This window comes from Caretta caretta, chromosome 19 (genome assembly GCF_965140235.1).
Source record: "Caretta caretta isolate rCarCar2 chromosome 19, rCarCar1.hap1, whole genome shotgun sequence".
NCBI lineage: Eukaryota > Metazoa > Chordata > Testudines > Cheloniidae > Caretta > Caretta caretta.
Genome location: NC_134224.1, coordinates 5900323 through 6038304, shown reverse-complemented (window position 1 = coordinate 6038304; position 137982 = coordinate 5900323). Strand labels below are relative to the sequence as shown.

At 57.7% G+C, this 137982-nt stretch overlaps 2 protein-coding genes across 8 annotated transcripts; both read left to right on the top strand.

Annotated features, from left to right (window-relative positions):
* Nucleotides 1-24294: 24294 nt before the first annotated feature.
* COL16A1 (collagen type XVI alpha 1 chain) lies at nt 24295-117140 on the top strand. 7 transcript variants are annotated; one of them, XM_075121380.1, is made up of 72 exons: nt 24296-24579; nt 30244-30366; nt 40806-40880; nt 41029-41146; nt 50091-50214; nt 50949-51224; nt 52063-52143; nt 52855-52980; nt 59997-60047; nt 61144-61188; nt 63168-63203; nt 65127-65153; nt 65400-65462; nt 66091-66132; nt 66282-66326; nt 67234-67269; nt 67676-67738; nt 68654-68698; nt 68797-68892; nt 69216-69254; nt 71719-71763; nt 72843-72878; nt 73501-73617; nt 74534-74569; nt 75747-75782; nt 75982-76110; nt 77149-77193; nt 77673-77708; nt 78472-78525; nt 79552-79683; nt 80181-80216; nt 80622-80729; nt 81423-81545; nt 81656-81709; nt 81797-81838; nt 82700-82735; nt 85228-85281; nt 86654-86722; nt 87550-87603; nt 89835-89861; nt 90349-90414; nt 90624-90677; nt 90794-90847; nt 92318-92371; nt 92616-92660; nt 93126-93242; nt 94018-94053; nt 94475-94561; nt 95159-95203; nt 95860-95904; nt 98300-98353; nt 98826-98879; nt 100676-100729; nt 101423-101467; nt 101724-101777; nt 102456-102491; nt 103333-103395; nt 104898-104969; nt 106352-106405; nt 106730-106774; nt 107406-107450; nt 108571-108624; nt 109168-109221; nt 111253-111303; nt 111899-111988; nt 112521-112556; nt 113357-113401; nt 113685-113873; nt 114103-114169; nt 114622-114798; nt 115146-115223; nt 115901-117140. In XM_075121380.1, the coding sequence occupies exons 1-72, from the start codon at nt 24567-24569 to the stop codon at nt 116101-116103; spliced, it is 5016 nt and encodes a 1671-aa protein (XP_074977481.1). In that variant the 5' UTR covers nt 24296-24566; the 3' UTR covers nt 116104-117140. The 7 variants fall into 7 exon arrangements, with proteins under 7 accessions (XP_074977483.1, XP_074977481.1, XP_074977482.1 ...); XM_075121383.1 differs by lacking the exon at nt 24296-24579 and adding an exon at nt 26946-27541; XM_075121382.1 differs by lacking the exon at nt 95860-95904 and having other exon boundaries at nt 24295-24579.
* Nucleotides 117141-120159: 3019 nt separating this feature from the next.
* Nucleotides 120160-130168, top strand: PEF1 (penta-EF-hand domain containing 1). The gene is made up of 5 exons (XM_048825705.2): nt 120160-120404; nt 124772-125072; nt 126309-126464; nt 127714-127857; nt 128768-130168. The coding sequence occupies exons 1-5, from the start codon at nt 120381-120383 to the stop codon at nt 128995-128997; spliced, it is 855 nt and encodes a 284-aa protein (XP_048681662.1). The 5' UTR covers nt 120160-120380; the 3' UTR covers nt 128998-130168.
* Nucleotides 130169-137982: the final 7814 nt, after the last annotated feature.

Below are 137982 nucleotides of genomic sequence, written 5' to 3'. Positions count from 1 at the left end.
ACCCTCACAGAGCATTATCCATGCGCCCCACAGGGCCTGTTTTAGCTCATGAGCTTGACGTCACCCCTGCAGTGGCGAAGATTGCAACCCCGTTCCCGGGGCTCGCTCTGCAGCGTGTCCACAGCACAGCCTGCTCCTGCCCAGACAAAAGCCTGACACTGAACAAGTGCTTCCTGCTCTTTCAAATTTCCCTCCCTGCTTTGCTGTGCTCCCTGGCTGCGCAGTGCTGATGGGGTTTGGAGCGAATTTGCAGTTCGGTCCCTCTGGGTCACACCCAGCAGCCCAGAAACAGCATCTTCGGGATTCGAGGTGGTGGGTGGACCGGGGCCTCTCCAGGATGCGGAAACCCTAGGTGACTGCAGCTTGGAATGAGGAGGACGCCTTCGTGTAACCCACGGCTCTGCGCTCCGCAGGGGGCGGGAGTCCGTGAGAGCCCCCGCTGCAGCATCTCCCGCTCGACCTGCCGCCCCAGTTCAGTCCCGGGGGCTGGGGAAGAGGCAGGATGAGGTACAGTCGGGGAGATCTGGTGATGCGTCCTTCATGTGAGTTTCGCTCCTTGCTCAGGTAAGAACCTTCTCATGAGGGGTCCCAGGGCGGCCCCCACCATCTAAATCTAGCTAGCTGGCTTGCCCTACCCGCCCTGTTCGCTCAGCGAGCATTGCTCAGAGCTCGCCTTTAAAGCCTGCCCATCCAGTCTGGTGGGGTTAGTAGCACCCCACTGTGCCGGGTGCTGTGAGACGGGCCCTGCGCTGAGGGGCTTACACTGGAAACGGGTGGGGCAGACGCAGGAAGTGGGGTCACTACGCTCCCCATTGCGCACTTGGGAACTGAGGCACAAAGTGACGTGACCAGGGCCGCACAGAGCGTCTGTGGCAGAACTGGGACACGAGTCTGCCGAGGCCCGGCCCAGGCCTGTAATTGCTGGGCCACCCTTCCTCTCTGGCCAGAGGGGGCGGGGGCAGGGTCTCGGGTGCCTCCTCCCCATAACGAGAGCAGCCTTGCTGTCTCCATCCCTCAGCCCGGTGTGCTGCTCCTGCGAAGGGGTGGGGGGGAGCTTGCTGGTGCCCTGAGGCCAGTTCTCTCCCCCACCCCTGCATGTGCCATCCTGCCGCTCCTCCTCAAAGCTGGTGCTCCTGAGAACGGGTCACCGGGCGGGGGGGGGCGGTGGTTTGGGCACATCTCTTACTCAACTCCCCTGCCGGCTTCCTCTTGGCCTCTATCCCCCGCAGCCGCTCTCCAGCAGTGGGTCCTGGCTTGTCAGTGTCGTCCCCCCCCCCCCCATCCCATCTCTTCTCCCCTCCCCAGGAGAGCAACAGCAAGCAGCTAGAGCCCCCTAGTGGCACTGCGTGGGACGAGTCAGAACAGCACACTTCCCCCCCCCGCCCCCACAACCATGTTTCCAAGGGAGGGTGATTTGTTTTCTTTCACGGGCGCGGGCGGCTGCCCAGTGGGGTTCACGCGAACGGGGGCAAGGAGCGACGGGCAGGCTCGGAGCTGGCATCAGGGTGTTCGCTGCGTGGCCAGATGAGGCAGAGGCCCATCGTCAAGGCCATCGGTCATCCAAGCAGGGATGACGCAGCCCCAGGAGATGTGGCCTGGCTGTGATGAACGTACAGGGGGTTCTCTGGGGAGGCTGCTGGACCTCCCCCCACCCCGTAGTTCTCCTTGGGTTCTAGGCCCCAGATTGGCTCAGTCTGGGCTGCCTTGTGCATCCTCTTGGATTACATCCTGATGGGTGGGCTTGGTGACTGCACTGCCCTCGCTCGGCCGCCCTGGCGCCGACTCAGGGATACTCGTGCAATGGCTCAGTGCAGATCCTCGCTCAGATTTGGGGTGAACGTGCAGTGATGGGCGTGTGTCCAGCTCACGGCAGGGGGCACGGGCTCCATCCAACCCCGCCTGACAGCAGATGCAGCCTGCAGAGCGACAGTCTCCACATGGGGCATCCCTGCATCCTGGACCAGGCCTGTGTTAGACGTGAGATCAGACAGGATCCCCGGGAATGGCAAGGAGGAGCGGGAGGCTGACTGGCCGGAGCAGTGGGGGCAGGTATGGGTGCATCGGTCTCTGTCCCACTGGCTGGCAGGGGCTGTAGGGGTCCCAGCCTGGTCCTGCCTTTACCCTTCAGCGCTTCCCCTTCTGGTGCAGCGACCGTCAATCCGAAGGCGAGAGCCGAGGCTGGGGTGCCGAGTGGTGTAAACGAGCATCGCTCCATTGAGCTGACACTGCAGCAAATGGAGCTGCCCCCATGTGCACCCGGAGGGGAGCTGCCCCTTTGGGCCATGGTGCCCCCCGCCCCGGAAGATGAGAAGGGACAGCTGGGCCTTTCCTCTGATCCCCAGGTCACTGCTCTGTCGGCTCCGAGGAGGCAGGGTCTCCGCAGCCTGTGCCCACGTGGCTTGGGGAGATGCACCCCCCCCCTTTGCATCTGATTAGTGGCTTGGAAGCAGGTTTGCACAGCCTGGCTTTGCTTCGTCCTTCTGCGTGTGGGTTTTTTCCTGCAGCTTCCCCACCCTGCAAGCAAAGAGGGGAGCGAAAGGGGCTGGATTTTGGGGGCAGCTCCCAGGATGTTCCCCATCGTCCAGGCCCCAGCTTCGATGGGGTGCGTGCAGCTTATGCAATGGAGGATTGGGGGGGAACAGAAAGCTGCACATTCCCCCTGGAACCCAGGCAGCTACGTGGTCCCTTCTTGATGCACAGCAGACCCCTGCAGTTGCCCTCTGACCTGGGGCCAGCTGGCAGTGCAGACTCTGCTGAGCCACTCGCTGTGCTGTAAGCCAGGCGGGCACAGCCTGTCCTCTGGCTAAACCCTCTGGGGTTACTGGGTAGGGAGGCACAGGCCAAACTCAGCCCTGGGGCAAGCAGCTGTCACCCCCCTGACATCAATGGAGCGGCACCCGCAGGCAGCCAAGGCTGGGCTTGGACCCCGCGCTGTCCTGCCTTCCTGCAATGTGGGTTACAGATCTCCACTAGATGGTGCCACAAGAACTGGCTGTATCGCTGGCAGGTCTGTCTCGTGCCTTCTGGATGGCAGGGCGGGCGGCTCAGGCTAAGGGCCCAGGCAGGCTGATGCGAGGACTGGAGGAGGACGTCTTAGTGTAACCCACTGCTCTGCGCTCCGCTGGGGGTCAGCCCCCTCGGGGAGGTTGAATTTACTCCCCCTTTGCCGGGGGTTGCAGCTTCCTGTCTTTGTTAGCAGCCCTGTAACGTGTAACAGCACACGCACGCGGGTGCAAACACGCCGGCCAGCCTCTGGCTTGTGCGCTGTCTTGCTGGGGAAGGGACCTGGCTTCCTGGCTGCCTCCTGTTCTCACTTCCGCCATGAGGTTTGCAAGATGCATCCTCCGAATGGCTGTTTCGTGAGACCTTCCTCTCTCTGGAACACACACTGTCCTGGAGCAGCAGCGGAGTCACCCTTGCTGGAGCTCTGCTTGCATCCGCCCTCCATGGGAGAGAACAGGGAGCAAAGGATCTCAGGAGTTCAGACCCTAATGAATTAAGTGCCCTCCTGCCTGTGGGCAGCAAGGATTTACCATCTCTGCCATACAGCTGGGGAAACCGAGGCACATGGCAGTTGCCCAGTGAGCCAGTGGCAGAGCCAGGAATGGAACCCAGGAGTCCTGTCTCTGTTGTTTCCAGCTACTCTTCCGGCAGGCAGATCTTGTGTGCGCAAGGCAGGCTATTTTGGTTGATATGGGAGGACGCACTCATGGTGTGACGGGCCTTGGATCGGGGTGGGCCTGGGCTGCCTCCGGGTCTTCATGTTCTATGTTGTCACTCACTTCACTTGTCTGCAGCTCATTACATGGGGCTGTCGCCTTGTTCTCTCCTCTTGGAAGGCCCCGCTGTTGTCCCCCGTGCGGGGTTTCCCTCGGCAATCCTGGGGCTGGCAGGAGATTGCTGCATGCTGGAGTCTGCCTGCAGGGGGAGCTCTGGGGCGGGGGCAGCCCCACCCGCCAGCCAGGTGCGAATCGTTGGTTTCGTGGATGAGATTTTTGTCTCCCTCTACTGGCCAGTCCTGGTGACGATAACAACCTGCTACTCCGTCAAAGGGAGACGCTCCCCCAGCTAGAGACCGTGATGTCTGTGAGTGTATGAGCTGCTGTGGTGTCCCTGGGTGTACGGGATGCCGCGGTCTGCTATGTGGGCAGGACACAGTGCGCGACAGTTACCAGAGCGACTGGAAACTGCTCTCTTCCCGCCTCCCAGCCCCCAGGGGCGCTCGGTTGAGAACATGTCCCCGTCACAACAGACAATCCCAGCCGGTGTCCCAGAGCCCGGCGGTGACGAGCAGAGAATCCAGTTTTGCTGCTGTAGCACCCAAGGCCCGTCGCGCTGAGGAGGAGGTGGGGCGCTACCCCTAGGTGCCGGGTGGCTCGGTGAAGCCAGGATGTCCGGCTAGCGAGTCCCCCTCCTTCCTGCCCCATGGCAGCTGTCTTCCCCTCCTCCACCACCATAGGGCTAGCAGCAATGGGCAGTCTCCATTTCCTTTCTCCTGGGCAGGGTCCCCCATTGTACCCAGTAGCTGCGAATGGAGACTGCTGGGGTCAGCAGGTCTGTAAATAAGTTCTGGGGCGTGCTGCTTTTCTGGCCCCATTTGGTGGGAGACTCGGCCCTGCCAGTAAAGCTCTGGGGAAGGAAAGGGGGTGTCCCCTCCGGGGACGAGCTGGGGCAGCGCTGCCGACTGGGGCATCAGAAAGCGGGAGAAGGGGAGTTTGCTTTAGCAGCCCGTGATTCGCCTTCTGGTCCAGGCATGGGGCTGGGATGCAGGAGGCCAGGGTTCAAACCCCTGCTCTGCCTAACCCTAACCCTGGGCGAATCACATGCTCTCTCTGAGCCTCCATTCTCCGTTGGCTAAATGGCCATTGAAAGCCCTTGTTCTCGCCCCCTCAACACCCCACCCCACCCCTTGAACAGGGAGCAGCATTAATGTGATGAGCTGCCCAGGGGCTGATAAGCTGGGTGCTAATTTCTGCGGTGGGTCCTTGTTATTTTCTGCCCCTCTTGGGCTAGGCTGGTTTTGTTCCCAGAAAGACGCTGCCATGGGGAGTGGAACGGGGTGTTTTGTGCATGAGAAGGAAGGAGCCGCGCGGTGTGGAGGCACTGGGGGGGCTCAGCACTCAGCTAGGGCCGAGTTCCAGCCTTGGAGGGCCGGGGGGATCTCAGCAGGGTGACAGGGAGCCGGGAACAAGGTGAGCTGCACCTGGTGCTGATGTGAGCCGTCTTGTTGGGAGACTGGCTGGGTTTGGCTTTGTTTCTAGAAGTTCCCCCCATCCTCCTTGCCCGGTTGGGTTCATGGCTGGCTGGCCCCCTCCTGAAGCCCCCAAGGGCTGGAGCGTGGCATGGCTGAGGCTGGCCGGGAGGGTGCTGCAGCTCCCAGGGAAGGACTAGTTCTGCTTCAGCCCCAGCCCCTGCAGCTCGCCGGGAGGTCTGAGGTGCCCCTCAGGTGGGGAGATGAAATGGGTCTCTGGTTCAGTCCGTCCTCTCCCTAGATCACTGGGGAGACGGGACGCAGCCAGAGGCCTGGCTGTCCCATCTCCCTCTGACGTGCATCTCTCTCGTGCGCCCCTAGCTGACATTGCCTCCTCTGTGACACACACCCCCCCCCCAGCAACTGGGGTTTGAGCACCCACCCTCGGCTCAGCCCCCGGCCCTTCTTGCTGCTTGGCGGCATGGTGAATTCAATTGTGCTGTCCAGAGCCATTCCCAGAGCCAGGGCTTCGGGTGCCTTGCACCCCTTCCTCGGCGTCGAGTTCCCTGGCTCCCCAGATCTGCTGCTGGTGGCTGAGTCCCTGCACCCGCGTTGCATCGTGGCATAGCCGTGGGGAGAGCCGGAGAGGGGGCTGATGCTGGGGATTCTCCCCTCTGCTCCCACAGGCTCAAGCCTGTCCAGGCAAAGCGAGCAGAGTGGTTTTCTCCTATTCCTTCCTGCTCATTTGTCTCTAGCCCCAAACCACCCGGCCGCCGCTGGCACCGACCGAGGAGCTGAATGATTCCTGGATGATTCAGCTCCCCCATCTCCTGATGGGAAGGAGGCCAGGCTGAGTGACTAGCTTGACCTGTCTATGCAGCACCGGTCTCGTGGGACTGAGCATATCTGAGCCGGGGGGCTGGCAGGATCAGCAGATGTGCTCGCCGTGCAGTGAGGACAGGGGCAGGATTAAAGGGGCCTGACCTTGCAGTCCAGCTGATCATCACCCATGGAGGTGGGCAGAGTCAGCACAGAGGAGGATGGGGCCTCGCGGCTGGCAATGCATCCAGGCTGACGTCCTCCTGCGTCGTCTCTTGCCCCTCTACGCCGCCCCTTTAAAACACAAGTGCTAATTACACAACCCAGCCATTCCCAGCATCATCTGGTTTGGGTTTAGAGTGACTCATGCAGCCATTTGGCAAAGATAAATAGCTGGAACGGAGGTTTCAGTCCTTGTAATGGGACCATCCTGTGAGGAGGGTGACCGTGTTGGACAAGGCCCTACGGAGCTGGTGGTGGGGAGGGACATTTACTCCTCTTCCCTGGCCAAAAGGAGGTTGGCATTAGGTCCCTCCACACTCGACCCCAGCTCCAAGTGAAACCTGCTCGCCCGCGTGGGCTCCCCTGGACAAGGAGGGGAAAGGGGGAAGCCCCTGCCAGGAGGAGAACCCCCGCTGCATCCATCCACGGAGGGGCATAACGGCTCCTCAGAAAGCGCGGCTCTGGGGCCTTCCAGGCTGGGCCAGGCCGTGTCTCCAGCCCGGCCACCACGCAGGCAGCTGGACTCGATTGCTGGCCTCTTCCTCCCAGTCCCTGCCCCAGGATGGACCAGCATCTCACTGCCCCTTTTCCTGCGCTCCCCTGAATGGCCTCAAGGGCATGTCACCTGCACCCATCCCCGGTGCCCCTGTTCCACCAGCTTCAGGCACGTGCTCTGCCTGGCGCAGTCCCGTCCTCTGCTACTGGCCTGGGGCCCTCCAGCGCCGGCTCGGTTTGCATGACGAGGAATCCCGCCAGCCCAGCAGGAAAGGAAAAGACATGGGGAGAGAGGAAGAAAGGAACCAGGGGGTGTGTGGGGGTCCTGGGAGCAGCCATGCGCCAGTTCTCCTCTCCGCTGCTCGGTGGGGCTGGATGGGTTTTGCCGACCGGCCCCGGGAGCATGTGTCACGTCCGCCCCCGTCCCTGCCCATGCGGAGGCTTTGGGGCGCTGGGAGCAGGGAGGGGATTTCATCTGTCGCTTTTCTGACAAACCCCCCCGAACGGCTCCTGAGCGAAGATTCCTAACCCTATAACTTCACACGGGGAGAGCGCCCCCTGCTGGTGTGTGCCGCTTGCTGCGCTTGCACTGTTAACAGGGATGCAGGGAGCGGGGTGGTGAGAGAAGACCTTGCAGAGGGTCCTGCGTCTCTTCCACATTCTCCCCTCCTTCCCCCTGGCTTGGGGCTGTGGCTGCCCCGTTGACCTGCTTGCTGGGCAGGACAGAAGTGTCAGGGCCCCAGGGCAGCGAGGGGAGCGACAATAGCTGGAAGGGGCAGGGGCGCGAGGTGGAGCCCGTCCCTTCGGCTCAGCACCGGGCCCAGACTGCAGGACACGGGCAGAGACACCGCAGGGGGGAAAGGATGGCTCTCACAGTTGCGGGAGAGCTGCTCGACAGCCGTGGGGACCAGCTGGGTGCCAGCGGCTGAGTTAGGGCCCGCCACAAATCAAGGCGAGTGTAAATAACCGGCTTGTTAAACGTCAAGCCTCAGAGTGGAGAGAGAATCGACTCATTCCTGACGCAAGGCTCCGGGGGCCTGCAGGGAGCCAAGACCCCCTCTGGGTTGGGATCGCGGCGATGCCGGGGGCTGTAGCCAGAGCCACTGGAGCAGTGCTGGTTTGGACCAGCGGAGAGTCCGGTGCTGGCTCGGCTGTGGATAACTGCCAGCACGGGGCCCTGGGTCTTGCTCACATGCTTAGGGTCAAAGTGATGGCCAGATTTGGGGCTGGGAAGGACTGGCCCCCAGCAGGGATTGGCAGGGACTCCCTTCCTCTGCAGCATGGGGCAGGGATTGCCGGCTGGGACCCCCTGGGCGTGTTGCCCCCCAAAAAGTTCCCTGCCATTGCAGGGAGCTCGGGCACTGGGGGCACCTCGGTCAGCCCTGGGGCCCACAACGGGTTAGGCTCCTGAGGGCTGAAACGTGCTGGTCTAACCCCACTCTTTGGGCTCAGTAGAGGGGTAACTGGGTGACCCTGTGACATGAACTCTGTGGGGAGCAGCACGCTGGGGATGCAAACGCTGGGGCCCGAGCTCCATCCCTAAGGCACCGAATCCGCTGGCATACGTGGCACGGGCAGAGGAAAAACCAGGCAGTAGCCATTAAAAGAATCTCTCCCCTCCTTCCCCCCCACAAAGGGACATCAAAGGGGGGGGGCACTAAGCAGCGTTCCCCTTGAGTGCCGCCTTCTGGGGCTGGGCTGGGGGTGTGGAGAGCCCAGCTGGGGATCCCACATTCTGACAGAAGTAGGCACAGAGGGGACTTTGGGGGATGGGGGAAGGTGTCTGAGATGGGGGAGGGAGGCGGCTGAGAGGGGTCAGTGCAGGCGGGTGGGTGGCAGGGATGATGGTATATATTCAGGGGGGTCTGGCAGGAGGCTCAGCAGGGACCGTGAGCATGGGGGTCCAGAGGGAGGCAGTGTGCTGGGGGTGAGGAAGCACTGTGGGGGCCAGAGGGAGGTGTGGGGCTTGCCGGGGGTGTGGGTGGCAGTGTGGTGCATGCTGGTTTGTGTATGTAACGAGGCTGGTTTTGGCGGGACCCAACGGAGAGTGCCAATTCAGGACAAATTGCTTCAAGCAGGGCAGTCACAGCGCAAGGCTGGGGTTTTTCCACCTCCAAGGCAAACCAAACCAGCCAGACAGAGAGGACTTTGGTTTTACCCCACTGGCTAACCACAAGTCACACAAGCAATTCCCTTAGGCACTCCAGTTTCCCAGTATCACCGCCAGTGCCATTCGTTATGGGGACAGATGGTTATGAAAACCAACACCCCAGTAAAAGAAAAAGGGTTCTCTCGATCCCAAAGGACCAAGCCCCAGACCCAGGTCAATATACAAATCAGATCTTACCCACAAATCACGCTGTTGCCAATCCTTTAGAATCTAAAATCTAAAGGTTCATTCATAAAAAGGAAAAGATACAGATGAGAGCTAGAATTGGTTAAGTGGAATCAATGACATACAGTCATGGCAAAGTTCTTGGTTCAGGCTTGTAGCAGTGATGGAATAAACGGCAGGTTCAAATCCAGTCTCTGGAGAACACCCACAGCTGGGATTGGTAATCAGTCCTTTGTTCAGAGCTTCCGTTTGTAGCAAAGTCCCTCCAGAGGTAGGAAGCAGGCCAGAAGACCAGATGGAGATGAGGCATCAGCCTTTTATCATCTTTTCCAGGTGCAAGAACCCCTCTTTGTTCTTACTGTGGAAAATTACAGCAAAACGGAGTTTGGAGTCACATGGGCAAGTCCCGGCATACTTTGCTGAGTCACAAGGCCTATCTGTCTTCTCTCAATGGGTCAATTGTATCACTGATGGTCCTTAATGGGCCATCAAGCAGGCTGGGCAGAGCTGACACCAACTTGTCTGGGGTGTCGCCCAGAAGCACAGCACAAGTTTGAAATAGACAGTATAGAGCCGATATTCGTAACTTCAACTACAAAAATGATACACACATATAGACAGCATAATCATAACCAGCAAACCATAACCTCTCCGTAGACCCCTTACACAACAGCCTTTATACAATATTTGCTGCAAATATATAACAGTGGTCGCAACAATGATCTATACAGTTACAGATTATGTCAATAACGTCACAGTGTATTGCAAAGTGGGGTGTGTGCAATGCTTAATTTGAGCCCCAGCGTCTCTGGACCTGGCAGTTCAGGGCCCCGGCACACCTGGGCCTGCCATGTCAGTTATGAAAGTAAAAAACATGCTTGAGCCCAGCACCTCTTTCATTAAAGCTTAAACCCTGGGTGCGTGGGGCTGTCGCAGCAGCTCCCCAGCCCGGTGTCGCGGCAAGCGGAGGCCGCCCGTGTCCATGGCCACGTGCTGCCCATCTCGGGGAACCCGGCTGCCGATGAGAGCAGTGCTTGTCTGACAGGTCAGGCCCCGGCCCAGGGTGCAGCCGGTCTCTCTCCAGCCCAGAAAGAAGCAGCCTTGGGCTCTTCTGGGCCTGTTGCTGATTTTTCGAAGAACAATCCCTGCGCTGTCTCGCTCCAGTTCGCGTCTCCTCTCTTTGATGCGCTGCGCGGGGGGCCGTGGCTTTGCCTGTCTGGCTGGCCTCTATCCCCCCAGCCCCCCCGCCAGTCCTGCCGCCCCATGAGGGCGGCCAAGTTTGGTTGGACACATTCCTGGAGGTTTCACTGCATGACGTCATCTGTAACTGAAGGTGAATATTTAATTCCTGGAGACTCCAGGACGATGCTGGGGAGCTGGCCACCCTCGCCCAGTACTGCCGGTAGCACAGGGTGCTGGGTGGGGGGTGTTCCCCGTCGTCTGCCCAATGCCCCTCCCCGGCTCTCACAGGCAGGTGGATTCCGCCGAGGTTAGCAGGGAGCAATGGGGTCGCTAGCCACTTACACCTCCTGAGACCTGCATTTGGGGCTGGGGGCTCCCAGCTGTAGCTGAGAACAGGGAAGCCCCCCTTGCCGCCCTTCCGTGCCAGGTGCTCCTGGGCCATCGCTTCCCCCACCTAGTCCCCATCCCCACGGCAGTGCCCCTAAACCCCTGAACCTCCCCCTGCTTCCGGCCATTGAGCGCTGGGGGTCGCCTGGGACTCTGCGCCCTGGGGTGGCCGTCGTCGGGCCGGGGTTCGCTGTCCCTGGGCCTCCACGCACACCCGGTCCCCTCGCTGCAGGCTCAATGGAAAAGGAATCCGTGGCTCGGAGAATTCCCAGGGCATCTGTTGGTAATTAACAGCCTTTATTCCCTCCCAGAGACTGCATATGCGGCGAGGCGATGGCGCCCGTGGGGAGGAGGGATCCGGGGATTTATAGCGATTTCCCCAGTGCCGGGGAGGGGATGGAAACGAGGCGGGCGGTTCGGTGAGCCGCAGCGGGCAGGCGCCTGGCTGGGGGCAGCCAAGGAGGGCTTGGGCTCAGCGGCTCCAAGCCTGGTTAGGGAAGAAGGATTGAGGCTGTTCTTGGACAGGGTGATAGGAGCGTGTGTGGACAATAACAGTGCCCCCGGGGGGTGAGTGGGAGAGCTTTGTTCATCTACACAGGTTCTTCTACAAGCTCCTCCAGGCCCCAGCTACGCTGTGTTGCTCGGGACACCTTGGCCCATACAGCGCCCCGTGTCCGTACCCCGCAGTCAGGCCAGGCGTCTGACCAGCCCTGGGTCTGGTGCTTGGTTGCGAAGCCTAGGACAGGGCCTTTAGATCAGGCCCAGCTGAAATGGGGTAACCCAGGAGAGTTCTCCCCAGCAGGGATGTGAAGCAACCAGCTCCGCTGAGCTCTTCCAGTGGGGCAAGTATCCCAAATCCCGCACTGCTGCCAGGAGGGCCCGGCGTCCCAGCTGCACCGGTGCTGGGGAGGTGCGAGCCGTGTGCCTGGCACAAAGCGTCGTCATGCGGGCCCAGGGGGTTCTCCAGGACAGCCAGGCACCTGCCCATGTCCTGCTGCTCCAGAGTCCTGTAGTGCTCCTCCCCAGCGCTGTAGCAATGGTTGACGCAACCCGCCCGTCGGATGGGACCCTGGCGGCTGGCCAGTCAGCGCAAGTTGCCCCTGCTCTGACAGAAAGAAAAGCGGCTTTGCCAGGAGCTCCACAGGCATCTGGCAGAGCGAGCCTGGGCATGAGCGGGTCTCTGGCACTGTAGTGGCACCTTGTCCTGGAGGATACCGAAGAGCTTCGCGTGGGAGGGCGAATTCGTGTGCATGGGACGGGCTGGGACTTCCTACACGGAGGGTATCAGTGAGCTGCGTGTGGCTGGGGCTGTTTGCTGATGAGAAAGGGAATTGTGATGTGTTAGCACACGCGTGTGTCGGCGTTTCTGTGTGAGGGGCATGGGGGTGTGCGGGATCGTGGAGCGTGTGTGCAGGGTGGCTGCTGACTGAGCGCCCCGTGATGCCCGGAGGTCACTCTGGTGCCCCGCTACCAAGTTCTCACTTCCTCAGGGCCCTTTGTATCTCACACTCACAGGTCATTAAAACGTTCCCCTGCTGGGGTCCCACTTATTGAGGCCTCCCCTGCTGGCCCTCCACGCCCCAAACCCGTTCACTCGCTGTCTTTAGGGAGGGAGCCCACAGCTAGGTCCCCATTCAAAGTCTCTGAGGGCTTGTCTACACTTAAAACGACAACTCGTGCGGGTCAGTGTGGACACTACGTACGCCAGCAGGGGGGATTCGCCCCCGCAGCGTAGGTAAGCTAGCTCCCGGAGAGGGGGTTGCTAGGTCAATGGAAGAATTCTGCCGCTGACCTCACGCTGTCTACACGGGAATTTAGGTTGGCTTCACTGTGCCACTTGGGAGTGGATGTTCCCCCCTGTGAGTGATGCTTCAGCCTGGTCCTGGCTGGAGCTCAGCCCTCTGGCTTCCAGGCCCTTCTCCCAGTCAGGGTCTCTAGCAGGAGACTCCTGCTCACTGCAGCTCCTCTCTGTCACGCCTCCCTTGGGCTCGGGGAGGGGTAGGGGGTCCCTGCAGCTTGTCACACCCTCTGCAGTCTCTCCACCCTTCCCTGAGTGTCCCCCCTTCATTGCAGCCTCCTGCTACTCTTTCTGGGGCAGTCACCCTGATCTCGGCCAGGTGTGGCTCCTCCTGTCGCCCCAGCCCTCCGGCCCCTAAGGGACAAGCAGCCGCTGGGTTAGAGTGTGTCAGGAAAACTCTGATGGGCCTGTTTTCCATGGGAAAATGCAAGTCTGTCAAAGCCTAAATGCTTCAGGAAACCACATCGATTTTGCTGAAATTTGGTTTTGGAGAAGAAACGGGAAGGGGGGGGGGGGCCGGGGGAGGATGGGTTCTGGCAACGTTGAACTGTCAACGTTTCGGTTTTGAAACCACTTTTCATTTTGAAATTTGCGAGTGTGTCGTATCCTCCTAGATTTCTGAAAGGTGAAACGGACAGTTCAGTTTTGTCAAAAACCACACATTGTGATGGGCCCGAAACGAATGTCTTTTTCTGGAATTGTCTTATGCAGAGAACTTTGAAAAGCTCCGGTCTTGTTCCAAATTGGAGCGAAGACCAACATAAAAATCTCAAAATCCTTCAGGAGATGGAATTTCTGTCCTCTCCACAGCTACAGTGTGAGAGCCTCAATTCATTTGAGGTTGTGTGTCAGTGGGGAGGGGTGTGTGTGTGTAGGTGTGTGCATGCAGGGGACAGTGATCATAGCATGTGTGTGTATGCATGAGTGTTTGTGTGCTTGTGTATGTGAGGGATCCAAGAGTGTGTGTGTGTGTGTGTGTGTAGGCAAGGGACTGTGTGTGTGGGGAGGGTAAGGGTGTGCGTGTGTGTAGGCAAGTGTGTGGAGGAAGGGAGGAAGGGTGTGTGTGTGGGTAAGGATGTGTGTGTGTATAGACAAGGGGCTCTGTGTGGTGGGATAAGGGTGTGGGGGGGTACAGTGTGTGTGGATAGGCAAGGGGCTCAGTGTGTGTGTGTGTAGGCAAGGGGCTGTGTGTGTGGGTAAGGGGGTCTGTATATGAGTGTTGGGGGGTAAGGGTGTGGGGGAGGCAAGGGTCTGTGTGTGTATAGACAAGGGGCTGTGTGTGGGGGGGTAAGGGTGTGTGGGGTAAGAGTGGGTGTGTGTGGGCAAGGTGCTGTGTATGTGTGGGGGGGTGTAAGGGGGCGGTGTGTGGGGGGTGTAAGGGTGTGTGTCGGGTAAGGGTTCTGTGTGTGTGTGCGTTTGTGTGTGTGTATAGGCAAGGGGTTGTGTGTGTGGGGGGGGTGTAAAAGCAGCTGGACAGCAGCACCAGGGCGCGCTCAGCCTCTACCCTGGATTGTGCCCGTCTTTCTGTGCCTTGCTTTCGCTGCTCTCCAAGACACCCGAGTTCTGTAGCTCTCCTTGTGTCTTCTCTCCATCAGCATCTAATTATGTGTAAGCAAACGCAGTCTATTGGGAGCCCTTCCAGCAGGCACCAGATGGAACATTAACCCCCAAACCAGGCCTCTGCCTTGTTCCAGTGAAATGAATCCAATTCTCTGCACAGAGCTTTTTGCGGGGGAAGCAGGGAGATAAATATCCCACCGCAAACTGCCTTTCAACGACATTTTGTCTCAGAACCTGAATGTCACAAGCCCAGCAAGTGAAAGGCTCAGCTTTGATTTGTGTTTCTTGGCTGCCGGAGCTTCGGTTTCTTGGAAGAGGAGCTTGCCTCTTAAATGCCATGTTAAATTGTTAGGTGCAGGGCAGGAGGGGTAATTTTCTTGTCCTTTTTATGTTCTGTTCTTTATTATTTGTATCACAGCAGTGCCTAGGCTTTTGTGAGGCGCTGTACAGCACAAAATTGAAAACAGTTCCTCCCCCAGAGAGCTTACACTCTCAGTAAGACAGGCAATGAGTGGGAGAAATCACCTAGAATTCCCATTTTACAGCTGCGGGGACTGAGGCCCAAAGAGATGAAGTAATTTGCCCAAGGTCACACATGAAATCTGTGCCAGACCTGGGAATACAACTCAAGTCACATGAGTCCCAATCCAGCTCCCCAGTGGGATTAGGGGCTATCTCTGGCTCTCTGAGCCCAAGGGTTCCTGCTCCACAGTGTGTTTTGAGGGACCTGCGCCTCTTACCCCCCCCCCGCTCCCATCCCCACTCCACTCCCTCTCTTGCCAATGTTCATTCACACCCACTAATCCTGTGCATTTGAGCAGCACCTTCCACTGAGCATCTCCCAGAGACTCCCCGCCCCTCACTTGCCAGGTAATCTGCTGCTGTTGTGGTCAGGCACAGAGGAAGGATGTGACTGCCCCGAGGGGGTCCAAGCCACCCAGGTCTCCTGGCTGCTCGTATTGTGCTTTAACCACAAGGCTGGTCTTGCCCATAGAACCCAACAGCCCCAAAGATGGGGGGGCTCCTCAGTGGTGTGGACGTGGGCTACCTTGTTTGGGTCGCAACCTCCACGTTTCCATGAGTCTGGGAAAGCCCCAAAGGTCAGCAGAAGTGCCTTATAAAATCTTAGCTTCACACGGCTTGATGTCAGGGAAAACCAGCCGCCACCACAACCAGCCCAAACATACCTATGAGGAGCCGTCACTTTTGTGTGGGTCAGGGACGGTCTCTTTGTTCTGGACAGCACCTGGCAAAATGGGGCCTGGTCCATGACTGGGGGGCTCCTAGGTACTAGCACAGTACAAATGATAGTAAATAAGACCCCATGTTCACCTGAAACGAACCAGGCCCAAACCAGAACAGCCCAGCTCCCCGCTGATATTCGGACAACATGAATCCTGCATCTAACCGATCCCTGGTCTGGGGTTTGCACAACCAGTAGCTCTGCAATGGTCCAAGCCACTTCCGTTTGAATCTGTCTTTACCCCCAATGGGGTCCTCCCCGAAGTCCCCAAGCCCCTTAAGGAATCTGCTTCATTCGGAGTTTGTGGTGGTCCCCCATTGTGTTAATGGGAGAAACTTCATGCTACTCTGCCTGCGTGCCACTTCCCTGGCACCGAGAGGGGAGCACGCTGGAGCTTTCTGAACGCTTACCAATAACGATCCGCCCTCTCCCCAGTTTCGCTGCTCTAGCCCCGTGTTCAGTGGGTCCTGCCGTAATTAGCGTGTGTAGGACACCGCGGGTGAGATCCTGGCCCCACTGGAAGAGTAAAATTTCCGCAGGGCCAGGATTTTTACCCCTGTGAGATGACAAGTTCTGTAAGTAGCAGGCACCATTCAAATCTCGACATTAACCATCTCCTGCTATTGAAGTGACTCCGATCTGGCCTTTGCGCTCTAGATGTCGATGCAGCCCCCAGGATAAAAGGAAATACCACAGGACAGCGAGAGTTTTACTGGCACCCATTGTCCTTGCACATTATTAGCGTGTATCACGTGTATATGCTTTGCTTCTGCGCCTGGTGGTATTTGCCCACTAGGATGTTGCCGTTCACCAGGCAGCTGGAGACCCTCCAAAGCCACTGCACTGGAGCGTGTCACATCCGCAGTGAGATGTGTGTCGTCTGTCCCAGATGGATCCCCCCGGGGGTGCTTTCTTCCCCTTCTGTGGGCTTTGAACTAACCCGGCTCCAACGCTGGGTTCGAAACTTGTCTCTTACTGTGCGTGGAGCAGAACCAGTGCTGCTGGCTCCGAGATTTGGCTGGGCTTCGTCACTCCTCTCAAAGGAATAAAGGCTCTGGGGTTGTTGGAGTGAGGACTCGCTCGCCAGACTGTGGTTTGTTTCGTTCAGAGCCTTTTGGGGAGGGTTACAGAGGTACCCAAGGAGCAACTTGGTCCAGCGAAGGGCTGTGACCAACCTGCCTCCATGTTCAGGAAAGCCAGAGGGTTTTTCTGTCTGTGATAATATAGGATTCTTTCCAGGGCTGCCAGCTGGGCTGTACTGCGTTTCCTCCTGAGAAATGTGAAGCTGATTATGGGCCTGCCCCAAAGGGAGATTTATAATGGAAACGATTGCCAACCCGGACCCAGCGTGCTCTGAAGGTGCCCCTGGCAGGGAAGATAGAAGGGTTCTGTGCCCAGAGCTGACAGTGCCTGAATGTGTATGCGAGAGAGCGCAGGGGGGCTCTGGGGGTGTTTTTGCGCAGGGCTCTATAGTGAGCAGTGTGGCCTAGCGGAGAGAGCACTAGACTGGGACTCTGGAGGCCTGGGTTCTGTTTCTGCTACTGGGTTACCCTGGGCAAGTTACTGGCTCTCTGTGCCTCTGTTTCCCCATCTGTGAAAGGGGGAGAATGCTGTTGACCCTCCTTTGTAAAGCGCTTGGAGCTCTATGGATGAAAAGCGCTCGATACGAGCGAGGTAGTATGGTATAGTGAGTTTGTGCTGCAGTGGTGTGCAGATGCTTCCGGCTGGGGGTCATGAGCCCTGGCTTCTAGTCCTAGCTCTGCCTCTGCCCCGCTGTGTGCCCTTGGTCATGTCCCTGCCCCGCTCTGGGCCTGATTCCCCGACCAACATTGGTCTACATAGATTGCAAGCCGGGGGGGGTGGGCGGGGCCGGGCGGACTGTCTCTCACTCTCTGTGCCCAGTGCAATGGAGCGCCGATCTCAGCTGGGCACCACTGTAGGACAGATAACAGTGCACTTGCGTGCGGCTGTCTGTGCCTGCTGGTGGCTGAGCGTGTTGGTACACGTGACAGTGAGCCAGCGTGGGGGTGTAAAAATTAGAAAGGGTGCGAAGCATCTCCCGCCCTGTCTCCTGGTGTTCGGTGAAGATCACCCTCTACTAGCCTTGCACGAGGAAAAGCTCCAGGACTCTTCACTAGCAGCCCCGTGCACTGCGCTGCCCGTGCTGTAGAATCCTGCCCTTCTATTTGCATTTTAACCAAGTCTCATTAACTCCTCCCCCTGCTGTGCCACTCTACGTAACCACATCCTGCTTTGCCCAGCCGAGCGCAAGCGATGGGTGTCTGGGGCCTGATCTCCCTGCACTTAGGCAGTGGGTGTCGAACCAGGATTCTCCATTGCCCTGGCAATAGCATTTTCGCCCACTTTGTGCAAGACCTTTGCACTGGTGCATGTGACAGCCCAAGGAGCGAGGCAGGAGCGAATCAATGTCTCCGAGTGACGGGTTTCCAGGGACCGGTTTTATCAGCACTGGGGATTTGTGCTGATTTCATCCATTGGTGGCCAGGCCCTTGGGTAACTGCATGTGCGTAAAGGTCCTAGGAAAGGTGTCCTAGTGGGTAGGGCGCTAGCCTGGCCCTGGGCTTGCTCTGCCACTGACTTCCTGTGTGACCTTGAGGAAGGTACTCTCTTTGCCTCAGTTCCCCACCTGCAAAATGAGGCTAACGCCTCACAGGGATGTGTCAAGGTTCCTTCCGCACGCTGAACTCTCGGGTACAGATGTGGGGACCTGCATGAAAGACCCCCTAAACTTATTCTTACCAGCCTTTTAACTTCCCCAAGGTACAAACTTTGCCTTGTCCTTGAACTGTATGCTGCCACCACCAAGCGTGTTAAACAAAGAACAGGGAAAGAGCCCACTTGGAGATGTCTTCCCCCAAAATATCCTCCCAAGCCTACACCCCCTTTCCTGGGGAGGGCTTGATAAGAATCCTCACCAAATTGTACAGGTGAACACAGACCCAAACCCTGGGATCTTAAGAACAATGAAAAATCAATCAGGTTCTTAAAAGAAGAATTTTAATTGAAGAAAAGGTAAAAGAATCACCTCTGTAAAATCAGGATGGTAGATACCTTACAGGGTAATCCTATTCAAAACATAGAGAATCCCTCTAGGCAAAGCCTTAAGTTACAAAAAGACACAAAAACAGGAATATACATTCCATCCAGCACAGTTTATTTTACCAGCCATTAAACAAAAGGAAATCTAACGCATTTCTAGCTAGATTACTTACTAACTTAACAGGAGTTGTGAGGCTGCATTCCTGATCTGTTCCTGGCAAAAGCATCATACAGAGAGACAAACCCTTTGTTCCCCCGCCCTCCAGATTTGAAAGAATCTTGTCCCCTCACTGGCCATTTTGGGTCGGGTGCTAGCGGGGTTACCTTAGCTTCTTAACCCTTTACAGGTGAAAGGATTTTGCCTCTGGCCAGGAGGGATTTTACAGCACTGTATACAGAAAGGTGGTTACCCTTCCCTTTATATTTATGACAGGGTGTTACGAGGCTGAATTTACAGATGGTGAGTGCTCAGATTGATACAGAACGTGCCTCAGTCTAGAGGATCGACAGGCAGAGCTGCGATAGGTCACAGTTTGTACTGGGGATATCCACCCTGTTTCAGGGAGGAGGGGAAGCTCTCTCAGGGCCCATGCACAGCAGGGGTGACATCGGTGCAGCCCTGCTGATGGCCGAGCCGGGGGCAAGTCCTCAGCACCGACAAGGCCTGAATTTCCAAGTGTAGAAGCTGATCTTGCGGTTCTCTTAAACGCCAAGAGCTGCACCTGGACAGACCATGTATTATTAGTTGCCCTCGGAGAAATGGCGCGTTACTGCCTTGTCCATTTGCTTTTCCCGAGGACAAGCCTTGAGCGAGCTCTCCCGGAAGTCATGTTAAATGGCTGATCAGTCATCTTTCAGGCCCGGAGCGGCGATTGACGATGCTGCTCACGTGTGCCGGGGCCTTGTAACGTGTGCCGGGGGCTTTCTGTTTAATAATCTTGTGCAGGCGCAGACCAGCGGCTTCTGGGAACTGCAAAGAGCTCCACGGACTCTGGGGTTTTATATATCTAGTATTTGTGTGTGGGCAAGACAAGCAAGAGTTCAGATGGCAAACACAAACTCAGCTAAACGAGCCTGAGCCAGCCAATGGCCTTGGAGCCAGCAGGATTCAGATCTCTGGGGAACCCAATACTTCAGCAGCAGCCATCCAGCATGTGTGCAGCTGTGTTGTGGGCAGTCCTGGATACCCCAGGCCTGGTGGAGCAGGGGGCAGCAAACCACACCACACCTGACCCAGTCCAGTTGGTGCCAAAGGCGGCGTGTGAGCCCACAGCCCGGCAGGCACGCATCAGGGAGCGTGATGGGAGGGGAGCTCCTGGTTGTGGCATAATCTCTCTCCCATTCCGGCTGCCCCAGAGGGTGATCTTATCAGCCGGATGGAGAGCGTGTGGCGCTGTTCAGACAGGATTTCTGCTCTGCAGTCAGTGGCAGGGTGTATCCCCAAATCCAGGGGCACGTGTGGCATTTGCTGTGCCTTGTTGATCCGTTTGTTGGCTGCTTGCTGACTCTGGCTGCTAGGTGAAGGAGTATCGGCTACAACTAGTAACCATACACGTTTTGCTGGCTTTAATGTGCCTATGATAATTCCCCTGGTAGGATTAAGCTATGTGGTTACTAGTCTAGTGTGGACAGAGTTTAACCAAACTGGGGCACCGTATTCGCAAAGTGAGTAGCAGCGAGAGAGCCCTGAACAACGCAGTATTTGTACATTGGCTCTCCACGTGGATCCTACCCAGTTTGTTCACGAGACAGTTTCTGCTCTTGATTTTTTGAGCTGCTTTATTGAGGTGGTATTTCTGCCTGACTGTGACCGTAGATACACTAGCTTTGGGTCACATGCCAGCTGCTGACCATTCAAAGCGATGTGACGCTCAGGTTGGGGAGCTGAGAGTGGTGTAAGAGGAAGCACGTTGGCTCGGTTTCTGACGCACTCGGTTTCAGGCTCCATTTCTTGCAGTAGTCACTTGTGGTAGCTGTATGTGCAGGTTCTTTTCTGTCTTTCGGAAGTCCCAGTCCCTTTAGGCCAAGCAGACCGTCGATGGTGTACGTGAGCCGCCTGGCGATGGTGTTTGGCAGGTCATTGGTGAATACATTAAATAAAGTGGGTGCCAGGCTAATTAATTAGGTTTGGCAAACCCAGTGATGGAAATACGTGGTGTTCCTGTTTTCTTGGTGGGGAAGCCAAGGCAGCCAGAGACACAAGTGATCTGCCTCCTCCCGCACAGCAAGTAGTGCCAGAACTGGGTGATAAAAATGTTGAATTAATTTAGATGCAATATATGGACCCAAAGAGTTAAAGATGTTTACATCACTCCATCGCCGTCCAACATTAAACAGCATTAAACCAGGCTCGGGGGTTGGTATACAGACCTCTGCCTGCTTAGTGCCATGGGAAACACACCATACAGTTCATGCCAAAGGTTAGAAACTTATTGAGTGAAACACACAAAAGGAGAAGAATCCAAATGATAGCAGCAGCACGGAAATGGAAATTGACGGGTTGTGCAAAACCAACTTAATCAAAATCTATCAAAGTCCCTTTTTTGGAGACAGTGAATATTGTTAGAAGTCTCTTATTCAGTCAAACAGTCCTCCTGGTCGGGGCCCGGGGGGCAGGGTAGGGACTAGTTTCGCTGCAGATGTTTTCCTTTTTTCTCTCTCTCCTAAAATCTATTTTAAGAGCCCCAGAACGGAGCATCCGTCCGCATAGTTCTGTTCACCAATTAGGCCTAATTTCTGACACACCAATTTTCGTTCATTGATTTCCAATCCTCTGCTCCTCTTGTTCACCAGTCAGAATCTTAACTCAGCCTTTGAGTGGTCCCAGTGGGCCCTGTCTGTCTAAATTACTTCAGCCTTTGTCTCCTTCTCTCATCTGTCCTTAAACAGTTTTATATAACAGATCACTGTAACAATTCATGAACTTTACCTGCTCTTCACCAGTGAGGCTCACCAAGCCTGCCAGGACTCAGTTGTCACCACAGAACCCAGGAGTCCTGGCTCCCAGTTCCCACCTATGCCCTGTGTTAACCATCAGATCCCAGTACAAGACAGCAAAATATACCTAAGTGGTTGGTGCAATGGTGTTCTAGTTCCCTGGGTGTTTGTTACCTCTGTAACAAAACAGCCCAGCTGAGGTCAGAACACTAGCTGGGACCATCTTCCTCCTGTGCCTTTTTTACGTGGTAGACGTTTGTTACATAAGTCCTAGGCCAGAACAGGTCAGCTGGGTGCGGAGGCTGCATCCTGCCAGTTCAGCCCATCTCCACTGGGACGTGGACAGGGATACTGCACGTCTCCCCTGTGAGAAGGATGTTTGTATGGTTCACACCGGGGTCTTTGCTGATGGTTGTTAGAGCAGGGAACTGGGAATCAGGACTCCTGGGTTTTGTTCCTGATGGTAACACAGCCTTCCTCTGGGACCATGAGCAAGTGACTTGACCTGTCTGTGCTTCGGTTCCCGCATCTGTCAAATGGATATACCAGCCTCGCCCCTTGGGCGCATGGTGGCAGGTGTCTGGGCCTTGCAGCTCTGCTTGGAGGGGAAATCAGTGAGATCTGGGTACTTTCTCAGCGTAGCTTGTTTATTTGTCCCTCAGTGTGCCAGCCCAGGGACAGAGGTGGTCACAAACAGCACACAAGCAAACTCCTCTTTCAGGAATCTCAGCCCAACGCCGAGCCCTAGTTTTCAAGGAGCAACTCTGCTCCGCCCCAAGAATTGACCCCACTTAGCCAGATGGGTGCAGAGTCTAGGGTGACCAGATGTCCCGATTTTATAGCGATAGTCCCGATATTTGGGGCTTTTTCTTATATAGGCACCGATTACGCCGCATCCCCTGTCCCGATTTTTCACATTTGCCATCTGGTCACGCTAGCAGTCTTGCTGTTTGCAACAGCTCCCCAAGCAAGACGCGGGACGCGTTGAATGGACAACAATATGTCAAGGCTTCAAAGACCAGACAGCGCTCGCCCGCTCAGACAAAGAACTTGTAAAATGAAGTGTAACAGCGCCACCTGTCTGCACCTGCCATAACTGCACTTCCCACTGCATACAGGTGCCGTGGGGCTCAATTAATGAAAGTCAGAGTGAGGAATGGGGCGAGCTAATAAGCACAGTTTATTATATAATCTGTTCGTGCCTTAGCTCTCACCTTGGCACGATACCAGATCAGTCTCTGTTGCTGTTATTTCCCCACTGCTGCGATAGAAGCCATTTTGCTAGCTGCACAAATCACCGTCATTTTTACACGTTTATTCCTAAACTCAGTTATTTAATAGCCTTTGGTTGGTTTAAACAAAGAGCAGCTTTGGGAAAATAATTGTCCAATAAAAAAGAATGATAGAAGTTTGGTTATGTTTCATACCCAGTTGCTTTAATTACCCCTTAATTATCACTGTGTGTAACTAGCTAAGGAATAAATACCCTGTCTTGGGGACTGTCACCAGAATAAATGAGGAGGATTTGAACTGAGCGCTGGTTGCACCATTTGGCTCACTCAGGACGGCTTATTTACTGTGGGCTGAATAAATACCAGTTGTTAACGAGGAGCATGTTTATTGAGATTCATGCATCTCTGATGCTCATTTGTAAAGCCTTGGTGTAAATAGATTTGTCATCGTTAGGGAGGAAACCAGTTGAATGTAGTCAGTCCTCACCATGTTCTCCTAGGGGAGGGGAGAGCCAGAGGGGGGAAAGGATGGAAAAGCGAGGGATGGGCTCATTTAGGAGCTGAATTTCTCAGCCCGCAAAGTTTGTGGGCATCGGAGTCCGGCAGATCTGTACTTATTGGGTAGAACAAATACAAGGAAATTATTATTTGTATTTTGGTCATGCTTGGAGACTCCAACTGAGAGCTGGGCCCCACTGTGCCAAGTGCTGTGCGGACACAATGAGAGAAAACCCCCGCCCCAAAAGCCTGTGATCTAATAGATGAGAGGTGGGAGAAAAGGAAGAATTATTACCCCCATTTTACTGATTGGGAAACCGAGGCACTCATTTTTTTTTTATTGTAATAAACCAAAGGTTACACAGGGAATCGAATACAGATCTCCAGAATCCCACGTCAGTTCCCTGGTCGCAAGACTATCCTTCCTTGTAGACCCAGCTTTTCCTGGTGGAACTCCTTGCCACAGGAGATCAAAGTGTTAAGTACCATAGTGGGATATTAAGAGGTTTGAACAAGTGTAGGACTGCTTATCGTTGCAGAGGTCGTGAAATGTCATGCTTCAGGGCTGATCACTGCAGGGGTCAGGCAGGGTTATTCCCACCTCCCAACCCCCATGCAGCACTGCACAGTTGGCAATGATAGGGTTTTCTGTCACCTTCTGAAGGTTCAGCTGTAGCTGGAGGCAGGATGCAGGACTGGCTTGTGACGAAGTGGGACTGTTCTTAATGTTTCCTCTGAATAGTGTGGGGGTGCCTCAGTTTCCCCTAGGCAGTTCTTAAGTATCTAGGGGGTGGGGTAAGGGTGTATGATCATTGCAGAGCCCTAGAGGGCAGGTGTGTGCAGGAGTCTGGACACAGAGAATGGCCAACTCCCTGTTTCCTGGCAACTGATGGCCTGGGCCCTTCCCCCCTGCAAGGTGAGAGCTAAAGGGTTGGAGAACAAAGGAATCAGGTGACCACCTGGCCCGGGAAAGGAACAAAGCCCAGAGGAGGAGGGGCTGGAGGGGGTTTTCAGTTTGGGGCTGGCTGGGACATGGAGTGAAGTGCAGACGTGGTTGTCTGGCTCACTGCCCCCCAAAATGGACCCAGCTGAGGGGTCCCGTTCTCTGCACCTGCAAGCTCTGTTTTAGACCATGTTCCTGTCGTCTAATAAACCTTCTGTTTTACTGGCTGGCTGAGAGTCACGTCTGACTGCGAAGTTGGGGTGCAGGACCCTCTGGCTTCCCCAGGAGCCCCACCTGAGCGGACTCGCTGGGGGAAAGCGCACAGAGAGGCAGAGGATGCTGAATGCTCTGAGGTCAGACCCAGGAAGGTGGAAGCTGAGTGAGCTGTGTGTCCTGAAGACAGGCTGCTCACAGAAAGGCGACTACCCCAGAGTCCTGACTGACTTCATGGGGAGCAGTTCCAGAGCATCGCCCAGGGACTCCGTGACATGGCTCGTCAATGGTCTGATCTGATATGGCACCTGTGGGCTGGATTCCCAGTGGCGCGAAGCCAGTTGACACTGGCTGAGCATCGGGAGGTTGAAAAGTGCTGCAGGTGAACAGACGCAGGTGATGCGAGCCGCTTAGTGGATTCCCCAGCCCCGCGTTTCAAAGGAGCAGCCTGATGTATCCGTCAGGTCAGTGTCCCATCTTCCAGCCTTGGGAAATTCCCTTTGAAGTTTTAATCCCCAATCCGGTATTTCTTTCAACCGTTTTCTGCTGCCCAGGTGCGACGGCTCGGTACCCGCCTGCGGACGCGTTGTCCTCTGCGGAGCAGCTGCGAGCACCAGCGGGGCGGCCTGGGAGCGGAATCCTGCCGTCGCTGGTTTGGCGCGTGGAAGCGGTATCGTGTGTGAACACACTCCTGTGCGACGGCGGCGTCAGTGACAGGGCCGCTGACACAGCTTCTTCTATCACGCTGACGGCTCCCTTCCCTGTCTTGGCTAAGAGATTTCCCACTCAGCCCCGCCAGGGATAAAAGCTGCTGCTGGTGGTGGAAAATCAATTCCTGCAAGTTCTAAGTGGCGGCCTTGGTTTCAACTGGGAATCCTTGTGATTGGAACGAGGCTGCGATTTTTGCCTGACTCAGCGGGCCTTGCAGAACGTGGCGGGGGCTTGCTACGCGCTTGCTGTCTGTGGTTTTGTCATTAATGTGGGGCTGGAGGCCTCTCGCTGCACCTCGCACTTCTTTTCCATCCTCGACGGGAAGCCGGGGAGGGGGCGCGTGGCGGAGAGAGCTAGCTCCGTCAGTGATGGGTGCTCAGCAGGGGAGGCAGCCCTTGGCAATGGGCAGCGAGAGGCGATCCAGAGGAGGATCTGGTGCCCGGGTCAGTGGTTGGGGAAGGACAGATGGAGGCTGAGCTCTGCTGACCTTGGTGCCAGCTCCCTGCAGCTGTTTGCATTTCGCCATATTTACCCCCATACCCCCACAACCGCTTTCTGCTTGTTGGCAGCTTCTTGTGTCCTTCCGGGGCCCGACGCTGCCCCGGATCCTGCAGGGGAAAGGCTGGCTCATTCCGTGTGTGTATTGTAGAGCTTTGCAGGGGCCTGCTTGGAACCTGGTGTCAGGTAGAGCAACCACAAGGCTGTTCTAACTCACACGCTAACCTCCATGGACCCGTCTGGGTCATGGGGGGCAGAGAATAGCTGTCATCCAGGGTGCTCCAGCCAAGCCCCGAATCTGCCCCCTGCACCAGGGACTGGGTGCAGGGCAGGTGTAGATCCTGCACCAGCATCTACCTGAGCTGGGGTGATGCTCAAGGGTCTGTTTCCTACAGGGGACTTAGTGTAACTGAGAATCAGGCCCCGTGGATGCAGCTGTCCTGATTATAACTGCATTGCCAAGCGTTGTTTTACTCTGGCAATTGGAGTGTGAGGTTCTGTGTTTGTTCCCTTCCCAGTGCAGATGTTGGAGCTGCGAGATCCTGTTGGTGCCAGCACCGCAAACCCCACCTAGGCACTGGGAACCGAGCCCCGATCTTCCTGGCTCATGTCTCCCGCCCCCTAGGAGTGGAGGCTGCATCTGGAAGCCATGCTGCTGATGTGTGAGCCAGAATCAAACCAAGCTCCCACTCCGGAGCCCTGTTGGCTTGGTGGGGCTGGCCGCACCAAGGAGTTTTAGAAAAGCTATTTTAGTCCAGAAAGCCGGCAGCTCGGCCTCGCAGCACATGGAGAAACGAACGCCAGGTTTGGACACGATCGCTCTCCAGCCCCATCAGTGAGGCTGAGCCCCATACAGAGCGGAGGAAATGCAGCATTATGGTGCTGAAAGGAAGGCAGCCATGTTCTAAATGTCAGACCCCGCACTGCAGCCGTTCTGGCAGGGTGGTCTTGGGGCCGGGGGGAAAAGCCCAAGGAAACGGCCCCTCTGGCGTTGTAGAAGAGGCAGCGTGCTTCTGTGGCTAAGGTCTAGGTGGCTAGTACTTATCTGCCCCCCTATTAGTGTAATATCTGAGAGGACCTCCCAGTTTGTAATGTATCTGTTCTCACCACACCCCTGGGAGGCAGGGCAGAGCCCTTATCACCATTGTACAGATGGGAAAGTGAGGCACAGGGGGTAAGTGACTTGCCCAAGTCACAGCGAGTTTGCGGCAGAGCAGGGACTTCACTAGCCTTGGATTCAGACTTGAATTCCCTGCCCATTGGGCCATCCTTCCTCTGAGCTGTGGCCCTCACTCTGCCTCAGTTTCCCTCTCTGTAAAATGGGGATTCACATGTGCAAAGCACTGTGAGATGTGCCAGGTATTATTACAGTGCCCAGCATTTCAGATGCCCTGGGCTGACTCCTGTGTCCAAGGGGGTGGGGGGGGGGGGACAGGGTGGAGCAAGGGGGCTAGGTGAGGAGAAGGCTAGAGCATAACTGTCCCACCCAAGATTCTTAAAAGGGCCAGCAAGGAGCCTCCAGGTGTCCCATTAAACACCCCAAGGCAGGGTTGTTCTTATCCTCAGTGGCCGGGAGGTGTGGGGGGGGGGGGCGGGGGGGGAATAGCTGTTCTAGGGGATAATGGACCCAAGTAGTGTGTTCGAATTCCGCCAGCCGCGAGATGGGCCCAGCGAGCCTCGGGGCCATGTGTCAAACGGCGCGTCCGCGGAGCTGGAAGAGGCTTTCCCTGCCTCGCGGCACTGTGCTTGTCCCAGCTGGGCTTGATTAAGCTGCTCTGGCATTCCAACACGTTGAAGGGCTCGTCGTTTCCAGCTCGGGGGCCTGGCGAAGCAGCAAGTTCTCTGCTCACAGTCAGTGCTCGCTCTCGGGAGGGAAAGGCAGAGCAGGAGAGAGGGCTGAGAGGAGGCCAGGGCGCAGCCAGCAGGGCCAGAAGATGTCAGTGGCGCTCTGAGGAGATCTGCTTCGCTCCCTCCGCCGCAAGGATTCGAAATCCTCCCCCTGCTCCGGAATAAATCTTCCCCGACGATCGAGAAGTTGGAGCGAACGCCAGCCAGGAACAGCTCCGTGGGACTGCTGGCGTGTCCTGCTGACGCGTGCGTCCTCTCGCGGCATCCCCCACCCGGGGCCTCCCGCTCCCCAACTTGCAGACATGGTCCCGAAGCCGGTGCCCCGTCTGAACTGCAACTAACCCCACGAGCACCTCAGTTCTTTGGCAGGTAAGCTGGCAACTAGCCCCTCGCTCGGGCCGGGGCCTGACTTAGCTGCTTGGAACCCCCAGGACTTTTCGTCCCGCGTGAGTCCTTCTCCGGCAGGGAGGTTTGCTTGCGGGGGGGCAGGTACGGGAACGTATCTCCGTTCCCGACAGGCAGGGGCAGCGAGCCACCACGGCCAGAGGGCAGTGTGTAGCTGGGGTACGCTCTAAAGCTCCGGACGGGTTGCGTTTCCCCTTTGTGGAGGCTTCTGTTTTCTTGATTACCTACTCCAGCATCCAGCAATGCCTGTGATTTCCAGCCTGCACAAGGGGGCCTGGAAGCTGATCAGTCCAAGCCCTTGGACTGCATCGACCCAGCGTGCCACAGTGGAAACTATCCGGAGATGGGAAACATTCAAGGGAACAAAGATCTCACTGTGCAGCGAGCCGCGCTGTGTGCGTGTCTGGCCTTGCGTGCCTCTTTACTCTCAATTCCCAACCTGCACCTACATGTTTTATAGACAGTGAAACCTGGCTGAGGGGCTACCGAAGGGACCATGGAGAATCAGCTGCTTAGTAGATGTTAGTTTTTAACCTAAGGATCAAACAAAATTGCTCGGGAAACAGGGAGATCTTTCAAAGTTCGTTGCGGGTGCTGGGTGGGGGTTGGTGGCTGTGTTACACAGGAGTTCAGTTTGGTGATCTGGTGCTTCCCCCACCCCACCCCTGCATGGAGTGAATAAAGGATGTTATGACATGTGGTTTATGGGGCAAGCTCTGATTTATTCTGGGTTCGCAGGCTGGAGAAGACTTCTTTACCTGCCCCTTTACCTTCCGCGTCAACCACGGTTTAATGCCACGATGTTAACACATCACCCGGCTTAGGGTTAATGGCTGGTTTTCTTTTTATCTGTGCTCTGCCCCCTGGTGGAACCCTCTCGAAGTGCGTGGGGTTCAAAGCCGGCCTTGTGGCGATAAGACAGGCGGTTTTCACACCACGAAGGTCAAGGTAGGGGGGTGGGGGAGGGAAATTCCACCTGGGATGAAGTTTAAAGCGTGGGCTGCCAGATTTTCATCTTTGAAGTGCGGCAGCAACAGGGGCTCTTGCCTGACTTCAGAGGCAAGAATCAGGCATGAGGTGCCGGGGAGAAAGCTAGGAGGTTAACCCCAAACTTGGCAGTAACGTTTCTCTCCCCTCCTTTTTTTATTTTGCAAATTGTTGGTAAGTTTCCACCGCGCTCTTTTACAGCATTCGCTGCAGGAAAATTGTCATCAAAATAGCATTTCCCTTTCTTCTTGGAGAGGTTGAGCAACAAAAAAATCCTTTCCCACACATCGGTTTCTTATTAGGGGCAAGATTTTCGCCTTGCTAGGGCCTTGTGGCCAAAGCAAGCAATAGAATAAGTTCAGTGCAACTGTCTGAGGAGTTAAAAACAGCCCCAGAAAACCCCAGCAAAAAGCCACCCAGATGGTCGGTCTTTTCAGAGGGCGGTTTTAGTGCCATTGTTGCTCGGTTTCACTGGGGGAATGTAAAGAATCTAGATGGGGGTTATTTAGTGCATGTTAAAAAAATTAACCTAAACCATGTCTTGCTGGGATCAGCTGGTCAAATCCTGGTGGATTTAGCGAAGTCTGAGGAGGCTTCCGGATAAAGGGGCTCCGATGAACGTCTCCTCTCTGAAGGTTTCTCCAAGCTCGGGACCTTTGAGTTTTCTCCACCCCGTATCTTGTTCCTGGAGTGGTTTCGTGGGTGTGGGGGCAGCGGCGGTGTTTGTGAAGGGATTTGCTTTAACCCCCTGTGTTCAGAGCACACGTGGACTAGTCTAGTCAGGCTGCGTCAGGGTTGCTTTGGGGCAGTAGCTGCAGCAGAAGGGGACTGAATTCTCCTTTCCTGTGCACTGGCTTTGCTTGCGGTACGGCCACAAGACAGAGTCATCCGTGCCACCCTCATCGTCCCTTTTCACCTTCCCTTCTCCCCGCCCTGTCCCTGTCAGCCCTGCTGCCCTTTCCAGTTAGCTGATCTTCCCCCCACCCCAACTAAATTAACCCCCTCAAAATTGTGGAATCAATGTGATATTTGCTGCCTTCACACTGATCGCTCTGCTGATGTGTTCTACCCTTTGCCCCACCTGGTGTCTGTCTTGTCTCGGTGTTTCCTCGAAGCCCCTGCTGACTCCCCCGTCTCTCTCTAGCCAGCGCTTGTCTCTTGGGCTGCTCTTTGGGGCAGCCATTCGTAGACCCATGTGCAAACGGCGACAGGCACGCTTGATACCCTGGATATGATACACACCCGGGTGTTTACAGCTGGGGTGGGTGAAAGAGCAGGTTCTGATGCTGAGCTTGGGCACAGACATCTCTGCCATTCCCCCCTTGACTACGGGGCTGGCTGGGTCAGAGCAGCAAATCCTGCATCTGGATATCCCAGAGATCTGGGGTTTTGGTTTGGGCCCATCCTTACTGAGCCGGGGTCTTCATGAATAGCCCTGTTAGCAAGGGATCATTCCCGTGCGTTATGCCTTGGGCCTGAACGTACCCATAGCACCCGCTCTGCAAACCATGCGTGGGCCGCCTACTGTGCCCGTTAAGTCCCCTGACACCCCTGCCCACTGCTCTGGACCTGAATGGATCCTTGCTGGGACAGTAAGGCCAGGCTCACGGGCGCTAAGGAGAGGATTGTACCCATCTTCATTGAGCATATTACTTATGACTGGTTTCTTCCACTTCCAGAGGCAGCAGCGTTGGACCCTGACCCGCCTGGGGGCACCATGTTGGGAGCCTGGGTCTCTGCTCTCTGCCTAGCTGGCCTCCTTGGCACCTGCACAGGAGGGAAGCTCCTTGCATCCAAAGCAGGTAAGAGAGTGGCACTCAGAACGGACTGGCTGGGGGCTGGGTCTGCAGGGCACTGGCTGAGCTGTGTCTGGGGGACTCACCCCTGGGATGGGGAGGGGAGATTGGCAGGGAGTCCAGGGCGGGACTAGCAATGGGGGCTAGGATTGAGGGGCGCTGGCAGAGCTGTGTTTGGGGAGCCCAGGGCTGGGATAACAGGGGGGGCTGCAGGGCAAGAATGAGATGCACAGGCAGAGCCATGTGTAGGAAGGGAGGGGTCAGGTCTCTCTGTGCCTGTGCCAGGGGGTGATGGGTTCAAATCCCAGTGCCAGCGTGTTGCAGTGGGGCAGCACTGCGTGCGGGTGTGGGGAGGGGGCTGCTTTTCCCAGGCAGCTGCTCAGGTGGCTGTCAGAGACTTGGGGTGTTTCGTACTCGGAGCTGGCACCCCACCCTGCAGAGCGCGGGAGCCGAGCACAGCCCGACGGCTCCTTCCTGCAGGGGGTGCTGCCCTTGGCACATCAGCGCTGTCCTGGGTATCACGCAGCATCTCTCAGATGGGGCCACGTGCAGCCACCGGTGGATTTTTTTGTGGCCACGACAGCCTCCGAAGCATGGGCGAGGACTGGGACGGGGCAAAGCAGCGGCCCCTCCCTGCAGTGCCCAGCTGTTGTTCCTGACTACCTGTTACCAAGGGCAGTGAGATGCGCCACTTTGGGGTTTGCACTGGCAGGGCTAGCAGGGATCGGGGCCCTGCACCGCGCAGCCTCCTCGGGGGCTCCGGGCAGCGCCTCTGGACGCACGGGGGCCGGTGTGCCTGGCGCTGGTCAGTGGAGGTGGCTGCCGTGTTTGGTCAGCAGGGCATTCCCCTGGGCAGCTCCTGCCCGGCTGGGGTACGGGCAGGCTGGTGAGCTCCCGCCCCACCTTCCCCGGGGCGGGCTCTCGCTGGAGGGCCGCGGGAAGCAGGGACGGATACGGCTGTGTCAGAGTGGCCATTTGTTGCGAGAACCCCTGGAAGGCACATGCGCTGCACCTCCCAGCTCTCCCGCCGGCAGAGTATCCGAGCTCCTCCCAGTCCTGCCCACGTTTACCCTCGCAGTGCCCCGAGAGCCAGGGCAGGGCTATATCCCCATTGCACAGATGGGGAACTGGGGCCCAGAGAGACTCAAACTGATCTCAGTGGGTGCTCGGTGCCCAAATAGCCCCGAGGATCTGGGCCTAAGTGAGATAACAAGACCATCGCTCTAACCCCTGGGCAACCCTGCCCCCTGGGGGGAATTCCCTGAGACGTGTAGGGCTCCAGTGATGGGGACAGTCTGTATGTACACCTAGGGAGAGTGCTCCCGGGGGCTGCTGGTTAAGGTAGGACAGCGCTTTCCGCGTTGGCTCGGGAATAAAGCCGGGTCTGGCCGGCTCAGCCTGGTGCAACATGCCGAGTAAAGCGCAAAGCTGTTTATCGATTGTTTCTGCCTCTGACCCAAGTCTGTCTAACCCGCCGGAGAGCAGAAGGCTCCTTCCGAGCCCCACATGGCCTGTGAAGCAGTAACAAAATGCCACTCACCCGTGAAACCCGTCTGTGCTGGTGTCACAGAGTCCCCGGGCGATGCTCTGGAACTGCTCCCTACGAAGCCAGGCAGGACCCTGGTGAGGTCTCCTCTCTGGGAGCAGCCTGTCTGCAGAGCACACAGCTCACCCAGCTTCCACCTTCCTGGGTCTGACCTCGGAGCATTCAGCATCCTCTGCCCCTCCGTGCGCTTCCCATAGCGAGTCCACCCAGGCGGGGTCCTGGGGAAGCCAGAGGGTCCTGCCCCCCAACTCCGCAGTCAGACGTGACTCTCAGCCAGCCAGTAAAACAGAGGTTTATTAGACGACAGGAACATGGTCTAAAACAGCTTGTAGGTGCAGAGAACAGGACCCCTCAGCCGGGTCCATTTTGGGGGGGCAGTGAGCCAGACAACCACGTCTGCCCTTCACTCCATATCCCCAGCCAGCCCCAAACTGAAACTCTCTCCAGCCCCTCCTCCTCTGGGCTTTGTCCCTTTCCCGGGCCAGGAGGTCACCAGATTCCTTTGTTCTCCAACCCTTTAGCTTTCACCTTGCAGGGGGAAAGGCCCAGGCCATCAGTTGCCAGGAGACAGAGTGTCGGCCATTTATGTATACTGGCCCTTTGCTCTGCAACAATTACACCCCCTTATCCCACCACCTAGAGACTTAAGAACTGCATAGGGGAAACTGAGGTGCCCCCACACTATTCAGAGGAAACATTAAGAACAATCCCACTTCGTCACAGCTGGGATTTGCCGTTGGTGCTTCGCTGCCCACGCCGGCAACCCCTTCTCCTTCCCCACACACAGGCAATCTCTGTGCAGAGCTGGGATGCTTTCCTGCTCCGGGAGCGGGCCAGCACTGAGGGCTGGCTGGGCCATCCCATGGGGCTTAAGCCTGTGTGCCAGGCCCTGGCAAGTTCACAAAGGGTCGGTGGGTCCCCGTGTCTCGCAAGTGCTCCTGAGGGGGGATGGAGGCAGGCTGTCGCAGGATACCAAGGAAGGGTTGCTGGGGGTCACGTGTGCTGCTATTCAGTGGTGGAGCTTGCCTTTAAGGTCTGGCTCCCGGGCTGGCTGTCCAGCCCAAGCCTTGGCCATATGATCCCGGTGGGCCTGGTTTCCTCCTCCGTAGATGGTCAAAGGCTCATCGGGGCCTGGGCAGTTGGAAAATTCTTCTCCCTGCCTGGAGCCATCGCTGAGTGCCAGTCTGGCACTTCCCTTTCCTGCCTCTCCGTCCACGAGGAGAGGGGGCTGGGGCTGATGGATAATACAACCCATGAGCAATACTGTGCACACTTTGGCAACAACACAGTTTGACCCTCCATGGGCTCTAATGCACTTTGCCAGTGTTAATTAATATAGCCTCCCGGCTGAGCGGCATCATCCCTGAGTTGTGGACGGGGAAACTGAGGCACAGAGGAGGGGAAGCAGTTTGATCAGGTTCACACTGACAGCCAGCGTCTGAACTGCAAATGGCACCCAGGAGTCCTGCCTCCGAGTTTCCTCGCTTCCCCACAACCTTCATGCCCTTCCGAGGCCTGACTCTCCATGGCCTGCCCCAGCGCCGCTGCTTGCCCACGTGCAGAGTGAGTGCGGAGCACTGCCCGTCAGAAGGGTGGCGGAGAGAGGCCGGGCGATGGAGATTCAAGCCCTTGGTCTCCACAGGGCAGATGCCAGGCAGGAGTAGTGGCAAGGTTCCTGCCTGCGAATCAGCAGAGCCAGGAGATTCGCATTCAGGATACAGGGGAGGGTGGGGAGGGGGCCAAGCCAGGCTATGTGCGAACCTTGGAATCAGCCATTTGGAGAGAGACTTGGGGGTTCTGGAGACTGGGATCAGCCGTGGAGGTGGGTTGCTAGCCAAGGAGGCCTGCAGGTTAAAGTGCTGTAGCCCCTCTGCGTGGATTCCCTTCTCCTCCGGCCCTTGGGGGTCAGGGCGGCTCAGTCGAGCATCCCATAAACTGCTGACCTGGCCCCAAGTCCTTGCTAGCATGGACAGGCCGAGGATGCAGCCCCCCACCCCAGCAGGGCTCCCACCACTGTCCTCCCTGCTCCTTCTCCTTTCCCAGCCCGGACCCCGGCTTGCTTCGGAGCTGGCTCTGCTGACGGATGCCAGGAGAAGTCGGAGCCCAGCAGGCCTGCCGAGCCGAGTGAGGCTCAGGAGCCTGGCTCTGCAGCCGGGGCCCTGCTTTCCCAAAGCCCCCTTGGGGTGGGGACTCCTTGAATCGTCACAGGCAGCGAGGGCCGGGGAGTTTGCTGCCCTGCTGGGCGGGGCCGCAGCCTGCACTGAGGTCACTAATGGGGCCTCCTGCTTGGCACAGATCCCTCTTGCTATTAGCAGGGCTCTTGCTGCCAGCTGGACACCAGCAGCCTCCTTCGCCCATGAGCACGTGCCAGAGCTCGGATCTTAGGCTCATTAGATCATCGCGCGCCTGCCCCGGGCCAAGTCAGGCTGCTCCCCATGGGTGTGTGTGAGGACTTGGCACCAGCTGCTTTCAGTTGTGTTCTCTGTTACTACAGGTCTCGGGCCTGGGATCAAAGGGAGACACGGGGAAATACAGTGGGGAGACCCCAGGGAATAGCCCAGCATTTATCACCTATTAAGCACTCGGCAGATATCAACTGATTTAGCCTTGCATGCACCTGAGGCCGGAGAAATCGTTGCCTTCACCTTGCAGATGGGGAGGCTAATGTGGAGAGGTGACTCGGCCCAGGCCACAGAGAGAGCTGCTGTCCCAGTGGGGATCTGACCCCTGGACTTGCTGGGCTCCTTCGGCCGGGTCACACCTCTCCGTCAGCCCGCGGCTTGCAGCATGCATGTGCCAAGCTCGGCACGTGGACAAGCACGCAACCCCATGCACGCAAAAGCAATTGAAACGCTTGCAGCAGTGGTGGGCTCTGCGCCTGGCCAGCCGAACGGGGCTTGCAGGAGTAAACTCGGTAGCTAGCTGGGAAGGCCAAGTGGCGTCACTTGGTCGTCCAGCTGGGATCTGGGAGCTGCTCAGGGAGCTGGGATCTGAATACAGGAGCCCTGGTGCTCTGACCAGGCAGACTCGCATGCTATTAAACTGGCCGCTTTGTAGACGAGCTGGCTCAGCCAGAGGCAGCCAGCTGGGAGGAGGCGCGTGCAGTGGCAAGTCACTTCGAATAAAGCCACCCAGGAATAATAATACACCTGCAACCCCAGAGCAAACAGCTCTCGCTCTGAAATAGAAGGAACTGGGAAAGCATTCCCCATGGGGCCCGCTGCTCACTGTCACACACAATGATCACGAGACTCCTTTCCGTTTACAGCCCGTCTTGCATGCCCCTTTTCCCGCCCCGGGTTCTCCCCTTTTCTCCTCCCGTCGGTACCAGCACCCCAGGGGAATGTGGAAACACGAGAAGCTGTTTCAGGTCGTCCCATTCGAAGCTTTTGTTCTCTCCGTTGTTAGTCAGCAATCCGCACCGTACCTGGGAGGGGAACGGCATTTAGCAGATCAAAGGGTTTTGCCCATGAACTTTCCCTTCCTCTCTTTGCCAACTGCCTGGGAGCTGGTGTGATCGTTGCCAGTTCGTTTGTAGAACAGCTTTTCTCCTGCTGGTGAGAATTCATTCCCTGAAATCTGAGCTGCGTTGATTGGACCCATGCAGCCAGGTTTGCAGAACCGCTCAGAGGCATCGAAGGGGCCCAGATTGGTACGGAGGCGCTTCTTAAAATCCAGCCCAAGGGCCATGTGCTACTGTTTGTTCCCTGGTTGGATAATTATTTGACCTATGGTAGCACCTTGAGGTCCCCCGCCAACAAGCCCCCATCACACCACATGGTGAGAGACAGGCCCTGCCTCAAAGAGCTCACACTCTTAACAGGGCGGGTGAGGAAACAGAGGCATGGAGAAAGGCCACCCAGCTGCTTACCGTCTGAGCTGGAATAGAACCCAGGTGTCCTGGCACAAGGTAAGTGGCCTAGGCCCTGGGGCATCCTGCCTCAAGTGCGCCTGTGGCTACTAATTCCCAATCAGCCTCTGGGGGACAGTCTCACTTAACACTCCCTGTTACCACAAACAATCCTGCCAAGTCAACTTGCTGGAGCTCCGAAGAGAGACAGACGTGGGCAAAGCGGACTGAACTTTGCCAGACTGCTTTCCATGGCTCTGCCTGTTCGTATAAAGGAGGATTCTTCTTTGGACAGACTCTCCATTCTGGACTAAGACAGGCCTGGCATATCCTCTCCCCCCACGCATGCTTTCTCCTGGCTTCGGCTGGAAGGATGTTTTGAGAGTCAACTCTGCTCTTGCGTCTGAGAGCAGGCGGAGGAAAGCGGCCAGGAAGATGGCACCATTGCAGAAACTTCTCCCTCAACTCACACAAGCAATTTCTCTGCAGCCTTCGCTCATGTGCAGCTACCCCTGGAAATCCCGGAAACAGACCCTGACCATGCCTGCCTCAGTGCCCTGCCCAAATCTGTTTTTTGTGATACCATCCCCCACACAGCAGATTCAGCTGGATGCGGTATTCTCCTCTTCCTCTCCTCAGCGGATGGGTGGTATTGCTGTGAGCTGTTAAACAGCTGCCACCCCAGAAGAAGCTGCATATCTAATGATCCCCTGTTTGCATGGCTGGTAAAGGGTCAGAGCAGTGTTCACGCTGGCCCAGTGCAGCTTTGCCTCCCTCTGTAGCTGCCTGCTACTGATCCTAGCTGAGGAGCTTAGTCCTTTAGCTCAAGGGGGAGAGGGCTGTGCTTTGCAGCAGGAGGCAAAGGGCCTGGTTTTTAGAGACGCCGGGTGCTCCCTGCGTCCAGGGACTTTGGCTGGAATTGTGAGCGCTCCACACTTCTGAAACGCGGGCCCTGGAGTCCTGACCCAAAGGCCGCTGAAGTCAGTCAGACTCTTTCCTTTGGCCTCAATGGACTCTGGATCAGAACGGCCACGTCTGACTCTTCTTCACACTGTGGCCGCTCCGCCCCACTCTGGCATGGGGCCTTACAGGGACTGCAAACGGCCCATGTGCCCGGAGCAGCATGAGATGAGAATCAGGCTCCCAGCACACCTTGCCCAAGGCTGCCCGGGAGTCAGTGGCAGAACCCAGGAGCCCTGTGCTGTCACGCGCCCCTCACGGGGGAGTCTGGAGCTACCCGTTACCCCTCTGTCCTGGCCGGGGGCGCCGTGCTAACCCAGCCTTGGGGACAGATCCGTTTGCTCCCAGCCAGCGCTCCTGTTACTTCTGCTTTTTGCCCTGGGGTTTGTGTGAATTTCTTCCCGCAGCGCTGGGGGATCTGCAGGAGGCAGCGGAGAAGCCGATGTTCTAGGTTATGGCTTCGGGCAAAGTGCCGTTTGGCTCCAGCTAGCGCAGAGTCTTTCCTCCCGGCCAGCAGGTTCCCCCTTTTCTTCTTCTGCTCAGCTCCCCGGCTGCCTTCTCCGCGCAGCCCTGCCCCGGGGGCCCCGGCAGCGAGCTCTGTGCAGGGACGTTCAGATGCGGGCTGCGGCCTGGTATCCCTGGGGCTGGTCAGCTCAACGCATCGGGGTGCCGCCGGAGCTTCGGGAAACGCTTCCAGCAGAACCGGGCATTGGAAAGCAACGAACCTCACAGAGTCTGGGATGGCTAGGGAGGGGAGCGGAGATGCTTGTCCCATCCCTCTTCGGGGACCTGGAGCTCTGGGTCCTCCCAGGCCTGTCTGAGGACTCCCTGCTGCAGGTGTCTCTTCCCCTCAGTCTCCTCTTCCGCAGAATCATAGAACCTTAGGGTTAGAAGGGACAATAAGGGTCGGGTCATCTAGCCTAACCCCTGCCAAGATGCAGGATGTGTTGTGTCTAAACCCGCCAAGACAGATGGCTCCAGCCTCCTTTTGAAAATCTCCAGCGAAGGAGTTTCCACCACCTCCCCAGGTGTCTGTTCCACTGTCCTACTGTTCTTACCATGAGGAAGTTTTCCTGAGATTTAATCTAAATCTGCTCTGCTGTAGTTTGAACCCACTGCCTCTTGTCCTGCCCTCTGTGGCAAGAAAGGACAACTTTCCTCCATCTTTCTTACAGCAGCCTTTCAAGTATTTGAAGCCCGCTATCAAGTCCCCCTTAATCTCCTCTTTTCCCAACTAAACATACCCAGTTCCTTCCACCTTTGCTCTTACGGCTTGTATTCCGTCCCTCTGATCATCTTTGTCACTCGCCTCTGGATCCTTTCCAGTTTCTCTGCGTCCTTACTATACATCGGTGACCAAAACTGGACACGGTCCTCCAGCTGAGGCTGAACCAGCACCGAGCAGAGCCTGTGACTTGCATGCCATGGCTTTGTTAATGCAACCTAAAATTGCATCTGCCTTTTTTGCAACAGCAGACTCATGTCGAGGTTGTGATCCACCACAATGCCCAGCTCCTTCTTAGCAGTGCTGCTGCCAAGCCACTTCCCCCCCCCACCCTGTATTTGTGCATTTGGTTTTTCTTCCCTAAGTGAAGCACCTCACATTTGTTGTCGTTGAATTTCATTTGGTCCCATCCTCTCCAATTCCCTTTCTCTGTCTCTCTCTGGCCCCGTTTGGCAGTTATTCTGTCCCTGCACTTGACTCTGGAACGGAGCAGGGCAGAAAGGTGCCTCTGAGCTTCCTGGTACTCCCTGGGTCTGCCTGGCCCCAGTGAGCATTAGAGCAGCCCCTGAGTGGCTCTGATGTACACACTGCTTCCCCCAGGTCCCCTGTGGGCCCTGAGAAGCCAAGAATCCTGATGCACGGCTGGTACCACATGCATCCAACTGCTAACACTGACTGCAGGGGTAGATCCCCGATGCCAGCTCTGCCCGTCCAAGGAGGCCCCTTGCCCAGTGGGTTTCCAGGGGGCTGTTTCCCGCCCATTAAGGTCAGAGCAGCACCAAGGGACTAGTTTGTAGCACTGTGGCTCTGCCCACCTCTCATGGTCCCTGCAATGCTCCCCACTTTGTGCCCTGGGCAGTAGGCTGGTACCTCCCCCTTTTGCTGGGAGAGTTCCTGGGACGCCCGCCCCGCCTCGGTTGGTCGGTCACCGCGAGACACCCCCCCTGCCCTGCTCTGCCCCCGCAACTCTCTCTTTGGTTACGGTGCCGGTGCAGCCACTGGGATGGGAGCAGTTCCGAATCCACGAAGGAAGACGGTCAACTCCCCACCAGAGCGGATCCCCCAGAGCCTCAGGCACCGGCTCAGGGGCTGAGGGACCGGAGCCCCTCAACAACCCCTGGGGAACGGCAGAAAGACCCCCCCCCCGCCATGCAGCGTGTGCTGCCCTGTCTCTGGCTAGCTGCGATCCTGCCTGCCACCAAGCAGGGATCATATTCCAGCGCCTTGACTTGGAGATGGTTTGTTTTTCCCAGGAGTTGGCCCAGGATGCCGTAAACAGCAGGCGACTCGCATTTCCCAGCTGACTTAATCCCCATCCTCCCACTTGTCTCTCAGCTTCCTGGCAGCAGCCATGGCCAGGTCGCAGAAAGGGGGGCGTTTGGGGGTAGACGCATGCTAGGAAGTGACATCAGGCAACAGGGGAAGGTGGGTTGGGGGTAAGGAATGTAATTAACCCATGAGCCCTAAAGGAATCTGACTTTTTGGGGGTGTTCGAAATTCAGAATCGCAGCTCAGATCCATCTCTGGGTTCCTGACATCAAGAGGCTTAAAGGGGCAGAAAGGGGGTGGTGTGGGAGAGAGTTAGCCCCCAGGAGCAGGGAAAACCTCTTTGCAAAGGCTTGCGACTTCGGCTGCCCTTAGCCAGCAGCTCTGTGGTTCTCCAGGCTGGGGACACCACAAGCCCTGCTGGTTAGCAGAGGTCCCCACATGAGTGACCAGTGGCATCAGAAGTGTGCGTTCTGCCCCTTGCAGCCCCACAGCTCGTGGCTTTCTTCAGCCACTCGAGTACGCACGGTGCATGCGCGGTGGGGCGAGATAGAACATCGACTCCGAGAGCAGGAACAGGGCCTGGGGGACCCTGGGACAAAGGGATTTCTAGGGGAGCTGGGATCTGCCCTTTGCTGGATGTTTTTTTTTTTTTTTTTTGCGTTAAATCCGCTCTGGCCTGGCAGGCTGAGAATGTGAAACCGAACAAGACCCTTTGGCGTGGGTTCATTCCAATAGTTTGAGGGGGGAAATGATCTCAGACCTGCCAGCCACCAGCGTGATTGATGAGGGGGAATATGATCAGTCCCCAGACCCCAGTGGCCCTGCTGGATCCGAAGCGGAGAGGCTGAGGGAAGATGCGATGGGGGCCTGCAACGCTGTTGCATAATTCGGTGGAGGGGGGAGAATCTCCCCCTACTCTGCTGAGGCTGGAGCAAATTAATCACCTTCCCAGCATGGCAGAGCAGGGGGAAAATATGAGTCAATAAACTGGTGCAAAGAGCCTGTTCAAAACACGCCAGCAAAAAGTGCCAGTGGAGGAACCCTGGAGATTTGAGGTTCCTGGTTATCACCAGAACAGAGACAGCACATTCCCCCCACTGCCCTGCCAATGCACCTCCACCCTAAGCAGAAGGGGCCCCTCTAGGACAGGGGCTGCATTCGTGGCCCGTGGGTTGCTCGATCCTTAATGTCTGTGCTGCAGGCCCTCTCCGCTCTGAGCTGCGTGTGGACCCTCCAGACTGGTTTTACTGCTGCCAGGTGGGGACAATATCGGGCCCCTTGGTACAAATCTGATCTAACAACCTAGCAGCGGATGGGGCTTCATAACCTGTCACCCCGACGCCCAGACCAAGCCACCTTCACGCGGCTCAGTGAGAAGCTGGGGGCTTGTTTTTATTAGTCAGTCCTGGCAGCCACACCTTGGGGACACTCGCATTCAGGGGCCTGCTGACTGGGGTCCGCGTGCGAGCATGGCGCCAGGGTGGGGGAAGCCCTGTGGCCACGCCCGACCCCTGGGTTCCCATTCCGCCTCTTACGGCTCGCTGGCAGTCTGGGCGCTGCGGGCCTGTTGTCGCTGACAGCGGTCTCTCTTCCAGGCGAGCGATGTCCACGTCTGCAGCAGGAGGGGCTGAAGCTAGACCAGGCCAGTGACAAGCATGTCAATATAACCGGTGAGTGTGCGGGCCAAAAGGCCTGGCCGGGCTGGCCGCTCTCCTGGCTCGGCAGGACCATCCATCCTGCGGCAGGCCGGGAGCTTTGCGACCTGAGTCTCACCTGTGTTCCTCTCCCCCCCCCCTCGCCCCCGCCCCTCTCCTGCAGGTTTTAATCTTATTAAGCGGTTTGCTCTTCTGAAGACCTCATCTGTAAAGAAAATCCGTAATCCCAAAGGGCCCCTGATCCTCCGGCTGGGCAGCACGCCCCTGGTCCAACCCACGCAGTAAGTACCCAGCTGGTCCGCCTGTTACCGTTGGGTGGTGAAGGGTTAACTGAGAAAGGCACAGGGGGGAGTTCCTTTCCAACAGGGGGCTGCCAGACCCCCAGACTTGAAGCCACTGATTGCAGGAAGTGGCTGGACGTCCCAATTGAGAATGTGGCCTTTAAGTGCTAGGGGCTGTACAGACACACAGTGCAAAACAGCCCTGCCCTGAAGAGACCAGGCAGAAGCTCCCACCCTGTGCGTCTGAGCCTGCTCCCGGGCTGCGCAGTGCAGACTAAAGGAGGGCTCCTGTGGGCCGGGGATGCTTCTGTGGGCCATGTGCTGTCACCGGGGCCCAGGTGAGCCAGGGCTGCACTGCGGATTCCACTTGTTTGGTTAGCAGAACGCTCCGGCCCGGTGCCCTGCTCTTCCTGCTGCATGCTGATGTGTTGTTGTCACGGAGTCCCTGGGCGATGCTCTGGAACTGCTCCCCATGAAGCCAGTCAGGACTCTGGGGCAGTCGCCTTTCTGTGAGCAGCCTGTCTTCAGGACACACAGCTCACTCAGCTTCCACCTTCCTGGGTCTGACCTCGGAGCATTCAGCATCCTCTGCCCCTCCGTGCGCTTCCCACCGCGAGTCCGCTCAGGCGGGGCTCCTGGGGAAGCCAGAGGGTCCTGCACCCCAACTTCGCAGTCAGATGTGACTCTCAGCCAGCCAGTAAAACAGAAGGTTTATTAGACGACAGGAACATGGTCTAAAACAGAGCTTGCAGGTGCAGAGAACGGGACCCCTCAGCTGGGTCCATTTTGGGGGGCAGTGAGCCAGACAACCACGTCTGCACTTCACTCCATGTCCCAGCCAGCCCCAAACTGAACCTCCCTCCAGCCCCTCCTCCTCTGGGCTTTGTTCCTTTCCCGGGCCAGGTAGTCACCTGATTCCTTTGTTCTCCAACCCTTCAGCTCTCACCTTGCAGGGGGGGGAAGGGCCCAGGCCATCAGTGGCCAGGAAACAGGGTGTCGGCCATTCTCTGTGTCCAGACTCCTGCACACACCTGCCCTCTAGGGCTCTGCAATGATCATACACCCTTATCCCACCTCCTAGATACTTAAGAACTGCCTAGGGGAAACTGAGGCACCCCCACACTATTCAGAGGAAACATTAAGAACAGTCCCACTTCGTCACAGTTGTGACTTGCCTCCTCTCACAACCAAGCTCTTGGAAATCCCAGGGCGGCAGCTGCTGACTGTCCCTCTCAGGAGCTGAAAGGCTCTCTGCGCCTCTCCGGGATAGCCGGGCCACTACCTCGTGTGCAGGGAGAGAAGCAGTGATTCAGTGGGGCGTGATGCTGCGGGATGGATTGGGGGTAGGGGCAGAGCCTGGGGAAGTCACCTGACTTCACTCCTCTCTCCCCAGTTGCTGAGGTGGGTGGCTTTCCCTGGAGGTGGATTTGGCTTGCCTCTGCCATCCGCCTGTGTTTCTGGTCTCCTTTGTCCCAGCCCTGCTGGGAAAACAGCTCTGGCAGGCCAACACCCTAGCCCCTGCTACAGCCCTCTCCTGCAGTCGTGGTCCAAACCACGGCAGCCACCCGGCTGCTGCCGTGGTATTTTAGTGAATGACTATACAGTGCTGTGTATTCGTAAGAGATGTCTTCCTCTGCTGTCTTGAACCCTTACTCTGGAATGCTGCTGTGTGTGTTTTGGGGTTACCAGGTGTCACTCCAGTGTATCTGAACCATTAATGCAGAGCACCGCAGTCTTATTACGGGCGCAGAGTGCTGTCCAGTGGGAGGGCTCCATTCCTGGAGAATACTGTACCATTCGTGAGAACTCTGCACCAGCCTTAGCTATGGACTGACGACCCACTCCACTGTCATTGATCCTTGGGCAGGGTGTTGCTCCGATGTGTCTGAGGGTGTGTGGCTCTGGAATACGGCTGTAGTATTTTAGCCAGGGTTTCCCAGCTCACTGCCCCCCTTGCTCTAAGCCCCAAGCGTTAGGGAGGAGAAAGCAATGTCTGGGTCTCCGAGGCTGGCAAGACACAGCAGTCGGAATTTCTTCCCCACTCGCTTTGTTTAAAGGGGCAAGGTCAGACTCATTAGACCCCACAAATCACTTCTCTCAGCAGCAGCTCCTCCGTACAGGTACGAAGGGTCAGGCTCTTCGCTGCGCTCTGCTTTCAGCAACTGCTTGGCAAATGATGCTGGGCTGGGAGCTTTGCTTCCCCCCCCCACCGGTGTTGAGCAGTGAGCTGCTTATTCAGGAATAATAACACCACCCATGTCTGGAGCATGCATCTTCTGCCCAGAGCATTGCCTGGCACCTTGCAGATTACAGCTGTCGCAGCTGCCTCTGGGGTGGAGGGTAGCAGCTGGCGGGTTCATAGCGCAGGTGGCGAGGGGACATTCTCACCAACAGCACCCGGGCAAACCCCTGCTCTTATGAAAAGCGTCCTGGGGTCTTTTAGGTCACACAAGGCAGGGAAGGGACCCTGCCCGGCATTGAGCCTTTGCGTCTATGGTGATTTCAGACCTGAATTATGTTGCTGCTGCAGAGCCTGGGGGAGCCTGGAAGGGCCTGTTTGTGAGGGGAGGGGAAATCTCGTCCTTGGGGCCTCCAGCTGCTGCATGGGGAGCCCTGTGCAGCCAGTGAGGAGAAGACTCTGGGAGGACCCCTCGGACCTCAGCACCTTGGGAGGCTGCTGCTCAGTCTGGAACCCAAATCGACTCCCCTCTTTCCTTCCCGACTAATGGGCTTGTCACCATCTCCGGCTGCCCTGCCCAATGGTCAGACATAGAGCCCACCCTGCACCATGGCTCCCATAGCTCCTTCTCCTGCCTGCCGCCCAGCGCAGGAGCCCTGATCCGAATCCAGAGAGGCTGGCTCTGTGCTATGGAAAGCAGAGTTGGCAGAGAGCCGGGGCAAGGTTATGGTCACAGGGCCAAGCCCAGCACCCTCCTGGGGCTGGGTGGGATGTTGAGGATCGCGCTGTGGAGGGCCCCCTCCCCAGTGTGGGAGCTGGCAGCTGGGTCAGTTGTACGCACCATGCTGGGGTGGCAGAGCAGGTCTGGGTTGGAGGCTCCCAGGGCAGGGGGTGCGCGGGTGTCCCAGCTGCAGGCTGTGTGCAGCGAGGACCGTCTTAATCCTCGAAAGTAAATCATGTAGTGAAGCAATTCAGCCGGGACGCTGGCCAGGGCCTTATGCAATAGCCACTCTGTGTGTGTGTTTTCTATCCCCGTCTTGGCAAGCAGCGGGATGGGTCTAGACTGGCGGGTTGAAATGCTTAGCAGTGACTAGCCAGGCTGTTCCTTTCAGCAGGGGCTGGCCGCTTGGAGACTGCCCCGCTGGGCCCTCTCCCATCATCCTGTGCAACCCGGGCTTCTTTCCCACGCACGCTCCTTTGCACAGTGGCTCCCCCACGGCCCGTGTAAACGTGCATGGCGCTGGGGAAGGACTGAGTGTGAGGATCAGGGCTGCAGCATCAGTTGCCCAGTGGGTAGCTGTGGATGGGACGGGCATAGCTCTTTTCTCAGTGACTGGAAGCTCCCACCGGCTTGGCTAGTCCAGGTGCAGGTGTGAGTGGGGGGAGCCAGGAGCAAGTCCGTCTCCTTCCAGCTACCTGTCGCCTTGGGAAGCCGGTTGCTAGGCCCCGCGCCCCAAAGGGCATGTGGTATAAACAGCTCCCACATCCAGCTGGCTCACCCTGTCCCTGACCCAGCTCTAGCAAGCTCCAGCTCACAATGCAGGTTAGAGGGTACCCGGCCCTGAGGAAAGATGGCCTGGTCGTTAGGACCCCTGCTGGGAACTCAGGAGACCTGGGCTGAATTCCTGGCTTTGCCACTGACTCCCTGTGTGACCTTGGATTAGTTACTTAATCACTTCAAGCCTTTCCTGCTGATTTCTCTCGCACCCCTCTATAAAGAACCCCACATGAAAAAACAGTGGGGAATAGAGGAGAGTCCTGGACAGCCACCAGTAATCACCTGCTCCTGCCCGGGGGAGAGCTTTGGGGTCCTGTCCGCACTCAGCAGGGCTTCCTCACAGCCTCAGCCCTGGCAGAGACTCTGCCCGTCCAAACCGTTAATCCCACTCTCAAGCAGAAGCTGGGTAAAGAGTTGGCACAGCGGAGAGGAAGCCAAGAGCTGCCTAGATCCTGTTGGCAAGGTCGGCATCCAAAACAAATATTTCAGACTGTTTAATGAAGCCCTGCTCGCTTGCTCGCTCGCTCTCAAGTGCACTGGAGCTCAGCATTCGGGAGGGGACTTTCTGCTGGGGATGAGCAAACTGGGTCAGGTGAAATAGGAGTTTCCTGCCCTTGAATTTTCCACCCTCCGCCCCATTCAGCTGCTGGAACATCAGGACTGTGGTGTTGTCCATGGCTTGTGTTTGCCTGGTTTTCAGCTAGAAGTGGAGGTGCTGGAATGAGAGACAGAGAGAGAGGCTAGCTTGTGGAAATGTCTCAGAGTGGAAACCTCTGCTCCCAGGCGATCCCAGCCTGGACCCAGGGGGTTCAGAGAGCAGCAGGAGACTTGTGGCTGCTTCTCCAAGCTGAGCCTGGAGCTGCTTGGCTTGTCCCTCATCGCCTTGCTTGGTTAAGGCACTGGACTGGGGCTCAGGAGACCAGGATTCAGTTCCCAGCTGTGCCACACCCTGCCTGTGTGACCGTGGGCCAGTCAGTTAACCTCTCTGTGCCTCCATTCTGTAAAGTGAGGTCACACTTCGGCCTTGTCTGTCTTGTGAGCTCTTCAGAGCTGGGGCCGTCTCTTACCATGTGTATGAGCAGCGCCTAGCACTGCTACTGTCATACAAACAATACGGATCCCTGTCCCCCTCAATCCCAAATGGTCACAAGACATGGAATGGCTCCCTCGAAATCCTGGGCTCCCCAGGCCACAGCCAAGCGGAGAGGCAATGCTCTGTCATGCAAGGAGGAATTGGATTCTGCCAGGCTGTGGTGGGTCAGTCGAGTTGTAATTGCTTTTAACTGGCCCTCGCTCAGGTCTCCTGCTGCAGCTGAGTTCCCTCATGCCTTTGAAAAAGTGCCTTCCCCAGGGCTGTGGAATGGGCCCCAGCAAGGGCCAGCAGCTGCGTACAATGGGATCCACATGGTGATGAGCAAAACCTGCCTTCTAGGGATAGACTCAGGGAGCTCTCAGTTTATTTAGCTTCACAAAGGGGAGGTTCAGGGGTGACCCGGTTACAGACTGTAAGTACTGACATGGGGCACAAATATTTGATGATACGCTCTAGCTAATAATCTAACATGATCTAGTGGCCGGAAGCTGAAGCTGGACAAATTCAGAGTGGCAATAAGGTGTACATGTTAACAGCGAGAGTACCGAACAATTGGAGCAGCTGACAAGGGTCATGGTGGATTCTCTGTCACTGGCGATGTTTGTCTCAGGATTGGGTGTTCTGAAAGCTCTGCTCTAGGGATTCTGGGGGGGATGTTCTCTGACCTGGGCTGTACAGGAGGTTTGACTGGAGGATCACAATGGTCCCTTGGAATTGTTCTGAAATTGTCAAAACATCCTAGCTGCCTGGTCTCTCTCCAGAGCCATTTGGGGCTGGATGGGACCTTGACTAAGCCACTCATTAGGCTGGTGGGGTTTGCCTGGAACTCCCCAGCCTGTTAGTAGGTGTCAGTCCTGCTGCAAAAGGGTTAAGTAGGTTGTTACTTTGCTTGGATGTAATGGACGTGGGAGAGGTGTTCTGGAGAGAAAGGACCTAGGGGGTGGGCTGAGCTGTTCCAAGGGAGGAGCTGTAGGGGCAGCCCAGCCTGGGGAGAAGGGTAGAGTGGATGTTTCTTTCTGTTAATGAAGCTGAGCCCTGGGAAAGGGGGTAGGTGACTTTCCTGGTTTGGCTGTGGGTTTCGTATCAGTGGTGCTACACACGAGCAGCCATGGCCTGGCGGTCGGTGCTGTGTGGAAGGCAGAGGTGTTGAGCCCACGGCCTCTGGCTGAGCTGCTGGAGGGTGATTGGCTCACAAAGCACTCCCGCCATCTCCTCTTTGAGTCTCTGCTTTCAGTCCCCTTGGTTTCCCCTCCTCTCTCTTTTTCCAGTTACGCCTTGAGCTGGCTGCTAAAGTGATCGCAGCTGGGGGGGTGGGTCCGGGCCTGCAGTGGCTGTTTGGGGTGGGGAGCGTTGAGTTCATCTGTATCTCAGGGTGCACCGTTGCCAGCCCCTCCTCTTGGTGCTCGCTTGCTGGGCTGGGTCATGCACCAGACATGCAGTGGGAAAGCAAATGAGGAGCCAGGATAGGCAGGCAACCTGGAGCTTGTCTCTGTGGCGAGGACAGGAGCAGGCCAGATAGTTGATGCCTAAGAAGCAATTGCACCATGCCGGAAATGTTCGTGTCTCTCACTCCTTGGGCAGGAAGTATCTCCCTTCGCCTCCGGCTTTTGTACCCAGCCACACAGGGATTGGCAAGGGAACCATCTGAACAGGGTTAGCACCTGCCCGGGCTCCTCCCCACAACCCCTTGCGTATCCGCTGCTCCCTCTGTCGTGTGCAGATAGGAATCATGTCACCCACTGTCAAAAGGCAGCCCCCTCTAGGGTGGAACGTGGCAGCAGCTAAGGACAGCCAGTGAAGAATTCTGTGACCTAATGTGAAACTGCAGGGGAACTTCAGAAGGCAGAAGGCCATCCCTCCCCACACCAGCCCCCCAATGCTGGGATGGCTTGGAGGCGTCCTGATGGTTATAAATGAACACTAGAGTCTGCCAGGACATGTACGCTGAGGGTCATCTCTCTGCCTCCCGTGACTGGGTTCAGTGCATGCCGCCGTGCCAGGGCTGTAAGTGGTGACATGCCCTCTGTTCTCAGCAGGCTGGTTTCACTCCCCGGCCCCATTAACAGCAGCCAGCGCCCGCTGCTCTCACCCCTCCCACGGGGGCGGGGCAGGGATCAGTGGCTCGTCCTGCTGCCCTTCACCCAGCTTCTGCAGCGCACTGGATGGTGGAAGGGGGTTATTCTCACCAGGCAGCATTTGAGGCAGGCAGCTCAGCCTTGTACCTTTCAATAACGTGTCCCCCTAAGTGAGCTGAATGGGGCTGGCTCCTCCCCAGCATGAGCCGACTTTGGTCTTTCCAGTGCCCACTCCAAACTGGCACCCCTGGGGAGTGCTTTCTGGGCTCTGGGGGGCTTGCTCTGCTCTGGATGTTGTTCTCCTGATTGAAGTGACACAAAGAGAGACCAGAGGCAATGGTGATGGGCGCTTTTATAAACGTGGGTGACGACCATCTGCCTTTCCCAGCTGCCCAGCAGAGGTGGCTGCATCTTTGTGGTTGGTAACTGGGAGGGGAAAATGCTGGGCTGAGGTCAGACACCAGTTGCCGAAAAGAGGGGTCGTAGGGAGAACTGAGAGAGGACACTGTGGTGAAGGTGCTGGACTGGGATTCTGGAGATCTGGTGCCGAGCCTCAGCACGGCCACTGACTCCCTCTGTGACCCTGGGCAAGTCCACCTTTCTGTGGCTCAGCTCCCGATCTGTCAAGTGGGGTTGAGAATCCTTCCTTTGTCAGCCTTGCCTGTTTAGGCAGGGACGGTATGTGCGGCGCCCAGCGCGATGGGACCTTATCCCCAGGCCTTCCCCCATGGATAGATAACAGGGACCGTCCCATCCACACCTCTGAGAGAGCTACTGGCAGGATCCGGACAGCATGAAAACCAAGAATAACCTGGGCGATATCCTTTGTAAAGACGTGACTCACTGCTGGGCAATGTTCTTGCGACAGTGGGAACAATTCGGCAGCTGGAAATGACCAGCGCTCGAGTTAGTCCGTCCGGTGGAACCTCCACACAGACGTGCACTGTCTGCTCTGACTCTGACAGATGTTGGCAGCTGCTGCAGTGAAAGAGGAAGAGGTTTCGGATTTGGGGCCTCTGCACTCTTCGCTTTCATTTTTCTTTGCTTAGGAAAAAGAGGGAACTTCTGGGCCATTTTTCTGTTGTTTTGGTTGGAGCTGGGTCAAGGGGAGCAGAAAATGGCAAGGGCCTGGCCTTTTGGCCAGGGAAGGAATCCATGGGAAGGAGTGGGAATTCATTTATCATCCACCCTGGGTCAGGGCTGGCCTGGGTACAAAGAGCTTCCTCAGCTTTGGGCATTGCTTTAGAATTTGGCTTGAGGCCCGTGGGGGGGGGCGGCGGGAGGGGTTGTGCTATTGGGTTGGGGGGTTCATGGTGGTGTGGGTGTTTCGGTGTCTAGGAGTGTGTGTGTTGGGAGATGTTTGGGGGGGGTGGATGCATCTGTTTGGGAGTGTGTGTGTGTGAGGGGGGGTGTTGGGGTGTCTAGGGGGTGTCAGGGTATTTGGCTGCCTGTCTGGGAGGAGTGTATGTGTGTTGGGGGATGTTTGGGGGTGAGTGTGGGATGCACGTGCTGGGGGTGTTTGTGCATCTGTTTGGTGGGGTCTGGGGGGGGGTGTCGGGATGTCTGGGGGGCACGTGTTGGGTGTCTGTTCTCCTGTGTGTTTTGGCGCACTGGGAATCGTTGTGTGGTTTTGGCATGCATTAGCCAACGCTGGCCCAGGCTTTGAGAACAGACAGACCCTCCAGTGAGCCTGGCTGCCCCTCACTGAGCTCCTGTTTCATAAGTGCTGGCACCTCCAGAGCAGCCCAGAGCCCTGACGCTTCCCTGCTGGAGACACAAACAGCTCCCGCTCCCCCAGCACGCGGGCACTTCCTGTTTTGCTCTGAACTCTTCTGTTTGCGCTTCGTCCGGCTCTGCGGCCCCCGACGCCCCGGACTGAAGAAGGCGTCTGCACAGATGTAAACAGCAGCCGCCAGGCTGCCTTCTCGGGGAGAGCTGAGCTTCCCCCTCGTCTTCACCCTCTCGTAAGGGTCCGGGCTGGGCTGCAGTGACCCTTTCAATGCTAAAGGAGCAGCCAGCTCCCCGGCCATTCCCTGGGGCCCCCAGCGCTGCCTCTCTACCTCCTCTTAGGTCTCTTTCCCTCCTCTCCACCCCCCCAGACAGGTGTTCCCCCACGGCTTGCCTGATGAGTTCACCCTGGTGATCACTTTGCTCCTGAAGAAACAGAGCAGCAAGGAGAACTGGTACCTTTTCCAGGTCACCGACCGGCAGGGCTACCCCCAGGTACCTCTGCTTCCCTTCTCTCCTTCTTTCTCTCTCCTGCTGCCGTGTTTTCCCCAGCACGGTTGCTACGCCCCAGGAACAAGAGCTCCCTGGAGCAGCCGGACACACAGGGAAGTAAAGCGCCATGTGGTACAGGAGATACCCCGGCCAGGGTGTCCCCTAGGCGGTGTTAACGCGTGTGGCTGCAAGTCTTTGCACTGCTGGCTCATAGAGGCGCCGGGGTCCCACCAGGCCACTTCAGTCCTGGAGGCTACAGATCAAAGAGGCTCGGGTCGCCCCGTCCACCCTGCTGCCTCTGGTGCTTCGCCGCTGGCGGATGAAGCCAATTGCGCCCATGCTCTGGCATTGTCGGGGGTGGGACGCACGCCCCCTCTGCCACCCGCATCGGCCTCCAGTGCATCCTGGGAGGCTTCCGACACCCTGCTGGTGCCAGAAGACGTGGGCGGGCCTGGGCCCCCAAGGAGGAGGGATGGCTCTACCCGCATTGCCCCAGGCAGGGGTGGGGTTAGCCGAGCTGATAGCAGTGGGTGTGAGGGCAGCCCTGTACCCTTATTGCCAGGATGGGTCTCTCCAAACCCAACGGGCAAGGAGCCCCTGGGATCCAGCTCTGCTTGGAGGCCACAGCGGCTGGCATTAGCTCGGCCCAGTCCCTGCGCCCGCCTGTACGTCTGTCTGTCTCCTCCCTCGCTCTCCGCTGAAAGCGTCCTAAGCCAGAGCATCTCCTTTGTGCCTAGCTCTCCCTGGGGATCAACGGCCAAGAGAGGAGCCTGGAGTTCCAGGCCCGGGCCCAGGAGAAGGAGTTTGTGAGCAACGTCTTCACCGGGAAGGGGGTTTCCTCCCTCTTTGACCAGAAGTGGCACAAGATGGCCCTGAGCGTGCAGAGCCGGCTGGTCTCCGTCCACGTGGACTGCAGCTACATCTCCTCCAAGCCCCTGGAGCCCCGGCGGGGCGTGGCGAGCGAGGGCAATACCTTCATCGGTCTGGACGCCGTGCGTGGCACGCCTGTCCCGGTGAGCCGCCCCGGGCCTCTCCGCGCACGCACCGGCAATGTGGAGCGCGCGGGCCCGGGCCCGTTTGCAGCGGGGGGGGGGAGGCGCGCAGCTTGCTTCCTTCAGCACGGGGAGGGAGGGAGGTGCTGAGAGCTGAGCCCGCAGCTGAAGGGCCCTGCCCTGCCTGGCCCGGGGAGGAATTCTGGGTCCCGGGCGCCAGGCAGGTGGGTGCAGCTGCCACCTGGCATTGCTGAGCAGCGACCTCTCCTGGCCAGCTGAGTAGCATCGAGCACTGAATGGGACAGGAGGCCCAGGTGTGGAGTGTCATAAATGCTCCCGCCTTGAGGAGCCGGTGGGAGGAGTGAGGCTCGAGGAGGGTCTGGATGAGGAGAGGGCAGGTGGATCGCTGAGAACTGGCTTGGGGAGGACAGTATTAAGGGTGGGTCAGCATGGCAAGGGAAGGGTGGAGTGGCAGAGGGAGAGGGATCGCCTGGGTGCGCGGGTGTGGGTGTAGGCGGGCGAGGCCACCCCTGCCCCTTCCTTGCTCCTTCCTGAGCCAGCACTCAGGGAAAACTCAGACTCCTCCCTCGCTGATGACAGGAGCCCCTGCCTGGGCTGGGGGCTGTGCTGTCCTGGCCTAGAAAAGGGACTCCAGAGCCTGTCCTACCCCCACTGCCCCTCTGATTTCTGTACAGGCCCGGGGGCTAGGTTCACTGCACCTGCAAGGTGATTCTTTCCCAAGCCCCCTGGGGGTCCTGGTGCCGTGCTAACTGGCTGCCCCCCTGACCCCAGGAGGCCCAGGGTGACCCTTTGTGATCTGATTGTGTCTGCCTGTCTGCCTCCCCCCCACCCCCTGCAGTTTGACATCCAGCAGGCCCACATCTACTGTGACCCGGAGATGGTGATGCAGGAAGGCTGCTGTGAGATCTCGGCTGGCGGGGTGAGTTAGGCATGTGCTCTCCATAGTGCGGCGGGGAGCACCTGCCCCAGGAGGCATACACAGGATCTTGGGGATTTGCTCTGCTCCTCTGCAACCTGACCCTGTCCACACACAGCGGGGCAGGCCCCTGGCTAATATCCCTCTTGCCCCAGCAACCAGGCCGTGTTCTCCAGAGCTGCCTTCCTGGGGCTGTGCAGGGTGGGGAAAGCAGATTGAGGAGCTCTGCTGGCCACAGTGCCAGTGACATTCACAAACGCAGCAAACAGCCTTCTTAATGTCGGGATCAGACGTCGCCTCCTCAGTGACCCAGGAAGGGTGAAACCCAGCAGGGCTGCAAACCCCTCTGCGGTGGGGAAAGGGCCACAGCTGGCTGGGTCAGGGAAACCCCGCAGTGCCTAGGGGGCAAATTGCCACAAAAGCTGCAGCAGAGGAGGGGGGTTACTCTCTCCTTTGAAGCATCCATTGGCCGGACATCGGCTGTCACACTAGGTGGCCCATGGGTTTGATCGGCCGCTGGCACCAAGATCTGGAGGGGGGCAGAGCCAGCAGGTGCCCTGAATCGGCCGCGCTGCCGGAAATGCCCTGAGCACTTTGTCTGGCGCTAGCCGGGAGCTGGGGCTGTGCCTGTGACTGTCTTCAGCTCCCCGCCTCGGAGGGATGGTGTCTGCCCAGGCCCCGGGGTGAAACCAGCCCCCGCTTTCCTTTGAGCAGTGCCTTTCCGAAGCCTCCAAAACCCGGCGGCAGGCAGAGGGCATGCAGAGCAACAACCTGATTGAGATCAACCCGCGGACGGAGGGCAAGGTCTACACCCGTTGCTTCTGCCTGGAGGAGACTCAGGTGAGACCGGGGCATCGCCCAGGGGGGCACATCCTGGACAGGGCTGCTCAGTGCCCCAGAATGCCTGATCCTCTCTGCAGAGGGGGAGCTAGGAATCAGAGGCGCTGACAGCCAGCTAGACAAGAGTGTGCTGTGCCCCATGGCAGCAGGGAAAGCCAGTGCCGCTTGGGGCAGCTGGCGCAGAGCAGGAAGGTAGCTGGGAGGTGATGGTCCTTCTCTTTGGGGTGCCCCTACCTGGAATATTGCATTAATTTCTGGGCACCATAGGGTGACCATATTTCCCAAAGGGAAAATGGGACACCACGTGGGGCTAGCCTGAGCCCCCCTCCCTGCATGTGGCTGGCCCAAGCTGCTCGCCTGAGCCCTACCCCCCCCCCCCCCCCGCCCCGCATAGGGCTGGTGTTGCACTTGCTGCTTGCTCAAGACCTGCCTGCCCCACACCTGAGCCCTGCCTTCCCCTCTGCAGGAGGCTGGTATCGCCGCTCCCCCCGCCCCGCACATTCCTCTGCACTGCACTTTCTTTTGACACAAATGGGCATTTGTTCCCTTTGCTTTTGCCAACTCAAGTTGCAAGAACAAACAGGACAAACGCCCACTTTTGCCAAAAAAAAGTCGGGACGGCCGGGACAGGGCTTAAAAAGGGGACTGCCCCTGCCAAAACAGGATGTATGGTCACCGGCTCCAGGCCAACTGGACGGAGTCTGGAGAAGAGCCGGGAAAAGGATCAGAGTGCAGGAGGGGATGATGGGGGTGGGTTGAAATAGCTGTAAGAAGAGTGTGAAGCCAGGCGAAGCAGTGACAACAGATGGTGTGTGTGTAGATGAGATTAGGGAACCGGAACGGGTGTCTTTGGCTTCTCTTACTGGGGAACACGAGCAGGTCAAACCTGCTTCTGCCTGCAGGAGACACGGGGACGTGAGCTGAGCATCCCAAGTAGGGATGTGCTGGGGTGGGGGGGCAGATACAGACGTTTTAGGGGAGCAAGCAGGGTTGGCTGATTGGGGGTGCACTGGGTACGGAGGGGCATGGTCAGTTACCCCCTGCAATGGAGCCTAGATGTCTTTCTTTCTTTCTGTGAATCTCTTTGATTTTCTCTCCTTCCTTTCTTCACCCCCCTCCCTCCGCCAAGTGCAATAATGCTCTTACCAGCTTGATTCTGGCACATAACGCTGTCTGATCCATTATCCCACCATTGTCCATTCCCCCTCTAATCCCCCGGAGCGGAGCAGAGCAGCCAGCGCACTCTGATGGCTAACACAGCAGGTGCAGCCGGAGAGACCCAGCAGGGTGTGAGTTAAAAGGCTCAGTGAAACAATGCAGCTCTGCTGGTTGCTTTCACTAATGTTGCCCTGATAGACAGTGCGGTGTGCGGGGGCACATGCTCACCGGCCCTGCTACATCCCCGGCAGAGCGCGAGGGCTGCGCTCCAAACATCTCAATGGCAACTGGACAGGATCCAAGAAAGGGCCAGTTTCCTTTTACCTTTGTCACTTTTTTGCCCCATCTCTTTCCTGGTCTCCCTTCTGTCTCACCCTCTCGCCTCTTCGACCCTGAAAACCACCGCCCCCTACGCCCGGCTGTGTGTATCTCTCCACTCTGCTGCTGGAAAGCTCTGCACTCTGGATCCTCAGAGGTTGTGGCCAACCATTTATTTTTCATCTTCCCTAGGCCAGCTGAGGCCTGTGTGGGGCTGTGAGACCAGGGAGCCCGTGCCTCCCACCCTCCTTTGTGGGGCTCTGTGCCTTTAACCATGACCAGCTGGGACCGGGCGTGTGGCAAAGCAGCTCTGCCTCCCCACGCCAGAGGGGCCTCCCCTGACGTGCAGGGTGGACGCCGTCCCTCCTGCCCTGTAGCGTTCACTGTGTCATTAGGTGGCATGAGTCTGCCCAGCCCCAGCTGGCCCCGAGTCTCTCTGCACTTGTAGAGGTGGAGACGGAAGCGGTGTTAAGAAGTGGGCCCATTTGGGGGCCAGTGCAGCCCCCTCCGTGTCAATTAGAGCCACCCTAGGGCTGCTGTGACTTGTTCTCTGGGCCTGGGAAGTGGAAACTAGTTGTAAAGCAGTCTGCTGCAGATGCTGGCACTCCCGAGCCCCACCCCACCTGCTCCTTCCATCCACACCCCCCAGCACACTCCCTCTGCCAGCCAGCTCTAGACAGGCTCGAGGGACCCTCCCGTGCTGCAGGGAGTGTTTTCATAGATTCATAGAAGGTCAGGGTTGGAAGGGACCTCAGGAGGTCATCTAGTCCAACCCCCTGCTTGGAGCAGGACCAATCCCCAGTTTTTGCCCCAGATCCCTAAATGGCCCCCTCAAGGATTGAACTCACAACCCTGGGTTTAGCAGGCCAATGCTCAAACCACTGAGGGTCTCGCTCAGGGCTACATCCCAGAGCAGCACAAAACTGAAGAATCAGGTCCAGGATTTTGGGTTGCCAAGAGCTCCCAAGCTCCTGCTGCTCCGAGCCTTGCCAGCAGCGTGGCAGACAGAAATGAGGGACGGTTTTGGTGTTGAAATCAAGGGGCGCGTCACCAGATTGGGGCTGACGTAAACCACATTACGGGATAATGTTTCTCCTATCCCAGCAGTGGAAGGGGGGAGATGGGACAGGCCCAGCAGCGCGTGCAGGATGGGCTCCTCCAGTGTGCTCGCGTTTACGAAAGGGGTCTGGCTCGGATGAGGGGCCTTGTGGTGTACGTCCTGTCTCAGGAAGAGCTGTTGGTGGAAACAATCCCTAAATTGGTAGCAAATGTGTTGGGAACATTGGCAGGCAGGGGAAATGCCCTTGGCGCTCACCGTGCTGGCCTCCTGACCCACTTACGGAGCTGCAGCTCTGACGCCAATAGAAAACCTGACCTTGTCAGTGCAGCTGTAATCATCTCAGCCTCTCCCAGCAGGGGGCGCTGTAGGGAGCAGGGCAGGAGTCCTGGCTGTGGGGTAGCTCACACCTATTCCAGTGAGGGGGTGCTGCAGGGAGCGGGGCAGGAGCGCTGGCTGTGTGAGGAGCTCAGAGCTACTCCATTCCCAGTGCCTCCCAGTGGGGGTCAGTGGAGGAAACAGGGTAAGAGTACTGGGGTGGGGAGGGGGGCATCCTTAGCTTGCTCCAGTCACTTCTTATTTCTTTGTATTGCCGTAGCACTAGGAGCCCTCCCCACGGCCCAGGCCCCCACGGCGCCAGGAGCTGTGCAAAGAGAACAAAGAGACAGTTCCTGCCCCAAACAGCTGCCAAGGGCAATAGGAAACTGCACTGCAGCCACCATGTAAAATGGGCGCTCACGCAGCCGGGAGCATGAGCTGCGGGGTTCGTATCCTTCCCTGGCTCCAGCGCTGTATGGCATGGGCTGCGGGAGCAGGTGCTCGCAGAAACCCCGCAGGAGCCTTTTGTGTAGGTCACCGTGTAACGCCGACAGATTCCCCCCCAGTCGTCGGCGACTGGGATCGAACCGGGGACTTCAGGAGCTTAGTGCATGAGCTTCTACCGCATGAGCTTCTACCGCATGAGCTAAAAGCCAACTGGCTGATTGCTAAGGCTGTAGAGCAGACTCACTGAACTCTCTTGAAGTGGTGGGACAGAACACAACACCCAGAAGGTGTGTGGGTTACAACCGCTCGCTGGGTGGACAGCTGTGCTGGAGTGGGTGGGACGGCTGGAGTTCGCTCTGGTCGCCTGGTCTCTAACGAGGTGCATTTTTCCAGCATTTGGCTTTTCCGGTCAAGTCTTGCCAAGCTGCTTTCCAGCCCAGCTCTGCTGCTGGTTTGCCTGGATCTGAGTGCAACACACCTGCCCTGCCCCCCGTCTTGCCTTGGCAAGGGAGAAGCAGGCCTGGTTCCTCCTTGTTCCATCCAGAATCCGGATTGGCACCCGTGCAAAGCAGTGTTGGAGGGAGTTAGGACCGGGTGCTGCTTGGAGTCGGGATGGCTCGGGGAGCCAGGGGCTAGCGTTGCGGAGACTGAAAATAAAAAGAAATGAGAGTCTCAGTCCCCGGGTCCCGGCCTCGCCCCCCACCATCACCCCATCGCACTGGTGTGGGCTGGGAGGCAGAGGGCTGAATGGGCCACAGCTGACGTGCTTTGTGGAAGGGTGTGTGCGCGTTGCAGGGGAAATTGCCCCTGTTCGAACCTGAGACCCCAGCCAGGCTGGAGGCAGGACATCGGCCTGGGTGGACCAATAGCCTGATCCAGAACCGTGACTCCTGCGAGTCTAACTGGCCAAATCCCCAGCTGGTGCAAATCGGCGTAGCTTCCTTGCAGTCTCTGGAGCTGGGCTGATTTACACCATCTGAGGGGCCGGCCCGTGCCGCCAGTATGTGTCAAGAACAAACCTGTCCCTGACCCAGAGCCTTCCCCAGCCCCTTGAATCGCCTCCGAGTGCCCAGTCTGTCCACAGCTGGGCTGCCGTCACAGGCCATGGCTCCCAACCGCCTCCACTGCTCCCTGCGGTCTGGGAAGGCGCCCTGCCCCACCTGTTAGGCGGAGAAAGGACAGAGGCGTCTGACTTGGTGCTTTTTGTAACGCTGGCTTCAAGGCCTGACTTACTGAGACAGCCGAAAAATGGTATTCTGCCCCGCCCCAGCTCAGGGAAGCAATTATGGAATTAGCGCCAGGAGGCTGAGCAGCAGGGAGGATATGCAAATGGACACGTCTGGGCCTGGGGACACTCCCAGACAGGGCACCTCCGTCCCACGGCGGAGCGGCACGCAGGGCACGGAGCGCCAGGCCCTGGCTGGGTCGCTGCCAACGAGGGTTGAACCTGAGAACTCTAGGCCTTAAAGCACGAGCCCCTGTTGCGTGAGCTTAAAGGGCGCCATGTTGCTAGCCACGGCTGGAGCAGGCTTATGGGAACGTAGGGCTGGACGGGGTCTCGAAAAGTCCCCCTGAGGGAGGACCAACTTCCATATGTGGCCCTGCCTCCACTGGGGGGCTCCAGAGTGTCACATACACCTGCTCTGGGTGGGAGCAGGGGAGTTGGCCAGGGGTTCTGGCATGTCGCTCGTGGGGCAGAGATTTGGCTATAGGGCATGAATCTCTGAGCCTGGGGTATTTGGGTGTGAAGCAGGAATGGGCAGAGAGTGGGGAAAAGGGCTGGCAGAGTGACTGGCCTGTTCAGGTATGGGGCATATTGCACCCTTCAGCCATTAATACCCTGACAAATGTCCCCTGACACGGACCCAAATGCCCCCCCACCCATTGTGGCCTGCCGTGGGCTCCGAAATACAAACGGCCCGAGCAGTAAATTCCAGCCCCGCCGTCCCTATCGCTTCAGACACGCCTCTCCCCGCACCAGGGCCTCCCTGGCTTTCCACAGACGGCGCCCACGCTCCCCTTGAGCAAAACACAGCCGCATTGATTCGCCCCCTGAAAATCCCACATCGCATTTTCCACCGTCCAGAAGACTTAGCAGCAAGGGGGCCACCAGGTTCGGGGAGGGTGACTCGGACAGAGGGAAGAGGAGGGGGCTGGTGCAGGCGGAGCAGCGTAACTGCTGGCAGGGTGAGCGGTGGCCAAAGCCAGGGAGGGAGCGATGGAAAGGCAGAAAGGGGAAAACATCCTTCTGCAGACAAGTGGAGAGTCTGTTCCTGCCGAGGAGCATGTTCTGGGCCTTGGCCGTTTCCTGCGGAGCCGGTGGAGACAGACGGACTGGCCGGGGAACAAAGGGGATGTCTGCCCACGCGAGGGTCTGTCCAAGCATCTGGCCCTGCTTTCTCCAGCCGGACATGGGGATGGCTGAATTCTGGTGGCAAAGCCCAACGTGAGGGGAGGAGTGGCTGGGGTAGGGCCCTGGATGGAGCTGACCGTAACCTGCGCTCAGTACAAAGGTGCAAATGAAATAATGCCCAGGTCCATCTGGCACTGCCCCTGCGTGGCCCCGGTGCCATGTTGCCTGGCATCCATTTCCAGGAGTACCATTGCCTGGACAGGACCCCTGCTGCGGGGATGGGGTTACAGTCCAGAGGCTGGAGGGCAGGGCATGGGGTGCCGGTATTTTCCTCTACCCCCTGCTGTCTGCCCAGGTAAACACTAGGGCATGGTGTGCAAGTGAGCAATTCCCTGTCAGTGCCTCGTCTGGGGGTAGGTGTCAGCTGGAGCTGGGGAGGCGGGGGGCAGCCAGAGCCGGGGATGCAGGGTCAGAGAATCTGCATTGCCGAGACATGGCTTTGGACTGCAAAAGCGAACAGACGTTGCCGGAGCTTCTCTCTTGCTGTGTCTCTTGAGCCTCCATCCCCTCCTGGATGGAAGCAGGGCTCAGGGCCTGTCCCCAGACCAGCAGCCTGGGGCCAGATTTTGTTAGCATCCTCCAAGATGTGAGCAAGGAGCCCCCCTGCCCCCACCCCATTCTCCTTCCATGTTTGCAGGACCAGCAGGAGGTTGAGTTACCTGGCAAGAATAACAGGAGTACTTGTGGAACCTTAGAGACGAACAAATTTATTTGAGCATAAGCTTTCGTGGGCTACAGCCCACTTCATCGGATGCATAGAATGGAACATATAGTAAGAAGATATTTATATATACATACAGAGAACATGAAAAGGTGGAAGTAGCCATACCAACTGTAAGAGGCTAATTAATTAAGATGGGCTATTATCAGCAGGAAAAAAAAACTTTTGTAGTGCTAATCAAGATGGCCCATTTAGACAGTTGACAAGAAGGTGCGAGGATGCTTAACATGGGGAAATAGATTCAATACGGGTAATGACCCAGCCACTCCCAGTCTCTATTCAAACCCAAGTTAATGGGATCTAGTTTGCATATTAATTCAAGCTCAGTCGTTTCTCATTGGAGTCTGTTTTTGAAGTTTTTCTGATGCAAAATTGCCACCTTGAAGTCTGTTAGGTGGCCGACCTCAGGCTGTGGCCAAAGCTGGCCATTTCCTCTGTGCCAGACAGGGCCTCGCTCTTGTGTCAGGAATCCCAGCAGCTGCCCTTAAGTGCGGGGCTTGATCCTGGATCCCCACCAGCAGGAGGCAGGGAGCGTGGGAGGAAGGAGGCTCTATAATGTGCCCATTGCTTTGCTCTCTCCCCAGGAAGCGAAGGCATCTGGGCAGGTCGGCGTGGAGGGCCAGCCAGGAGGAAAGGTGAGGTGCTGGGGGCACTCAGGGCTGGGCGGGTCCTGCTGCCTGGCTGGGCGGGCTGAGGTGAAACCCTGCTGGGATCCATCCAGTTCTGCAGCTCTCTGGCAGCTGCTCCCAGACTGACCCCCCACCAGCTCCCTAATAGTCACCCTCCCAGACGGTCTCCTGCACACCGAACACCTTGATCTCCAAGGCTAGCCAGGTGGTTGCCAGCCCCACAGTGGGGCTCTGCATCACTGCCAAGCAGGGCTCCTCCTAGCCACGAGGCCTGGACCACCGCCTGGCATCAGGGGCTGCCTCACCTCCCTGCCTTTTCTTGGCACCCAAGGGCTCGTTTCCTCGTGCAGGATTCCTCGGCCAGGCCTGGATGGAGGGAAGCCCTGAGTGCTCTGGACGGGGTGGGGTGGAGGCGTCTTGCTCCATTGCCCTCCCGCTGCCCTCTGGCCTCATCTCTCGCTGCCAAGGCTACAGGCTGAATCAACCCCCAGTTTGTCTGGATTCAGCGCGCTTGGTCTAAGCTCCTCTTGGAGGGAGCCCAGCAGCATCTCAGCGCCTCCTTGTTCCAGCATTCCCTGGGCATTGGCTGGAACGAGCAAGCGCATCCAAAACGGCAGGCAAGAGGGGATGCTGGCCCCTCCGGTGTCCGACGCGCCCAGCCCCAGTGTGCCAGCCCAACTCCCTGTCTCGCCGTTCCTGCTGCTGGGGCCAATGGCTGGGAGCCCCAGGCAGGTGGTCCCAGGGGTCCCCCTCGCTGGGCGTTCCCAGCTGAGCTTTAGTAACGGGGAGAGCGTGACCTGGTCTCCTTGCGGCCGATTCTGCTCTCGCTTAGGGCCGGAGTAACTGCCCTGGGGCCACGCCGAGGTGAGCGGGAGGAGCGTGGGGGACCAGGAGTGGGCCCCAGGCCGTGTTACTCCAGCCCCTCAGGCCTTGGACACACTGGTGGAGAAGCAGCTTAAATACACCTGTGATAGAGACACGGCTGCAGCCGCCAGAACGGGTGCATCTTCCCCCCCCCCCGCCCGGCATTAGTCCCCCCCACCCCCAGCGGGAGAGAAGGGGAACAGGCAGCCTCTTTCCTCTCTGGGTTGCTCCCCTGCAGGGCTACCGAGACCCACGGGGCCAGCCACACAAGCCAGCCAATGAGGTAGGTTGAGGCTTTTCAGGGCTGGGCAATGCTCCAGCTGGGTGCAGGACGCGGGGGACGTCTGTGGTGAGCTCTGGCCCGTTCTCCTCTCTGCCTGCCCACTGGAGCCTGGCCGAGTGAGAACTGGGAAGGAGACTCCGGCTGGGCCCAGCAAGGGATGGGGCTCTGAGCGGGCTGGGCCCAGGGACCTCTGTGGCCGGTGTCTGCCTGGCTCAGAACCAGCTGCATCCCGGCAGGAGCTGGCCAGCCCAGAGGGAGTATTTTGCAGCCACTGGTTTGGCTGAAGGAACATGTGGGGAGCCACAAACCCACACGTACAATCCCCCCGTGAGGCCTGGGCTGGCAGCTCCCAGAACCTCGCCAGCCGGGAGAGGAGATAGGAGGTGGAAGCCGTGGCTGTCGAAACGTCCGAATTCTCCGTCCTCTTGCTGCTCCACGGTGCTGGTTTTCCTGAGCCCCCCTGGCGGGCAGCCATGGCAGGATCCCAGCACCGCGCTCGGGGAGTGGGAGTGTTCATGCTTTCATGGAAAAGCAGGGGAAGTGGGGGGAAGAACTGCAAACTGTGCTTTTACCAGGGAAGCAGAGAGCGTGTTTCTGCCAACCCCAGCCCTTCGTTTTAACTCACCCCCTTAAAAAATTAACCAGCAGCAGGGCTGGGGGCAAAGGCTCAGGAAATGAGATGTTTGTACATCTCTGCCATGTGGGGGGCGTGTGCCTGGGGAGGCGTGTTGACATACATGGTGCTGTCACACCAGCACCAGCCGGCAGGTGGACATACCTGATCCTGCCCAACTGGCAGGGGCAGGAACATGGGCATCTGTGGCACAGTCACACAGGCAGGTGTGGACACACAGGGCATCCGTGGGGGTGGGTGCGTTCACACTGAGTTGCTCGGGTTAGCGCAGGGCAGAATTCAGGCTCCAGAATCTTTCCCAGTGGGTCCTGTGTCGGAGGCAGGAATAACCCAGCTTGACTCTCAGATCCCTGGCTGGGTGTGGGGCCTTTCATTTGCAAGCTGCTCACATCTGACACCACGGCTGCAGAGACACAGGACCTGCGCAGCCTGGCTCCGAGTCCCTTCTCAGAGCAGCCCTGCACATGGAGGATAAAATCCTGCCCCATAATGCTTGGTGCGAGCAGTTACCATGGTGCCCCAGGTTTCCTCCTGCCCTGCTGGCTTGGCGCACCCTGCTACATGCTGAGTGTCGACTCCTTGGGCGGTCCCCAATTCGCTGATTGCTATGGTAACGCCTCACGCGCCGGGCCACAGCTAACCTGCCTGTCCTCTACCTGTGGGAGCCACTGACTGGTTAATTCCACCATCCTGAGCATGGAGCAGGCAGCGGGCACTTCCCGGATAAGTGCCAGGCAGCAGCCGGGAGGTGGCTGTGGGGGGAGGGGGGTGGTGGGCCATGCAGCACCCACCTGGAGATTTGCAGGGTTGGCGCCATGCCATTCAAAAGCAAATTCCTGCCAATTTCTGCCTTCTAGGCCACACGGCAGATCACCTGGGACTTACTTTTGGGGGTCCAGTTTCCAACGGAGCCCGTGGGATTTGCAGGGCCTCAGTTTTGCACATGCACCAGCTTGTCTTACTGGCGTGGGGTCAGCCATGCAAAGGGTTCAATCCTGGAGGCTCGAAGCCCCACTGATGGCACTTGCTCAGCCTCGCGTGGGATCATGGCCAGGGGCCGGGGGCCTGTTTGGCCCGGTCACCCACAACAGCCCTGTGGGGAGCGGTCTGGATGCCGGTCTCCAAACAGATCCAGGGCGGGAAGGTTTTAGACCCACTGATGCCACGGAGAGTGCAGCTAAGTGCGGCAAGGGGGCAGGACGTGAGCCCTTGGTGAGAGGCGGTTTTGCAGGATGCCCTTCCAGGGCGGCCAACCTCAACCCCCCTCCGGTAAAAATCCCCGTCGCGGTTCAGAACGGTTTCTCCTGCTTCCTGACTGCCGGTGTCCTCTCCTCTTCTCTTGCAGTGCCCACCCTGTCCCCAGAAAGCCCCGCACGCCAACGTAAGTCAAGGGGCTGCTGCTTCTTGGAGCTTCCGGTGGGCTTTGGGTGGGGGCGTTTCAGTGGCAGCTGTCTCATGACAGTGTCTAGTGGCAAGAGAAGTGCGCGCTCTCCCTCTCTCTCTCTCGTGCTGTCACCCACACAATAGTTTTGGAGACGGGAAGCATGTCCCAGGGAGTAGGGCACTAGCCTAGGACTTAAGAGACCCCGGTTCAGTTCCCTGTTCTGCCACAGACTCCCTGTATGACCTTGGGCAAGTCACGTAGCCTCTCCATGCCTCAGGTGCCCATCTGCATATTGCAGCTCTCCTGCCCTGTGGAAGCCACAAGAGCTATCCCAAGCAGAGTCTGCCTTGAGGGCTGAGTCTGTCCCGGTGCCAGGTGCTCCTTGCAGTGGAAATCACAGAGCTGCGACTCTGGTGGCGTTTTGTCGCTCTGGGGACTGGTGAGACGGCAGCGCACCGGCCACTGGATTCGGTATATCTCCAAGTAACACAGAAAATCTGCCCCAGCCAAGGCAGAGCTGCCCTGAATGCTGAGAGCCGACGGGACGGATACCCCCCACCAGCACTGCTCTGGGCTGCGTTACAGCTCTGCTCCTCAGTGTGAGAGCCCTGGTGCCGCACGCCCAGCACCCAGCAGGATTAGTGTGTGCGCAAAGCTCCTTCCACGGGACATCCCAGCCTGCCGGGCCTCCACAGCAGAGAAAAACAGTCCACGCATTATAGCCGATCCACTCCCACCTGGACCCCCTCAGGGTGGGGTGGGAGTTCCATGGAAGGGAACGCCCAGCCCCAGTTGCTCATCCCCAGGCTGGTAGCCGCAGGACTGGCGTTGCTTCCGAGGGGTTTATGTCTCTAGGACAGCTGCCGGAGAACAGGGCCCTGGAAGGACCCTCCGAGGAGTGACCAGAGGTTTGCACGGAGGCAGGGCTTGGAGCAGGCCCGTCTCGTTCATCGTGCTCAGGCCGGCCTGCCAAAGGAGTGAGGGTGGGGATGGAGGCCCCAGGCTAGGAGGGTTACTGATCCTGGCTCTGGCCTGTCTCCCACCAGTGGGGCTGTGGCAAGGCAGGGCTAGCTCCTCAGATCCCTCGCTCCCCGTTGGCTCCCAGCCCCTTCGGAGTCACAGCTTCGCTTTGGGAGATGCAGCCCCGAAACTGGACTGAATTTCAGTCTTCCCGGCAGCATCTGGCTCCATTGGGACCCAGCCTTCCAGAGCTCCCCCAGGACCTGACCTTACCTTCCTCAGGTGGCTGGAGCTTCACCTTGCTCTGGCCCCTTTGCCTTTTCCAAAGAACCCACCCACCTCTCTCTGGCCGATATCCCCTGGAACAGCTGGATGGCCGGGGGAGAGCGCTGATGGCTTCAAGATGTCTGCAAGGTTCCTGTAGCAGCTGCGTGGGCACAAGGAGCTCTGATGGAGGGAAAGAAGGGATCAGAGCTCACAGCTGTTTGATATTCACCCTCCATGCCTGTATGACAGGCCAGTGTGGGCGCTGTCAGCCAGCTGGAGGAATTTATGGAGGACACTTGGATGATAAAACCCAGAGCAGTTTTGTGTCTTTCCTTAGTCCCCTTTATTTGCTGCACCCAGCTCCCCCCAGCATGGCAGCCGGAGTCCAGTGGAGTGGGGATTTGAACTGGGGCTGAAGGGGGCATGTGACAGATACCACAAGCCTTTCCGTGGGCAGGCAGGGTGGCGTGGGACACCTTGGGGTCACCTGTGCTTCCGGGACAGGAGGTTGGAGCCAGAGATCCATCTGAACTGTCGCCCTGAATGATTTTAAAAGGACACGGGACTTGTCCCTCTCCTTCCACCCATCCCTTGCTCCCACCCCGCTTCCTCTCCCCCTCCTCCTCCTCACTGGGGTGGCTCAGCTGAGAGACAACTAGGTTGCACTGATGAGTTTCATTTTGGTTTGTGCAGGTCACACTTGGTCTCCCCGGCCCCAAGGTAAGTTTGTCCTCGCCCTGACTGACAGGCAGAGCCCAGCTCCGTCCCGCTTGTGCATGACCCACTTGCAGTTGGTAGTGAGTGCACGAGCGTGCAGAGGTATTCACGTGTGTTTGTCCGTGTGTGTCCATACATGCTGCATCCGTGTTCGTCCGTGTGCGTCTGGGGCTGTGTGCACTTGCAGGGGGCATGTATTCCCCTGTGCAACACAGATGCCTCTCATGGGACTGCCCCTCTCTCCTGCAGGGGGGCAAAGGAGAACGCGGACTCCCTGGGACATCCGGCTCAAAGGGGGAGAGAGGCGAGCGCGTGAGTGGTGTCGATGCGCCCGGCGTGAGGAGACATAGCCGCCCAGCTTGGGGGGCGACGGGCCCATCTGGGGAGACGGCCGCCATGTGCACACTGGGAATCCCCTCTAGCAGCTGCTGTGTCACGGCCGCCGGGAGCTTCCCCAGGCGCCTCATGTGCCGGCTGGCTGAGCCCCGTGCCGTGTGACGCTCTCCTGTGAAGGACGGCCGGGTGGGATGGCTCTGGGTCCCCACCCTGTGCCCCACCCGGCCCTTACTCCCATGGCCCCCGGTTCCCATCTCTCTACCCACTAATCCCCCTGGGTGGCCCAGGGGGATGGTGACATGAGCAGCCTGAGGCCGGTCTGTATCGGACTCCTCCACGGGGCCTGGGCCTGCTCCAGAGATTGGGGGTCTCTCCCAGTGCAGGGGAGGGAAAGCCCAGCCTCCAGCCATGACCAGCCAAGAGGGGCTGCAGCCAGGGGTGGGCCTAGGCCGCAAAGCCTGGGAGCTTGGCCCGTTATCATGCCGATGGCGAAGGAACTTCCTGGCCGTGCAGGGCCCATTTCTGCCTTCCGCACCCCTCCTGAGCCCGGCCCCAGGCAGCCCCGTCTCCTTCCTCCCTCTGAGCATCTCCCTTCCTCCCGCAGGGCTTGGACTGCATCCAGAGCTCCCCCGACGGCCCCTTGCAGGTGAGGCACCTCTCTCCTTTCCGGGCAGTCCCCTGGGGGAGGCATCCCCTGGGGGAGGCATCCCCCGGGGGGCTTGGCCACCCTTGGCACCGCACGCTGCCTTGCACTACCCTCTTCTAAGCCGCCCCTTGTTCCTTTTCTCTCCAAAGTGCATGGAGGGGCCGAAGGGAGAGAAGGGGGAGCAAGGAGACCTGGTGAGTAAAGCTTATCTGCATGGTTGGCCCCTTAAACTGCCCCCCCCCCGTCTCCTCCCAGTGCCATCTCTCCTCCCTCTTGGCGACAGAGGGTCAGCGTTGTCCCCGTCGGCCTCTCTCTGCCGTGCTGCCCAGGGGCTCCCTGCAGCAGTACCCACCGCTCAGCCCTACCGGGGGTGCAGCGCCTCCGGCTTGGCCACCGTTTCGGGGAGCCTGTTTCCACTAGGGGCTTGACTGGGGCCACCTAGGCCTAGATGAGGTCTTGAAAGCCAGTGGTAGACCCAGCGGGTGTAAATGGGCAAAATGTCAAAGGAGTGACACCAATTTACGCCAGCTGAGGATCTGGTCCTGCTCCCAGAAACGGCTCTGGAATATACTGGGCCAAATGCTGCTTGCAACTTCATCGGAGTCAATAAGCCAACTCCAGCCAGGGAGTTACAGCCAGCGCCACTCCCACTGACTTGAGCAGAGCTGTGCCATTACCCCAGCTCAGGATCTGGCCCTGAACGTCACAACTAGCGGTGTCTGGCACCCTCTTTACCTTCTCCAAGGGCTCAGCTCTGACCTCCAGTTCCTTGTGACTCCCGCTCTTTGCAGCAGGAGAGATCTGCCTCCCCTCTCCCCCCTGTCTCTCAGCCCTGCCAAGGCTTAATATCCTCCCGTATCCTAATAAATGCCGCTCAGATGTTGTGCTCTGTGGTGGCCAAATTTATCTTGTGGGAGATAAATATTTATTAGCCAGATCCTTGGGGGGGGGGGGGGGGGGCGGGCATAGTGACACTCTCTGTGCATCCAGGGGGCGCATCACTGAGTGCTCTGCTGCAAAGTGAATCCTGAATGGGGCTGGGCATTAATGGCCAAGCGGAGGCAGAGGCCCGGTTAACCACCTTGTTTCTATTGCAAACAGGGCCTAGCAGGAGCGACCGGAGCTGATGGGCAGAAGGTAACTCGCTCTCCCAGTCGGCAGGGCAAGGGCCCAGGAAGGGAAGGTCCCGGTGGAGGCTTCTCCCCGCTTTGCAGTGGGTGGCTCTTCTGCAGGAAGGCATCTCCTCCTGCTTGGGAGAGGAGCCCAGGAGGCGAAAAGGGGTTGGGAAAAGCAAGGTCTGGAACTGGGGGAAAGGGGCAGGGAGGGCGCCAGCGGCTGGCGTGCGAGAGGGAACAGGGATGCTCGATGTGCTAACGGTGCTTGCTGTGAGCTGGGGGGCATGGAGGCTGCCGTCTCCCAGTGCGGGTGAGAAGAGGCAATGCAGAAGGTTGTGGGGCAGAGGCAGCTCCGGGGTCTGAGGAGTGGGGACAGCCAGGACACTGGATTCTCCTCTGATGGGCAGTTTTCTGGATTGCTTCTCAAGGGGCAGAAAGGCGAGAAGGGAGATGGAGGTGTCCAAGGGAATCCCGGGATGCCGGGGCGCGACGTAAGTTGTTCATTGCACCGTGTGCCCCCTCTCCCCTTTTATTCAATCTGCCCTGGGGCTGCGGGATCCAGCACATGCTGGCGCTTTCCCAGGAGTTTCCTTGTGGTTTCCCAGTTCCTTGCTAGCCTTGGAGAGACGTTCAGATTCCTACCGTCTCTGCTGCATCCACTCCCTGTTCTAGCTGGTGACGATGTCCCAACCCAGCGATGCTGCAGGGCTCTGAGAGCACCCAGCGGCTCTAATGGGTCGCTGAGTCATGACTGAGCTCAGGCACAAGAGGGCTTTCCCTGGAGAGGAGACGTAAATCTGCAGCCCTGAGGGCCTGTGTTCAATCAAGATCCCACAAATTCCCAGCTGCCTAGTCATATTCCACCTCCCTAAATTCCCTGTTGTCTCAGCTGGGGGAGGGATTCTTCACATCCCGTGCCACACTGCTGAATGGTGTTGCTGGGTGCTGCAAAACAGCTCCCACAGTCCACCCCAGAGGTGGCCGCATTCCACGAGTGGCCGAGTGATCCTTACGAAATATGGCAAAGAGGTTTGAGATCCCTCAGGATAGAGGGTGCTGTGTATATGTGAGAGGATACAATGGCTCCTTCTTCCTTTTAGGATCAGTTTGATGCATTTCTCTGGGAGCCCCAGAAGCCTTAGAAAACAGATCAACCCGTATTTTTTAATGACAAAGGACAAAGACAGTTTCATGCTGTGATCTGTGCCAGGGGCCGTGCACTGCTCGGTGCCTGTGGGACACCTTCTGGGAGCTCGTTGTTGTGATTATTGATGAGGTGTATTATGGTAGCACCTAGGAGTCCCAGTCACAGCCCCACTGTGCAAGGTGCTGTACAAACACAGCAGAGAAAGATGGTGCCCAAAGCGCTTACAATGTTCTAACCCCTGCTTTCCTTCTCCTGCTAGGGCCGGCCTGGAGAGATCTGTGTGGTGGGGCCGAAGGGACAGAAGGTACCATGCTGCGGGCTCGGGGTGGGGGGAATTGTGACTGGGGATTTGAAGGCTGTGCCGATGGAGAGGCCAGGCTCACAGCTATGTTTGTGTTTTAGGGCGATCCGGGGTTCGTTGGACCCGAGGGGTTAGCCGGTGAGCCAGGCCCCCCGGGGTTACCAGGTCCTCCAGGGAGAGGACTTCCAGGGAAAACAGTAAGGATTTGGTTCCATTGCTTCTCCTCACTTCCCTGAACTCCACATTGTCCGGTCTGCAGAAGCTTCCCTCCTGGGGCGTCTGCTGTTCACGGCTGCTGGCCTCTGCAAGAGTGAGCTGGGCCTCAACAATCCTGTCGGTCAACGGGCCGCATGGAATTTCAGGCCGTTCTGTCGCCGTATGGGCGAGCTGAGGGCATATCACCGCCTTGCTGACGTACTGCTCAGCAGGTTGCGGGGAGGCCTGGCTGCTCCTTTGGGGTGTGCAGCTCCATCTAGAAGGGAACTCGCTGACCTCTCTCTCTCTCTCTTGTTAATTTCAGGGTGACCCCGGTGGCCCCCCAGGTCCTAAAGGAGAAAAAGTAAGTGCAGCCGCATCTAGTGACCCAGCGTGCCCATGGGGTCAGGTCTGACCTGGACATGAGCTTGAACTTCAGACAGCCACAGCTGCTAAGTCTGGAGCCGACTCTGATCTTCTCCCGAGCTCAGGGGAGGTGTCCTGAACGGGGCCCATCTCTGGTTTAAACCCTTGACCTTGCTGCCTGTTTCCCCCCCGGTCTCGTGTCCCTGCGGAGGCCAGTCGGACTTTTCTTCCCTCACCACTCGGTGGCCAGACTCGTACCGGCCCAGATTCGACCCCTCCCTTGTCAGGGCGGCAGTGAGCACAAGGGACCCGTGAGGATGCCCCCGTGTTCGCTGCTAGAGCAGGGACCCACTTACTACTGGGACGCAGCAAGGTGCTGTGTGGCCCCCCCCCCTTGGATGCTTTGCTTCCCTTGCTCTCCGGCCCAGCCTGTGCCCCAAGCGTCTCCTCTACTGCACGCTGCCCCCTCGCACCCCGGAGGGAAATAAGGAATAATCCAGGAGGCGTTACTGGGACTCGGGTGCGTCGGCAGAGCAGGGGAAGGAGCCTAGGGTTGGAATGGCAGGGGCAGGGGGGCTACAGGCCAGGGTTAAGGTGCATTGGCAGAGCGGGGGGTGGAGCCCAGGGTTGGAGCCCAGGAGCAGGGGGGCTGCAGGCCAGGGTTAAGATGTGCTGGCATCAGTCTCTCAGATAATTCTAGGCGCATCTCACCGTAGTGCACATGGGTTACACTGGCCCCTTCTGTCCAGTCCGTGGGCTGTCTGTCATGTGCCTGGGCCCAGGACCTGGGAAGAGCTTGCCCAGCTCTGGGCCTGACTCTCTCCCCTGACTTCCATGGGCTCTAAGCTCCCTCCCCTGCTCCTGCCCCATGGGCTGGGAACTCACAGAGGGTAGACACCTAGCAGCCCCCGCCTGGTAGGAGCAGCATCCCGCGCTCCAGGCTGGAGAGAGCCTCGTACGTGCTGATGTGGCACCATGCCCCTCCCTTCCCTGGCGTGCGGGGCAGCGAGCTGGAGCAGGGCCCCAGGCTCCAATTGCTCCAGCTGGTGGAGTGTCACCGCGACTCCGGGACCCTCCCTGTGGGGCGGTGCAGCAAGCACCACTGGGCATTCGTGCCCTTGGCCAGGCGGCACAGCAGAGGGCCGAGCGCTGCCCCGTGCCGCTCCTCCAGGGCACCGTGAGCCTGAGCCGTGGCGGAAGGGGGCTGGGTACTTGCACTGGCGGTTGCTTCCCCTGCTTGTGCGATGAAAAGGTTCCCAGCTGCCGTGCGATGTTTGGGCGAAAGGTGCGGGAGGCTGGAGCAGGGAGCCCAGAGGGGCAATGGGGGGATGGCGGGCTGCTGTTTCTTACAGGGATTTTTGTCTGTCTGAGAGGCCCAGCAGAGGCAGGTTTATCGCTCAAGCCGCGCCTCTTCTCGCTGTCCCAGTGCACGGGCCTGGCTGGGCAGAACGTTCCCCGCGGGCCGGAGGCTCAGACCTTTGCCTGCATTCAGAGGAGCGGGAGTCTCCTGGCAGTGCGTGTGATGCTGCCCATTGCATCCATCCCCATCCTGCCACGGGGGAAAGGGCCATTGCCAGAGTAACTGGGCGGCTGGTCTGGCCGATGCTCTAGGATTCCCCCCTGGGGGTTAGGCAGGGCTTCTGGGGTCCTGGGGGATTCCTGATGGGGTGGAAATTGGATTCTGACTCCTCTCCAGGGAACCTTGCTGCCCACTGCTGTTCCCTGTCCCCAAATGAGCCTGAGGCCCCTGCTCCATTGCCAGGCTGTGATTGGCACGTCTCCATGGTGACGCCAGAAGGCGTGCGGGGGGCTTGGTGATTTATGTAGTGTAATGAGCTCGTTCTTCACTTTGATCAACACCAGGGCTTTCTAGTGTGCACAGGGCAGGGCTGTGGGCAGGGGGCCCGGGGCATCGGCAGGGCTGTGGGTAGGGGGCCCGGGGCATTGGCAGGGCAGTGGGTAGGGGGCCTGGGGCATCGGCAGGGCAGTGGGCTGGGGGCCCAGGGCAGGGCTGAGGGGCATCGGCAAGGCTGTGGGCAGGGGGCCCGGGGCAGGACTGAGGGGCATCGCAGGGCGGTGGGCAGGTGGCCCGGGGCAGGACTGAGGGGCATCGCAGGGCGGTGGGCAGGGGGCCTGCGGCAGGACTGAGGGACATCGGCAGGGCTGTGGGCAGGGGGCCCGCGGCAGGGCTGAGGGGCATCGGCAGGGTGGTGGGCAGGGGGCCCAGGGCAGGGCTGAGGGGCATTGGCAGGGCTGTGGTTAGGGGGCCCAGGGCATCGGCAGGGCTGTGGGAGGGGGCCCGGGGCAGGACTGAGGGGCATCGGCAGGGCGGTGGGCAGGGGCCCGGGGCAGGACGAGCAGGGGACAGGGTAGGATCCAGGGGTATCGACACTGCTGTTGGGCAGAGCCCAGGCCCCTGGCCCCGCTCAGTTTGTTTGTGTTTCTCTGGCCTCTGTTTCTAGGGTAACTCTGGATCTCCTGGACCCGGAGGTTCAACGGGGAAGCCCGTAAGTAGCATGGAGGCGGGGCGGGCGTTGGAGGGCTGGGGGGGCAGCGTGTGGCTGCCTGCCTGGGCTGGGTGGGGAAGGCAGAAATGGGCCGTGAGCCCAGCCCAAGGGCGAGGGCTGGGACAGCCTGTATCTCGGTGCAGAGGCCCCCCGGCTGTGACCCTCCCTGGCTGTGAGACACGTGGCTTGTTGCTCACACCCCGGCCTCTCCTCTGGAGAGCTGCGTTCAAGTTTAGCTCTTGGGCCTGGAAGGCCAGAACGTCTGAGCCCAGCCCGCTCCCCATTGGGGGGCCACCTGCTCCGCACACGTTCCTGCGTGTCATGGGGGAGCTCTCCTCGGGGCTGGCCCAGCACCGCCGTGGCAAGGAGAGGGGGTGCAGGTCAGGAGTGAGGGGCATCAGCAGAGCCGTGTGGAGACGACTCAGGCCTGCAGCATAAGAGGGAAGTGCATTGGGAGTGGGTTGGGGGGCCTGGGGCTGAAACAACGGAGTGCTGCCGGTCAGGAGCGAGGGGCATTGGCAGAGCTGCTTGGGGAGAGCCCGGGGCTGTGGGTCAGGACTGAGGGGCATTGGCTGGAGTAGCAGGGAGCTGTGGGTCAGGACTGAAGGGCATTGGCTGGGGAGGGGGTGGGTGAGCTCAGGGCTGGGGTAGCAGGGAGCTGTGGGTCAGGACTGAGGGGCTTTGGCTGGGGTAGCAGGGAGCTGTGGGTCAGGACTGAAGGGCATTGGCTGGGGAGGGGGTGGGTGAGCTCAGGGCTGGGGCAGCAGGGAGCTGTGGGTCAGGACTGAAGGGCATTGGATGGGGAGGGGGTGGGTGAGCTCAGGGCTGGGGCAGCAGGGAGCTGTGGGTCAGGACTGAGGGGCACTGGCAGAGCTGTGTGGAGGCTTTGCACACCTAGTCGTTCCTTTGGTTGCACAACACTAGACTGGATTTGGTGACGCTCACCCTATCGCTCTGCCGGGCTGATCCGGGGCAGGGTCTGGCTGCTGCCCTCTATCCCATTGCAGCCCAGGCCTTGGGACTGGGTTTGCTCAGCAGCTCGGCCTAAGCTAACCAGCATCTTCCCTCCCCCCACACAGGGCAAGCCAGGGGTCCCAGGCCTGAAGGGAGACAAGGTGGGTACCACACAGGGGCCTGGCGCTGGGCAGGGGGGCTGGTTTCTGTTCTGTGCACCATGGGGCTCTGCAGATGAGGCAGCTGCCTCTGGGGTCAAGGTGGGGCCTTCCCACGTCTGCCTGCTAGGGGAAGCTTAGAAGCCGGAGACCTTCCATGGAGCTGCCTCCCCACTCCAGGCCCCTTTCTGGGGAAAGGAGGGTGAGATGAAGTGGATCCAGGCAGCACCAAGGACCAGGAACTCAAGAGCCAGCTTCTCTGAGCCCTGCCTGGGTTCTCCGTCCCATTCAGTCCTGAGTGTTTGGGTGCTGCCCAGAAAGACCCCTCAGAGCCTGAATCTCTGGCCAGAAGCTGCCCCATCCTCTGACCCTGCTCTGGCCTACGTTCGGTTTTCCCCTGCCCCGGGGCTATTGAGGGATCCTGACTGGCTCGCCTGGTGCTGGTCCAAGGTTGGGATCTGGGTCCAAAGCTCAGGGTGGTTTGGGCCAGGTCCATTGTTACATCAGTTGTGCTGTGGGATCGCGGGGTCAACACCCCGCGTGGACGCAATGTCGGCTCCCAAAAACAAAACTCGAGGGCCCCCGGGGCCATGGCCCATGTCTCAGTATCTCCTCTCTCCCACAGGGGGATCCATGCGAAGTTTGCCCCACCATCCCTGAGGGGATGACGCATGCTGTCGGCCTCCCGGGAAAGCCGGGATCCAAAGGAGAGCCTGGAGTGCCGGGGAAAGCGGGGCTCTCGGTGAGTCTGAACGCGCTGCCGTGCCCCTGAGCGGAGAACCCACGCGCCCTCTGTGCCGGGAGCCGGGTGACCGTCCCCACATCCATGCATGGGGAGCGGAGGGTTGAAACGAGGGCGGGGGCAAGGAGGGGGTGGTGGAAGGAGGTGGTGTTCGCTCGTGCACTGAGTTGCCGGGGTGTTACCTCTCCCTGTTTGGCTGCCTAACTAGAGCACGGCCTCATGCAAACCAGGGTCCCCTGCACTACCCCCAGATGACCCCGGGCACACCCGTCTCCCCGCCCCACACTGTCACCTAGGACTATGGATAGGCCTTGCGCCCAGCCTTCCCCCAACCTTGCTCTCTCTGGTAATGGGGTCAAGGAGGAGGTTGTGCTGGGGTCTGGGTTAGAGGCAGGATCGGGCCCGAACTTTCCTGCCTGTTCTCAGCTCTTGGACCCCCAAGTCAGCAGGACCCAGGGAATCAGCCCTCCTGGCTTGCAACCCAGCCCAGAGCTGATACCACAAAGGCAGACTCAGGGGGAGGGCCTGGGATCCCACTTCTTAATCTTCCCATCCCCCAACTCTAGCCATCCCATTATCCATCCAGGTTCCGTCTGCAGGGTCCTTCCCGATCCTGCTCATGAGTCGCCATCCAGCTCCTGCGATGGGCCCCTGGGGCGTCCCCTTGGCTCCCCTCCAGGAGAGAGGCCAGCAGATGCAATGGGAGTGAGGGGCCGGTGGGACATTCGGGGGGCAGAGAGCATTGATGGGGCTTAGTGCAGCCTCGAGCGGGAAGCACCGTACCAGATGGAGCAATGTACACGCGTCCCGGCGACCGCTCGGGGTGTAGGGCAGTCGGCTTGAGCCTGGAGTCCTGGCCGAGGTGCAGCCGCAGGGCGTTTCTGTTTGTCTCACCTGTTTGTTTTCCCCCCTGCAGGACAAGGCAGGGCTCCCCGGACCCAAAGGCAACAGGGTGGGTGCCTCAGAGAATTGACGCCTCGGTTCTAGCCGTGCTGTTGTAGCATTTCCTGTCTGCCCGTGGAGAGCAGCGAGGGCTGTGCTGGGGGCCCCTCTGGCCCAGCAGGGCTCTGACCCCCAGGGCGATGACTGTCGCTCAGAGACTTTAACGCCAGAGGGACCCTCGTGATGATCTCCTCTGACTTCCTGCACGTGGCAGGCCGCAGAACCTCCTCCACCCACTCCTGTAACAGACCCAGACCCTCTGGCTGAGTCACTGACGTCCTCCAGTCAGGATTTAAAGACGTCAAGTTACGGAGAATCCGCCCCTCCGAGTGACCCGTGCCCCATGCTGCAGAGGAAGGCGGAAAAGAAACCCCAGGGTCTGCGGAAAGATTCCTTCCCGACCCCAGATCTGGCAGTCAGCGGGACCCTGAGCATTTCGTCCCTTTGGCTCTATTCTCAGAAGGATAGGAGCAGGGAGCTGGGGCACTGCTGGGTTTCCCCCAAGAGGAGGGCAATGGATGGGGGAGCGGGATTCAGAATGGTCTTTCTTCACCCCTCCCACAGTGAAGGGGAGGGTCTGAAACTAATGTTCCCTCCATACTGGAGGGGTTTTGCACTGATGTGGCTCCACCAATGCACCCCCGGGAAATTACGGGGGAGTCATTCTGATGCCAACCCCCTTCTTGCACCAGGGCAGCACATCTGCCCCAGCAACGTAGCCATGTCCCTATAGTTACCCTGGGCACATTTCCCTAGTCTGGGGAAGCCTTCGATTTGTCTGTAATAGTCGATGGTGAGTCCACGGCCGTGCTGGTCTGGGAGAAGGGCAGAGATCTGTTATGCTGGGACTGACCCAGGCTCCCGCACCAGCTGCAGGACAGCTGTCAAGTCAGCAGCTGCTGCCCTGCTATCGTTGGCTAAGGCAGATCTTCCTGCTTCCCTACCGTGTGAGCTACAGGAGAATCGCCCATATCTGTTAGCACTATAGGGCCTGTGACACACACTGCTGAACACTTCGTATTCTGTCCAGTAGAGGGGAGCAGCGTTTGCACATCCCAACCCTCCAGCAGCAGCTTCCTCTCTCCCAGTGTCCCGCTGGGAATGCTGGCTGAAGAGTGTTTTGAAGGCAGCAAGCGTCGGGCTTTGCATCCTGCCTCTGACACCCTGTGTGTGTCTGCTTCTTTCAGGGAGACCCTGGCATCAATGGAATAAAAGGAGAGAAGGTGAGTGCCCAGGTCCCTCAAATCTCCTGCCCATCCTTAGTGTCGTCGGCCCCCTTCTCCTCTCGGATCGCAGGCCCTGTCGACGGTCACCACCCCTCCGAAGAGGAGCCCCGAGTCTGGCCTGCAGCCTTTACCCTGTTATGGCTCGCAGAGGCACTGGGAGCCTGTCTGACCCAGCGCCGTTTGGTTCCTTCCCTAGGGTGCCCCGTGCGTGTCGTGCAATCCCGTCGCTCTCGCCTCCATGCTGCAGAGCTCCGACCAGCTCCCGGGGAAGGAGGGGCCCAAAGGGGAGCCAGGGTCCCCAGGGATCGGGCTGCCCGGGCTGCCGGTAAGTACACGCCCTGCTCCTTGGGTCTCGAGCATGAGGCGGGGCAGGCTAGAGGCTGTGCCGGGCAGAGTCCCCGGGGTGTGGGCATGTACCCACACAGGCCTGATCCCAGCCAAAGAGGGGCTGAGACACTGCTGGGGACAGCCTGAGTGGGGCATGGAAGGCGGATCTGGCTCCCCATCCTGTGGGAGGCAGAGGAGGCTGCAGGCCCCTGGTGTGTAGTGAGGGAGGGGAGAAAGGGAGTGGAGCCAGATGGTAAAAGCTGCCAGACCCCACCTGCCCGGAGGGAGGAAACGGGCCCAGCGCCCCAGCCTTCAAACAGCCAAAGGAGCCTTGCCCACACAGCTCTGCAGAGGTCATTAGAAGGCTCCTCTCAGCCCTGATCTCCTGTCCTCCCCAGGGACATTCAGCTTCCCCAGCTCTCCCTACCTGCACTAACCCACTGGAGCTGAGCCCCTGGGGGTCCGTGTGTAGCCAGCCTCCTGGCTGGCCTCCCAGTGGGGTCAGATCCCGCCGAGCATCTGTGCTCAGATCTTGGGCCTCTGACTGCTGGAGCCAAAGGAGGGAGTCCCCTGGCAAGCAGCTGTAGAAAACATGGAACAGTCACTAGAGAGGGGGACGCAGGCTGGTCCTGCAGGGCGGGTCACGCCCATGAGGGGTCTCAGCTCAGGGGAAAGCTCTTGAGCTTCCTCCCTTGCAAAGATGGGCCTAAATCCAACCCCAGAGAGTATCGTATCCAAACCTGGCTGCTACCCTCATCTCTGCTCCAACCCCCTAGGGTCTGTGCCCCCATCCCCACGGGTGTTTTAGCCTCTTGCCCTTTCCTCTTCCCCCCACCACCTTAAGAAGCCTGGCACCTGGTGCCCCTTTTCTCCCCTTCCCTCCCTGTTGCCTTGGCCCAGCTGGGGATGAACTCTTTGCTCCCTCCCTGGCTCATTCCTAGGGGCTCCCCACTCTGCAGGTTTGCAAAAGGCTGTGCTGGGCTCCTTGGGATCCTCCTGCTGGATGGGTAACTTGGTTTCTTTGCTTGGATTGCAGGGTAAAGCCGGGGCCCCTGGGCTGGCCGGATCCAAGGGGCAGCAGGTGAGTCCCCTCATCCTTCTGCCTGCGGCTTCCCCTGGGGGTGGAGGGTTTCTGAACGCGAAGGGTTAAACCCTGGACGTGGGAGGTTGGATCCATTACAGCAAACCCTGCCTGGCCCTTCCCCGTAGCTCTCTTTGCACTGCGGATAACAATGTTGCCTTCACTGCTGCCCCAAACTTCTCAGGCCCTACCCTGGCTCCCTGCCCTGCTCCCTTCGCCCCACGCGGGCAGCACCGAGGGGCCACATCTCCCTGCTGGGGAGGGGACTCTGCCAGCTGGGCCTCCCCGACCTAGCTTTGGCAACCGGCGGCTTTCTGGTGGCGCCCTGAACCAGGCTGAGGACGCACCGAACCTAAACTCCTGGCATTGCGAACCTCTTCGCCCTGCACTCGTTTGCAGCGCTGGGTCTGTGTGGTCACTGTCTTCCTCCCTCCCTTCTTCTGGGCCTGACCACCCGCACTCTCTGCTTTGCTTCCTAGGGGGAGGTCGGAAAGACGGGACCGGCCGGCAAACCTGTGAGTACAGGAGCTGGATGCCCTAGGGCTGGGTGGGGCGCCCTCTTGTGGGGAGCTGTTCGTTGCCCCACTGGCAACCACAGCAGAGGCTCCCGAGGCACCTGAGAGCAGCGTCAGTAACGTGTTGTGAATGCAGCGAATCCGTGCAGAGCGCGGGTTGACAGAGACATGGATCGGATCACCAGGAGGTCCCGAGTGCATACACAGAGAATGTGTGTGTATGGGATTGCAGGGGCCTGTCGCATGCGCGTATAGGAGTGTGTCTACATGTGTGGGTTTGCAAGGGTCTGTTGTGTGTGCGCATAGGTGTGTGTACTTTTGGGATTGCAAGAGCCTCTCGTGTGTGCGTGAAGGTGTGTGTGTACAGGTGTGGGTTTGCAGGGGTGTGTTCTGTATGCACATAGGGGTGTGTGTACATGTGTGGGTTTGCAGGGGCCTGTTGTGTATGCACGTAGGGGTGGGTGTACATGTGTGGGTTTGCAGGGGCCTGTTGTGTATGCAAGTAGGTGTGTGTGTTCATGTGTGGGTTTGCAGGGGCCTGTTGTGTATGCACGTAGGGGTGTGTGTTCATGTGTGGGTTTGCAGGGGCCTGTTGTGTATGCACGTAGGGGTGTGTGTACATGTGTGGGTTTGCAGGGGCCTGTTGTGTATGCACGTAGGGGTGGGTGTTCATGTGTGGGTTTGCAGGGGCCTGTTGTGTATGCATGTAGGTGTGTGTACGTGTATGAGCAGAGCTTTATAGGGACCTGTCTCACCTCTGCAGGGGATTCCAGGTGACAGAGGGAACACTGGGCCTGCAGGACTGAAAGGAGAGAAGGTGAGATCCTGGAAACCCTTGTTCCAGAAGGAGAAGGCCAGGGATGCTCTCCCACCCAGCTCACCCCTAGAGCTGTGCCCTTGTTGAGCCTCTTATGGAAACTCCCTCCCGGCAGCTGTTTTGGGGTGGGAGGGTGTCTCCCGAGAGTCCCCTTCCTCATCCGAGTGCCCCCCCCAGCTCCTCCATGGCGGTGCATCCCCAGTGCAGGCGTTACAGCCACTTGATGTGGCTCAAAAACCTCCCAGCTGGTGCGTGAGACGGGCGCCTTGGCCAGAACATAAAGCCAGGCTGGCCTGGCTCACCTTCCCCACCAGCAAAACCAGGGGTCTCCAGGGGCCAGGGTCCTGCCACCCACCCCCACCTCTACCTGTGCACGGCGTGGTCACCGACGTGAGCGGACAGCTCTGATTGGGTGGCCAGGTACCCCCCGCCCAGGCATGGGTAGCCCCATTTTGTATAAGGCAGGGTGGGATCTCCAGCCCACGGGCTGGCCCAGCTCCTGGGTGACAGCAGTGAAGCGAGGATGAAATCCCTCTGCCCTGTGAGCTCCGTGGAGCTCTGAGCCAGCTGGTACCTCCTGGACTCCCTCCAGCCACAGAGCAGGGCCCGCAGGGAGGAGCGCCCCCCACGACCCCTTAGCTGGAGGGCTGAGCCAGGAGCTCCGGTTCCGGGGCACTGTTCCGGAGGCAGCCGCTTACCACGGTGGCTCTTGCGAGCTGTCCCACTAGGACCCGGCCTGAGACCCTCTAAACTCGTCTTGCTGAAGAGCCATAGCATGGCTGCTGCTGATCAGGGCCCAAAGCAGCGTTTCCCTCTGGGCTGAAGGGTGCCGGGCACCGTGCCCATCCCCCTTCCCAGGGGCTGCACAAGGACCCACAGGGCTGAAATGGCCCATACGGAGTTTGCTGAAGTGTCCGCTGTCAGTAAGGAGCCAGGGAACATAGCTAAGGGACCAGGGAGGTCACGCTGGGCCCATCCCCCCCCCATCCTCCCCCAATCTCTGACCCTGGTGCCTGCCCCTCGCAGGGAGAGCCGTGTGGCCAGTGCCTTGCTCCTCCAGAGGCGCTCGAAGGGGAGGCGATCGCAGTGTCCATGCCTGGTGCTCCAGGGGAGAAGGGTGAGCCAGGCCTGCCCGGCACTGGGGCGCCCGGCAGAAAGGTGAGTCAGTAGGGCGTATCCGGGGGGAGAGCAGGGAGGGCCGGGGAAGGGGTGAAGGTAAGAGAGAAGAGAAGGGATAGGAAAGGGAGGGCATGGCATGGTGGGGAGGGGATTGCAATGCTGCCTGATGTGCTGGGGTGGGGGGGGGCGCTGAGGGGCGGGGGGGGGCGCTGAGGGGCAGTGAAGGTGCTGAATGAACCAGCAATGAAATGGTTAATCCAAACTGGCAGGCCCCACCGAGCACAACATCTGTCCACCTGGCTCTTTGCTCCTACAGCTGGTGCGCAGGGGGCACGGGCTGGCAGTGGCGTTGGGGGTTGTGGGCATGTTCCCACCCCTGATTCCCTCCTGGGCTTCATCCTCAGGGCCTCTCTGTTAAGGGGTGCTGTCACTGCCCTGGGAATGGGGCGGGGGGGCTCTGGTGGGGGGAACCTGGCTCCATTCCTTTCGGTCTGATTGGCTTGTTTCTTCCTCCCTTGTGTGTTTTGTTCCCCCAGGGCAAAGCTGGGGAGCCTGGACTGAAAGGACAGAAGGTGAGAGGGAGGGAAGGAGTGTCGCTGAGCAATGCTCCCTGCCCCTCCTGCTTCCCACGGTCCCTAGCTGCGGGAATCCCCCTGCCCTGCCCCCATAGCAGCAGAGCTGCTTCTGTGGGGGCTTCCCTTGTCGTGGGCTGGGCTGAGCACGCTGCTCCTAGGGGAATCGGAGTCCCTGGGGCTGCTGGGTCTGGCTCAGTCCTGCCTGCTGGGAATGTGCGGATGAGCACTTTCGCCCTGCCCCAACTCATCACACGAGTGGCGCTGCCAGGCTGTTAGCACTTGCTCTGTTGCTGCTGGCACCCAGCTCTCCAAGGAGGGTGGGGCAGAGACCCAGGGGAGGCAGGGGGCCGGGATTCCTGTGATCCTCTGGGTCACATCCTCTTTGTCTGCTCTCCTGTCCAGGGTGATGCAGGAAATCCAGGGGACCCTGGCACACCGGGCTCAGTGGGGCTGCCAGGGCTTTCGGGTGACCCCGGCATCAGGGGTCCGACAGGGCCCAAAGGTGAAAAGGTGAGTGCCCCCCTCCCACAGAGCTAGCTCTGCCGGTCAGTGCAGCCAGGGCCCAGGTCTCTAAGGGGCAGACCTGGGATGAAGCTACGGGTGAGTATTGGCCCCCACTATCAAGATCCACCTGCCCCCCTGCATCCTGCTCCAATTTGTGCCTTCTCGAAGGCTGACACTGCCGCTTGGAGCCAGTGTCTCTGCTCCCGGCAGTCCCCGTTGTGAGCTGGTCAAGTTGCTCTCTGTTCTGGGCCACCTGCAACAGGGAGACCCTCCCATGCTGGGAGCAGCTTTCCTGTTCCCCCTGTTCCCATCCTCCCCCCACCCCGTGTCCTTTCCATACAGGGGCATCTTTGCTCTCCGCAAATCGTCCACTGTGCGGATCAAACAGCTGGTTACCATCCCCCCCAGACACGCGTCTCCCTAGCCCTCCTCAGCCATTGCTGGGGGTGCTGCGTGCCACCCTCTCGTGGTCCCTGGCAGTCCTGCCCCTGTGGAGCCATTGCCTCTATCCCAGTTAGCAAGGCATGCGCTTTCTGAAGCAGAGGGTGGCAAGTTCAAATCCCCCTTGGGCTCAACCTGGACGTGACTTGCAGAGGAGGGAAAGTGCGGGGTTTCTGCTTCCCTCAGTCCCCAGCCGCCGCGCTGGTATCCATTTCCTGTGTATTGACCCAGGCCCCTTTCTCCATCCCCCCGGTGCAGGGAGATGCCTGCGAGACCTGCCCCACCCTCCAGGGGGAGTTCTCGGACGTGGTTGGGGTGCCAGGAAAACCCGGAGCCAAAGGGGACCGTGGCCCGTTGGGTGTTGGACAGCCTGGGAAACCCGTGAGTGCCCCTCGCTCACCCCCCACACCGGCGATGTCCCTGATCAAAGAGACGTCCGCTGCCTGCTGAATGACCTGGTCTAACGGTTCTATGGGGCGGGTGTTTTTTAGGGTAAACCTGGACTCCCTGGGATTCAGGGGCCCCCTGGTCTGAAGGGGCTGCAGGTGAGTGAGGGCAGAAGTGGGCTTTGTCATATGGGGATTGCCGAAGGCTGGGGCTGTTCCATTCACCGGCGTCTGTGGTCTCTCTAGGGCGAGCCAGGCCCCCCCGGGATCGGCGCCCAGGGTCCGCAGGTGAGTCTCAGCATCGAGCCGGTAGCCCAGGGTCAGCACCATCCCCCAAAGAACAGCATGTCGCCGCCCCTTCCCTCACAGCCCCTGCTCTCTCCAGCCCTGCTTTTCGCCTTGTTTCTGGCATTGCCCGGCGGTTCCACACCACCTCCCACCCTGGCTGCCGCAGCAGCCCTGACCCCGGGACTCCAGCACCCCCTGAGCGAGCGCGGCTGCTCACCTCCCATGGCCCAGCAAAGCTCGGCTGGTATTACTTTCCTCTTCGGGCAGTGCCCCGGTCTCCCTATGCGTGGCAGGATCCGCTTCTAATCTGCCTGCTTGGTTCGAAACACACCCACCTCCCTGCGCCTCACGCTGGCCAGGCTCCTCTGTGTCTCTCTTCTTCTGAAGTGCAGTACATAGGCAGCGCAGGTCCCTGCTCGGCTGCCCCCTCTCAATCTATGGGCACAAGACCCTTCTCTGCAGCCCCCCTCCCCCTTGCAGAAGAGCCTTATCCCGTCCCACGTGTTTTCTGGGAAGGTCGCCTGGAGCTGTGGGTTTCCCTCTGCTTCTGCTGCTGCGCCACATCATTGAACCTGGGGAAGCATTTGGGGGTGAGGTGGGCAGAGGAGATGCCAACCCAGCTGAGGCCAGTGGCCCGAATCAGGGATAACCCTGAGTGGAAGGAAAAGAGCTGAGAGTCAAGTATCAGGCTTGGCTTGATCCCTGACGTGCTGAATAACGTCTGCCCTGCGAAGGGAGAGGGGAGGGTGGCATCCTACCACCACCTCCCCATTTTCTGGTGGGCTCCCCCATCAGCACCCCTATCTTCATGCTGGAACCAACTGCTAGAGTGAGACTCAACCAATTCTCTCTGTCTTTTAGGGGGAGCCCGGGGAGACAGGCCCACCTGGGACTATTGTGAGTATGCCTTCATTCCTCCCCCTCCAATGTCCTGACAAGACAAATAGGCCCCTGCCAGTCCCTCCGTGGGTGGGGGGCATGGAGAGTGGAGACTTCTCTTCCATCAAGTATCCCTTTCAAAGAACCAGCCCCAGTTGCAAAGGGAGAGGAGTCCGGGGCCAGTTGGGTGGCTGGGAAGAGGATTTGTTACGTGCAGCATAAACCGTATCGTGCAGACACTTAAAAATGTGACCAAGGCTGAGAGTTTTGCTGCTGTTTCGGGTCCCTGGAGTGGCCCCGTATATCCTGCCTGGCATGTCGTATAATTGAGATATGCTTTGTCACCGCTGAGTGTTTATATGTCCTGAAAAGGGGCCAATTTCCCAGTATGCCCCATATATTATCAAACCTTCTCCCTGCCACGCTGGGGCGCGGTGTGCCAATGGGCAGTGAGGCTGTGCGGTGTCACACAACATTGGTACGCAGTGTTGTGCTGTGCAAGGTTCCACGATGCCAGACACAGCCCTGCATTGCATAGTGTCACGCCAGGCTGTGTTACCTGACGTTGTACCGTCAGATAGGACGGTGTGGTTGCCAAGGTTACACAACCCTACTCTGGGTAACGTCACAACGCTGCTACAGGTTACACTGCGCAACACCTGCAGTGGTGTGGAAGCGTCACACGGTGCTGTGTTACTCTGCATGCCACTCCACTGCACAATCCCAGTCTGGACCACTCGTGCGATGCACAACAGTGTCTCCCAGCATTGTGCTGCACTGGTGCACATGGGGCCACACAAGTCGCTACACGACACGATGTTCTCAGAGTCGTGCTCGCTTGGAGACATGCTGAGTCGCTGGAGGAACCCTGAGCTGTAGAACCTGCAGCCCCTCGAGAGGGGAGCGGGCCTGAGGGTCCCATGTGCTGGGCCAAGTCCTGAGCTCCTCCCTCAGCCCCGACAGACGTCTGCCTGGGGAATCATAGAATCATAGAATATCAGGGTTGGAAGGGACCTCAGGAGGTCATCTAGTCCAACCCCCTGCTCAAAGCAGGACCAATCCCCAATTAAATCATCCCAGCCAGGGCTTTGTCAAGCCTGACCTTAAAAACTTCTAAGGAAGGAGATTCTACCACCTCCCTAGGTAACGCATTCCAGTGTTTCACCACCCTCCTAGTGAAGAAGTTTTTCCTAATATCCAACCTAAACCTCCCCCACTGCAACTTTAGACCATTACTCCTTGTCCTGTCCTCTTCTACCACTGAGAATAGTCTAGAACCATCCTCTCTGGAACCACCTCTCAGGTAGTTGAAAGCAGCTATCAAATCCCCCCTCATTCTTCTCTTCTGCAGACTAAACAATCCCAGTTCCCTCAGCCTCTCCTCATAAGTCATGTGTTCCAGACCCCTAATCATTTTTGTTGCCCTTCGCTGGACTCTCTCCAATTTATCCACATCCTTCTTGTAGTGTGGGGCCCAAAACTGGACACAGTACTCCAGATGAGGCCTCACCAATGTCGAATAGAGGGGAACGATCACGTCCTTCGATCTGCTGGCAGTGCCCCGACTTATACATCCAAAATGCCATTGGCCTTCTTGGCAACAAGGGCACACTGCTGACTCATATCCAGCTTCTCGTCCACTGTCACCCCTAGGTCCTTTTCCGCAGAACTGCTGCCTAGCCATTCGGTCCCTAGTCTGTACCTGTGCATTGGGTTCTTCCGTCCTAAGTGCAGGACCCTGCACTTCTCCTTATTGAACCTCATCAGATTTCTTTTGGCCCAATCCTCCAATTTGTCTAGGTCCCTCTGTATCCTATCCCTGCCCTCCAGCGTATCAACCACTCCTCCCAGTTTAGTATCATACGCAAATTTGCTGAGAGTGCAATCCACACCATCCTCCAGACCATTTATGAAGATATTGAACAAAACCGGCCCCAGGACTGACCCCTGGGGCACTCCACTTGACACCGGCTGCCAACTAGACATGGAGCCATTGATCACTACCCGTTGAGCCCGAAAATCTAGCCAACTTTCTACCCACCTTATAGTGCATTCATCCAGCCCGTACTTCTTTAACTTGCTGACAAGAATACTGTGGGAAGCTTAAACTCACCCTGCTTGGGCCGTTAGCAAGGTCTGAACCATGCCCCTTCACATCTAACAGCGTGAGCCTCTCCTGCACGAGGTAAGAACTGAGTCTGGGCCAGGTACTCTGTTAACGAGTCTACCGCTGCTGCCAACTAACGGGCTCGCCTGAGATGATGCGCGTGGGTGTCCATGTCTCATCAAATTCCAGCGGGAGTTGGCAGCTGAACTCCCGTCGTCGTCTGTGCAAATACCTGTTAGCGGGCAGCAGTAGTAGACTCCTTAACCTATGACACGGATCAGCCACTAGAGGGAGGCAAAGACTCTCTTCCTCCTAAGGCGGGTGGCGTCAGGCACTCTGGAGCCTGGCTCAAGCAGGGAAAGCAAAGGGAGTTGCTGATTGTCGTCTTTCGCCTCCCGACCAGGGACACCCTGGACCTCGAGGGCCGGTAGGAGCCGTGGGAGAGAAAGGCACCAAGGTGAGTGCCCCCAGCCTGGCACTGAGCTCTCCCCTAGTGCCTGTGGGTGGCTGAGGGGCAGCGGTGCTGTCCTGGATTTGTTCTACAGTCTGGCAGTGACAGATCCCCGGCCAGGAGCTGTTGTCTGTCCGGCTGGGTGACGGGGCTCCGGCCAGGGGTTCCCTGCCTGTGGAGCCCATCCTGCCTGCAGTGCTGCCTGATGGTGATTTGGCCCCCAGCCAGCCCCGCTCAGGCTATTAGCCATGCAGGCTCCAGCCGTTAGCACCAATATCCTCCACGCGTGCGCAGGCAGGTGGCTACTGAATGGCGCTGGGCAAAGCCATGGGGCAGGAGGCTCCAGCGGGCGGCAGCGTGGCCGGACACAATGGTGTAGCCGGGGTTTAGCATGCAGGATAAGCCAGGGCTGCTGGAGTCCAGCTCCCGGCCCTGTTGGGAACGGGGTGTGTGTGGGGGGGGGTTCAGGACTGGGGCCGTGTCCTTATTATTCACCCCCTGCTGCCCCCAGCCCGAAGGCCCTGGGACTACAACTCTGCTGCGGCCCCCTACCAGCTCTGCCAATGCTCTGCAGTCCAGCCCTGCTGCACCACCCTGCTGGGCTAGCCCTGGGCCTGCGCAGGACACAGGGCATTGTGCATCTCACCGGCTAGTGCTGGCCAGTCATCGATGCCCTGCAGTGCCAGCTGTGCTGCCTGCGGATGCCCCCGCGGTCGTAGGCACTCGAGGCACTCAGGAACACGATGATCTCAGATCAAGGGAATGAAGCTCCTTCCCAGCAGGGAGCCAGCGGGGACTGTTCTGTGGGTGGGCAACAGTGACACAGAAGCAGGAGGACAATCTAACTCCTACTGGGGTGAAAGCATCCCCTGGCATGATGTGTCCCCCAGAGCTCTGTGCATGGCACGCTCAGACCTCTGAGCCAGGCACTTGGCATCTGACCCTGGCGTCCTGCGGCACCATGGGCCATCTCTGGTGGTGAGGGTTGTTGCTGGTGGCTGTTCAGGCCAGGTTGCCCCTTTACAGCCTTGCACTCTGTCCCAGGAATGACCCCTCCTCTCGCCGTGGGCCGGAAGCCTTCCTAGCATGGCAGGTTTAACAACTGCACCAGGTGCCAAGTCAGCTGCAGTGGCTGGGTGCTTCCCCTGCAGTGGAGACGTTCCTGGGAGATGCAGGGAAAAGGGGGGGGGGCTGTCTGGCATAGTGGTCAAAGCCAGGAGACCCCGGAGGGCTGAGCCACGCCTTCACTCTGTGGTCTTGAGCCATGTCAGCTTGTGCCATGGGCCCATGAGGACTCCACCCCACCCCTGCAGTAGGAGCAGATTCCCCCCAACCCTGGGGCTGGCCTAGATGTGACTCTCTTTTTTTTCCCCTACAGGGATCCCCTGGCCTTAAAGGGGAGGTGGGTCCTCCCGGACCTCTGGGGATGAGCATCACTGGGCCACCGGTAAGTACCCCGTACCTGCCACAGCACTGGACCCTGTTAACTCTGCAGCTTCAGGGATGTTACAGTCGCTTCCTGGGGGTGCCCGGACCTTGCCCTCTTCAACGTGTTACCCGGAGCAATCACCCCCTTGCACACAGCCCCCCACCTCGCCCCTGGCTCTGGCACATTCCCTGATGCTGGGTACCAGCCAGCGAGCCTCAGAGGTCGTGGTGCCTGCTGACCACTGAGTCTGGCTGCTTGGGTGGAGGATGGGAGAGGAAAGGGAGCAGCCTGTCATAATCCACTCCAGGCCCCTAACTCAGTGGGGGGCTGAGATCCTCCCGCTGGACTGTGCTACCACCTTAGGCCTCTCAGTGCGGGGCGAGAAGAGACCAGACCTGGCTGTAAGCATTAGAAAGGGGATCCACTCTTGGGGCTGCTGGACACAGGCAGATGCCATGGCTGTCCCTGGGCCTCCAGACCCCAAACCAACTGGCCCTGCCTGAGCTGGCTGGTGTCACGGCCCGGAGGCTTCCTAAGTCCTAGCCTGGATGGAAGAGTCACAGAGCAGTCCGTGCAGTGCCCGTACATAGGCAGGATCAATGCCACTCGTAGTTCTGCACCTGGTTATGGACCCTCGGTGCCTTCTATTAAGGAGCTTCCTTAACCAGAATGCATCTGTTAGTCAGAGCAGGGGCAGGGAGGCCGGACTCCTGGGTTCTGCTCCCTGATCGGTCGAGCAATACTGGGAAGGTGGCCAAGTTGCTCCATGCCTCGGTTTCCCCAACTGTAAAGCCGGGGTGATGCTTCGCCTGCCTCACATCTCTGCTGTTTTGCTCTCCCCCTAGGGCCGCGAAGGGCAGCGGGGAATGCCAGGGGTGCCCGGATCCAATGGGCTGATGGTACGTAAGATGCAGCCCCGCGTCTGCTGGAGGGTGTTCTCCAGCTGGTGGGAGACTCTCCGAAACCACCAGGCTAGAATCGGGCTGCGCCGGGTGTTCGCTCCCTTGGGACCAGGCAGTGCAGCAGCCACAGCAGACTGACACTGCTCCCGCTCCCCCGCGGACAGGCCTCACCCCACGCGACCTTCCCCCCGGCCACGCTGCGACACGGCGTCCCCCGTGCCCCGGTGATGTCGTGGCGCGACGGTGCCGCCCCGGAACGTCGGGCCTGGTGACGCCGCTAGAGGCCGCCGGGCCAGATCCTGGGCCGGCGCGAGTGGTCCAGGCTCCGCTGGCCGTGCTGGAGATGTGCCGATTCATGCCAGCCGAGGATCCGGCCCGTTGGGAAGGGCCGCGTCTTTGACAGTGTTTTGCGCTTTGATGCAGGCGGCCTCCATGTCGGGAGAGGCGGGAGCAAGCTCCTCCCCTCACCCTGAGGGCTCCCTGTCTCTGATTCGACCCCGGTGACAGAGAAGTGGACGGATACCTTGTTAAACGAGGTAATGGCGTTAGCCCATTCTCTCTCCATGTCACCTCCATCACCTTGGTGTCCATCACCCTCACACATCACTTTGCCCACAGCCCACCGGGGCTTTATTTGCTGAAAGAGAAGGATTTTTTGATGCGGGGGAGGGATGGGTCCATCCCTGCATTTCCCTGCTGGACCAGCTCTCCTCCCCGGGAACTGATGCCCTGGCAATCCTGCTCTGCTGCTGGCTCTGTGCCTCAGTTTCCCATCTCTGCAGAGGGGATAACAGCACTCCCTACCTCATGGGGCTGTTGTGAGGGTAAATACGGTAAAGATGGTGAGGTGCTCAGATGCTGCGCTTGGGGGATCAGATAAGGACCTAAGTCAGATAGAAAGAAGATTGGTCCGGAGAACTGCCCTTCAGCAACCCCCCACCCTCTGGGGAAGTGACAAAAGAGGGTCCCCAGGAAAGCTCAACTCCCGGTGCCATGCATCTCTGGATTTCACTGGGAACTGATCCATCATTGCCTTGGGGGCTGTGAAAGAGACACTGTCGATTTATTCTTGTTAGGCCCCCAAAATCTAGATTTAAGTAGAAGGGGGAGAAAAATAACCTTTGGATATGAATAGCAATGTTCATTCAGCCGGTGAAACCAGGTGTTTTCCCTCTTGTTTTACCCCTCCTCCTCCGCGGTGCTGGAATCCCACACGTAGCGAAACCAGGAAGGGAAACTGACCAGGAGAAAGTGAAGCAGACCGCACTAGCTTTTCAGCTTGGGCATTAGCGACGCCGCCCATTGAGGGGGCAGGGGACATGGGGCTGGGAGGCAGGGGGACCGGGGTTCTGTTCTTCACTTGTCCACGGGAATCTTTCCATTGATGTCCGTGAGCTTCGGCTCAGGCCCACGGTATGCGATCTTTGCCTCCCTGCCTATAGGATGGGGATGACAGTACGTTACTGTCCCTTGTAAAGTGGTTTGAAGTACTTGGCTGGCAGGTGCCCTAGAAAGGTTGAAGCCCAGAAGGAGACAAGCTGGAAGTAGCGCCAAGGGGATATGGGAGTTAGAGGCTTTCCCTCTGAGTCCTCTCCGGCATGGTTAGTAACAGAGGTGGAATTTTCGGGAGATGATTCCTGCCTTGGCTGTGGTCCTTTCCGCTATTGAAGTCCAACAGCTGTTACACTCATTCCCTCCAGCTGTCTGGGTTCTGCTCAGAGCCGGGTGAGCTATCCATTGTGAGTAATCTAGGAGATGAATGGAGGCCTTTCTCCGGCCTGCAAGCAGAGCTGGACTGGACCAAAGGCTATTCCCAGTGGTTGGTTCCTTTGTCACTGTCTCATGCCACCTGTTCGTGGTGCGTTAGGGCTGGTGTGTGAATGGTCGCCTAAGCCCCATGGTGTTGTTTCTGATTGGATGACTGGAAGTTTTGGAACAGGAGACAGGCCAATAGCAGATGCTTTTGTGAATTTGGGTATTTGTGCAAAGAGTAGCCGCTCACACCAACACAGACTTGTTTGCACGATTGTTGGTGAACAGTGGATGTTGGGGCACAAGCATGGCAGAAGTGAACAGCTGTTCCCAGGCTGAATGGGCGTATGCAGCCCCTGCCCAGCGCTTCTCCGGTTCTGGTTCCGGGACCCAGACAGAACCTGCGACACAATGTCTTGCTCTTGACCCATTTGACGTTGGCCTCTAACACGTTTCTCTCGGCTTCTTCCCTGCAGGGAGAGAAGGGGGTGCGGGGTGAGAAGGTGAGCTGGTTTCCTTTCCATCCCTGATTGCTGTCTGGGCCCCGTCACCTCCCTTGTGGCTGAGCCTGTGCCGACAGCCTGCAGTGGAGGCTGCGGCCGATTGCCACCCGCGACCCTCCTTCAGCATCCACTCACTGCTGGGCACTTGGTCTTGCAGCTAAGCCACGGACGAGGGGTTCTCCTGCCCTGGCACTCTTCCCCTTGCTCTTCAGGGTAGGGGTGTCCCCTCCCTGCCATGCCGACTGCAGAGACCAAGCAGTAAGGCATCAATGCGCATTAGTGCCCACACCCCAGTCGCTTGTGACTCAACCAGGGGGCTCCCAGCTCTGACCGCCCCGCCCCCTGCTGGGCCCTAGCCAGGGGGCTCCCAGCTCTGACTGCTCTGCCCCCGCTGGGCCCTAGCCAGGGGGCTCCCATCTCTGACCGCCCCGCCCCCTGCTGGGCCCTAGCCAGGGGCTCCCAGTGCTGATTGTTCTTGTGTTTTCAGGGGGACCCCGGCGAATGCACCTGCCAGCCTGGCCCCCGCGTGGACCCCAACTACTCAGGGATGCCGGTAAGCCCTGAGTCTGCCTATTCCTGGTCTCCTTCTCCAGCTGGGTGATGGTCTAGGGCAGGCCACCTGCCCCCGCATCCTGCGCTGCCCTCCCCCTGCTGCCCAGCTGCTTTCCTGCCTCGGTGGCTGGGCCAGTGGAGCTGTGACACCTGCGCCCTGGACACTGCTTCGCCTTCGCTAAATGCTCTCCCCTTCTCTTGGACCCGCAGGGAGCCCCAGGACTGTGGATCGGGACCTCCTGGCAGCCTCAGCCTGGCCCGCAGGTGTGTGCGCTTCCCTCTCTGTCTGCGTGGCAGCCTGCGTCCTCCTGCGCCCACCCCTGGCTGCTCGCCCAGCACTGCCCTAATGGCCCCTCTCTCTTTGTTTTGGGGTGTTGCAGGGTCCACCAGGTGCCCCAGGACCGCCAGGCCCCCCAGGAGCTCCGGGGAGACAGGTGAGTGAGGGAGAAGGGACTGGGGTGGGCTCTCTATTGCAGGACACAGCCGTGAGCAAGTTGAGGCCCCGATCCTGCTCCCTTGGGGGCCAATGGTGAAACTTGAGTGGCCTGTGGCGGGATCAGGCATGGCCGTGTGTGCACTTATGCACGTGTGTGTGCATATGATCTCCAGTCACCCCTAGACTCTCGGGGAGCCCAGCTCTGGGTCTGAGCTGCCAGGCTTCAACTCATCACCCCACGAGCAGCTGCTCTGATCAGGGCATGAGCAGCCAGCAGGGCGTCCCGTAACCCTCCCGCCAGCCCCTTTGGGCTATTCCTAACCCCCAGGTCTCTCTCCGGGACCCCTGCCTTGGCGGGTGCCAGGGAACACTAACGACCCCCTGCCCACACCAAGGCTTGTTAGCCAATCTGGCCGAGCGCTCTCCAGCTAGAGCTGCTCGCCGCACCTTTACGGGACGTTTCATTGTCAGCAGTTAAAAGTAATGCCGTGTGCTGCGCTGCCTGGCTGAGCCAACCCCAAGAGGCCCAAGATAGCCTCCACCCAACTCAGAGGGGAGCTGAGTCTCTGTAACCGTCTGGCGACTGGTATTTCGCAGCCTCCCAGCCTAAGGGAGACCTTGCCCTCTTCCGTGTAAACATCTTCAGCGTTAAAGAGACTATTCCCTGTCCCTTGGATTGGAGCTGCAATCGACGAGGGATCCCCAGCCATGGATGTAGCACCGTGGTCTTGCCTAAACGTTTTTGTTGGTGCTACCGGCATGAGTCCAGCTCAGGGAACAGCATCTTAGTGCAGTGCTGTGGCCTAGCCAGCGGGCGGGGGAAGCACCAAGCAATTTTGTAGGTCCCACAGAAAAAGAGTATTATTTCTTGACCGAGAAATGGTACATTTTAAAAACCGCCCCCAGTCCTGCAGCTTTCAGTCCCTACTCAGGCACCGATCCCTTTAAAGTCAGTGAGGGTTTTGCCTCAGAAGGGCCCTGAGGCTTCAGGGATGGGCCTTTTAGAACTGTGTGTAATAAGAATAAAGCCCTACAGTATTTGTCCCAGAATGGTTAGTTTCTGAAAAACTCCCCCCTCCGCAGTGAGGTCTAGAGGCTACAGCCCTGGGTGGGGAGTTAGGAGACCTGGGTTCTATTCCCAGCCCTGCCGCTGAGCAGCTGTGTGACCTTGGCCACATCACTGTCCCTTTTCTGTGCCTCAGTTTCCCCATCTGTAAAAACAAGGAGAATGACACCACCCTTCCTTGGTAAAGCTCTTTGAGACCTACAGATGCAAAGAGCTGAGTGTTAGTGGTGTCAGATCAGAGCGCCTTTAAGGCAGAACCAAGTTTGGGCCCCAGAACCTTACAAGAGCAGCGCTAGGTGGAGAGGAAAGAAGAGAGAGAATGCGAGTGGGAGAAGGCAGCAGGGTGTCAGGAGAAGGCTGTGCAGAAGGATTTGAATATTCAAGCTCTCTCCTTGGCTTTAGGGCTTCCCAGGACACAATGGTTTGCCAGGACTGCCTGGGCCAGCAGGAGATGTGGTAGGTATAGGAGCTGATGTGTCCGTGTTGCCGCCTGCCCTAGGTGTGTGCTTAGCTCTCTTCCGCCGGTAGCTCTTGCCGAGTTAGTGCCCAAGTCCTCCCGGGCAAAGCACATGTTAACGTACAGCCTGTTACCCATCATGCTTTCCATTGCTTTGGCGGTCGCCCTGAGCAAGACGAGCCTCCGGCGATAAAGGGGCCGGTTCCCAGGGGTTTGCTCTCTTTCTGTGTGTGTCTGTTGCAGGGGCCGCTCTCTGTCGTAGCCGAGAGGAACATCGAGGTGCTCAAGGTAAGCGCGCTAAGGAGCAGAGGCAACTCTAGCTGCGGGGGCGGGGGCATGTCCGGGCCTGAGCCAGCCTCTAGCTGACAGGGGCTAGGGAGCAGGTTACCGCACCATTGGCCCCTAGACAGGTGGTTGGACCTCCTCCTGTAGCATCTGGCGCCGGGCCCTGTCGGAGCCCGAGGGAGCCTGCTCTGATCCAGAGACTGCATCTGCTGAGTAGGAGGCTGTTGTAGTCACACGGGCTGGTCACTAGAGGGTGACACAATCCCATCTTCATAAGCTCCACGGGGCGGGGCTGCTGGATCGCTCTGCCTGTGCAGCGCCTAGCACCGTGGGGCCCCGATCTCCGGCTGGGCCCTGTTGGCCCCATCATGATGCAAACAATAGACAATGCACTGAGCCAGCGTGTCCCAGGTGGCCGCTGGGCAGATCCCGCCTCGTGCAATCCCTGCTCTCCCCCTCTCTTGCTAGAACATCTGCGGGGATTGTGCCCAGGTGCAGACTGGCTCCCACACGCCCAGCGGAGTCAAAGGGGAGAAGGGTGACCAGGGCATGCCTGGCGCCCCCGGCGTAGACAACTGCGCGCGGGTGAGTCCCCAACCCCCACCTCCTGCGGCGGGTACTTGGCAATTAGCCACCGTCCGGGGGGACTCAAACACAGGGGAAGCTCCTTGCCTCGATGGCAGCCATGTCCTGGTGTGCAGTACACCCCCGAGCACTCACACATCCACTAGCATAACGGCCCTACCCCGTGGATGCCCAGCTCCGCACATCCAGCGGCACGGCCCCACACACACGTGTACACACGTGTCTCCTGGCCACACTGGCTTAAGCTCCCCCTTGCGCAGATAAACACCTGCCCAACGCAGGGACATGCCCAGGTGCATAATCCCTGCCTGCACCCGGTACCACCTCGCCTACTCCCAGCCTTGTGCAGCTCCTGGTTCAGGCCCCCTTGCACACCCCGTTCTCCCTGGGGCTGCCCATTCTGCCATCCTCAGTGCAACCCGGGCACGCAATCCGAATGGCGGTCACTGATGCCAACCCTTGGCTCGCTTGGTCGCTGGGGGCACAAGGCAATGGAGTCTCTGAAGGAGTGTGGGTGTTGGGGGTGGGGGTTACCCTGCACTGTGGAAACTGGGTCTGTGCTGTATGGACCCAATCCTCCAAGGTGGGGCAGGCTGGGAGTCCCCAACACTTGGCAGGGCCCCCCCCCCACCAGGTGATTGGAAGATGCTGATCCCTTTTCTCCACACCTCCCCCGGGTACACGGCCAGCCCCACAGCTCCTCTTCCCCAGCTGAGGCAGGAACGTGGAGCAAAAGCCAGCAGGGATAAACTCTCTGCATCTCTTCCTCTTTCAGTGCTTCGCTCAGTTCCCGAGAGCGGAGGAGCCCCGGGTGAGTAGAGCCCCGCGAACTCGGAGCTGGTCACGGGAGGGGTGAGGGGGCCTGGGCAGGAGACTCTGCTCTGCTCCCTGGTGACCTGAGAGCCCCGCTAGATGAATCCATACCTGGGCTGTCTAGCGACAGGGCGTTGGGACTAGTGAGCACTCAGCATGGGGGACTCACCGGCTCAGAGCACACGCAGGGCAGCCACGTTCCTCGGACAGCGGTTCCCCGAGCACGGCGGGGCTCCAGGGCAGTTTTACAGCCCGCTGGGGCAGACAGGGTTTTCTAGGTGCCAGCCTCCACTCTCTGCATGTGACAGGCAGGAACATGTTGGCTTGGTTCTGCTGGGTGGCTGGCTGAGTTTCACAGCCTGGGAAGGGGGGGATTGATCAGAAGCATCTCCTGAAATGGATTTCGTCTTCCCCACCAGGGTGACCAAGCAGAGAGCGACGGTGACTGTGTTGGAGACCCTGGGCTGCCGGGGATCCCGGGCTTACCTGGAGAGAGGGGGGAACAGGTACGTTCAGCATTTTCCAACTCCCCGTCTTTGGCCCCCTGAGAACTGCAGTTCATGGGTGACATTTCTAGCGACTGATGGAGATTTCCATCCCCACGGCATGGCCCTTAGATACCCTCCCCCACCAGCATCGCCTCCCTCCTGCCCCTTGCCGCCTCCCCCCAGGGAGAGCCTGGGGCACAGGGCAAGTCTTGCAGCATGGCCTGAAAACCCCCAGGCCAGAGCCAGCCCCAGCCCACTGAACTCCAGGTCCTGGAGGCGAACTGTGCTGAAGTCAGTGGGAACCGGCTCCGTTCAGCCTACCTCTTTGCTCCGTTCTGTATTTCCCGTCTCATGACGGCAGTCGCTGGGGTCTCCACCTGCTCCTTCTGTGAATTTGTGACGGGGATTGAACTGGGGAAGCTCCCGACCTACCAGCATGAGCTGGTGGCTGTAGTAGACTCCCAATCTCTGAGGCTCAGGCACAGAAGGGAGTTGTCGTACACGCTCCCCAGTGGGCTCCGTCTTGACCTCACACACTCATTGCAATGGCCAGGCGTGATGCTCTGCTTTACGGCTCCTGTCTCAAGCATCTCACTCTGTGCTGTCTCTTTGCAGGGCCCACCAGGGATGAGAGGATCTCCAGGGCCGCCTGGACCGACTGTAAGTAACCCTTGCAAAGAGAATACTCTGTAGACTTGGAGTTGTCCTGCTCATTGTATGTAGGGCGGGGTGCTGCCCCTTCCTGGCACCGTCCTGCTCTGGATGGGACAGTTATCTGTCGCTCCCTCGGGGTTGCCATCGCCTGTGTTGGGGTGGTGAGCCCTAGGATGACAGATTGCTGTGCAATGGGGACTCCCTACCATGCTACAGCCTCTCAGAAAATCCCAGGCTGAAATCCTGGCCCCATGGCAGTCAATGGCCAAGCAAGCCTAGATTTTCCCCCGAGAGCCTGGGCTGGGAATGGCTGAGCGCGGCAGAGTGGCCATGCGTTCTGCCAACCCAGCGGCGAATCCCAGGCCAGCCATAAGGCCACAGTGAGGGATGGAGGCGGGTAAGTGCTTCTGGACTGAGCTGCCTTCTCTAGATGGGAGCAAAGATGCCATTGGCGGTGAAGTATGGGTAAGTCTGCAGAGCTGTTCTGGAGACCAGAAGAGGAGAGATCCTGCTCGGAACCAGAGTCTGAAACAAGCCGGTGTCGGAAAACCCAGCCCCTCAGCTTCCCTGCCGAGCGTCCTGTCCCCACCAGCCCCAGGCCCAGCCCCGTCAGCCTCCTGAATGTGATTTCCAAGGTGTGATCTTACTGTTTCTTCCCTTAGGGCCCTCCAGGTTTTCCTGGAACGCCTGGCGCACCCGGATTGCCTGTAAGAATCCAGCACTGCACGTGCTCTGTGCGGTCCTTTGTTGCTGACGCTTGTTTGGCTTTGTCCCTCTCCATTCCTCTCCTCCAGGCTCTGTGCCTGATCACCCAGCCAGGCCCCACGCACACCGGTTCCCCGAGGTTGAGACTTCTCCAGACCCCAGGAGGAAGAGCCTCACCCTGGTTAATCTCCTGCCCTGCCGCAGTGGCCTCTTATCCCCTCTGCATCCTTCCTGACCCCATCTCTCCTTTCCTTGCCTCTCATCTCCCTCTCAGTGGGCCTGATTATCCTCCCGTTTACATGGGAGTAAATCAGGAGTAACTCCATTGAACTCAGTGGAGCCAGCTTCTCAGCCGGTGTAAATCTGGCCTTGTGGCTAAGGCAACTGGCTTGGGACTTGGGAGCCCTGTGTTCCTTTCCTGGCTCTGCCCCAGACCCCCTGGGTGACCTTGGAATCTCTCTGAGCCTCAGTTCCCCATCTGTAAAATGGGCGTGATTCTTCCTTTCTCTCCCCCCGCCCCCGCCCTTTGGCTGCTTCAGTGGTGAGCTCCTTGGGGCTGGGACTGTCCCTCGCTGTTTGTCTGTGCAGCACCCAGCACAATGGGGCCTTTGAGCTCTGCTGGGGCTTGGAGCTGCTCCTCAATCCACATGAAAACCTGGTGTCACTCCAACGGAGCTGCTCTGACCCAGGGCTTGTCCGCACAGAGACAGTGCACAGTAAGCCAGGGTGTGAACGTGCAGCCTAAATGGCTGGGTGGAGCCCGCTGCCACACGCTGGCCAGTCTGGTCCAGGGCCCCACTGTGCGAAAGTAAGACTCAGTCGAGAAAAAAATTGAATCAATTCCACTTTTCCCCTCCTTTCTCTTCATTCTCTCTCTCGTCTCCTCTTCCTCCCGCCTCAGCGCCCAGCTGAGTGCGCAGGGTCTTTGTCAGCAGAGCCCCAGTCCTGCCCTCTGCCCCATGCCCCAAACCCCTGCAGAGATTCAGTTACCAGGCAAGGGAGATGGTGCCTGAATTGTGGTTTTTCTCACAGGATTCATCCCCACGTCATTAATGTCCTAATCTCATATCTGGCATCTTCCACTAATGTCACAGTAACCCCACGGTCTGTTTGTGTGATTGCTATGCAGCGTTCACGTCCTCACCGGTGTGTCCTATGAAACAGCATCACTTTCCACCACGCAGGTGCCATGTAACCGAAACTAACCCCCATCCTAGTCGCTCCTTGTCGCTATGTCGATCCCCGCCCAGGTTCGTTTGGAAATTGTAGGGACCGGGGCGGGGCCTGGGTGTTACCTCCTTAGCCCCTCCCACTCTGTAGCTTCACCTGTCAGTCACGCCTCGGCACGCCCAGTGAGAACTCATGTGCGTTTCGTGTCTGTTTCCCGCGTGCTGGGAGTGGCACATCCCGTCCTGTGCACACGCTCGTGTGCTTCACTTGGGGATGTGGCGGGAGGGGAAAGGAGACTGGGAGTCCTTGGGTGTGAACGAGGTCCCAGGGAGTGGGCAGCTTTAGCTTCCACTCCTGGGCTACACGCAACGATGAGCCATCTGTGGGGCAAGACTTTCCCTGCCCAGCTTAGTGCTCCCTGCTAGCCCCAAGTCCCTGCCTTCTGAAGGGATGTGCAGCACCCGTCCATCATGGTCCAAAGCACCCTCTCCAGAAAGCAGGGCTGCTGAGGATCTGCCTTCCAGTGTGTCGGCCAGTCGGCGCCGGCCTGTGCTGGGAGGTCACGTTTGGGAGGAGCATTTGGGGTGAGGGGCCAGCGGGGGGTTTCAGGAATCGCAGCATCCAAGACGGTTGCCTCTGTTCCTTTGGAGATGGGCCAGGTAAGCCCCTCTCTCCCAGCCAGGGTGTGTCTACCCAGCCATGCGCGCGGACGTCGCTAGGGCCAGGTCCCCAGTTGCTGCAAATTGACAGGGTTCTCCTGAAGGTGACGGAGCTGGGCTGATCCACCCCGACTGGGGATCCAACCCTTTGAGCCCCACGGACGAGATGCCTGCTGAGGTGCAGGGTGGGGCTCATCTTCAACCCGGCTTTCTCTCGGCTCCTCTGGCCTTTGTGCCTTCAGACAAATGCAGATGCTGCCCCTTGGCCTACCAAGTGCTGGAGCAAGCTAGCGGGGTGGCAATATTCCGAGGCTCCCTGGCAGAGGGGCCAGCTCTGGAAAAACCAGGCCTGCGGCTAGGTGGCAGGACAAGTTTTCACAGTGCCAATAGCCCTGCGAGCCTCCGGTGGCAACGGAGGGTGTGTGAACTGAAGCGCCCGGCTCCGGGGGCGGGAGCTGTGCTCGTGTCTGATGGCACCATCCCACCCTCTTCGGCCCTGCCACCAGCAGGGTGGGAACAGGGCTCAGGGTAGAAATGCCTGGCAGAACCTCATGTTTTCTCTCCAAAGGGTCTCCAGGGCGAGCGTGGACCAACTGGGCTCACCGGCGCGAAAGGGGAACTGGTGAGAGATAGACCTGGCTGTTGCCTCCCCAGTGGGTTTTGCTGCCCCGTGGGGGAGAGGGGCTAGCAGGATGCTAGTTTCCTGCTGGAGAAGCCCCCCCGTCACTGTCTGAGGGGGAGATGATGCCTCGGTTCAGAGGGGCTGCGACATGGACAGAGGTGGAAGCTCAAGTCCTGCAGCCCCAGGTTCTGGGCATACTAATGATCCCAGCTCTGCCCCAGAGGGACCTGCCTTGGCTGGCTGTCCCCAGCTCGGTGGGCCAGGTGCCCCTCAGCAGTGGGGGTCAGGCACATTTACTTGCCAGACCAACCCATTAGCAGGTGGTTTACATCCGTGCGCACCAGGCTGGCCCAGCAGAAAGAGGCACCGGTGCATACCATGGGGTGCAGGAACCCAGCAGCTGGGAGAAGCCGTCAGCACGGGTGCTTAACCCTTGAGCCTGGCATGTCTGATCCCATGTTGTTCTCTTCAGGGCCCTCCCGGTCAACCCGGATACCCTGGTGCAATGGGCCCCCCCGGGCTGCACGTGAGTACCGTTGTATTTAGATACACGGGGATTAAGGTAGCCCACTCACTGTCCACCAGAGTTGAACACGGCTCGGGGTTTGGTACACAGAGTCCGCAGCCTGCGAGCACCTTGCCTTAAAGATACAGCAAAGGAGGAAGGCGAGTTACTTGTTCCCTTTAGCTGGAGCGAGTGTTTAGAAGGAAAATCCCCCGTGTCTCTTAGATAGCATCAGAGCTACGAACTCTGCTCTGGGGGGGACGACAAGCTGGAGCGGTTGGGTTGCTGCTCCTATTAAAGCCTGAGCCCGTTTCCTAGACGACAAAACAAAAGACACACAGGAGGGGAGAGAGAAAACCACCGACAGAAAATCCAGCTTCGGGCTCCGGTGTTGACTCTCGCTTGCAACCTCCCTGCTGGAAACAGTCTATCAGCCACGCCGAGCCCTGGCGAGCGTGTCCCAGCATCGGGCTGTTTAGGGCATCGCTTTGAGCTGCCTCTTCCTGGCTGCAGGCTTATAGCCGTCTTGCAATATATACAGTCTTGGCCAGCTAAGCCCGACGCTGATTAGACAGAAGGCAAAAGGAGAGGGATAGGAAAGAGAAGGCGGGATTTAGGTGGGGAAGGCAAAGGACACACGGGTGGTGGGTGACTTAGCATTGGTCTACACTACAGAATGACTTCGGTCGCTCAGGGTGTGAATAATCCGAACCCCCCCCGAGCAACATAGTTCTCCCGACCTGATCGCTGGCGCAGACAGAGCTATGTCGACGGGAGGCTCCTCTTGTCAGCTGGGAGCATCTTCAGAAACACTTCACTGGCGTAGCTTTGCCAACGCAAGTTTCCACTGTAGACAAGCCCAAAGTGTCACACCCCACGTGGTGTTCAGGAGCGAGCCAGTGGAGGTGGCGATGTCGGCTGGGTCCCTCTCTGGCCCAGTCTGGTCAGGATTGCAGTGCCAAAGGTCCAGGGTCCCAGGAGGGGGGGCGGGTGCAGCTTGCTCCCGGATCCAATTTTTCTTCCCAAAATCTCTCTGTAAGGACCCGGAAGGGGTGGCTGGAATAGCCCGTCCCCTCATTATTTTGTCTACCAGTTAGACCTTGCTTTTGACACCAATTTTAGTCCATTGATTTCCGGACCCACACTTGTCTTGTTTACCACAAAGAGAACTCAAGGACTGTGTTATAATCACAGGAGTGATTATAACACAGTCCTTGAGTTCTCTTTGTTTGGACCAGTTCAGTCTGTCTAGCTTTTGCACCTTCTTCCTGTCAGCATTTGTTGTTATTGGGGATTGTGACATTTGGTGCACTTTCACTGGCTTTCTCCAGCCTAGCTCACAAACAGGGTAAATTCGTAGGCCCAGTGATCCCAATGATGCTGAGAGCGGGGGGGCCTGGGCGATACATGCAGCTGGGAGTGGAGACCCCAGGCAGGGTGGCAAGATAGCAGAGCACAGCCAAGTGCAGCCTGCCAGGCCAAGCTGGACTGCCGTGTTGGGAAGGAGGGTAGGATCAAGCGGTGCAGAGGGGAGGGACTCTGCTGTGCTGATCTGGAAGGTGAGCCTGGGGGTCACGGTCCCTGGGGGTCACTAGAACTTGCCACACCCTTGCCAAGAAAGAGGCACGGGTGAGGTGCAGTTAGCAGAGGAAGTTCCCACAGGCCCACCCGTTAGCCACCTCCAAGATGGCTCCCATCTTCCACCGTCAGCTATCTCCCCACCGGTTCCCAGCCCCTGCCGAGCTCAGTGGGTTTCCCCAGCCCCAGCAGTTGCTGTGCAAAGCTCATCTCATTTCCCCCACCCCCTTCTTACCCAGGGCATCAAAGGAGAACGAGGCTACTTGGGACCACCCGGAGAGAAAGGGGAATCAGTAAGTGACACGGACCTGACCCTGTGCCAGCTCGATGCCCCGGGGCCATTTGCCGGTCGCCATTCGCTGGGGGTGAAGGGAATCCATCCCCCAAGCTAGGAGAGGAGCCTGGTGGCTGGGCTTGGGGGTGCTGCTGGGTTGTATTTGCTTCCATGGGGCATCTAACCCCGTCACGATAAGGCTATGTCTGAGAACATGCAGCAGGGAGACTGGGCGCACACAGCCCCTTGGATTGGGGTGGGCGGCTGGGCGGGCGGCAGCCCAAGACACAATGGGCTATGTGGCCCTGTCGAGCCACAGGCCTGCACAACGTAAGTTCATCGCTCATCTCCAGCAAATACCTCCCGGAATGGGTCCCTGGCTTTCCCTGGGGGGAAGCAAGGCAGCAGCAGGGGGTGGGAGCACTGGGGCCTGGATCCTGCTGGGGCATCTGGGTGCTACCCCAATAGAAATAATCCAGGTTAATGGTGCCGACACCACATCTCACCACGCAGCCTCATGGCTGCACCTGCAGGAGCTCACAGGATGCTGGGTCACTGAGACCCGTCAAAGGGGCCAGAGCTGAGCCGAGCCGCCCTCCGGACCCTCAGCGAAAGCCAGGGCTGCTGCCAGCAGGCTCGCCGGTGATGCAGTAAGTATCCCCCTTCCCCCCGGGCAGCACAGCTGATTCCTGTTCCCTTGGTGTCTCCCCAGGGCCCCCCTGGTTCCAGTGGCGTCCCAGGTCCTACGGGGCCAGCGGTGAGTTCACAGCTAAGATCTGTCTGTTAAAACTGCTTTAAAGGGCCCTGTCCTGCCCCCATTGGAGCCTCTGGATTGCGCCCATGCTGGATCGGCACTTGGCTGAAAGGCAGGGAGGGAAGAGGGTGCTCGGGCGTGTTGCGAAGGAAGAGGCACTGGATGTCTGGTTGGGCTGGTCCCAGCTCTCCTGTCTGTCTCGGGAGTACCAGCGGCACAGAAATTACAGCCCTTCTGTTCTGTTCCGTCCCTGCACCAGGGTCCAAGAGGAGAGCGCGGAGCCCAGGGCAACTCTGGGGAGAAAGGAGATCAGGTGAGACCCTCCGGCTTCCTCCGCCCCTTCCCCTCCCTGGAGGGAGGACTCGTTGGCACTGTCCGCTCCAAAGCTTCTGGGAGGGAGATGTTGGCACGGCTGCCCCTGCTTTGTGGGCACTGCCCCTTGGAGTAGACCGGGGCTCCTCATTCCCCACCCCTCCTCAGCCCGGTTGGTTTCCTCGCCCTGTGACCTGGCTGTGGCTGAAGAAGCCCTGCACCAAAGCAAGCGGAGGAACCCCATGAGATGACCGCAAGGTGCCCAGATGGCGGCTAGGTTCCTAGGCCTGCAGCCTCGCTAAGCCACCAGGAGCTTTGTGACCATGCCGCTGCACGGAGCCTTGTTCCCAGGGCTCCCTGCACTAGCAGATCTCTGCTTTGGGGGAAGGCTGCAAGGCACCAGCTTGGCTGCCCACCCTGCCTGTCCAACAGCATGCACGGTGCTGCGGGCTCTGCTGTGAAGCAGATGCAGGATCCATTCCAAGAGGGAGTTGGATGGATGCTGCAAACGCTGCCCTGAGGACCCCAGATCCCACAGGGAATCAACCCCTCTACTCTGGAGGATCTCACACGGCAGCTGCCTCGGCCAGGGGGGCTGACTTTAGCTAGCCCCTTGGCTGGTCCCTTGAGCAAAGGCGCGCTGTAAACCAATGACTGTGATCTTTTGCTGTATTCACAGGGATTTCAGGGGCAACCAGGCTTCCCAGGGCCAGCCGTAAGTACATCCTGAGGGAAGTTTCAAGCACTGGGGAACACAGTTCATACATGTTTAGCCTGGCAGAGGAGACGGAGAAGAGGAGAGGTGTTCCCTTAAGAGGGGTTCACTTGCCACCCACTTGGGCAAAGGTGCTCATGTAGATCATGACAAGCTCAGGGAGCCGTAATAGAGCATTATGGGGGCGTGGTATGCAAATCATAAGGGTTGGAAAGCGGAGGGCGCTGAGCAGTGCTGGCTTTGCAGAGGCAGAGTGAGCGAGCAGGGGGATCCGTGGGGATTATTTCTTGGGCACACTTTATGAGACAATAAAGGCACCAAACTTTCTTTGTCTGATTATCATGGGGATTGCAGGTTGCAGCCAGGAATCAAGCAGGGGTGGGGGGAGCTTTGTCTGTACATTTGTTAGGGGATGGAGCCTTGTTATTGGAGCTGAGAATAGGCAGGGCGGAAGCCCAGGGAGAGAGGCTCTTGGGCCAAAGGAGTTTTCTTCTGTCTTAAATTTCAAGCATCACTAGCCCCGTCCACGGAAGGAGCAGAACTACCCTAGCTACCAGCGTGTTCAGTGACAGCTGCCAAGCAGAGTTAGCACAGACCGCGCCCTGGGCTAGCCGGGCTCAGCACGGGAGCTGTGGATGCACCTTGTCAGCCCCCTCCCCCACACCCACTTACAGGGCCGTAGTAGGAATAGCGCCTGAGTGCACCAGAGGGGTCTGTAACAGACAGCTGGGGCTGGAGGCTCTTTCTGAGTCAGCCTCCCGCCTGGCTCATTTCATTACAGACCCTGCTGCAGGGCGACTTGAATAGCCCTTCAAAGAGTGCAAAACTCTTGTCGTTTTAGGGCCCTCCTGGTTTCCCAGGGAAAGCCGGACCGGCCGGGCTGCCAGGGCCCGCAGCAGAGAAGGTGAGTGCTGCAAGGCGGGCAGGCTGTGGTGCTGGACATCCCAAGAGCGAGGGGCTTCTCTTTGCCTCGTGATTGAAGGAGATCCTTGCCAGTGGGGGCATCGCAGGCCTGGAGAGAGGTGCCTGCCGCTGGCAGGGTTCGGGGCTCCGGGCTCCGCTCGGGCATGTTCTCAGACCGGAGGAGCTTTCCCTGCATTGCTGTATCAGCGCGGGAGCTTTTGAGGAGTGCAGGCCAGTGTTTCCAAGCCGGCTGCGCTCCCACGGCTGGGCTGGTCCTGCAGGGCCTATACCGAGTGGATCCCATCCAGGGCCAGCGCTGGTCCCTCTCCAGGGGCCTGTTTCTAGATCCCTGTAATGAGCCCACCACTTCCGAAGAGGCACAAGCAGCTAGCGCCCACCCCCTCCCCGCAGCCTAGGCTGGGGGGAGAGAGCCCCTTTGTCATTCTCAGGGCTCTGTTGACACCTGCTGGCCACTGTGAGGAAGGCAGGCTCTCAAGGAGCCCGGGATGGAGCGGGGAATAGGCCAGATTCCATCTTCAGCGAGCCGCTTGGTTTCAGATACACAGTTTGGATCCAGGTGGCTGAGGTCATGGGATTGTGATTTTTGGCACAGCCCAGGAACAGCTCGGCGAGAAGCTCGTGTGAACTGCAAACCCTTCCAGGGCCAGGGGGCTTGGAATGGGGAAGGACGGTGTTTGGAGCAAAGGGAGTCTGAGCCAAGCACTGCTCAGCAGCTGGGCATGTGCTGGGAGGAGACTGGGGCCCTGCACACGTGTGATCGGGGCCATGCACTCTTGCCAAAGGGCTGCCTGGCAACTCCTCCCTGTGGTGCTGACCAGAAGCAGTGCTTGGCCACATTGGTTAGCGGGCCTCCCCCAGCCCCCCGCGAATGTTAGGTCTGCTCTCCGTACGCAATCTACCCCCTTTCTGGCTGATTGCCAGTGGTGGATCCATCATGGAAACATCCCCTGGGGACTGGGTGATGACTGAGTGTCCTGTGAGTGCCGACAGGTCCCAGCGACCTGGAGATCAGGAGCTGCCTGCCCAGCAGCACTGCTCCTTCCCCTATAGGGCCCAGGGAGGGGAGGAAGGAGAAACGGCAGCCTTTTAGCACACGGGTAAAATGCAGTGCATAGAGCGTGCAAAGCTGGGGCACATCTGCAGCATGCCCGGGGCACAGCTGGTGCCCTGCTGGCACACTCCAGGCACGCCTAGCTCATGCACCCATTCCTTAGCAAGAGGCAAGTGTTCCTCCTCGTGGGAACTGGCCTCGCCCAGCCGGCTAGCACCACTCCCAGGAGATTTGCCACTCAGCTTCCTTCACCCCTTGGATCACAGGGGGCAGAAACGTGTGGAGAGGGCAAGTGGAGAAGCTGAGAGCTAAGGGAAGTCTCTGGAGTACCCCTGGCGGTGACTATGGGGTCCTCTTCCATGGCTCTCTGTTCCAGTGCACTAGCATGGCAGAGGGCAGTGGGTTCATTGCTCCCCATATGACTTTTGCAGGGCAGTGAAGGGATGCGTGGCCCCATGGGGATGCCAGGGCCACTGGGGCCCCCAGGGCCTCCTGGAATACAGGTGAGTTTCCCAGCTCAATTCCTGACTGCATGGAAGGAGCGGGGAGGTCTCTATGTGGAGGGGTGGGAACAAGAGCTCAGGGGGTTCCAAGCCGTGGGGACACGGACTGCACAGGAAAGGAGGCCCCAGTATCATGGTGGCAGGAGCTGGTCAGTACAGTCCTTTGTGAGTGTGGACAAGATGCTCCATACAGAACCTGGCAGGTTGGTGGGTACCAGCAAATGGGACTTCCTCCCCCTCCATGGGAGACGAGAATCCAAGACTGACCCCACTGAGCTACGAAGCTGCCCTTGGGCCCAAACTGAGGGCTTCTCACCTCTCTGCATTTGTGCCTCGGGCCAGAGGGATCCTGCCCTGACGCCACGACGTAGCATCACCGACGCTATGTGACGGCACACACAGGCAATGCCGCGTGGCTGCTTGAATGTCTCGTTCCAAATGATCATCGGGGAAAGTCTCTTCAACACGTTTTATTTCATCCCATGGCCTGCTGTGTTGTCCTGGGCCATGGGAGAGGCGCCAGCAGCTTCCTGTTGAATCCAAAAGCGTGGGACCAGAATCTTGGTGCTGGGTCTGAATAAGGCACGGGAGCCCCGGAGCCTATATTTCAAACACAGGGATGCGTGCTCGCGCAGGCAGAAGTTACTGGGTTTGATGCAGGACGGCTGGGTGAAATTCTCTGCCTTGTGCTATGCAGGCGATCAGACGAGATGGGTGTAATAGTCTCTTCTAGCCTTAAAATCTGTGAATCTGAAAATGCATTGGCCTTGGTTGGAACCAGGGAGATAAGTGCCTGGGTGGGGGTGGAATAGATATTGGATCACCACTATCCGCCCAATGGTCCCCCTTCCTGTTCACTGCCCATCCTGTTCCCACACTTGCTGTGTGTAATGCACCGATTAGCGGGCCCATGTACTGCTGCTCGTTGCTGGCTGGGATGTCCAGCCTACTCCAGGGGTGGCTGTGCTGCCCTCTTGCATCTGGATATAAGCACGAACGCAACTGCAGCTCCCGGAGGTTGGCGGAAGTCTGGTTAGGGCTTAGACGGTCGTGAGTTCCATCCCTGCCCATGTGGTCGTGGTGGGTGGAACAGCTAGTGACTGAAGTCCTGGGTGGTCAATGGGACTCTGACAGCTGAAAGGTCATTGCTTGGATGTTCCAGGGTTACAATCCAGATGGCGAGGGAAGGATATAGCTGCCATGCTGAGCACCAATTCCCAGCCCCTCGGGGAGCTGACGTGTTCCCATATAGTGGCATTGTCTTGGTAGTAGTGTCCCACACCTGAGATCAGCCAGTCAGGGCATTGAGCAGGGTGGTGTGAGTGAACAGGCCTCTCATGACTTCTCTCATTCTCGGTCTTGCTTTCCCTGTGATGCCCCAGGGCCCAGCCGGCTTGGAAGGACTGGATGGGAAGGACGGGAAGCCAGGGATGCGGGTAAGAAACGGGACGGGGTTTTGTACCTATTTTCTCACAGTTCTGCTCAGAACTGGGCCCCGGCTGGCGTGAAGGGTTCACTGACCTTCTGCTGAGCATGGGCCGAGGCTCGTACCAGAAGCCCAAACAGGGTGAGCTTGGCCTGCATCCCAAGCTGTTGGCCAGCTCGGAGGGGGAGTAGAGGTAGGAGCTATTCTCCCCCTTCTCAGAAAGGAGGGAGCTGCGTCCCACTCCTGGGGTTCCTCTCTCAGGCAGGATGTCAAATACACCTGAAACTTCTTGCCACAGCGACCCTAATTCTGTGTCCATTGCCTCCTTCCTTAGGGCGACCCGGGTCCTTCAGGGCCCCCAGGAATGATGGGGATTCCGGTAAGTCATAGCTGGATTCCTGAATAGCTCCCTGGTGCATGGCACCAGGTGTCCCCAGTCAGGGGATGTTCGGGTCTTTCTTTGCCAGACTCTCACCCTTACCCCATGCCCCTATCCCACCACCACCTCCCGTGCAGCTGACTGCCGGGCAATGGGCCTGCTAAGAGTCCTGACAAAGATTCAGACGGTGAGTGCTTAACTGGTAGCTGGGCTTTCCTTGAGTTCCTCCCAAAATGCAGCTCTGGCCCTCTCCCTGGGAGACAGCACCCCACTGCTGGGAGGGCGGGGGAGCCATGCCTTGTCAGTGGGGGTTGCATTGAATTTCAGAGGGAGGGGAGATAGATGATTGTTGAAGAGGAAGGAGAAGCGCTGGACTCCAGAGCTGGCGAAAGTGTCCCCATCTCCACCAGCAGCCAGAGATAATTCGTCAGGAGCTTGAGAGCTGCCTGCCCTTGGCCTGCTCTGGGGACTCCCGGTGGGTTTGTTGTAGTATGGAGAGCTCCTTGGCTGCTGGCATGGGTAGGTGTCACCGTGCCCAAGGGAGGGAGGCCGGGGGGCTGCAAAGAGCCTGCCGGGAAGGCCCTGCTCACCTGATGCTAGAGAATAATTTTTCTCTTCTTTTCCCCGCCAGGGCTTCAAGGGGAAACCTGGCCACCCGGGTCTCCCAGGCCAGAAGGTGAGCTGGTTTGCTGCCATTGTTACAGCCTCAGGGAATCCGCAGAGGGCACCTGGCTGCTGCTGCTTTGTGGAATCTCCCCTTTGAGATCACTGCGGGCGGGGGCTCGCTGGAAGTGACATTCACCAGGCCCAAGCCCTGTGTAAACCCTTTGGGGGAAATTCTAGCCCCACTGGAGCCAGTTGCCAACTCTCACTGAGTTCACTAGGGCCAGCTTTCCCCCTTAGGGGGGATGTGGCACATCACCTCGTGCTGGGCCCACCGCATGGGGTGAATGTCACCCTGTGTAGAGCCAGAGGCTTTATCTGCCTGGTTAGGATCTGGGGGGACTTGAGGAGCTGTGGGAGGGCCATGCAGTGTTTTTGCTGTTTGAAACTCCCTGCTCTGGTTGGCTGCCATGGCCCCACCCCCAGGGCCCCTCGGCATATTCAGCACCCCATCATTCTCCGACACTGTCATTCAGAGCTAGGGCACCCCAGGAGTCTCTCACCCACCCCGACTGGTTCAGAGAGCAGGCCACAGCGCCCACCAGCACTCAGCATTCATCCGCTGCAAGCCCACTCCAAAGGGACCGAGCCAACCTAAGGGCAGCCTGGCAGTTCCAGGGACGGAGATGAACCAGCCTGACTTGCAGCAGTGCCAGGGCTGGGAGTGATGTACTTGTGACATACAGTCGTAGCAGTGGCTTCCTCTTATGGTCAAGCCAGGCCATTCCCCACCAAGGTGGAACCTTTTCATCACTGGGTGCCTACGTGGGATTGTTCAGTCAGATGGCGGCAGAGGCTGGGTACCTCCTGGGCTGCCTGTTTTTAAAGGGGCTGGAAAATGTTATGATCCCAGTGGGCCATGTCCCCAGCTGGAATAAGCTGGTGTAGATCCATTGAAGTCACCGTTGGCAGCGACGCAAGCTAAGAGGATGTGATGGTCATTGACCATGGCACTGCCCGTGTGGCTGGCATGTGTAATGGGAGGCTGTCGCGTTCCTCTGCACAGTGGGAGGCAGGATGCCAGCTTGGCTGGCCCAGTGACCGGATCTGGTGTGACAAACCCCAGGTAGCCCAGACTCCCTGCTCCCTAGCTCTCTGCCTACACGCTCCATGCCATGTGTTCTTCTTTCCAGGGTGACTGTGGCAAACCCGGACCCCCCGGAAGCACGGGCCGGCCAGGGGCAGAGGTGAGTCAGTGCAGCGCAGAAGGACGAGGTGTTTAATGCTCAGTGCACCGTGTGCGGCTCCCGGCAGTGACCCACGACCCGCGACACTGGATGTGAGGTCCAGCCACGAGTGTGCTTCTGCTCGCTGACCCCTTGCCCCACGTCCCTTCCCCCTTGTGGGGTCCTAGAGCTCAAGCTGCAGCCCTAGCCCAATTCAGCAGCCCCAGAGCCCGAGTTACAAGCCAGCCGTGGGGGTTTAACCACAGGAGACACTCCCTGAGCGACTCACAGGGGAACTTCAGCAGCCCTGTTGCCATAGGGCCGGGCTCTCAATGGGGCAAATGAGTGCAACTCTGGCGAAATCAATGGCGCTGCCTTGGGTTACAGCCGCTGAGGATCTGGCCTGGAACGCTGAAGTACAGAGCATGCAAACACACGCCCAGATTCTCGGGAAGGGGCCCAGTTCCCACTGGCGGTTCTCATGCTCTTGCGTACAGGTCAGCTGTGGGGGGAGGGTGTACGGGCTGCGACTGCATCAGGATATAATGGCTCTGTCTTTTGCAGGGGGAACCTGGTCCGATGGGACCCCAAGGCAGACAGGGACCTCCGGGCCATTTAGTAAGTTGAATTTTTGCTCTGGTTGAGAAGAGGTGAAAACATCCCAATTGCACTGTTTTAATCCGGCACCAATGGGGGAAAACACAGCGCTGTGTGAGCTCACTCCAGCCCCAGCCTTTCCCAGCAGGAGGCGCCGTAGGGGCTGATGCAGGAGCACTGGCTGTAGGGGAACTCTCACCAATGCCAGTCCCAGCAGCAAGCACTTCAAGGGGGTTGGTTGGGGGAAGTCTCAGCTACTGCAGTCCCAGCCTCTCCCAGCAGGAGGTGCTGTAAGGGATGATGCTATTTTACTTGTGTCACGGAGTCCCCGGGCGATGCTCTGGAACTGCTCCCCATGAAGCCAGTCAGGACTCTGGGGAAGTCTCCTCTCTAGGAGCAGCCGGTCTTCAGGACACACAGATCACACAGCTTCCACCTTCCTGAGTCTGACCTGAGAGCATTCAGCCTCCTCTGCCCCTCCGTGCGCTTCCCACAGCGAGTCCGCCCAGGCGGGGCTCCTGGGGAAGCCAAAGGGTCCTGCCCCCCAACTTCGCAGTCAGACGTGACTCTCAGCCAGCCAGTAAAACAGAAGGTTTATTAGATGACAGGAACATGGTCTAAAACAGAGCTTACAGGTGCAGAGAACAGGACCCCCCTCAGCTGGGTCCATTTTGGGGGGCAGTGAGCCAGACAACCACGTCTGCACTTCACTCCATGTCCCAGCCAGCCCCAAACTGAAACTCCCTCCAGCCCCACCTCCTCTGGGCTTTGTTCCTTTCCCCGGGCCAGGAGGTCACCTGATTCCTTTGTTCTCCAACCCTTTAGCTCTCACCTTGCAGGGGGGAAGTGCCCAGGCCATCAGTTGCCAGGAAGCAGGGTGTCAGCCATTGTCTGTGTCCAGACCCCTGCACACACATGCCCTCTAGGGCTCTGCAATGATCATACACCCTTACCCCACCACCTAGATACTTAAGAACTGCATAGGGGAAACTGAGGCACCCCCTGTCACGGAGTCCCTGGGCGATGCTCTGGAACTGCTCCCCGTGAAGCCAGTCAGAACTCTGGGGAAGTCTCCTCTCTAGGAGCAGACTGTCTTCAGGACACAAAGCTCACACAGCTTCCACCTTCCTGGGTCTGACCTCGGAGCATTCAGCATCCTCTGCCCCTCCGTGCGCTTCCCACAGCGAGTCCACTCAGGTGGGGTTCCTGGGGAAGCCAGAGAGTCCTGCCCCCCAACTTCGCAGTCAGACGTGACTCTCAGCCAGCCAGTAAAACAGAAGGTTTATTAAACAACAGGAACATGGTCTAAAACAGAGCTTGTAGGTGCAGAGAATAGGACCCCTCAGCTGAGTCCATTTTGGGAGGCAGTGAGCCAGACAACCACGTCTGCACTTCACTCCATGTCCCAGCCAGCCCCAAACTGAAACTCCCTCCAGCCCCTCCTCCCCTGGGCTTTGTTCCTTTCCTGGGCCAGGAGGTCACCTGATTCCTTTGTTCTCCAACACTTTTGCTCTCACCTTGCAGGGGGGAAGGGCCCAGGCCATCAGTTGCCAGGAAACAGGGTGTCGGCCATTGTCTGTGTCCAGACCCCTGCACACACCTGCCCTCTAGGGCTCTGCAATGATCATACACCCTTATCCCACCACCTAGATACTTAAGAACTGCATAGGGGAAACTGAGGCACCCCCACACTATTCAGAGGAAACATTAAGAACAGTCCCACTTCGTCACAACTTGCTCCTAAATTAAATGACTAGCGGGCAAGGCTGCTCGATGGGACAGTGTCCAGAAGTCTGGTGGGAGGTGCCATGGCTGTTCTGGCCACGGCGCTCTTACCCCCTGTCCTGTTCAATCTCCCATTGCTTTCTCCAGTTTAAAGAAGCGAGCTGACGGGTATAGGGGACACTGCACGGGGCCCTGCCGTGGCAGCACTGCTCCTGGCTCCCTGGGCGGGTAGGAGCCGATTGGCCTTTTCCTAGGGCTGGCTTCGGCTCCTGCCTCCAGGGTAATTGTTACTCTGTTAAATGTCCTAAATTTCTTCTCACTCGTTAGGGTCCCCCAGGAAGCCCAGGCCAGCCGGGCCCAGCCGGAATCACAGGAATGGTAAGTGCTGCCCCAGGGGCCTCTCCTTTGGCACAGATCTGTAGGAACATGTTTAGTCTCCTGCAGCCTCGTTCTTCCCAGAGTTGGTCAGATGGGGAGAGCAGACCCCACCCTGAGGTTCTCGCCCTGGCCTTGTTAGTAGCTTCGTTCTGCCAACATCATAAGAAATGTTCCCAAATGCCACCGTCACCCAGCCAGAGGCTGTGCATGTCCAGCCTTGCAGCACCAGCTGAACTGCCTTTGCCAAGCAACGTTGGCGGGCTGGTGGCACGCAAAGCCGTGCCATGCCAGGGCCATGCTCGGAAGTGAACATGGCTGATGGACTTGGGAGGTCGGCTGGGATCTGATTCAGGATCCAGTTCTCCAGCCTTGGTTGGATTAGGGGCCAGGCGAGGTGATGTAGGCCCCAGTTTCCAATTAGGGCATCCACATTTGAGAACCGGCTCAGCGGTCGAGCTCCCGTACCTTGCCCGTTCTTATCACGAATGCAAGTTTGAGTGCCCGGGTCCACACCTGGGCACCTATTGATGGCTTCGTTCTCACTCTCAAAATAACGTCTGAAACCAGCGCTCTCTCCTTTTTCCCCATTCTCCAGGGACTGAAGGGCGAGAGGGGATCTCCAGGGGAAAGAGGTCTCGCAGGGATGCCCGGGCAACCTGGGACCCCAGGCCACCCTGGACCACCTGTGAGTGCTGCATGTCAGCGGAGACGTGACACGGAATAGGGCAATGCCAGAGCCTGGAGCGCACAATGTCCGTGGGGGTAGGGGAGAGGCGGGGGAGAGCCCCCGTTGGAACTGCACTGTGGGCAGGGACGTAGAACAAAGCACACCAGCATGTTCTGAGGTTGCCAGGTTCCTCTCTATGGTGCCAGGTTTGCCAATTATGGCATGCCAGTCTGGGCTCTGCCAGGCTTAGCCCATCCATCCTTCGCTGGGTGCGGTGTGGATTCGGCAAAATCCATCCATCCATACGACAGCACGTGTGTGCTTGGCACTCGCTGGGCACTGCCTCTGCAGGGGCTGCCCTGGTGACCTCCCTGTTGGGTGTTGTGAAGTCTTTACTCCCAATGTGCGGTGCGAACCCTCAGAGAGTGCTGACGGGGTCTGAGCCCGAGATGCGTTCTCAGCCTCCCTTTCCTTGGGAGCGTGGGCGTGCGCGCGGGGTGGAGCATGGAGGGCTCTGGGACGTTTCATGTTTCCGTCTTTGGTTTGCCAGGGCGAGATGGGCGCGGACGGAGCAGCTGGGAAAGAGGTATTGTGATGCTGGCCATGATGGCTCCCCCCCTCGCGCGCTTTCTGTCCCACAGCAGTGAGTGCGGCAGGTCCACACTGCGCTCTCTGCCCTGTACTTCTCCCAGCCCATTATTGCAACAGGATCGTGTTTGCAGTCGGTGCCGCTGCTGAGACAAGACACCCGGCACTTACTCCGGCAAAATTCCCCTGGGCATCAGCGACGTCTTGCCCAGCAGTGCTGAGTGCGCCATAGTGCCCAGCTGAGGATAAATAACTACAGCCTAGGAGGCAATGCTCAGGCCTGGCTTTCCCTCGACCCCGGACTGCACCAACACGACATCTCGAGCTGCTTTTGTGATCTAGAGCTGGACCCCTAGCGGGAAGTGGCTCCCCAACCCACAAAGTTTCCTACACTGCCCACTCCCTGCCACCAGGGGCAGGAGTGACTGGGTGGGATCTGTGGCCTGTGCTATGCAGGAGGTCAGACTAGAGGATCACAGTGGTCACTTCTGGCCCTAACATCTTGGACTCAGACATGGCATCCAGCTGCCCAAAAGGCGGCAAAGCTCCCGACCCGAATGGATGCGCCAGATCGGCTGCAGCCATTCGGAACTCCTCTTTGTTTAGCTTTAAGCTTCCTGATCCTCAGAGCCTGTGAGAGAGAGAGCACTCCCCAGCCATTCCTGTCTCTCCAGTATACCACCTTCCCACAGGCTGAGACCCTGGCACCAAGACGGCCAGGGGCCACCAGCCCTAGGTCTAGAAATCGTTTCAGAGCAGAACTTCCCGTGACCACTGCTCCATTCTGCCTCCTCCTAGGGCCCACCAGGGAAGCCTGGACCGTCAGGACCGACTGGCCAGAAGGTAAGAGCAGGTCGGCTTTGCTCCGTGATGCTGAGCCTAGTGCTCTGGACAGCTGCTACGCTGGGGCCATGTTCCTGAGCAGAGGGGACTGTGGAGGCGGATGTTCCCCCAGCTGCAGGCCTGCTGCCGGGGATCCCCAGAGGAGCCAGCCCATGTTCAGATTGCCCGGAGAGCTGCTGTGCTGTAGAGAGAAGCCCGTCTCTTGTCCGGGTGGGGAAAGGTGACGAGGAACTGGAGAGATATCTGCCTCTGACAGTGTCTGGCTTCTTCCTGTGTATTCCAGGGTGAAGCTGGCACTGCAGGGGAGAGAGGGCATCCTGGTGAGAAAGGGAGAGCTGGCATGCCTGGAGGACCAGGGAAAAGTGGCTCCATGGGCCCTGTGGGACCACGTGGCTCTCCAGGAGAGAGAGGCCACCCGGGCTCCCCAGGACCTGCCGGCAGCCCGGGGACGCCAGGACTCCCAGGCACAATGGTAAGGGGGGAGAAGGGGTAAGTGCCTGCTGCTTGGGTGGGGGGGGGTTCTCCCAGAACAAAGCAGCCTGAACAAGGGTTCACAATCTGGCTCTGAGCACCAGGACTCCTGGGTTCTATTCCTAGCTCCACTACTGACTCACTGTGTGGCCACGGGCGAGGCATGTCATCCTGTTGCCTTTTCCCAGGTTGAGTTTTGCTTTGTGGTTTTTCCCGTCCCCTCTCTCTAGGGAGACATGGTGAATTACGATGAAATCAAGCGGTTCATCCGGCAAGAGCTGAACAAAATGTTTGACGGTAAGCGGGGTGGTGGGAACTGGAGGCTGGAGGGCTGGACCAAGCTGCAAGTGACGGCTTAGTGCTTGGCACATCCAGTCTGAAAGAGCTACACCAGTCTCTGGATCCACGTGTCCAAATCCTGGAAGGATTAGCGCTGTCCTTCATCCAAGGAGATCAAAGTACCACTACCTAGTGTAGGGTGTGCCAAGTTAAGAGCCGAGGATCTGTGTGTGCATTACATCGCAGAGCCCGGTTTGGCCCAGGCTCCTGGACATCCCTCCAGCAACGTGCTGTGTCCTCTGAGCCAGTTGTCACTTCCTGAGCTGGCGTTTCCTGTGCACTTCTAGACCCCGCACGGTCTTCAGATAAGCCCCCACCATGGTGGGCTTCCTACACCCCTGATAGCAAGAGTTTGGGGTCGATAACTCCTGACTGGCACAGTCATTGGCTCCCCGTGTGTCTCTCTGCAGAGAGGATGGCATACTATGCCTCCAGGATGCAGTTCCCAGTGGAGATGGCTGCCTCCCCAGGACGACCAGGTCACCCTGGTAAAGATGGAGCGCCAGGGCGGCCAGGGCCTCCTGGGTCCCCTGGGTTACCAGGACAGATCGGGAGAGAAGGGCGGCAAGGTGTGCCAGGCATGAGAGGTAGGTCATTCTTCTGGAAGCTCTTTATTTGCATCTCCTCTTCCCTGATGTTTCTGCGGAGTTTCAGAAATGGCCACCAGGGTCAGGAGATGTTTAGTGGCGTGGTGGCCGCAGCTGGAATTCACTGCTGCGGGATTGCAAAGCAGGTTAAGGGAACTCCAGAGCCACTGGCCTAAGGGGGCTCCTGCCAGCCCATGGGTGTGAGTCACGCCTTCTCTTTCCACTGGTGGCCTTGCAAGTGCTCACTGTCTTGCTCAGCCCCGTGGAATCATCCTTTCCTCCCTCTCTGTTGCTCACGCGCATTGGGCTCTGTGAGTGGGGTTTCTTACTGTGCTCTCGCATTTCAGGTGAGCCAGGCACCAAAGGAGAAAAGGGAGAGAAAGGCATTGGCCTTGCGGGAGAAAGCGGTCCACCGGGGGCGCCTGGTAAGACCCCTGCACTTGTCACAACCAGGACCCAATTTGTTCTGCATTTTTAAGGTCAACTCGTTAGCCCTTCCTGCTTCAGGGACCCAGAGGGCGATAGGTGCCTGGTGCTTCAGGGTGAAATCTCCTCCTGATTCAGCTTCTCCCAACAATGTGAGACAGACTGAGGGTCTCAGACCAAAGCCTTTCCATCCAAACCCTCTGAACTGTGGTGGGTCAGCTTTAACGGAGTCATAGAGTTTAGGGCCAGAAGGGATCACCAGATCCTCTAGTCTGACCTGGATCTCACAGGCCACCAGCACTGAACCCAACAACTGAAATCAGACCAACATGTCACCGCCCACAGGAGACGTAGCTGTTATGTGCCACAGGCAGAGAATGGGAGGGACCAGGGTGCCCGGGGCCCCCACAATGGCAGGGAAATGAGTAAGTGAGATAGACCCAGATAATCCTGGCCAGTAACCCACACCCACATACTGCAAAGGAGGGCAAAATAAACCCCCAAGGTCACTGCCAGTCTGACCTGGAGAAAATTCCTTCCTGACCTCGCATATAGCGATCAGTTAGACCCTGAGCACGTGAGCAAGAACCAGCCGGTCAAGCATCTGGGTTTGGCTTTGCACAAACAGCCTTCTCAGCTCCTCTCTTCCCTCCCCTTTCTTGTTTCTCCTCTTCAGGTCCACAAGGGCCACCAGGATATGGCAAGTTGGGTCCGCCTGGACCTATGGGACAGCAAGGCATCCCAGGTGTTCCTGGACCACCAGGAGCTACAGGGCAGCCTGGAAAGACCGGGCATTGTAACCCTTCAGATTGCTTCAGCATGATGCCCCTTGAGCAGCCTATGTACGAGCCCAAAAACATGAAAGGACCCTTAGGCTGAGCGGACCTGTAGGGCATTTTCACAAAGGACTCCATTGGGAATGACCAAAGCTCAGCCCTCGCGACTGGTCGTGAATGATGTTTTTATTGCTGTTAATATTTTTTTCTTTCAATTTCCAGTGGGGTTAAGTCTCTCATGACGGCATTTGTGTGTGTGTGTGTGCGTGTGTGTGAGCGTCTCTTCTTGTGTTTGTAAAGGGAATTGGACACTGCCAGCTGGGGTCAGCCAAAATCCATTTCATGATGGTGTCTCCGCTTATCATTGCCTTGGCCAAGTCCACACCTTCCTGTGTCTTCTCTAGCTTCTTCTGTCTTTTTAATGATTAGTCTTTCAATACCTGGTCATCGCCAGCACTTTGGGCACTGGGGCCGAGAAAGGGGGCAATGCGAGGGAAGGAAGGGTATTTTTAACTATCACACTCCTGAGCAGCCTCAGGTGTTACAGGGTGGGAACTTCGGGCAACATTCCAGATCCCACCTCCATCATTTGTGAAATACATACCCCCGTTCACACGGTTGAGACAACTCTCTCTCTGCCCCCACGTGCCTTTCGTGTGTGTTGCAGCACATGCTCTGCTGCTCCCTTCATTTGTAACATGCCAGCATCACACGTGCCGTCGGCCACCTCCTTGTCCTGGTGCCAATGTAGCTCTTGAATTAGAGAGGGCTCCTGCACAAAATCTTGGCCCTCAGCATAGAGCCATTATAGGGAAAAACAAGACCAAGCAAGCTGGATCACCAAGACGTTTTTCAGCACCTGCAGCAGGCCTGTGTGCATCTTCGCATAGACATAAAGCAGAGCACTCTGCACTCGTGCTGGCCTTTTCATTTTTGTTTGGTGGAAAAACAAGTGTCTAACCTACACATCAAGCCTGGGTTGCTAAGTGCTAGACTGGTTTCCAAATATTAAATACAACATCTGAGCATTCAGTTACCACTTTTCGGCTCTGTATGCAAAAGGGAGGGCTGCTTTCCTCCCTGAAGCAGGTTGAATCTGGTGAGCAAACAAACAGAAAATAATAAAACATTCCTGCCCAAGCTCTGTCTGCATCTTTTTAAGCAAATATATATATAAATCTTGAGCACTTCTGTCTATCACCCTTGGGACAGTAACAGCTGAACTTCTACCGGTTTGTCCTTCCCCCAGCCATAGATGAAACGAGCCCCAGAGTATGTACTAAAAATGGATGGAGCTCAAAAGGTTGGAAGACAGCCCAACAGTGTGTATTCTCAATGGAATATCTGGCATCTGGACCAGGAACCCGTGTACTGATATATTCCCTTCCTTTTAGTATTTGTCATCTCTTAAGGATGTAAGAAAATCATTTGTACCATCCATCAGCTGTTTTGTCTGTCATGAATAAGAAGTCAGGCCCAGATCCTCAAAAGTACGCAGGCTCCTAACTAACAGCCATTGATTTCACCAACAGAGCTAAATGCTGTTTCATATAGCAACATACCATGGTTTCAAGAAGCAACGGCTTTTCCCCTAAGAACCAGGCTATAACCTAACCCCAGCAGAGTTGTCGAGGATAGTTTTATAAACTAGTAACAATGGAGAACACAAGAGTCCCAGGACCCCCTGGTCAGGAAGACTGGGGGAGCCAAACCGGTCCCAGCAGCAGCTGTGTGTATAAGTTTGCAACCATAGCGTGGGCAAGACCGTAAGGGGAAGTTCCTCCAACTCCTCATGAAGGATACACGGTTACAGTTGGTCCTTGCTGTCATTTGTTAGTATCCATCCCCCAGAATAGCCCAAACTTCTGCCCAGCAGCATCCATTGAGCTGCTAAACCAGAATACAAACAGGTAACAAGCACATCGGAAGAGTGGGTCTTAGAAACTCCATTAGCCAGACTGCTGTCTCCAGTGGAAAGAGCTCAGAGCCTGCATATTTACTGTTCCATAAGGTGGGGTGAAAAAAACAAGGTTAAGTATTGATGTGCTTGAGTAAACCAGCAGCCCAGAGCCCAGCAGAATTCCCATCACTCGCGTTCGCAGGAACAGGAGCAATTTCCTGAGGCAGAGTATTTAAAATTGAACCCAGCGTGTCTCTCTCAGCCGCTGCCTTCCGAATGTCAACTGCTCATTTCTTACATGTCCGGGAGACCGTGTCTTCGTGTCACTAATGGGCTTGATAAACACCACGTAAATTGGCTCCTCGCACCACTTCAAATAGGGAAGGCCAGAGCTGCAAAATAACGGTCTCTTTGCGTTTCCCTTAGTTGAAGCCGCAGCCTGCGCTCAGCTCCCCAGCTCAAATGTAGACTTCTGGGTTTGATCTAGTTCTAATAGGCATTCATCATTTCTAAGCAACCAGCTTGGAAGCAGTGGTGCCCTTTGGCATAAGTCAGCGGGCATGGCTGGAAAAGGGAGGGGGGTTAGTGCGGAAGTTTACACATCTCTCTAGGTATCTCAGAGCAGTGACAGCCCGTGGGGTATTGCCCTATCACTGAGCTAGGAGTGAGTGCCAGCAACTTATTTAATCAAAACAGTATCTATCGCAATCGGCCGAGGGCTGGCAGCCTGCTGAAAGACGCTCATCCTTCCCCGCTGGAGGAGGGAAATGGCTTTAAGGCCAACCCTCAGAATCACAGCAGTTAGAAATGGAGATGATCCCTCAGATCCTCCAGTCTCTGCTTGAGGCTAATGGGATGGTTTGTTCCCTGCAGTACGCTGGCTCTCAGGCCTTAGCCCTCTCCCCAGCCTGCGACTGGGATTATTTAGCACCCCGCTAAGGAACTCTGCCCAGCCGCAGGCCAGTCCCAGAATGAGGAGGAGAAGCTGGGATCGGCTGCTGCCAGAGGGAGCGAGGGTGTAAGAGCAGCAGAGCCCGGAGTGGGGCGGGGGGGAACTGGAGAGGAGGGAACACACGGAATGGAGATGCCCTCCCAGCTTGAGCCATCCTTGCCCCCCACCCTTCCGACCCAGCACTAGGCCCCTTGCCCCCATTAACTCAGAGAGGAGGGAGGATCCCTGCAGTAACCCATGGGTTTGGGGGCAAGGGCCTGGGCCAGGCAGGACAGAGCATGGGGCAAACACTAAGGGGCAGGGGTTGGGGAAGAGGAGACAGGGGGCGGGGCAGACAGGCACAGGGTCAGGGCCATGGCGCCAGAGACAGGGGGCGGGACAGAGGAGCACCTAGAGGCAGGGCCATGGGGCCAGAGACAGGGGCGGGACAGAGGAGCACCTAGAGGCAGGGCCATGGGGCCAGAGACAGGCGGCGGGGCAGAGGGGCACCTAGAGGCAGGGCCATGGGGCCAGAGACAGGGGGCAGGACAGAGGGGCACAAGGGCAGGGCCATGGGGCCAGAGACAGGGGGCGGGGCAGAGGGGCACAAGGGCAGAGCCATGGGGCCAGAGACAGGGGGTGGGGCAGGGGGCACAAGGGCAGAGCCATGGGGCCAGAGACAGGGTTCGGGACAGAGGGGCACAAGGGTAGGGCCATGGGGCCAGAGACAGGGGATGGGGCAGAGGGGCACAAGGGCAGAGGCTTGGGGCCAGAGACAGGGGGCGGGGCACAAGGGCAGGGCCATGGGGCCAGAGACAGCGGACGGGGCACAGGGGCAGGGCCATGAGGCCAGAGACAGGGGTCGGGACAGAGGGGCACAAGGGCAGAGCCATGGGGCCAGAGTCAGGGGGTGGGGCACAGGGGCAGGGCCATGGGGCCAGAGACAGGGGGCAGGACAGAAGGGCAGGGCCATGGGGCCAGAGACAGGGGTCGGGACAGAGGGGCACAAGGGCAGGGCCATGGGGCCAGAGACAGGGGTCGGGACAGAGGGGCACAAGGGCAGGGCCATGGGGCCAGAGACAGGGGTCGGGACAGAGGGGCACAAGGGCAGGGCCATGGGGCCAGAGACAGGGGTCGGGACAGAGGGGCACAGGGGCAGGGCTATGGGGCCAGAGTCAGGGGCTGGGGCATAAGGGCAGGGCCATGGGGCCAGAGTCAGGGGGCGGGGCAAAGGGGCGGGGCCAGAGACAGGGGGCGGGGCACAGGGAGGGGCGGGGTTAGAGGGGGCAGGCAGCTCAGCGGTGAGGCGGGGAGCTTCTCTCTCTAGGCCTCAGGGCGCACTCTCTGCTGGCTCTTTAAGAGGCCCGCCCAAACCCCCGTCACGTGATCGCCCTCTGGGCGGAGCTACCTGACTGAGATCCAGTAGAAGCCAGTCAACGCTCGCCTAAGAGACCGGCAACCAATCAGCGAAGCCGCGGGGCGGGGCGGGAAGCTGCGCTCACAGCGCGGGCGGGGTAGAGGCGGCGAGCTCCGCCGCTCACAAAGCGCCATGGCCGGCTACCCGTACGGGCAGGTGAGCGCGCGCGGGGCGGCCTGGCCAACGCCGGGGGCTCTGCCGCTAGGCCCGGCCCTGGGGGTGGGGGAGCTACCGGCCGCCCGGCCCCTGCGAGCCCCCCCTGCCGCGGGGGCCTCTGGGAGAGCTGGGGGTGGGGCTGGGGAGAGGGCGGTGCAGGAGGGGTGGGGGTGATGTGGAACGGGGGTGGGGCTGGGGGCGGTGGGGGCGGGGTGGTGTGGAAGGGGGCTGGGGCAGTGGGGCTGGGGGCGGTGTGGTGTGGAAGGGGGCTGGGGCAGTGGGGCTGGGGGCGGTGCAGCGGTGTGGAGTGGGGCTGGGGGCAGTGCAGGAGTGCGGCGGTGTGGAAGGGGGCTGGGGCAGTGGGGCTGGGGGCAGTGCAGCGGTGTGGAGTGGGGGTGGGGCGGTTCAGGAGGGGCGGTGTGGAGTGGGAGTGGGGCTGGGGGCGGTGCAGGAGGGGCGGTGGGGCTGGGGGCGGTGTGGGTGGGGTGGTGTGGAAGGGGTCTGGGGCAGTGGGGCTGGGGGCAGTGCAGGAGTGGGGCGGTGTGGAAGGGGGCTGGGGCAGTTCAGGAGGGGTGGTGTGGAGTGGGGGTGGGGCTGGGGAGAGGGCGGTGCAGGAGGGGTGGGGGTGATGTGGAACGGGGGTGGGGCTGGGGGCGGTGTGGTGTTGAAGGGGGCTGGGGCAGTGGGGCTGGGGGCAGTGCAGCGGTGTGGAGTGGGGGTGGGGCGGTTCAGGAGGGGCGGTGTGGAGTGGGGGTGGGGCAGTGGGGCTGGGGGCGGTGGGGGTGGGGGCGGTGTGGAAGGGGTGTGGGGCTGGGGGCAGTGCAGGAGTGGGGCGGTGTGGAGTGGGGGTGGGGCTGGGGGCAGTGCAGGAGGGGTGGTGTGGAAGGGGGGTGGGGCTGGGGGCGGTGCAGGAGGGGGTTGGGGCGGTGTGGAAGGGGACTGGGGGCAGTGCAGGAGTGGGGTGGTGTAAAGGGTGGTGGGGCAGTTCAGGAGGGGCAGTGGGGCTGGGGGCAGTGTGGAAGGGGGGTGGGGCTGGGGGTAGTGCAGGAGGGGCGGTGTGGAAGGGGGCTGGGGGCAGTGCAGGAGTGTGGCGGTGTAAAGGGCGGTGGGGCTGGGGGCAGTGCAGGAGGGGCAGTGTGGAAGGGGGGTGGGGCTGGGGCTGGGGGCGGTGCAGGAGGGGGTTGGGGCTGTGTGGGTGGGGTGGTGTGGAAGGGGGCTGGGGGCAGTGCAGGAGGGGGGCGGTGTGGAAAGGGGCTGGGGGCAGTGCAGGAGGGGCAGTGGGGCTGGGGGCAGTGCAGGAGGGGCAGTGTGGAAGGGGGTTGGGGCAGTGTGGGTGGGGTGGTGTGGAAGGGGGCTGGGGGCAGTGCAGGAGCGGGGTGGTGGTAGAGGTGCCATTGGTGGGGCTGTGGGGTGCTGATGGCACGTGAGGTGGTTCTGGGGGGTGGCTGTGGCATTGGGCCAGTTGTGGATGCCTAGGCAGAAGGGGGGGCTGGTGCTGGAGAGGGGGTGTGGCAGCCTGGGGTACAGTGGAGCCCCAGTGGCAGGGTGTCACCCGGGTGGCTCCAGGCTGGTGTCAAGGGGGTGCCATCAGCAGAGGCAGAGTGGGGACTGATCGGGTGGCTCTGGGGTGACATCACAGGGTGTGTTGGCACCAAGGTGCTTGGGGAGGCGGGTGGAGGGGGTATGATTCAGATGTCAGCACTGTTTAACATGTCTGCTCCCCTGCCTCTCCCCCAACTGGATCTGTCCCGGACCCCAACAGGTCCCCAAGTGGCCCTGGACAGTCCCCTGTCAGAATGACACAACACAGCACTACAGTGTTGTTTCACAGGCCCCCAAACTGATTGGGCTTCCCCGTTAAAGGTCCCTCTCAGTGTAAATGGTGCGACAGCTGGCAGCCCTGGTGCCTTCCACAGAAATTATCAATTGCTGTTTGTCCCCAAAAGAGCCCAAGGGCTTTACACACTCCAGCAGAGCCAGTAAAATGCAACCACCTTTGGCATGGACAACAGCATCTAGTTGGTGCCTGGTGCAGTAGCAGGAGGGAACAGAGTATAAAAGGGCAAGATTTTCAAAAGCGACTAGTGATTTTTGCTGCTTCAATTTTGTGGGGCTCAGGTTGAGACACTTTAAAGGGACCCACCTTTCAGAGAGTAACTGACCACCTGCCCTCTGAAAGCAGGCTCCTTCCACGATTTTCAGAAGACACAAAACTGTGTAGCGCTAAAGTGTACAAAGTTTCCTGTCATCTCAGTTGTGAGTTGCCTTTTCTGATGTCAGCAGTTTACAGCCCTAACCAGTGAATTTACAAGGATGTGGGTGGGGTGGGGATAAAGCTTGGCTCTGTTGTGTCTTGTTCCTCTTCCCTTATTGGCTGGGGTTGCTTCTCTTGGGAATAGGCTGAACGCACCCACCTCAGGCTGCCTAGGGTTTGTATCCTTCCATTGTCTCAGCTGCCCTTCATTATATCCGAGGAATAATGGTCTGAACTGGGAGTCAGGCGACTGTGCTTGACTTACGGGTATGTCTTCACTGGAGACTAGCCTGGCTGTGAGCATCCACACTCGGGTCATACCCACGTAGCTGCGTTCACACTGGCAAAGCTCTAACTCAGGTGAAGAGCTCGGACTTCCGGGGGCAATAGTCTATGTTGTTTGTGCAGCACAGCGATGTGGGCCTGTGGCCGGCTAATAGCGCATTGAGATGAGGCTGTCCAGGATCGCACTTCTCCAAGTGCCGTGTAGAAATGTAGCAGGGTGTGGAGGATGTGGCATTTAAATGTTGAACTGGTGTATTTAAAGACTCATAGGTGGCTTCTGACGCAGGAGGAAGTAGGTAGAAGGGCAGGAAAAGATGGCCCTGAGGGAATTCTGGGAAGGCATTGGAGAACCGTAGAGGGTGGGTTACAGCCTGAGTTACAGCAGAATCTGGGCTCTAACCTATGCCCCCAGCCAGGTAAGCTAGTCCACATTCAAAGCACCCCCAAGCCCGGGTCAAGGGTTTTTGTGTGTGGACAAAACTGGGTAAGAGTCTGGTTTAACTCTGCAGTGAAGACTCATTGCTGAAAGAAAGGGGGTTTACTTTGGGCTGCTTTAAAAGGATTCACCTTTCCCATGAAGGTGCAGGGTCCTTGCTGTTTACATAACTGCAAGGGCATTTGTTCTGTGACTTTCTCAGGTAGGATGACAGGCACAAACCCTTCTGTTGTGGTCTCTGCCCAGTGCCTGATGGGGAGGTGGCTGCATCACAAAAACAGCCCTGATTGGCTCCCCAGGTGGCAGAGAAACCAAAGACTGAATTAGACCCTGGAGACTAAATTCAGCTCTCCTCCTGAGAGGAGACTCCTGCAGGTCCCAGCTACAGCCCGCTGGTGGAAGAAAAGGGTGTGTTAGGCTTGCTGTACCAGTTCTGTGGGTTCGGTGGCCATGGCTGTCAGGCCACCAACTGTCACAAACATGAAAGCTGGGATTTGCAAAGGCTCTGAAGGGTGTTGGGAACATCAGTGGGAGCATGGCATCTCGCTGTTTTAGGAGCTTCTGAAAATCCAAAGGTAAACTCTTTCACGCTGTGCAGTACTCTTACTAACTGGCCTCCGGCCGTGTTCTAGTATGACCCACTGTGCAATGTTCTTAACGCTACTGCATGCCTGTTGGTGTCGTACGGAGTATTTGTCAGATGAGGCTCTGAGAAGGCCGATTTACAGTCCTGGTAGCTACCTGTTGCTGGGTTGCGCAGGGAACCTAGGATGGCAGGACTCATGGATAGCTGGGTTCCCAGGTGTGCAGTGCCCTGTTCTGAGTGGGACAAGCAGCTACGGTTTGTTACAGAGAACTTCATGCCAGTGCAGAACATTAAATCTTGCATTTCTGGGTGTAAAGCCAGGGCAGGAACAGCTGCTGGGCTGGTTCAATCTATGCTTTACGCTCCCCAAATGACCTAAAATAATGCCCAGTGGGAGCGTAGGCTCATCATCCAATTTAACCCTAAATTACCGTACCCTGGGTCTTCAGAGTCCCTTCTGCTGGCTTAACTGATTGCTTGGTGTTTGCCAAGCGCTCTTGCTCCTTCCCTACCCTGCTGAACAGGGTTTGTTTCAAAAACTTCCCTTTGGGCTAAGCTGAAGCTGGGTCAGGGGAGTCCGTCTTGGAGGGTTTTAGTTATAAACTCTGGTCATCCAGAATGACTGGCACACTGTGTAGCCACGAGGATGGGGTACTGCGAGTAGTCTGGAGGGTTGCTGGTTGGTTGTGCAGCTGTGCTGCAGACTCCGGGTTGTTGGCCCCTGCAGCAGCTTTGTGCTTTCTAGTGTGTTTTGCTCTCTATGGGCTGTCAACGTGTCCTTTATTTCCCCCTTTCTCCTCCCACAGGGTTACCCCGGATCAGCAGGGCCAGCCCCAGGAGCCCCGCAGGGCGGTTACTATTCCGGAGGCCAGTATGGAGGTGGGCTGCCTCCTGGTGGTTCCTATGGCGGCCCAGCACCTGGAGGCCCCTATGGACCACCAACTGGCGGAGGGGCTTATGGGCAGCCCACCCCAGGGGGAGCACCATCTGGAGCTCCTGGGGGACCTTATGCAGGAGGCCCAGCCCCAGGAGGGCCTTATGGGCAGCCATCTACCAATCCGTATGGTGCCCCTCAGCCAGGACCCTATGGAGCCGGGGCTCCTGCTGGTGAGTAGAAAAATGTGTGATGGAATGATCCCGCCTCCCTGCACATGTTCTCCATTGCTGGTTCCTTTGCACAAACTTACTTATGGAGCTTCTCACGACACCTGCTAACTGGCTGCCCTCAGTGCCGGAGGAAGGCCATGTGCACGTGGGATGCACGGGGAAGAGCCCTGCCTTTGGTGCAGTCGTCACTAGCAAGCTGCCGTCCTTTGGGCTCTAAAGAGGTTTCCAAAATGGCTATTCCTTTCCCTTTGGCCAGGTGGCCGTTTGCTTGGCTGAATCTGGTGCCAGGATTCCCAAGTGCTAACTGCAGTGCTATTGTCTTTAAGCAAACACTCGAGGCCGTTTTTAAATTAGGATATTGGCTCCTGCACTGACCTGGCACTTTCCTTTAGCTGAGCGTTATGATCTGAGCACAGGACAGAGATCCAGAGACTCCTGACTCCAAATACCAGCTCGGATCCTGGCATCCACTGTGGCCAAGGGAATAGCCTTTCACCACTATGTACCTCAGTTTCCCATGAGGGTAATGACTAAACTCCCAGGGCTTGTTCTTTATTATTTGTAAAGAACCTTTCAGACGACAAGGCCTAGACGTGTGCTAACTGTCATTCAAAGGTCTGGGGAATATGTCTGGGGCCCACTTGAACAATATGCCTTACCCAGAAGAATGGGAGCTGTGGCATTTAACTGAATCGTTCATTTCAATTAAACTGCTGTTCAGAAAAACGTTCCCATTCGTTATTTAAGGCTCCGACGTGGAGGAAAAATGCTGAAGAAGCTGCAACCCCAAATGGTAGAAATAAAACTTTATAGTCGCACACCTGTCTCCCCTGAACTGGTTGCGTTTAGTCTGCCGAAAGGACCCAGCTTCCACTTGTTTGCACTCCACTTACAAACCATCTGAGGAGGTCTAATTTGCTTCTCTCTACTTTTACAAGACCTTGTGTGCGCCAAGTTCCGGCCATTATGAACCTGCTTCCGCAGGCTAGATCACATAGCCATAAAAACACATTTAGACTGGAAAAGCTGACTCAGCCTCTCCTTGTGGCTGATCAGCTGTAACCAGTCCCTCGGCACTTGCTGTCTGTTTTTTTGCAGGGTTCCTGTGCTGACTCCCAGCTGTTAGCGGTGAAGAGGATCTAGCTAGGTCCTAACAAAGGCTGCTTTGCTTCGTGACTAGCAAACTCTCATTTCTCTAGTGGATTGTGTGAGCCTTTATCCTGTTCCTCCTGACAGGTAACATGCCACCTGGCGTGGACCTGGAGGCCTTTTCTTGGTTCCAGACAGTGGATGCTGATCGCAGTGGCTACATCTCCATCAAAGAACTCAAGCAGGCCCTGGTCAACTCCAACTGGTCTGCATTTAATGATGAGACCTGCCTCATGATGATAAGTGAGTCCAGATGTTTTTTCCTTTTAAACTGCTTATGAGCTGCAATCTGTATTAGAACAGACATTGCGTATTGGGCTGAACTCTGCAGGGGTTGTTTTGTAATATTGGAAAAAATCCAGCTTTGTGCATTGAATTTGGATCTAATAGGGTGAATCCTAGGTCAAGTGTACAGCAGCCATGTATTTCCCCCTTGGCAAAGCATTTACTTCGCAAAAGGGATGTGAATGGCAGGCTGGCTGATTGCTTGAGATTAGGGATGACGGCTGTGAGAGACTGGGCAAACCTTCATGCCCCACTTGGTAGTGGTTGGAAGAGCAGAGGAGAAATAAGATGCTGGAGCCGAAGCTCACCGTGCAACTTGTGATGTCTTGGAAGCTGGAACTTCCCCAGCAGGTTTTTGTCATGCCCTTGGCTAGCTGATTGTTTAGCACTTACACAAGTTCAGTGCTGCATGACAGCCGAGGATAGTCCCAGCCTACTTCCCTGTGTGTCTAGCTCATCTTTCTAAGGACGGTTTGACTGTTAAGGAGGGCAACGGATAGACTGAAAAATCCAAACCACTTGCTATGGCAAACTGAATTCCTAACAGGTTCCACGCTTGCTGCAATACCCTGAGGGTGAAGGTTTTGATGCCATTGCCTGAAGGCCGCTGTGACATAAATGCCAACATTTTGATCAGCATAGTGCTTTCCCATTATGAATTCTGTTCCTGTGGTTAGGTTTGCTCCACAGCTCCTAAGCGGGAGAGCTTTCTGAAGTGGCAGCGTGGTCTCATGGCTAGAGAAGGGGACTAGGAGTCGCAATACCTGGGTTCTGTATCTAAGGGCATGTCTGCGCTTACCGAGGATCGATTTAGTGGGTCTAGTGAAGACCTGCTAAATTGACCACAGATCACTCTCCTGTCGACTCTGGTACTGCACCAAAATGAGAAGGTATAAGGCAAGTCGACAGGAGAGTTTCTTCTGTTGACCCAATGTGGTGTAGACACCGCAAAAGGTTGACCTAAGCCACATTAACTCTAGCTACGTTATTCACATAGCTGGAGTTGCGTAACTTAAGTCGATTAAGCCCCGTAGTGTAGGCAAGTTGCCAAACACCATCTGAACAGTGTGGAATGACACACTTCCCTGGGATGTAGCATGTTTGCAAAGCTCTTTGAGAGATTCTGATGGGAGGCGCTGTAGATGTGCATGGCACTGTTTTTGGATCACCCCTCATGGCCCTGCTCTTGCTGTTGGTTCCTCGGCAGACATGTTCGATAAAACTAAATCGGGACGGATCGATATCTTTGCGTTCTCGGCCTTGTGGCGCTTCATCCAGCAGTGGAAGAACCTCTTTCAGCAGTATGACAGAGACCGGTCAGGCTCCATCAGCTTCAGTGAGCTGCAGCAAGGTGAGATGAGAGGGGATGTGGCAGATTGTAGAGAGCAAGCAGGTGGCAGCGGCCTCAGGGATGGCAGCACAGTACCCATTGTGGTTCCTGTCCCTACTAGTTGCTCTCTGAAACCATATGGTGTCTGGTCTGGGGGCTCTCCCCAAACCTGCATGACAACTGCTTCAATGGTGTCAGTTCAAGACAAAGGTGGACGAATCAACAGTTCGGTGCTGGCTTGGTTGCCTCCCACTTTAAATAATTACAGCTATCCCCTCCTGCAGTGTAACAGCTGCATTCTAAACTCGTGGAACCGCTGTGTTATGAATGCACTGTGCTCGTTGAGCTTTAAGCGGGCTCCATGGAAGTGGTGCAGTTAAACCTTCTGTGGCTAACACTTCTCCTGCTTTCCAAGCATGGGGTTGTTACAGCAGATCCCTGTGCTCCTGCCTCTGATACGTGGAGAGGCTCCCACTCTAAAGTCGTGGCTACAGAGGCTGTGTGCTGATGCTGTGCGACCAGACACCTTTTGCCGTGACTCTGACCTGTAGGGTGTGTGCGTTGGTCCGAAGGCTGTAGGTGTCAGAGCAAACTAGCTTCTCTTTTTCCAGGAGACATTCTGCCCCCTTCCGCCTCCCCAAAATAACTCAGCTCTGCCTGGATCGCATATAGCTAAAGGCCTACTTTATCTGATGAACTGCTAAGATTTAACTGTCTATGGGAGGCAAGGGGAGTATCGGGAACTTGCACCTCAATTTATGTTCCTACAGCTCCATCCTGGGTTGTGATCAGCTGTGCTTTTACATAGCACTCTGGCATCAGAGCGGGGAAATGCCTCTGCGTATTCGGAGAGAGGAAGATGGACTGATCTCCCCAGGGAAGGGGTCTTTCGCCCAAGGGATTTATTCGGTCTTTGTTTCTTTACTCCCAGCTCTGTCCCAGATGGGATACAACCTGAGCCCCCAGTTCACCCAGCTGCTGCTATCCCGTTACTCTCAGAGGGCTTCCAACTCCACCATCCAGCTGGATAGCTTCATTCAGCTCTGCACCCAGCTCCAGAGCACGACCGAAGCTTTCCAAGAGAAGGATACCGGCAGGGTAGGCAGCGTGCGGCTCAGCTATGAAGACTTCCTCACTATGGCTGCAACTCGCATGTTGTGACGCCTTGGGACGTTTCTTTGCCTGAGGATAGAGTCACCGGGCGCGATCAATCAGCCCCTCTCGCCTGGATATGTATGTCCTCTGACAGGAAGGGTAAATCCATTCCATTTCCTCTCCCACCTGTGTAACAAAAGTGAAGTGCCTGAGAACGAGGGAGCGACATGGACAGGTGGAATCAAGCTGTGAACATGTGTGGCAGAAGCCCAGCTGTCAGCCGCTCTGATTTCAGTCTCCAGTCCACAAAACAATTTAGATGTCCCTGCCAAAAACATTGGTTACATTATATTGCCACCAGGGGGCACACCACATAAAAGGAAGGCCAGCATTGTAAATTACACTGCTTAGTAATGACAGGTTTCAAGTGTCCTCTGCCCCCCACCTCCTGCCAAGGTCAGGGCCAGTTCTAGGGGTGGGTGACAAGAACGGTTACCTAGGCACCAACTTTTGTGGGGGGGGTTGCCCTGCTGTACTGTTCAGCTCTGATTGGCCACCTTTTTTTCCTCTGTCACTCAGGAGGCCCCAAAAATGTTTTCTGCCCTTGCCAGCAAAAGAGCTAGGGCAGCTCCTGTCTCCGGTAGGTGAAACTGTACTTCAGTCCCCAAACTGTGCTCTCCTGCCACCCTGGGAGGGTGCTGTCCTAGTTGTCGGGCATCTGAAAACGTTTATTCCCCCTCAGCCGGCCTTATGGGGCTTGCTTCCTTGTTTCCCCACAGTAATTTAGGGCAACATCGACATCTTCCCTCGTACGATCCTTAATATCCAAAGTGGCAAGTGATGCCAAGGAGGGGCGATCATGCATTGCAGCATTTGCATTGACGACTGTTCCGATTCCTGTGCCCGAGTACTGGCGTTTCAAACCTGACTCCCTTACCAAAGATTAAGCATTTATCAAAACCATTGTTCACACTTCCTTTCTCTCGCTGTGGGGTCCTCTTCTTTTGTGACGTGTAGCTTGACATCTGAGTCATATCCAGTGCACAGTTCCTGTGCAGTGTGAAATGGGGCCTCTTGACTTGAGTGACAGAGGATAATTAGCTCCCTTTTTCTTGCCAATGTGTATTTGAGGTTTTTTGTTTTCATTTGTAGGGGCCAAAATCATGAAGGGCTTTAAGCTTCAGTAAACAGTTTATACTTAGAAAGATCACTGCAATAAAATACCATGTGCATTGTCGTTGTTGTTTGTTGCAGTAGTGCCTAGGGGCCGGGACCTGTTGTGCCAGGCACTGTACTAACACAGAACAAAGAGCTTTTCAACACCAGTCCTGCCATGTATTGTCTGTGGCCGCTCCTGGGGCCCGGAACTACCCCCAGAGCAGTCGTCACTTTCAAAGGTAGGGCCTCTGAAGTGTTGAGCACCAGCTGTGAAAGTCTGAGTACCTTCACCTCCCAAAGATGTCAAGAGAACTTGCGGGATTGGGACTGCCTTTTCCAGTGGGAGAGCCTGCTCTACACAGTTTGTGTACGGGTCTTACTAGGTCTCTTAGGGGGGTGATTTTATTTTTTTAATGGATACGGTTGTACCAGGACAACCCGTAGTGTGGGTGCAGTTATACTGGTGGAAAGGTGCCTTATATCAGTGTCATTTATTCCCCTTCCCGAGTCCTATGAAGGTTCTTATACTGGTATAGCTTGCACCAGTATGACTGTCTCTTACTATAAATGCAACCACGCTCGTGGAGCTGTACTCCTTTAACTATACTGGTACAATTAGTGGTCCAACTTGGATGTGTAGACTAGGCCCTAGACTAAGGGCTTATCTATGCATGGAATTGTTCCTGATTCACTGTTCTGATTAACTCCACGTCTGGACGCTCTCACATTGGTATAAAAAATGCCCACATAGGGAGCTATACACAGGGAGTTATTGCGCTTTACACCCTACCTTAATCCGGCTTAATTTTCAAGTGTAGATAGGCCTTGAGATCTATGTGGTGGCAGGGTTCAAATTGATGGGGGATTAGTGTGTGCCATTTATTCTCTGGATGCTGTTGCTGTCTCTGGCTTTCCTGCCTCTTAGCCCTGGAACATACAAATACTTCAGAGGAGCAATTATTTTTCCTTAGGAATGCCCCAAATTGCACAAATTATAGTGAGGAGGGGGAAAAAATGTCTGGGAGAAGAGACCATTAGATTTTGTAAAGACTTTCTATTCCTCTGCTACTCCCTGCCCAAAACCTCCCTCCCTTTTCCCTGGTCTCCTTGCAGTCCAGCACAATTCTCTTATCCTGCATGTGGTTCTGCTACCAGGATGCTACTTAAAATGCTCTCCCAGCACTGATTTAAAATGAAATTGACGAGAGTTGGTAATATACCTAGTGAGCTCACAAGGGGTTGTCTGTCTGCAAAGAGAGCTTTTTTCCATGCCACTCAGATGTCTGATTGCTTTTATATGGTGCTGTAAATGTGTGCTGTAGCGTTGCTGAGCCAAACCGATAACACAGTCCCTGCCTTAATGGGCCCATGAACTGCCAATGGCTGTGTCTGCTTTATTTCCTGCGTTGGGGGAAGGACTGCAAGGCAGAGGACAAAAATACTTGCCATTTATAAAGTGCTTTTCATCTTCAACGAAGAAATGAGTCCTAACAATCATGTGAGGTGGGTATTATCCCTGTTCCACAGAGAGGTAAACTAAGGCACAGGCAGGGGACGGGACATGCTCAAGGTGGCACAGTGAGCCAGCAGTAGTGCTGGGATCAGCACTGTGAGGGTCCTGTCTTCACGTTCTCTGAAGCACCAACACTGCGCTGTAGAGCATTGCAGGCAGGGGTACCCATTGCCTGCGTCCCTGCTCCCTTTGAGTGTCCTTCAGCTGGGGCCTTCTGCCAGCCACGCTTCCACACTGGTGGCTGCCTGTGTGCGTGAAGGGTATTATGCTGGCCATATGACAGCTGCCTTGCAATGGAGTGGCAGAGGGCCCAGCCTGCTGGGGTGGATCTGGATTGAGCCACCATCATGTGTTTGACATCATGGCTACAGCAACACGTCCCAGTTATAGGAGAATACTCAATGTGTGTTTGTTTATACCACTGCCCCTCTGCTGGCTGGACGGCAGACCCTGCTCAAGTGTGGGATGAGGGCACCCTCTAGTGGCTGTTGCCTGTGTATGACACCAGCTCCACTAATTTACAAGCATGACCATTTCCGAAGCAGCCATGCTGCGGTTGGTTAGCAGTTTCCTGAGGTTTAGAGATGGGGGGGTGAGTCCTAGGAGCATTGCAATGGAGGGAGGGAGGGGCTATCTTACTGGGCTTACCAAGACAGCCTTAAAACAAATAGGGCCAGCAGATAAGCTGATGCTGAGAAATAGCACAGATGAATTCCTACCGCCAATGCCGGGGGAGGGAGGCTCTTGTTAGACTTGCTGTGAAACCTGCTTGGGTTTTACAAGATACATGTGGTGTGTGAAGGAGCTGCCATAGTACCCTAAGGAGAGTGGATGGGAAAAGCATCTCTCACTTCCTGGGGATAGCTAGTCTGCTGTGGGGCGGAGAGGAACGTTAACGCTTGAAGAGGTGGGGAAGAGGGAAATTGCACTTGGATCTTTGAGCTCTTCTTAGCATCCCCTGTTGGTCGAAAGACCAGATCATCTGTCTGAAAGAGAGAGTTTCATTGCGCAGGTCGCTTCCTGCGGCCCTGGCTTAGACACACCTGTGAGATGGCATCAAGCAGATCAATGTGCCTGCAGGAGCAGACAGCATCTGGGATCCAAAGGTCCCAGGCAGGCTTAGTCCCGGTTTTAAGCTGCAATTTGATTCAAGCCAACAAGGCTTAGGCATGGATATGACTTCCCTCCAGTCTGTTCAAAGGAAAGCTAGTTTGTAAGTGGCTGATAGCTTGCATCTAACACAGAGCCTGTGGGGGGGGGGGGGGGTGTAAGCCAGCTCCGTTTATCCTGCTTTAGGCCTCGGAACTCTGTGGTGTCCGCACAAGCCCTGTCCGTGTTCAGCAGTGGGTGAGGAGTCGGTGGAAGTCTCTCCCAGTTACCGTTGTCTGAGATGTCCCCTCTGCCTTGACGTCTAACTGAGGTAAAGAGCTTCTGAGGGTTTAGCCAGTATCGGAGGATGATGGAGACTAGCATATGGTCTGAATTTAGATTCTCCACCCTTCCCCCATCTGCCCTTAACACAAATGTTGCTCTTTTTTTTTTTTTAATGGCCACCAGCAGGAAACTTAGAAGCTTAATGAAACTCTTTAGTGCCAGCTGATGGGTCTGGTGCAGGCCATGAAGTGCTTCCTCAGCGCAGCAGCTGAAGGATGCCAAGCGGAATGCCCCCAGCTCTCTTTCAGCTGCAGGAGTGAGTGTGGGTCAGGGCTTCTTAGCCTTGGAAACCTGAATGCTTGTCCACTTCCACTGTACGTGTGGAGTCCTCTAGCACAACAGCCCAGCCACATCCTGAAAAAACTGCTGTCTCCAGCCTCAGAGGAGAGAGGTTGTCTTCTCCAACTGGCCAGTGTTCAATGGTTTGCAGCAGAGAGGTGCTTGACCACTGCAGTCTGAGGGCAGGGGCCATCCCTTTTAAAAAGGGAGTCTTCTCCTCCCGTCTGGTATTCACAGCAAGGCCGTGGTGACCCTAGGTAGCACCACGTGCTATGAGATCTTCGGATGTGATGCCTTTGCTCTGTAGGGTTGCATACTTTTGACTGGGGTCTCCTTGCTGTGCCTGAAGGAGGCTCTGAACCCGTGGAAGCATCAGGCGAAAGCGACCTTTGACTGTCCCTGGCATTTACCTTCCAAAAGCGGGGGCTGTGGGGGAAGCCACACAAATTATGAGATGAACTTTTAGCTTTGGAGGAAAATGGGCTGTTAATTACCCTCATTGCTCCTGGCGAAATGCTGCTCCAGATGAGCTGCTTCCCCATTAGACATGGAGCATGACTCCAGCAACAAAAGTCGGGCTCCTGAGGCTGCTGGCTTTTGATTTGCCTCTCGTTCCAGAGAGCGCTTTTAGCATAAAATCTCAGCCTAAGCGGAGGAGTAAATCACTCCTGCCAGCCTCTCTCCGCGAACTTGTGGGTATTTACATTTTGTTTGGCCAGCTGTGGCTTGTTTATCTCCACTTTCCCTCTCAGCATATTGGAGATACTCTTGTCATCTGTGCCATTGCCTCGTTCCCTCTCCATGGCAAACCGTCGGTACAAGGAGGAGCAGCAGCAGGAGCCAGATAAGGAACAGCTCCTCTCCCATAGCACTCGAGTTGCACGTTTTACAGATGGGGAAACTGACGCATGAGGAGGTGAAGTGCCTCTCGCTGTGGAAATTCGGTAGCAGAGATGGGAATAGAACCCAGGAGTCCTGATTCCCAGTCCCTGGGATTCTGTCCTCCTGAAATCTCAAGCTGCTCAGTCCCCAGAACCCTTTGTGATATCCCAGTTCCTGTAAAGGTTAAGAACAGGAGTAAAATCTGGTGCAATGTAGTTTGTCCCGTGCTCATGGGAAGCTGTTCAACTGCAAGTCTTTAATGGTGGCCGCTCAGTTTAGTAGCCTCCGCTTTGAGAGAGAGGTGACCGCAGCAGAGGCTGTGGGACAGGACCCAGGTGTACTGGTGGAGCTGTGTGCCTATCCCAGCAGGACTGGCGTATCCGGGCACAGAGCAGGCCTGAGGCACGTTGGCAGAGGGCTGGAGGAGGGCGCTGCTGGTAGGAATTGAGGTGTTGTGGCAGAATCCTGTATCGGCTTGGGACTGGCTTCTGAAAGTTGCTGGCGGAGCTGTGTGGAAGTCCAGGACAAGAGCTCCATGGGGAGCTGAGCTGCATTGGCGAGCTGCAGGGGGTTTCCCGCCCTGGAGTAGTAGGTGAAGTGGCTGCAGGTCGAGAGGAGTGCTTAGCCAGAGCCCGCCTGATGCCTGGCTCGCTGCTATGAGCAACAGCTCTAGTCAGGCTCTGCCCCCAGTTTCTTTCCCCCCTTCTAACACCTGCATTTATTTTGAAGAACTTTTTTTCCCCACAATTAGCTGTAAATTGCCGAGTCCCCGGTGGCACCTGTACAGGGTGCCGTGTCCCATCGCCCCAATGCTGGCCCTCACCTGTCTGTGCCAAGCCACGACCATCAGGCACAATGGAGCCAGGTAGGAGATGCCAAGGAAGCAGCTCTGATATATTTTGGGGTGGGCGTCATCTGAAAGAGCGAGACTGCATGCTGCTCAGCAAGGGACGAGAGATCAACTAGGCTTCTGAAGTTATCGGAGGTGGCAGGAGCCCACTGTACCTTCAGTCTGGGGATCTGCTGAGGCTCTATAAAGACTGGAAAGAAATTGGGGTTGTCGGGGGAGAGATCTGTGAACCACTCAGCACCGATGCTGACATCATGCGGGATGTAGCAGGTGGAACCAAGCGAGTGCTGCAGGAGGGGTGGGGGGCATGAACAGCGCCCTGGGCAGTGTTGTTGGTTAGAGCAGGGAAACGGCAGTCAGCACTTGTAGGAGTTGAGGTCCTCTTGGGCTGAGAGCAGTGTTTTGTTTGGAGTGGTGGTCTGCGGGCCAGGACCCCTGGGTCCCATTCCCAGCTCTGCCACTCCTTTGCTGTGTGGCCTCAACCACTAGATGACACAGTGAGCAAAATGTTGGTGGCCGCTGACACTCGGTCTACGCTAGAGCTCCCACTGACCTGCTGGGGGAGGAGTGGGAAACTTGACCTGAAAAAAACCTCTTAGTTTTAAGAGCCATGTTTTATGTTGCTCTTGCTAGGAGAGACTGGGGTGGAGACACCGGGGGCTGTGGTATACTGCACTAGGAGTGGGTGTATCGCTGCGGAGAGTGGGCTCCAGCAGAGTGAATCTACGCGGCATGTTCCCAGTGAATGCTGCAATGAACACAGCGGCATAGCCAGCGATCACCACTCATTGGTAGAGCTTGGGGTACAAGGAGCCTGTCCAGAGGTCACGGAGGAGTGTGCCTAAGGGCGCTAGAACAATTTGTATAGTGGGGGCGCTGTGAGCCATTGAACCATTGAAGTGCCATTGAACTGCCATTGAACCATTGAACAGCCATTGAACTGTGTGAATCCTGTACATAATGGAAACCACTTCAAGCCAGGGGGTGCAACAGCACCCTCCACACCCGTAGTTCCAGCACCTGTGGGTGTGCCATCCTAGTCCATGGACGGAGCCAGCTGTCTCATCGGATCTGGGGTGCTGGCATTAGGAATAGCTCTCTGGCACTGAGCAGGTGCTGTTTGACCCAGAGAGATCCACTGAAACCTCACCTATATCCCAGATCCTCCTGTGCATCTCAGACAGCTGGACTCGGAGACCAAGGTCACTGGAAACAAAGGTAGGGTTAACCCTGTAAACGACCAGAAAGAAAAGGAGGACTTGTGGCACCTTAGAGACTAACCAATTTATTTGAGCATGAGCTTTCGTGAGCTACAGCTCACTTCATCGGATGCATACCGTGGAAACTGTAGAAGACATTATATACACACAGAGACCATGAAACAATACCTCCTCCCACCCCACTGTCCTGCTGGTAATAGCTTATCTAAAGTGATCATCAAGTTGGGCCATTTCCAGCACAAATCCAGGTGTTCTCACTCTCCGCCCCCCCCACACACAAACTCACTCTCCTGCTGGTAATAGCTCATCCAAAGTGACCACTCTCCTACAATGTGCATGGTAATCAAGGTGGACCATTTCCAGCACAAATCCAGGCTTTCTCGCCCCCCCCCCCCGAAACACACACACACAAACTCACTCTCCTGCTGGCAATAGCTCATCCAAACTGACCACTCTCCAAGTTTAAATCCAAGTTTAACCAGAACGTCTGGGGAGGGGGGGTAGGAAAAAACAAGGGGAAATAGGCTACCTTGCATAATGACTTAGCCACTCCCAGTCTCTATTTAAGCCTAAATTAATAGTATCCAATTTGCAAATGAATTCCAATTCAGCAGTTTCTCGCTGTTGTTTCTGCCGGGGATAGATCAGGAATGGAGTCTTAGAACTTTTAGTAAGTAATCTAGCTAGGTATGTATTAGATTATGATTTCTTTAAATGGCTGAGAAAAGAATTGTGCTGAATAGAATAACTATTTCTGTCTGTGTATCTTTTTTGTAACTTAAGGTTTTGCCTAGAGGGGTTCTCTGTGTTTTGAATCTAATTACCCTGTAAGGTATCTACCATCCTGATTTTACAGGGGGGATTTCTTTATTTCTATTTACTTCTATTTCTATTAAAAGTCTTCTTGTAAGAAAACTGAATGCTCAAATAAATTGGTTAGTCTATAAAGTGAGCTGTAGCTCATGAAAGCTCATGCTCAAATAAATTGGCTAGTCTCTAAGGTGCCACAAGTCCTCCTTTTCTTTTTGCGAATACAGACTAACACGGCTGTTACTCTGAAACCTGTCTTTAATGGGGTTCAGAGCCTGGATTCAGGGATCCCAGAATCATTCTCAAGGCTTAATGGAGGCGCTGATGGAGAATGTCCTTGATATATATATATATTTTTAACCTTTAACAAGATGGCTTTAGGTGGGCAAAGGAGAGTTCTTGGTACTGGTTAACTCCCCCGCCCCCCCCCCGCTATTCAGAGGGCATTTATATCTGGGGGGGGAGACACGGTTCAGTGAAAAGGCATTAGCTACTTCTGCCAGAGGGCTTTCCGATTCCCCTCCCCCTCCCCAGCCTGGGCCTTGATGGCAAAGCAAGCCAGGAAGCCAAAGGGTCTCTAACTAATCATTCCTTTACGTCCTTCGTGCCCAGTGGATTGGCAGCAGCAACCCGGGTCATCAGTGGAGATTTATCGACATTTCTGTCACACGCACACGGCTTTTGCCTTGGGCTGTTTAATAATGGATAGAAAAGTAATTTGGATGTCTCTGCCAGGGGAAAGAGTCATTCCTGATAAAGAGTGTCGGACAGCTGTCGCCTGGAGACTGTTTTGGAAAAAAAGAGTTTTCCTAGCTGCAAAAAGGGGGGGGGGGAATTAACTCCTGGTTCCAAATCTGTAAACCCACTTAAAACCACTGAGCCGCATGCTTCCCTCCCTGGCACGT

What these genes read in the sequence shown, in the direction of transcription:
- COL16A1 (XM_075121380.1), top strand. An exon ending in CGAGAGCGGAGGAGCCCCGG is followed by an intron (nt 94,054 to 94,474) that starts GTGAGTAGAGCC and finishes CTTCCCCACCAG; the next exon opens with GGTGACCAAGCAGAGAGCGA. An exon ending in ACGGGAAGCCAGGGATGCGG is followed by an intron (nt 106,406 to 106,729) that starts GTAAGAAACGGG and finishes CTCCTTCCTTAG; the next exon opens with GGCGACCCGGGTCCTTCAGG.
- PEF1 (XM_048825705.2), top strand. Translation starts at nt 120,381, where the DNA reads ATGGCCGGCTACCCGTACGGGCAG. An exon ending in TGGAGCCGGGGCTCCTGCTG is followed by an intron (nt 125,073 to 126,308) that starts GTGAGTAGAAAA and finishes TCCTCCTGACAG; the next exon opens with GTAACATGCCACCTGGCGTG. An exon ending in CTTCAGTGAGCTGCAGCAAG is followed by an intron (nt 127,858 to 128,767) that starts GTGAGATGAGAG and finishes CTTTACTCCCAG; the next exon opens with CTCTGTCCCAGATGGGATAC.